The following is a 144,179-nucleotide window of genomic DNA, read 5'->3' on the forward strand; positions in this document are numbered from 1 at the left end:
AGTTCAAATTACAAAAATACTCCTAAAGGGTATTTTGATAATTTCACACCTCCTGTGGTACTACTATGGTTTCAAATGCACCAAAATTTATGAAATATTATGAAATTAAGATCTAAAAAAGTTTCATAAAAATCCAAGCTCAAAAAGGTCAAATTATGAAAATACCTTTATAAAAGTATTTTGGTAATTTCACACTTTCTAGGGTATTATTATGATTTTCAATGCAGCAAAAATAACGAAATATTATAAAATTAAGATCTGAAAAGTTTCATGAAAATTTGAGCTTGAAAAGAGTAAATTACAAAAATACCCCTAATGGGTATTTTGATAATTTTATACTTTTCCTAGCGCAATAAAAATTTTTAGTGTTTTAAAAATCATTAAATTTAATTTTATACCGCATTTATTCTAATTATGTTATGAATTTTGAGAATTAACATGAGTTATATCCATTTTGACTAAGTTGTTGCATAATTTTGACTTTATTCGACTAATTTTAACTTTATTGACCAAGTTTGATTGGATTTAACTCAAGTTGACTTTGGGTCTCTAAAAGGGCTAATTTATGGGCTCTTTATGGGTTATAAATGGTCCTTCTAAATGGTTTCAGTCTATGTTCACAAATGAGCCAAGGTTAATCATGTTAAAAATGTTTCGGACAAAAGTTGGTGTTTATACCAGGTTAGGTACCTTTGAAGCCTGTGGTGGGAAGATAGTTTGTAACATTTGCTTAAGAGCTTGTATTTGCTCGATTAGAGCTTGAAACTACTCCATGGTTGGACCAGCCTGTTATGGGGCAGGTTAATCTAAGTGCTAGCTATTATGTGTTTTTATTTCTGCTAGGACATCTATTTCTCTTTCCTTCAAAACTCTCTTCTTAGGTGGCATTGTCTTATACTTGGCCAATAAATAAAACATCCCATACCTAGCGCATCAAATGTTGATGTTGAGCTCTGACAGGAGGATACCCCTAGAAAAACAAGAAAAGGAAGAGAGCAATTAGATGCAAAGGCAATGAGTGTTTCATGTGTTTGCATTCAGATGTACAAGTTAGAGATCAAAATGAAAGAGGTCGAAAAGAAAAAAGAATAAAAGGGTTGCGATAAAATAGAACTCGGGATGATAATGCTTGAATGTTTAAATTTATAATGAGAGACAAAGACCAATAGGGGACAACAATGACGTGACTGAATTGATGTGACATTGAATATGTTAAGTCAAGCCGACTCAATTGTCTAAAATATCCCTGGTTCTTGCCATAAGACTTTAATGAGAAAAAAAAATCATCATGCCTTTTGGACCACTAAATACCCCCAATAAATCTATAAAAATATAAGAAAGTGGGTTACAAGATTGAAAAAGAGAGCCTAAAGATTTTGATTATGAAGACATGAAAATAAATGAAAAATGGTTACTCTAGCTAAAAAGTAACAAGTATTGAGTGACAAGAATTGAAGATATTATTTTAAAATTAAAACTAAACTAAAAAAAAAAAGAAAATAGAGAATGAACTTTTAAAAATGTGAAAGAACATGAAAATCTAATTAAAAAAGGATAAATGAAAGAAATTTTTTTTTTTATAAAAAAATCTAGAAAAGAAAAGATGAAAATTTAGACTAAAACTAATCAACTGAATAAAAGGAAGACTTTTTTGGAAGACTGAAAAGAAAAAATAAATTTTATAACTCAAAATGAGTGAGAAAATGAGTAACAAAATTATTTTTTAAAAATCTAGGAATTGTAAAGGAAAACTCTAACTAAAAATGAATGAAAGTGGACAGTAAAAATTAGAGGCATCGATTTTTTTTGGCGAAAAAAATAAACTGAAATGAAAATAAGAATTAAGGAATTGGAAAAGTGGATGTAGGAGTTTTTTTTTTTTTTTGGAAAAAGATTAAAAAAAGAAATAAGAGAGTTCTAACTAAGAATAAAACATATAAAAGTCATTAAGAAAAGTTTCTTTAAAACAAAAACTATAAGGAGAAAATGTTAGTTTTTAACTAACATTTGATGTCATGTGAATGTAGATGATAAAAAAGTTAAAATAAGAACAAACAAGAACTTATACAAACATATGCAATCAAGGGTTAGCCTTAAAGATAGTATCTAAAGTTTTTGTATATGTAAGAAAGTTCAATATTTCACCTTTATTCCTCTGTAAGGTCCAATGATTAACTATAGCTCGATAGTCAAACATGATTAGTCAAGTTCTTGGGTGCATCACTTAAACCCATTATAGGAAACTTGAACTATGGGTGGGATAAAATTCCAAGAAAAACTGGTTAGCTTAATAGAGCCAAACCTCTCAAGAAAACTCATCATAAGTTTAGGTTTAAATGATGTATAGAAAAACATGATTTAAAATCCTTATCACTTAGAAAGAGGTTACAATAAATGGATGTAAAAGTTACATAATCATCCTAATGGAGTTACATAATCTTCCAAATGGAGTCACCACTATGAACGATACGGGTTTTACACCTAGCATTTGTTTCAATGTTAAAATCTAAGGTTTGAATAGGAATTGTTAATCGATTTATTTATGTCTAAGGAATCAATGCCAGTTTCAATGTCACAATTTTATCTTTACAAAAAAACTTGGTTTAGATATAGTAAATAGGATATTAGAGGAATCAAAGCTCTAAAACCTATCTAAGATAAACCTAACCTTTACTTAGCCATTTTACACTAACACTTGACTGGCTTACAAACTAAAAAACATGTCTTTTCATTTTGAAATCCAAGCTTTTGATTAGGAATCATCAATCAATTTATTTATGTCTAAGGAATTAATGTTGGTTTTGAGGTCATAGTTTTTATCTTTACAAAAAAAACTTGATTCAAATTTAGTAAATTGGATATTAGAGGAATTAAAGCTCTAAAACTTGCCTGAGATAAACCTTACCTCTACTTATCCATTTTACACTAACACCTCGATTAGGTTACGAATTAAAGAGCATGACTCTCCCTTTTGTACCTAGTAGCAACCAATGAGGTATGAATAATTTACATTTATGATATTGTCATGCATACATTTAGAGTGATACATATGGACTAGCAACCTCGATGATTTATTAGCCATTAATGATGCAAATGTTGTGTTATCAATAAAGAGTATTTAAAATATAACAATTTATGCCATTTTATTATAAAGTAGAAAAATGTAACCAAAGAAGCATTAAGTGCAACCCTAGTTTAAGTAGTATATTATAATGACAGTTTATAAAAGATGTCTTAAGTGTATATTTAATACAATCCATTAGTCTTACCTAATATAAATGATAGGATCATGCATGACATACTGGACGTAAATTTACATGAAAAGTATTTAGTGCCCTAAACAATAAAATAAATCTTAATTTCAACTATATAGCATATTATAATGCATTCTTAAAACTACAAGATTCGTGATCATGGATGATATGTCAACATCCTTATAATTTAATGAGACTTAAAATGTCTAAGAGTTTGTAAGAATTATACTTGAACAAATCTACTTGGTACAAGATTCAATATAATAGCTGTAGATTTAGGCTCAAGATTAAGGTTAAATTAAGTAGAGTTTCATCTTGACTAGAATTTTGGCATTGTTAAGTACAACTTTAGTTGGATAAAGGCTCTTCAAAAGAATTTGTTTGACTAAAAATATTAGGATAGAGTTTTAATGAAACTTGGACTCTTTAAGGGGGCTTCCCCCAATGAATCTTACTTTTTATAATGTGATTTCTACGTCTGATTCACAAAATCTAAGATTCTTCCATGTTTGAAATCTAACATTTTCAATAATGTCAAAAACATGAAAATAGTACGAAATCATAAACTTCCATCTCTTTAAGGTTTTCTAAAATTTTTAGAAGAATACAAAATTTATTTCACTTTTGCCCTTAAAAATTGGTTGCTAGGGTCTATGAAACCCTTCAATACTATATAAATTACATCATAAACTAATACCTAATTTGGCACTTGTAAAGGAATTCAAAGCCCTAACATTTGACATTTGACATTGTGCATAGAAAAATATGATTTATTATAAATTAGAAAATAATTCACTTATTTTAGTTTATTTTTATATTGAATTTTTATTCAACTAAACTAATTTTGTGTTTACAAGTTTGTACAATTCATTTGAATTTATTTAATAAAAATATATATTCATTTGAATTTATTTAATAAAAAGATAATATTTGTTTGAGTTATTTAATGGAAATTATTAGCATATGTATATTATTTCAATAATATTTTAAGTAAGATCGAATTGGAAACTAACATTTGTAATAAAATATTTCTTCGCAATTTATAAAAAAAAAAAAAAAACTTGGATCAGTGGACTACATTTCTCATAATAAACGTTATCTTTCAAACAAATATACCGTTTTTTTTCTAAAAAAGTAGTATATTATGAAAATATATAAAAATAATCATATTGACTATGATTGAAAAAAGAAACATAGTCTATTATTATAGATAAAATATATTAGAAAAAGAAATGTAGTCTTTTATACATATACATCACATTTATAGAAATAATTGTAGCCTTTTTTTTCTTAGTAAACATATTACGTTTTCTTGTTTTAGAATTATATTCTTATTCATATAGATTGCATTTGAAAAAAAAAATACTTGGACTAGTATGAGATATAAACTAAGTTTAAAAAAATAATATAGTCTATTGTGCATATAAACTACGTTTCTAAAAAACAATTGTAGTGTTTATTTCTTCATATATATATTATGTTTTCCTATATTATGATTGTATTTTTATTTTCCTCAATCAAATCGAGTGTTAACCTAAACCCTTTTGTTTTAGCTTAACTTAAGGCTTGCTTAGTCATCATTTATCATCGGTTATCTTCAATCACTAATTGCAAAACAGAGTTGATACTAGTAAGAATCGTTGATGTTTATTTTTTTATTTGATATGTTGATTCGATATTTTTGGGTTACGGTTGGGTGAACAGTGATAATCATATTTATTTTTTTTATTACTTGGTTAGTTCTTGATTTAGCCCATTGTTTGTTTTCTTTTTTAATTAAACTATTGTTATTGGATTCACTTATTTGACCATACAAAAAAAATCTTTATTGAAACAGTTATGACTCGTTTATCAATAAAAAAGAAAATATAATTTATAATAGTATTTATTTTGTAATTAAAGTAGATGGAAAGTATGTTTCAATTGCTGTTGTTTGCGGTTGTAACATTAGTTGATGGAAACTTAGAAATTAAGGTAGAATATTGTATGGTTATGAAACATTTTATAGGCATAATATTAGGTTATTAAACTTATAGAAAATGATTTTTTAAGAGTAATACACCAAGTGTGAATAATTTTAAAATGCATAAAAGAGCTTTTAAAAAATTGTATTAGTTGTTAAAACCCCAAAGAAGATTGAAATAATATAAAAATATGTGTAAAGAAGAAATTGTTGTAAGTTTCATTAACATCATTGTCCGTTATACGAAAAATAGGATTTTTAAGCATTAAATAGTCATATTTGGTGAGGTGAAACAGTTAGTAGAAATTTCATATTGTGTTGAAATCTATTTTATGACTACATTCCCTTTTGTTTAAAAAACTAAAACTAATACCGGATAAGAGTGTAAATAAACCAAACATAAATGAACAAACATATGTTCGTGGTTTATTCATTTATTTTTAGAGTTATTCATGTTTGATTCATTTTTGGCAAGAAAATTTTCATTATGTTCAAGTTCAATTCGTTTAAATGATAAGATATTTGTGTTTAGCTTATGTTTGACTCATTCAAGTTAAATGAACTTGTTCATGAATAATTAAATGAATATTTTCATAAATATATATATATATAAACGAACATGTTTATAAATAATACAAAAGTTATAACCAAATAAATAATTAAAAAATAAAAAAATCCTATATAAAAAATAAATTAATAAATCCTACATAAAACTCAAAATCCTACACAATTTAAAACTTATAAAGATAAAACAAAAAGAACCATAAAAATATAACTTTAATACAATCCATACAACTATACTACTTTTATATAAGCATACAACTTCAATAAAACCCATACAAGCAAAACCATGAGCAACATCAACACAAAAAAGAAACATCAAAGTTATAAAAATACCTTAGATGAAGAAAAATAAAGATTGAAATAAAATGTTTAACACAGTAACTCTTTAATGGTGGTCTATTCAACACCCATTATCCAACCAAAATGGATGTTACCCATCTCTTCCCTATTTTGTAACTAGCTCTACGATCTAAACATCATTTCAAAACTTTTATTTTCATATTTGGAATAGCTTTAACCTCCTTTAAGAAAATATCTCTTTTTCAATACCAAAGATCACACTTGAAGGCTAGAAAACAAAATTGTTGCTAAACTCTAATTTTCAAGCTTAAATACCTAAAAAGATTTTAAATGTTCATTTGGTTGCTAATTTTTATCATAAGAGAAAAAAAAATCACATTCTTTTAAAGACATGCTTATCACAAATTTGTCAAGGTGAGAAAAGTAAACTACGATTTTAATAAAATTACAAATTAAAAATCAGCATCCAAATAATGTTATCTATTTACTATTTTTAATGTTTTTATCTTTAATTTTTTGGCCACAAAGACAAAGGAATTGAAAAATTATTCCTACAATTAGGTCAATCAAATCAATTTGATAAATAATCCAATATCCTTTTATAGCAATGAAAAACTAATTTGGTTTTATCAAAGAGTCAAGTTACATGCTATAAGAAACATTGCTAGCAACTAAAATGATGATGAGTTAAAAATTAAAAAACATTAACTTGATAAAGAAGAGGCTAGGAATGAAAATGATGGTAAGGAGTGAGAAAGGAATGAATGATGAGCGTAAGAATAAAAAGACCAGTGGTGGCAACAGCGAGTGAAAGAAAGGAAGAATGACAGTAATAGGGAGTTCATTGTTAGGACATAAAGAGTTAAATTTGAAAGATTGAAGGAAATGAAAATCTTGTTTTTGACGATGTTAGAAAATAGGTTGAAAGAGTGAATGACTGAAAAATGTTAGATAATAAGATTAGGGTTGCAGGTAACGATGCAATTTGTCATTATTATTATTGAGCAATAAATAAACATAAATTAACCCTAATGAATATAAATAAATAATAAATAAACGAGTTTTAAATGATCATTAAATGAGCTTGCTTAAGAATATAAATGAATCAAATAAACCTCTGTTAGTGCTTAGTTCTTTTAATAAACAAATGTAAAAATGTTATTGAAGATTATTTATAAAGCTTAATAAACAAATATAAACCGAATATGTACACAAATAATTCATTGACAACCTACACTCATAATACTAGAGAATTCAATAGATAGTAAATGAAAATGGTTTAATGTATTACCTTAAGTCTTTACATTGATAATAAAAATTTACTTAAAATTTTATAACATGTATGTATAAACAAGCTTGTTCGTGAGTTTTAAATAATCATTAAGCAATTTTGTTCATGAATATAAACGAGCTAAACAAACTTCTATCGTACTCGGTTCGTTTAATAAAAAAACATAAAAATATTGTTCAAGATTATTTTTGAAGCTTAATAAACAACATAAACCAAATATGTTCACATACTGTTAATCAAAAATTTTATTCATTTACATCCATGATATCAAAGAATTCAACAAATAGTAAAGGAAAATGGTTTAAGGTATTACTTTAAATCCTTACACTGATAAAAAAAATTTATTCAAAAATTTGTAACATGTATGTATTTCCTCATATTGTTCTTAAGTGCCTTAAATGAAAAATACATAAAGGTGAATGTGGACACAGTTGAATAACCTAGTCACTGGTTTTAAAAAAATAAAATTGTTATAAATGTATTTGGTGTTTAGACACTAGATACACAATTCATTTATGTTTTAATTGGATGAAAAAGTTTTATAGTAGATGATAGAATACTCAATGATGGCATTACTAAGGGAAATGGTTTAAGAATCTCACAATGTACTAATATTTATATTTTAGTTCATATTATGTGTGAGAAGTCATGTACAATGTTTATTAATGTGTGATGTTAATTATAATAGAATATTATTATTTGTGTGATACTGGATACATAAATAGTAAATTTTTTTGGCACCCCATAGAGATTAAAGATGCCACTTGAATTATTAGAAGTTAGGACATAACCTATAACACACCGAGAATACTTCAATGCGAAACACTCTCAAGTAAAAAATTGTATTGGAAGATGTTTTGATATATTGAAGCTAAGTGGACAATGTTAAGGGAGAAATCATTTTATCCAAAAAAACATAATATAGAATAATTTCTACTTGTTGCCTTATTCATAATTTTATTAGGTTAACGATGGTAGTTGACCCTAATAAAAAAATAAATTGACAAATTGGATAGTAACCAAATAAAAGAAGGTGATGAATAAGAGTTTATTTGACACATTAAGCCAAGTGATGCTAGGATTTAGTAGAAAGATAAGTTGGCTGAAGAGATGTTCATTAGTTGTTTGGAATTTAATGTTTAAGGACAAATCTTTTATGTTATTTAATATTTGATTCGATTTGTTAAGTTTAGAAACAAGAATAAAATGTCCTTTAAGCATTTTTTTTATGTATTTGATTTATTATTTGTTGTTGTGCTATGGATTTATTATATGATTGGTTTGATGTATTTGATTTGTTGGGTATTTATTATGAATGAATTTGTTATATGATATGTTAGGGTTATTTGTTGTATTATCTTATCTATCTACATTATTAAAGTTTCAAAATATATTCATTCAATGTGAATTATCAAATTTATATAAGTTCTATACATAATGTATAAAATAGATAAATATATTATATCCATATTGTTATAAAGGTATAAGTTACAAATAAATTATATACATAAGGTATAAAATGAAATTGCTAACCTAAATATATGTTCTATACACAATGTATAAAAAGTATAATTATAGATATATTTTTTATACTTTAGGTATAATATGAATAAACCTTATACAATAAATAATGAAATTAGTCACACTATTCCAATCGAATCTAATCGACTTTTCTTGATGGTTAAATGTTCCTTGTCATTCCACTACAAAAATGAATTATAAAATAAATACAACATCAAAATATTCTTCAAAATTAACATGTTGTAAATAGCATGTATATGTTGCATATATATCCTTATATGGTGTTGAAATGATATGGTCTCTATAATTTTCTTCATAAAATAAAAAAAATAATACCAAATTCACTTGTTTCCAATTAACAAGAAATCTATACAAAATTATTGAATTGTCAAGTGTTTGTCTTTTTTACATGTAAGCAACTTAATTTGAAATGCAAAATAAAAAATAACTTACAAGTTGTGAAAGATTTCAATGTTCTAATATTTTTCATGTTTCTTTCTTTTAATTATTAAACATAGTCAATCGACTGAACTAACAAAAGAAAATGTATACGTAGTGTAAATATATTAAGTTTAAAAGAACATATAACTTTTGAAATATAAAGTAAATAAACTTACATATTTAATATATTTTTTAAATCTTGTTTAGGTTTGTGCCCCTTCATTAAGTCCAAAAAGTAAATATTATTCGCAAATAAGTCGATGACAACCAATTGTCAATGACTCTTGTATAAATTTTTGTCATACAACCAATTGTCATTAGCCACTTTAAAGCATGTAATTAATTACACCAAAATTAATATTAGGAAACTTACTCGAGATCATGAGCAGCAAGAAATGATGATGAGGACAATAAAATATATATGAATGAATAAATGAAATTACAAACCTTATGTAATCCAAGATTTTTGAAACTCATATTTCATATAAAGAAACAAAGCTATTTGTTTCTTCTTTGCCCAAAAATACTATTGTTGGATAAGAAAACAATCATTCTTTGATTGACACAACGATTATGGAATCATCTGGCATATTGGACAGAGCATCCATAAGATTGGCTTATGGAATTGTCACATAATTATCAAGTATGTTACCTGAATAAACTTGTTCCATTAATTAAATTTAGTTAATACACCTTTAAATAATTCAATGTTGCATAAAGAGATTTATGAACAATTTTCACAATAAAACTTTTTTATATTCATCAAAATAAATAAATTATAATAATAATAAACCTTAAAACTAATAAAGAGAGTAAATATTTATTTAAGTGAATTGGATAAGTGTCTTTTTTGAATAACATAAACTTCAACCGTATGTACTTTTTCACATTCTTATTCATTGAACCACTCATATTTATCACCAATGGTAACAGATATTGTGTTAATTGACTATTTCAACAATTTTGCCTACAATGCACAAATAAGTTGCTTAAAGTACATACATTGATCATGAAGTTTCTTTTGATATTCATGTAGTTACACCTCCGAAACCACATTATTTGATTTGCAATTAGTTTATTGTGCTTTGAAGTGCCACATGGGTGAAACAAAGGTTTTAATGTGCCTGATATTATCGAAAGCCAATGCTAGAGCATCAACGCCACCTTCAGGTTTTATTTCTCCTTATACACATTTCATGGTACATTTATCTTATAAAATAAACAAACTTAATTGAAAATTTTATAAAAACAAAGACTACAGCGAATTAGCAAAAAAGTAACTATAAGAGCTTATAATCTTACAAACCATTTCTTGAGTTGCATCAACTATATAAACTTTACTTTTCAATGCAAATGTTTTTTTTTCACATATAAAATCTTGTAAACATCTCACTTGTTTTGAATGATTATTGCTACTTTATTTACCAATAAACATTAGTAGCAATTTAAATAAAATTAAAATTATTTGACCAAGCTTATTTTTCAAAATAAAAAAAAAATGCTTACAAATTCATGCTCCATATTTGTAGCTTTTTCTTACTATTCTATGATGGTATTTTTTTGTTCATTTTTATTCTTTTATTGTTGACTTATTTCTTAAAAATGGTAAAGAAATACTACATATTACATATTATAAACCGTAAAATAATTTGAATAAAAATATTATTCAATAAATTTCTAAAATAAAAAGGTAGATATACATACCTTGAATGCTTTTGATATTCGAGATTTAACAAAAGTATCTCAATCTAATTACTTAATTAAATCTTCATATAAAGCAAGTGTTTTGGCTAAAATTTTTTAGTTGTGTCTATTGGGGTATATGTAGTTTTTGGTTAGTATACCTTTAAAATCTCTAAATTTCATACCAGTTAATTGTAAGACAATCTACTTATAAGTTGCCCTAACCTGATAATGCCTTTACAAAGAGAAAAAGAATACATTACAAAAGTTGTAATTGAATTACATGTCATAAACAATACTACGAACAAAACTCAATCTAATTACGTGACTAAATATAATATACCACCATCGACTCCTAAATTTTTTGCTTTTAGTCATTTTAAACATTGGACCAATGCTCGATGGTAATAATTATTGATTTTCGGACAACCTTACCAATATGGCTTTGCATCTTCCATCGATACTATCCACTGGTTAATGTTCATGTTGAACTCTACTTGTAATTTCTTACCACTAGGAAGTATATACAACTCAACCAACATAGTGCAACCTATTGATTCGCTTTTCTTCAGTATTGTTTCATCTCTATTTGGTTCATCAACATTCATATTATCTTCGAACATTGTATATGAATTGTCAAGGTTACACATAATTAACAACAACTGGTTATTTATCCTCTACTATTTTTTGATTACACACAAAACTTGAATAACAAATTAATGGTTTTTTATTTTATATAATGTCTTATTCTTTTTTATTTTAAAGTTTCAAATCAAACTTACCTTAAGCAAGACGACTGTGATGACGATGGTGAAGGTAATAAACAAAATTCATAAAAAGCTTATAACATATAAAAGAGAAAATGTAGAGTGAGACCAACAGTCAGTAAGCAAATGAGAAAATGTAGACAGAAGATAGCGGTTTTCACAAGTTAAGCTAAAGTAAACAAATAGCTTTTCAAATCCTAAATATTAATGTAATACATTATGTTTGTTAACTAAACATGTAGTCTATTTTATGAAAACATTACAGTTGTAAGAAAGAAATGTAATTTTATGCAATATTAGGGTTTCAGACTACATTGAATATAAGACTATATTTGCGAAAACAAACATAGTCTTCCTTATCTATTAGATTATGTTTTTTGTAAGCAATCGCAGTCTATATTATTATTATTTCAATATTTAGAGTATATTTAACTACATTTATTGTATTAATTGTAACTTTTTATTCATTATGACAACATTCGAAATTAAAATTCATAGTCTTTTTATGTTAACTAAATAAAAAAAATATTAAATTTACATATTAAATTTATATATAAATAATTAACGAATAAAGAAAGTTACATATCATATAAATATATAAATTAATTTAAATAAATAACTTGCAAGTTAAATAAATAAATAAATTACAAAAAAAATATTAATTAAATCAATAATTTATTTTATGAATGTCAAATGTTATTCTTATGACATTAAAGGCAATATAATAAAATAATTTATTAAGTAATCTTAGATTTCTTGAATCAATACCATATGCCAAACATAACACAGAAATCTTTCATTTCTTGTAATCTATTAAGAAAAGTGATTTGGAGAGAATCAGTTACTAAATGAGAATGTTAGATTTTGTAGACCAAATGCCTTCTAAAAGAGTTTTGGTGAAATTGGGATTATTTAGGAAAGTATTAATGGAACTTAAACTTCTTAGGAAAGTTAAAGTTGGATTAAGACTTTTATGGTAGAGTTTTGGTTGGATGGAAACTCTTTGGGTAGAGTTTAAATTGGAATGGGACTTTTTGGAAAAGTTTTACTTGGATTGAGACTTTTTAGGAAAAGGTTTAGTTATGCTAAAATTGAAACTTTTTATAAAAGTTTTAATTGCATTAAGACTCATTAGACAAGGTTTTGGTTAAACTTTGACTCTTTAGATAGAGTTTAAACTATAGATAATGTGCTAGAGTTGTAGGGACAAAGTTCTAGAGATTAGTATAGAAAAAACTAATGAAATAGGGGTAGTGGAATGCTGGATGATGTGGCCAATTTTTGCTACGGTGTGCAGCTCGACAGTTTACAACAAACTAGTTCTTTAAGGCTTTTATGAAAAGTTGAGTAGAGGTTTCAGGTAAGGTGAAGGCTTAGATTAAGCTTCAGGCTATTTTGATGGCTATAAGCAACAGATAAAGGCTTCTTGGAGGTTAAAAATGATGGAAATATTAGGGATTCCTCAAGATTTTGAAAAAAGTTAAAGCTTAGAATTGAGTTTCTTATAGAAAGAGAAGAGAAATGATTAAGGTATGTTAAATGAAGAACTAGAATAAACTATTTATAGTGAGGGACTAAGTATTGGAGATAAGGGTTGGATTTTATTTGACGAGAGGGATAATTCTATAAATTAATTATCAAGAATTATTTTCAAAAAAATCACATTTATCACCTAGATTATGTCCTTGTAGGATTTGTTTAGGATTTTTATTCTAAAAAAGTTAATTATTCACTAATAATATCATTTTGAAAGGATAAATTGCCAGTTAACAATCAATTTTCAGCATCGCACCTTAAACTTTAAATGATCATATCTTTCGTATCTAATATTGAAATAAAGTGATATTTATGCAGTTGGAATGTTTAAAGAGCATGGATTCTAATGAAGTTGGTACTTTTGTTATTCTTTATGTTATTTTTTTTTATTTTTGTATATTTTTTACCAATTAAACCTAACCCAATAAATGAAGCCCAATTTAAGTCCAATTCTAAATCAAAGTCTAATTGTGAATCAAACCCAATTATAAAATCAAACCTCAACTATCTATCTTGTCCTATTAAAAAATTGTCTAATTAACATTAAAGTTATAATAAAAAACAACTAAGGTAGGAAAGGCTCATTCCCCTCTTCGATGGTCAAGGTGAGAGAGGTCCATCTCTTTTTCTAGATTATAAAAAAGGTAAATATTTCTATGATCCTCTCATAAGAAAGAGATGACAGAACGCTAGAAGCCCTAATGGAAAAAAGAACTATACAGCACTGAATACTTCTCAAGATAAGATTTTATGCAAATTGAGAGGAATCCCAAGCTTAAATGATCGAAGCCATTAATACATAATACAAAAAGGGATCTAACCAAAATATGTGCTTTTCATAGTGACGTAGGCCATAATACTGAAGATTGTGTCGACTTAGAAAATGCGATTCAAGCTCTAATTAAGAAAGGTCAGCTGAAAAGATTTGTAAAGCAACGAAAACAAGGCCAAGCCAGAATGGATTACAAACAAGATTGAAGAAAACCCACTCGGGATGAGAAAGGTAGGCCAAAAGAAAACAAAAAAAAAAACAAAGTCTGATGAGATAAGCTAAAATAAAAAGAAAGGGGAACTGGTAACAACAAACTGATCGCTAAAGTGATTAATGTGATTACAAGAGTTAGCTCAACCTTGGTTAAAAGAAAGTTTAACCTAGGCATGATCATGGTTGAGGGTACTTCAGCAAAGAAAAAAAAGATTGAAAAGATGAGTCGATCTTATTCAATTTGAAAGTTTTAGAATGAATCTAACAACTGCTGGATAATGTTATAATAATCACAGCTGTAGTGTATAATTATGTAGTCAAGAGAATTTTGTTCGATAATGGGAGCTTGACCGATGTCATATACTCTGACACCATAAAAAAAATGAGAATCAATGAAAACTAGTTGCCACTAATCATTATGACCCTAGTAGGATTTAAGAACAAACAGGTACCAATGAAACGAACCATTGAGGTACCGATCTTTCTAGGGATAGAATCAAAGATTGTCACCTTGGTTATAGAATTTATGGTTATGCATGTTCCACCTACCTATAATATGATATTAGACCAACCTAGCTAATATGTTATGTGGCTCATAGGCTCCCCATGTAAAAGTGAAGTCTTTAATACCTTAGAAGGTTGAAAAGGTTAAGGGTGACCAATCTACGACATGATGTGTTATGTCACAATAATAAAATGAAGGATTAAGAAGCAGACTGACAGTTTGATTGAAACTAAGAATGCTGAAGAAAGGTAAATAGCAAAAATCAAACAAAAAAAACCATGAGCAAGAACACATGACGTAAGATTGACCTGATGGAAGTGGGCTTTTAAGTCGCTCTAAGCTCTAAGCTCAAATGAAAAAACATCTTTTATTTCATTTTTTGAAATTTTAAAGTAACTCTTAAGATGTTCGAGTTCTCAAGCTAGTATAAACAATTACATGTCATTTGGATAGAGTCAATGTGCTAGCCAAAATATAGTTTGAAATGAAAAATACATACCAATTCAACCATATATTTTAGTAAGTTACAAATAGCATACTAATCATTGCGTCGAGACATATCTTTGTAGGAAATGGTCTTGACTTAACTGAATAAAAAAAGATAATTAACTAAAGATCAAACTTGAACAAAAATTGACTTGAATCAACAGAAGATCTCGTAGCTATATCATTTTGGGATAATGTCCCTGAAAAACATATGCATATCGAAACAAAACTTCAGCATAATGATTAGTTAATTTAACTTTTGAAAAATAATGTCAACTTATTCATTTGGACACCATCCGATATGCCGAGAATTGATACCAAGGTAATGGTCCTTAGGTTGCTTACTAATTTTGATTTAAAACTAGTTCAGCAAAAGAAAAAAAACTTTACCTTAGAAAGACAAAGAGATATTAAAGAAGAGATCAACAAATTATTACAAGTAACTTTATCAGGAAGGTTTATTATCCTGAATAGATAACTAATATGGTTATGGTCAAAATGCACAATGAAAAATGGAGGATGTGTGTAAACTTTACCTACTTGAACAAAGCATGCTCAAAAAATAGTTTTCTCTCCTTAGCATAGATTAACTAGTGGATGATAGTGTCAAGCATGACCTTTTCAGTTTTATGGATTCCTACTTTGATTACAACCAAATTAAAATACTAAAAGATAATAAGGAAAAATGGTTTTTATTATTGAAAATGGCCTTTACTATTATAAGGTGATGCCTTTCAAATTAAAAAATGTAGGGATGAACCATCAAAGGTTGGTTAACAAGGTCTTTAAACATCAAATCGATCATAACATGGAAATATATGTGGATAACATAATAATCAAAAGCAAAAGTTTGGCCAAGCACTTAGAAGACCTTAGATAGACCTTTAACACCTTTAAAAGGTATAATATGAAGCATAACTAAAGCAAATGTGCTTTCGAGATCACGTTGAAAAAGTTTCTTAATTACATGATTAATAAAAAAAAGATAGAGGTGAACCCAGAAAGTTCAGGCAATCTTAAACATAAAAGTGTCAACCTCAGTAAAAGAGGTATAAAAGTTAACTGGAAAAATAGCCATCCTAAGTAGGTTCATGTCTAGGTTGATAAAATGATGTTTGCCATTTTTCAAAATTTTTAAAAACATTTTTTACTTCAGGTGGACCCCTTAATGCTAAAATTTTTTTGATAAACTCAAAGAGTTATTATCTTTCCCATCTATCTTGTCCAAGTTGAAGTCTGACGAAATTTTATACTTATACATGGCTACCATAGATCAGGCCATCATCTCAATCTTAGTCTAAGAAAAAAAAAGAAAAACAAAGATCGATTTATTTTATGAGTAAGGTATTAACAGGACCAGAAATAAATTATAGTGGTATAGAAAAATTAGCTTACATGGTTATCATTTTGGTCATAAAACTTAGATCATATTTCTAAGCACACATGATCTATGTACTAATTGATCAACTATTTAGGTAGGTCTTATAGAAACTAGAATTGTTAGGAAGATTAATTAAGTGGGCAGTAAAGCTTAATGAATTTAAGCTACATATACTACTTAGGTCAATCCTAAAATCCCAGGTGTTAACTGATTTCATTATAGAGCTTACCTTAGCCCATTATAAAGGATAACCCAAGGAAAATGAAAAAACTCTAGAGAATGAGAGGTAGAAGCTTTTTGTCAATGGATCAACCATGAACCATAATAGAGGAGCCAACCTTGTTCTGATCAGCCTAGAAGGACTGTAATATCAAATTGCTTTGAGGTTTAGATTTAGGGTATCTAATAAGCCTATAAAGTGCCTAAGTAGGGCTGTTATTGGCCTACCATTAGAAGGAATATGATTAAATTGGTCAAGAGATGCGATAAATGTTAGAGGTTCACTTACGTGTAACATCTCCTCTCAACCGAACTCATTCCTATATTAGCTTATAGCCTTTCATCCAGTAGGGAATAGATGTTTTCGAACCATTCACTCTAGCCACAAGTTAGAGGAAATTTATCTTAATAGTAGTATACTACTTCACGAAATGGCTCAAAGCTGAGGTCTTGGCTACTATGATAGAGGCTCAAGTCAAAAACTTTGTGTGGAAGAATATAGTTTGTAGATTTAGCCTACCTCGATCTATAATAACTGATAATTGTAAACAATTTAAAAACTCAAGATTCAAGGAATAATGCTCAAACATTTACATCGACCTTAGACTTATGTCGGTCATCCACTTTTAGTTCAATGGACAAGCAGAAATGACAAATAAGATAATATTAGAAGCTCTGAAAAAGAGGTTGGATGAAACAAAAAGGAAATGGGCTAACAAACTACCAATGGTACTATGGGCCTTAAGGATGACCATTAAGGCACCAACAATTAAAACTCCATTCCACTTGGCATTTGGAATAGAGGCGATTGTACCTATCGAGATCAGCCTTTTGAGCTTAAGAGTTAAATTAAGGTTAAAAAAAAGAAATAAGAAAACCCTAAGGACTGATCTAGACTTCATTAAAGAATAGAAAGATGTAACCCTAACACGGATAACAGTTTATCAACAGAAGGTACCTAACTATTATAACAAAAAGACCTGACATAAGAACTTCAAGAAAGGTGATTTGGTGCTTGAAAAGTTAAAGTTTCCTGAATGGATAACTGAGGTGGCAAATTAGCCCCAACTTAAGAAGGGCCATATGTAGTCAAAGAGGTCATCCATAATGTGACTTACAAGCTATATGATATGAATGGTAACACCATCCAAAGGACATGAAACGTAAATAACTTAAAAGTTTATTACCAACAGCTCGAACTAAATAGAGCTCGCGCTTGTAATCTAAAAATCAATAAAGTTAAAAAAAATTATATTCATCCAATGATGCTTACGTTTACTTTAGGCTCACACCCTAATCGACCTAACAATATCTGACTTGGGACTTGGATGGATTCTCAAGTTAATTTAATTTAAGATATTCCTAGGTAAAGAGATAAATCTTCAGTTCATTTAATCGAGCTTGACCAAATCAATTTCAATCAAATCAAATAATAGCTAATTTTTTTCTAAATGACCCAAGGTAAAACTATTAAAACCCATGTTATAATGATTGATCGAGCTTAAACTTATTTGAATAAAGAAAAAAAAAACCAAACTGAACTGAAACTTGAACAAAATATATTTGATTTTCTATTGAATGATATAATTAGTATAAAAGATTATCAGTAAATGATTTTTATTTGAGGTCACAACAAAAACCAACTTCGTACATTAGCATTTCTAAACAAAAATTTACAAAAAGTTAACAAAGTTAAAAAGTAAAAAAAAAAAGCTATGTGTCAGCAACATCACCAGCAACAGTGGCACCTTCATCAATAGGAGTAGCAACAACAACCTTAGCTTGAGCCTTTTTGGCCTTGTCCACCTCAACCTTGACCGCTAGAATGGCCTCGAGCTCGACATCTAGTGCCCTATGTTCATTTTCTTTCTTTTCCTCCTTTTGGGCTAATTTAGAAGAGGTCTCGATATAATATTATTGATATCAACATCAAAGAGATTAAGGTTGAGGTTGGCAAATTTAAATTACACCTTATCTTTGGCCAGATCAAAGGCACTAAGAATATTATCCCTGAAGAACTCCACTTAGAGTTAAAGGAATTTGTGGAGGCCTTGATGTCCTCAACAACTTTTTTTTTTAGTTTTTCTTTCTCTTTTTCCTAAGCCTCTAACTTTGACCTTAGCCTTGCTATGTTAGCCTAAGCATCATTAAGCTTCAGCTCGACTTACTCTCTTATAAAATCAGTTAAAGCTTTCTCAATAGAACGACTTTAGCTTGGTTATCAGCTTGTCATTTCTCTTTCTCTGCTCAGCTTTCTTCTTGTGGGATGCACTAAGACTGGATCAGACATTGCCCATAGCATTCGAGCTCTTTTTATGCTATCTGCTTAGAACAGCCACGTCCTTCTTAATCTTGAATAAGTGAGCTATAGCAAGGTAGGCGTGGTGTAAGGCTTGGTTGGTATTATCAAAGGACAAAGGTGAGAGCTTTTGTTGGACTACATAAGATGAGCTTTGACTTAAGTGAAAATAAAAAAAAATGAAAAATAATAAAAAAAATTGAATTTAAGTTAAGTAACGTTCACCGAGGGAGACTATGACCTTGCAAAATTTTCTTGTCATGTCAAGGTTTTTCGTTGAATCGTCAGTGGGAGTATACTCCAACGTTATGCAAATTTATTCCAAGCTGGGCCGTAACACCCTTACCTTGGGATTCTCTAAAATAAAATAGAAGACCTCAACCCTAGGTTTCTTAACAAAAAGATGTTTTATTAAGAAAAGCTCTCGATGAGCTGTTGACTTTATCTTTTAGCCAGTGGTTGAGTGCTGGGCTGAACTACTTTGTGGTGTACCCATTGTAAGGTTAATGACCTTATTTTTCCCACAAGAGGGGGCCCCAAGCTAAATCTTCTTGTTTAAGGCCTTTTTGGGCTTGGTTCGTGCTAAAATAGAGAAAAGTTAAAATTTTTGTTTATAAACATCTCTATAAAATCGAGCTAAAAGTTAGATAAAAACTTGGTTAAAACAAAATCCTATAAGGTTACCTTACACATAGTACTTTATCTTATTTATTATTTTAGGAGAAGTCAACTCATGGGCATCTATAACAAGCTTTTCTTACGATTATATTCTATTATTTAATCCTGTGCTAATAAATCCTGGATGGAAAAAGTTACTGGCACATCTATAAAAACACTGGGCTTATTTATTATCTCCCAAACCTTGAGCCAAGCCACAATCTTGACCTCGATTCTAGCATCATTATTTATTGTTTGCTTTTGAAAGCAAAGGGAGAGTAGTTTCTAATTTTTTATAAAGCTCGAGCAATTAACAAATAATTTTTTATTTGGGCCTAACTATTATGTAATACCACTTCCTATCATTAGGGTACTTTTTAATTAAAAAAATTCCTTAAATAGAAAAAGATTGGGAAAAATATCAAATGTTGGTAAAGAACAATAAAACCTACTATGTATCATATAAAATTAGGAGTAAGCTAAGTGATAATTAAATTATAAGAATTAAAAATTGAAACAAATAAATAATGAAGTGGAAACCTTAGACTGGCCATGAATGAATCCCAATATAAATAGAGTCGATGTGGCTCTAGTTTATCGGTGACTCGATTTGAAAAGTTTGGCACTAATATACTATACCCTTCTCTATAAAAATAAAAGGTTGTCTCTAGAGCACTAACATGATGAGCTGAACATATGTTAGGATAGTTTTTAAAATTAGCCCTACCATTCAATTCCTTCATCTCATCTTTGAGAATTATACCAAAGTCACAAGAAGCATATACAAGAACCTCTACTAACTTATCTTGCCTTATAATATTCTTTTTTTTACTATCACTTTCTCGAGCTGGGGTATTCCTTTCATCTTGTTCTTTCTTAGAACCCTACTCATCTTTATAATTTTCATCATTAGAAAACTCTGGCTCTTAAATAAGAGTAGGATTCCAAGATGGAATAGTGATTGAGAGCAACATAACCTTGAGGGAAAAAGTAATCTCAACAAGAGTGATCGAGAGAGAATGGAAGTGACAACAAGAACATTTATTGGTGGAAGAGTAGAAATAAAAAAAATTTATAAGACTAGACCCCAAAAGAAGAAACTATTGAAGATGAAGGTCAACTATAGAAGATGAACTGATTTGAGAAGGTGGATTCTTTAGCTTGAAATCTATCTAAACACGTAGCTTCTCTGTACTCAAAACCCATTCTTCTCTTACTCGAGCATTGTCATCATTTTTTTACTGCCTTTTTTTGGACATCAAGTTGAACCAGTAAGCCATCCTCTAACAATCATGACCTTCTATGATTGGAAAAATCAGGTCATCATTATTCTACCTTAGGTTCTACCTTGAAACTCTCAATCTTCCTAAAACTAAAACTAAAAGACATAATGAAAAGTACATATCAAAGAAAGTAGAGAGAAAAAATGAATAGAAGAACAACTCTTAGGTCGAAAAGCTTTTGAGGTCAAAAAATTTAAATTGGATTGAAAGCAATGAAAGTAAAAAGGTAAAAAATGAAGGCCTTAATGACCCTTTATATAGTCATGCCTTATACAAGATGAACGGCCCAAGCTATGCTACATGTCAAAGTATAGACGAGAAGACGTCTTTTCATTTTTTTTTATTTTAAATTTTTTCACTCAAGCTACCTCTTTTCTCATTTAATGCCATGAAACCAACTAAATCGGATAACTTTCTAAGTTAGACTGGTTAGATTGGATGCTTCCTTAGACAGGCTAAGCAAATTCTCCAATCGAACCAATTTAATGAACCGATCCCCAGTTTACCATCAGAGTTCAAAATAAAGACTCGAATCCAAACTCTTGAAATAAAACGTAAGTCTCACATCGACTAAATGAACTCACATCCTAATCTCGGATCATCTTGAACAATTGACACTTGGGCAACCCTCAAGTCGATTATACATTCAATCTAAAGGGCGCGATTGAGATAAGATCCTTACCAGGTCAGACCATAACTTAAAGCTGATTATCTCTTAAAATCAATCTCCACGATGACATCGGCTGTAAGGAATCAAACTTCATGTCATCTTCTTTCACTTATTTGGTTTATATAAAATATGATAACTGCACACCTAACAGTTTGATATTTAGATTACTTGATGGGAGGATAGAATGTTAGGAGCTTTTGATGGTAAAAAAGGTATAGTGGCTTTTCTCCTTATAAGAAGCCCTCAGCAGATAGCCAGAGATAATTCAGACATTTATGCTGACCTAACATGTCAGGTTAGCTTGGCACACTCAGTGCCATGTCAGCTCAATCGCATCGTTATTGTCCCCTGATGGTCTCCTATCTCTTATCTATAAATATAAACGTCCATGTATCACTAAAGCAAGTTCTATCTAATCCTAATTTCTCATACTACTCTTCTTCCTACCTCACTTATTCTAATTTACGTGTCATAGTACAAACACATGAAACACTCCCTACCTTTACATCAAACCACTTTTTTCATGTCTTTCACTTTTCTAGGAACACCCCTACGTTAAAACTCATCACAAACATTATCTAAGTTCAAATTTTAAACAACAAATTAAAAAAGGTCTCTTTAAAAAAAAGCAATATATATGTAAAAAGTATGAACATAACTTGTAAGTTTTAAGAGAAAAAAAAGTTAAACACTAATGAACCTGATAAAAAAAAGAAAGTGTAGAGATGACATGATTCATCAAGCAAATTTCATAGAGATTAAAAAAACTAATATTCTAAAAATAAAGATACTTTCAAAGACTTCAAATATCAATCCATAGCAATCAAGGGTTTGCATTATTATAATTTGGAAATTGAATCCATGATCTACAATTATACTATTATTTTAATTTTAATTTTAATTCAAATTTCAATATAAAATTTTATATTTTATTAATTTTTATGTGAAGAAAAAGGTACAAGTTTAGGAAATTTGAAAGAACAAGGAGAAAGCTTAGAGAAAATACAATTAGGAAAAGAGAGGTGCAAGTTAGGGATTGTAGCAAAAAGTAATTTAAAAAAAAAAGCTAAAATATTAAAAGAACTCTTAAAATTTATCACTTTATTTAAATAAGTCTTTAATTTTTATTATACTAAAAAAAATTTACTCTTTAATTAGTATTCAAGAAAACTTTTATTTTAAATAAAATATTGATTTATGTTAAGATTTTATTTAGGTATAAATTAGTATTTAAAAATTTAATTGGATACAAATTAAAGTTTAAAGGTTTATTTAAATGTAGAATAAAAGTTAAGAACTTATTTGGATACAATTAAAATACAAAACTTATCTAAATAAAGTAATAAAATAAAAAAAAGTTTTTATTATTTTAGCCTAAATTATTAGACTGCTAATCGGAGAAGTGACAGGGATAAGAACTCATTTACTAGTAGCTAGTGTTAGAAACAAAAATGTTATTTTAAAAAACAAAATGCTCGTGAATTTAGAGTGACCAGATAAATCTTTCAATTTTTTACTTAAAATACAAAAACTCTCAAGATTTTAGTAAAAATTCATATACTCCTTGCTAATTTGAAAAATTCTCTTAGTCCTCTTGAAAATAATAAAAGTATTAATTACCAAGTTAATTTTAAACAAAAAATAAGCATATTTTTGTCAATTATTTCTCCACTTCTCAGTTTATTTCTTATTTTCTTTATGTTCTTTTTTTATATTTTTCTTTTAACAATGAGATTTAGTTAGTTATAAATTAGGTTGCAAGATTTAAAATTAGATTAAATTTGTATCAAGTTAAATTAAAATCAATTATATATTAAACTCACCATAGTATTAATTTTAAGATGAATATATTAATTATATTTAGCTAAAATAAACTATCTTAACTACTTTCAAATTTTAAAAAGTCACCAGATGAGAAATTTATCAAAACAAAAAATTTGAAATGAAAAAGACAACAAAAAGGTTGATTGACTCCTGATATTTGGATCAATTGACATGTCATTAAAATTGGTATTTGAAGGTTTCAGGTTTAAAAAAATTTATCCATGTAATGTTCATTTTATCCAAATAATTATTTGGATACTAAAGTTCAAGGAAAATTAGGAATTTAAATAAAAGGACAACAAAAAAAAAAAACAACAAAAAATATGAATTTTTTTGTATTTAAAGTAATTTTTTACCAAATATTAATTTGATTACAAAATTTTACTTTTTTGGGGTAAGAGGATATTTTCAAACTAATAAAAGTTAAATATATTTTTATTAAAATTTGAAGAGGATGATAAAGATGTTAATTTCACTCGAATTCAATGGAGAATTCAATATTTTCATCTTTATGGGAAAGAGATTTTTTTAGATTTTTTTTAATACTGTTAAAAATGTTAGATTTTGAACATAAGGACAAATTTTAGATCCATGAATCAAACATAAAAATCATGAATTTTTAACCATATTGCAATATATTAAAAATTTATTTTCTAAATTATTATACTTTTTAACATAATTTTTTATATGCTTATAGTTTTTGCCATGTCATCCCTATGTTTTTCTTTTTTTATTAAAATAACAAAAAATCTTTAAACTTCATCATTTTATTTAGATAAGTCCATATATTTTTATCGCATACAAATAAATTATTAACCTTTATTTTACATCTAAATAAGCTCTTAAACTTTTTAATTTGTACATAAATAAACTCTTAACATAAATTAATATTTTATTTAAAATAAGCAAGGATGTCAATAGATAGGGTATAGAGTGAATAGAGCATTATCCATCCCCACCCTCATGGGTATTAATGGGTATGGATAATCTTCGTACTCATAGTTTTTTTAAACAATAAAAATAAAAATTATTTTTTTAATTTTTAATTTTTATTTTGTATATTTATGTAATTATATATATTAATATATTTTTTAAATAAAAATATATTAATTTTAATTAATCTAAAATAATAATTTATATTATTTAATAAAAAATTTATTTATTAAATATATATAAATATAGATAAGATACGGGTATAAGACAAGTGTTACATTATCCGTCTTTATTTTCGTATTTAATAAAAATTTAAAATCATACAAATTGTTATCCTTATCTTCATAATGTAATATCCATCTCCATTCTCATTTGATAAAAAGTTGAATTCTCGATTAAAAATAAATAAAATTGACATCTCTAAAAATAAAGACTTACTTAAATACAACTCAAATAATAAGCACTTTCTTATGTATAATAAAAGTACAATATCTTATCTAAATAAAGTAGTAAAATTTAAAAACTCTTTTACTATATTAGCCATAAAAAAAAAAAAAAACTAAGGTCTAAATAAATCCCAAATATTTGCTTATTAGTAGAAATTAAAATCCAACTTTAGACTTAGGCACCCGCTTGGGGTTGGCTGCGCTGGCGGTGGTGTTTGGACTAACATGATGGCGGCAATAATAGGATTTTGTAATCCATTTATTGTCTTCTCGTCCATTGTTGAAATTTTCCATAACCTAATCAACATTTTAAATTCCTAAATTAGCTCATAAAATTACCACCATGCCCTTTTATTCCCTAAGCAAAAGAGAAAAAAGAAAGGCAAATAAAGTTTATTCTTATTTTTTCCTCTCATAAAAAAAGATAATTTTATCTTGATTTTTCAATTTTAAGAAAAATTTAACATAAGTCCATTAAAATAAAAAATGGACAACCCCCAAAGTTCTTAAATCTACTAACAAATTTTGAGCAATTACAAAATCACCCAAATGTTAACCTATCATATTAGATTTGGTTAGATTTGGTTTGGTTATTTGGTTAATACATGAAATTATAAATTTTAAAACCTAATTCAAATCCAAATCAACATTCTTAAAAAATTGAAGTAATTCAAATCGAATTCTACTGAATTAATTTCATTCTGTTCATTGTTTTTTAAAATTAAATTTTAAATTTTTTGCTATTATTTTCATATTATTTTTAATATATTTAAATAGATTTAAGTATAAAATAATTATTTTATTTTATAAAAATTTAAAATTTATATAAAACTGAATAAAACTATAATCTCATTAGGTTCAAATATTTTTAATTTTTTCATTTCATGATAAGAAAATTGATATGAACTAAATTGAAATATTTAATATTTGATCTGAATCAAACCAAATAAAAAAAAACCTTATCTGATCCAAATCATACACTACGATTTCAAATCAATTTTTAATTTTTTCGATTTTTTTCCTCAACTTTAACTTGCTAAAGTTGAGCTCTTTGACCACTTTTTCCCTTCCTCATTTGTCTCTTCAACCTCTATTTTTTTTTCTTCTCATTATCTTCCCAAAATCCTTATTTTTCTTTGAAATTCTTTCAATTTGAAACCTCTCATTCATTTTCTTCTAAACTTCTTTGAATTGAGCTAATTTTATTTGAATTAGGATTCATTTTATTTTTCAAATCACTATTTAGGGTTATTTTCTTTAATTCATTTTGTTTCGATTTCATCCTGTAAATATTTTCTTTTCATTTGGCTTTTAACACCAAGTTCTGACTTTGTTATAACTTAAAAGAAGGTCTAAGGGGATATATGATTTCATTTGCAAGGCTTGCACCTAAGATTTGTTATAGCTGTTCTCATTTTAGTACTAGTTTTAAAAGATTCTTATACTTGTCAAACAATATGTTTTCAAATAAGAAAAATGCAATTTTCTTTGCTTTAAAGTTTGAAATAATTTTAAAGATACTTTTTACTTGATTATTGTGATTTATTTCTTTAAAGTTTGGAATAATTTAAAGATGTTTTTTACTTGGTTATTGTGATTTGTTTGTTATCTTTGAGCTTTTTTATGATTAAAAGTGATAAATCACAATTATACTCGTATACATAAGTAAGCGTGGAAAAATAGAAGCCCAATAATTTGCTTACATACAATTGTGTGTTCAAATTTTTTTTCAAATTAGTGACAAATGATTGCTCAAGTATGATACTTAATCAAGGATTGAGAAACAAAGAATATTAAAGCTTGGATAAAGCTTTGGATGCATGAAAAATCTACATTATATAATTTTCAGCTAGGACATTCGAATGCTAGATTTTTGTAATAGAAATACGTTAGGGAATTTGAATGCCTAATTATTGGAATAAAGGCCGTCGATTGCCCAGGCTAAAGCAGTTGATTGCCTTATTTAGAAAATTATTCTGGAACAAAATTTACACAGAGGCAGTCAACTTCCCTAAGTTGTCAGTCGACTGCTCTAATTCAAAAAGCTTTTTTTTTTAGGAATATGAAAAATGGTTTCTCTTGAAATGAGCTATAATCATTCATAAGTAATTTTTCACTTGTAAAAGATGAATAATTGCACTATTTCAAATAGATGTATTCTTAATTAGAGAATATGTTTTTTCAATTGAAACAACACAAATTAAGGATAACAACCCTTAGATAAATCTATATAAATGGAGACGGTAGAACACACTTTTTGAGATTAGATAAAACCTTGTAAAATCCATAAAGTTTAAAATGCTTCCCTGTCATTCTCTCAAATAGATTAAGGTTTTTGTACATTTTTCCCTGCATAAATAATGTATAAGAAAAATACCTTTGTCACTGATTTAAAGGTGTTTAATGGTTTAATTTCACAAGTATAAAGTGACATCAAACAATTAAGCTTCATTGTATTTTAGAGACATTTCAATTCTCCCTTTTGCATACCATAATTGATAGAGACGAAATAATCCTTAAAAAAAATGGTATTTACAGCACGTCTTGAAAATCATTTTCCTTTTAGCCTTGAAGGCTTTAATTTTGAATCTACACAAGGCTTGGAAGGCAAAACTACAACCAATGCTCAAGTAGAAGTTTTCGTCAACAACAAGATTTTTATTCTGGCAAGCTTTGTAAACTACACTATGAAAGCAAATATGAAAATGAAATCCAAAGTTAGTGAGAGACCAATGTAGCCAATTACATTATATATGACCTTTTTATATCCTTAATTGTGTTATGCAAAAGCATGTTTTACACAAACCAGAGAATTTATGAAATAAAAAGAAATACTAAATTCATCAAAGTATTTATATATGTATTTTGTGGAAGAAGCAAATGGGAATGGGCAATACTGGTTTAAACAAAGAACGGAACTCTTTTATTTTTTCAGTTGAAGAAAAGGAACAGTAATGTCTATAATGGCTATATTAACACCATGATTACTACAAATTGTATTATTTGCTTACCATAATCCTATTTGCTTTGAACTGTTTAAGTAATCAAAGTATTTACAAGCCATTTTATCATTTAAAGCATACCTTCATTTGTCATGTTTCATGTTGGTATTTGAGGATATTGACTCTTCATGGGTAACTGGTCTCAAATAAGGGAGAGCAAAAGTGTAAACTGACTGCACTTACCAAAAATCGACAATTAAACTGAATCGGGTTCGATTTTTTTAATTCAAGAAATTAAATTGATTTTGTATTTAGTTTAAATGATTTATTCAGTCGGTTTATTGTTTTGAATTTTAAAAATCGAACCAAACGAAAAAATCAAAATTTAATAATTAAATATTTAATAAAAATATTATTATATATTTAAATTATTTTGATTTTTCAATTAATCAATTACCCATTTACCCTTATCCAATACTTATTACAAACTCTAAAATCTAAATCCTAATTTTTCTCTCTTTCTCTCTTACACGTATTTTGATTTTTCCAAATACCCATTTAAAGAAGAAAAGAGGAAGATGGGGGAATAGCTGCAATGGCAGCGGCAGCCATAAGTCTTGTTGTTTTAGCAAGCAATCACTTATTTTGTTTACGGGCCAATAAAGGGTTTTCAATTTCGAAATCAAAAGGGTAAAAATTATGTTTAAGAGCTACTTTGATAAAAGCCAAACCCAAAGTCAATGGTTTGTCAATGGTGATACAAGTATTGGGAGGGGACCGAGCAAAGGACTTGCAGGTGGAGGCCAAAGCCATGGCTAGAGCCCAAACTTCTTACTTGCAAGTATAGGTCACGCCCTGTCCAGGTGATATACGTTTTGATTATGATAAAATTGTTATAACTTATAAAAAATGGAATTTAGTAAGGTGTTGAATTTCACTAATGAGGAATAAAATTGTTATGATTAGGTATGAATCGGACTTTGAAAATGTTGATAGCCTTAGCTTTGAAACTATTATTGGAACAAAGGAATAGGACGTTGGATCAAAATAAGAAAAACTGACAAAATCGACCAACCTAAGTTGGTTCAGTTAATTTCAATTTTCATCCTATTAGTAGGTCAATTTGATTTTTTCAAAGATTAAATCAATTTAATTAATTTTTAAATTTTTACAATTTAATTAACTGAACCAATTATTTACTCTGCCATAGTTTCAAATTAGGGCTCTTAATAACTTAGTTAACGAATGACTAAGGGTAAGAATGTTTAGGACATATTACCCAGTTTTGGTACTAATGGATAGTAACAGATTCAAGATTTTTTTTGGAGGGTGCCCACTTATTATGTGTATACAATATTGATAAATTTATCAATTTTATCAACGAAAGAATGTCTACAAAAAAGTTTTGAGGGTGTGCAAAGGAAATTTTTCATTTCAATTTTTTTATTTTCTAATTTTTAGGATGTCCATGGACACCCTATCTTTACACGTGGATCCACCACTACTAATGGATATGTGTTAAATTTTTTTCAAAATTTAAAGACTTGAATGAAATTTACCACAAAAAAAAAAGTAAACAAGCCCTCGTTATAGTTTTTTTAAGCTTTACAAAATACTTTTTTTTATAGAAAATAAAAAAAAGAGAGATTCTTAGGCTCTATTGGTTTGAGAAAATATTTATTGTTTTTATTTTTATTTTTATTTTTCAAAAAATAGTTTTATTTTTTATTTTTTATTTTTTGAAAAATGTATTTGGTAAATGAAAATAAAAAATTATTTTTTAAAATGTAAAAATAAAGAAATAAATAAAATATTCAATGATATTATTATTAATGGCATCTAATTATAAATATAATATATATTTATTAATTAATAACATTAAAAGGTGTTTAAATATGGTAACTTGCCAAAAAAGTACTATACATCTCTTGTTTTCTCAATTGAAAACAATTTTTTTTTGTTTTCAATTTTCAACTCATTTTCATTTTTTTTTAATTTCATTTTCAATTATCAAACACGTTTTTACTTATATTTTTTACTTTCCAAAAAAATGAAAACAGAAATAATTCTATTTAGTCATTTTCTGAAACCATACACTATCTTATTTTTTTCTTTTTTATTTTATCAATCGTATTTTGTCTATTTTAAAATTTGAAAGTAAAATTTATATAGAATAAACTGGCATGGGAATGACCCTTTTGGATTCTTATTGACACTATATCATTTATATAAAAGAAATTTAATTTTAAACCATTGTGATTTTAATATATGTTGGTTTTAATTGTTGGCAGTTGAATAGTTGCTTGTTGAGATAATGATTTTGGTTTTTAGTTTAATTTCATATATATATATATATATAATAGGTTATGTCATATTTTATAACTTTTGTATCTGGTAAGATAATAGAATTAGTATTTAAAAGTCGTAAATTTAAAAGAGTTTATACTTATAATGTCATCTTCATCTATATAAGGTTAAGGGTAGACAATTTGGGGGTAGATTAAATTTTAAAAAAAAGTTATGCTATAATTGTTGGAAGTTATAAAGCTGATAAAATTAAATTAAATTTGAAAATTTGTTCAAATAGTTGAAATTCAAAACTATTCAAGTTTAAAATATCCAAACTTGAACTATTCAAATTTATATTTATTCAATTTTAAAATTCAATAATTTAAACTTGAAAAATTTTATATACAACAGCCTTTTTACTCTTTACACCCAAAAGCTAAATACGCCCATGTTTCAAACATATTTTAGAAAAATTGCTCACCACAATAAATTGAATCACAAGGGCATCTACATTGAAACCCTTAGTAGCCAAATCTCAATAGTTTTCTTTTATTTCACAAACCCAAGAAACCTTGACAACAACCCATGTAAAAATCACAATCTCACCTAAATATCAAAATCCGGATGAAATGGGTGGACATGATCAATGGCTAAGATAATTTCTTTTCCTTCTACAAATTTGAACATTAGTTTGAATGAAATCAAAATCAGGTTTGACTGTAGAAAAATAATGTGATTATGATATATGAAAATGCATATTCGTCTGCCTTTAGAACTAGATGGATATGACTATCCATTTGCCTTTAAAATTGGACGAAAATGCATATTTGTGGACAATTTTAGTAGGGATTAAATGGGTTGAGTGGATAAAAATTAAGCAAGTATGCTAAAGGATTCAAAGGTAATTTTCGTAGGGATAATTAAGTAATGCACTTTTTTGGTAATTTTGCATGTCATAAAAATTTAAATTTGGTGCTTCTACTTGCACCCTTGTTTTTTCTCTCCTCAAATTTTTTCAAAATTATTTTAAAATAAAATTAATTAGTTATTTTTTTCATTTCAATTTTAAAAATTTTCAGATATGAATATCCAATAAATTTTATAACTTATCATATCTAATAAGTTATAAAACTTACAAAATATGAAAATCTAGTAAGTTATATAATTTACCAAATACATGTCTGATAAATTATATAACTTATAGGATTTTCATATTTGGTAAGCTAAAAAAGGTACATTTAATCTATATAATCAATATCATATTGACTAACAAACAAAAAAACATGATTTTTTTCTAAACTCTAGATATAACTTTTTTTTTTAATTTATAAGATATAAATATTTAGTAAGTTATAAAATTTATCGAATATGCATATTTGAAAATTTTTAAAAGTAAAATGAGAAAAAATAATTAAATAATTTTATTCATAAATAATTTTTTTTTTAAAATGTGAAAAATAAAAAGATGAGTGCAAATAGAAGTACCCTTCAAATAATTTTAAGCTCATTTACAAATTAGTTGACAAAAACTATAATTCTAATAAAAAGAGCATCTTATTATAGCATATGGGTCTTTAACTTTTTTTTTTTTTAAAAAGATATGAGATGGGAACTTTTAAAAGCTTTCGAATATGTGAATTCAAAAGCTTCTAAAAACTTTTAAATTTATAAATCTAAAAATTTTTAAAAATTTTTAAATTTATAAATGAATGATTACTTTAAACAAAGATAATTAAATAATTTTATTTAAAAATAATTAAAAAAAGATGTGGAGAGAAAAAAATGCAAATAGAAACATCTTTTAAACCTTTATTGTAAAATAAGTGATTGCATATAGAAATTTGCTTTAAAGGTTGATGATACAAATAATTCCAACAACTTGAATAATTAGAGTCCAAAATGGTGGAAGATATGAAATATCTTGTCGGGACATGTTCAATTGCCAACTTATTTGATTTCGTTTCTAATATAAAATAATTTTTGAAAGGTTAAACAAAACGATAACAATTAGTATTGGACTACTAAAGGAAAATGAAAGTTGTCGAGAGTTGGGTGTTAGTACATAAAGGGTTATCGGAGAACAGAAGCAGAAAGCAGCTAGCAGAAGGAGAAAAGAAGGGCTTAGCTAGCATCAAGCCCCACCTTAACTTTTTTGGGCAGATCGGCTATGCTTGAATGATGGCCGGTGACCGACCCTTTCCTCTTTTTTTTTTCCTCCACTCTCAATCCTAGCAAAGCGGAAATCACCTTTCTCTCTTCATCACCCTCACCATTAAACTTTTAGTCTTTCTCGGACCAATCCCTTTCATTTTTTTTTTTCTAATAGGTATTTTTCTTAATTCTTCATTAGAACTTTTTTAAATTACATAAAATAAAAAAAATCTAATTAAAATTTAGAAATACCCATGTTCTTACAAAATACAAAGATTCTGAGATCATCATTATCAACAACAACAACAACAAATTTTGTCTGAAAAACAATTAAAAAGCCATAAAGAAAGGTAATTTTTTTTGTACTTTCTTTTCATTTTTAATGTTTCTTTTTCTTTTTTGAGCTTTTTACTGTTATTGTTGATTATACTTTCCATTGAAAACCCATTTGTAATAATTATGACCGTAACTGTACATCTTGCCATTTTGATTACCCCAAAACTAGAATAAAGAAAATGAATGATCCAACAAGAAGAAGCAGGAATGCAGCAACAAAATTTAACCTGTTGATGAGTAAGGAATCAATCCACTCATCCTAATATTTTCAACTGAATTTCACCGTACTTTTTTTTTTGGCCAATGTGTTTCGCTGTACTTTGATTGATCTTTAAATATTTCAACCTACATTATTAATAATTTTTTTCTCTGTATAAATAAGGTAATTAATTAATTATTAATGAGATTTTACAGTTCATTTTGAGTTTCTTTGGCCTTTTTGTTTTTTGGGTTGCCGTTAGTGACGAGCACGCCTGGCACTCATCATTCCCTCCAACTCCCTCAACCTCTCTCTCTCTCTCTCTCTCTAACTTATCTCTGTCTACAGCTCATGCTGTTTTCGCTCTCTAAGACTTCTATTCCAATTCTCTCTTTTTCATCCCACTTTTTTGTTTTTTTAAATTTCTTCTCAGTTTTTTACTCTCTAAACTCTCTCATATTAGTTTTCTCTATTTTTTATTCATTTTTTTTATCTGGGTTCTGTTTGGTTTTCAGATTATCATCTTCAACGCCAGGTATTTTTTGATCATATTTTCACTTTTTGTGGATTTTTGGTATCTGGGTATTTTGAATTAATGTTCCATTTGCTAAATTCAAGAAGATATATAGCTTAAAGAATGTCTTTTCCGGGTTTTTGAGCTTTGCAAAGTTTGAACATTTTATGTTTTTGGGTTATTTTGTGCTCTCCCTTTGTTTATGTTTGGTAAAGATTTGATCTGATTGGTTGATGGTGTGTTGGGATTTAAAAGTTCAGCTAATCTTGATGAATTAATTTCATTTTGCTTTTGCCTGATTTTTTTTCCAAGTAGACACTGGTTTTAGGGGGCATGATTTAGCTTTGTTTTTGTTCGTCTGATGTGAATTTCAATAAAATATGGTCTTTTTGTCACCTTCATGACATTGTATTTCGATATGCGGGAACTAAAGCGCAGTGTTTAATTGTTGGGTTTCCAATATATCTAGAAAATTCTTTTCTGTGTATCTCGAACATGGCTTTAGTAGGACTGCTAAGCCAGTAGTCTGCTTTAAGGGATTAGCTGAAAAGGATAAATTAAATATGGTGGTCAAGTGCGAACTCCTGGGTGCCTGAGCTTGGTCTTAGTTGACCTATTTGGGTGAACTATATGCTGTTTTAAAATCTTGTCTTTTAGTTCATTGTATGTCTAGCGAGCTAGAATTAGTTCTACAGTTTAAATGGGACTATGAATTTCAAAGAGAGCTGATTGAGAGAAAAATAGAAAAAAGACATTATAGCCAGTTAGAATTTGGGATTATGAGTCTGTAACGCTTGAAGTGGTTGCAGCTGTTTAAGATTTAATTGCTGATGTCTCTCCTCTCACCAACTAGTAGCTACTTTGGGTCCCTAATGATGAATTTTGTAGATGTTTCATTTTTTGGGGAACAGGCAAATGTGCTTATTATCACATGAAAAATAAGATGGAACTACACTCTTGTCCTAAACTGGGAATCACTATTAGAAAGAGGTGAAAACTGCAACCAATTAAGAGATGCAGGTGGTTTCTGTTAATGTGAAAATGCAAATCAATGGTGGAGTGCATAGAATAGAATTAGGCATGTGCTTGTAGAGTTTAGTACAAGACATTCTTGTACTTAATGAATAACTAATATAAATACAGGTTCCAAATTTAAGTGATGCTCAATTTTTTTGCTTCCAAAATTATGTTCAAGTCATATGTATCAAGATCAGATGTGGGATATTTTGTTACTAAAAATTTTACTTCCAACATAATCCGGAATGAGGTGTAAACTGGATTCTGTAATCTCCTTATTTGATTTTTGATTCAATAAATTTGATCACCTTTTCAACAGTATACCATGAACAGTGTTGAGAGGGAGCATTTTTTCTTCTTTCTTTAGATTCTCTTCCTGATGTAATTTATTTATCTATTCCATACTCAATTAATGGTGCCATTGATGTTTCAGGTCAAATCTATTGCTCTTCTCCAGCTTAAGACCTAGAAAATCAAAACATTAAATTTAAAGCTGCCGAAACAGTATGGTGGTTTCCATGAGAGATTTAGATCCTGTTTTCCAGGGAGCCGGGCAAAAAGCGTATCCTTCACTTTTGGAAATTCGCAGCGTTTCATGGATAATCATTGTGATTATTTAGTGTTGTTTAGATTGATAGTCATAAAGTATCATTTTTTCTAGTAAATTTAGGTTGTAAATTGAGTGTAGGGCGACAAAATTTAGAGAAAGAGAACAACTATCACATTTACTGCTGTTTATAATCTTGGGCATGTCTGGTGTTGAGTTGCTCTTCTTCATGAATTATTCTCCTTAACATTGTGCAGTGGAATTGAAATCTGGCGCATTGAAAACTTCTGCCCAGTTCTTGTTCCAAAGTCATCTTATGGCAAATTTTTCACAGGAGATTCTTATGTTATTTTGAAGGTAAGTTATTTTGTTGGGAAGTGTCAAATTGGATTTTTACATGCTGCATGTTTCTGTTGGCACAAAAATTTTGCAGTTAAGATGGTAAAATTTGAAGCTTGTGGACTTAAAAATGTTTTTCTTATTGCAACTGCTAAAAGGTGATGGTAGCAGAGAAGAGTCTGTTAGAGGCTCTAATGATAAACTTTGCCAGGTCTTAAGCATTTGGCTGATGCTGTCATTTCATTTCCATTGGGGTTATTAATAAAAATTAACTACTAATCTATTACTAAATTATTCTTCTTGTTTTGAGGGTCTAAGATGCATCTAAGTTTTCATTCTCTGATTATTTTTCTGTAATATTACTACTTTTTGACGCAGACAACTGCCTCAAAAAGTGGTGCCTTACGTCATGATATCCACTACTGGCTTGGTAAAGATACGACCCAGGTAAACCTCGTCGCCATAAAATTTTGATTGCTTGTTAAACTCTAACATTGCAGCAAGTAATAGATTGAGTTTTGAACTAAAAAACTTTAGATTGATTTTGTGACCACAACTCGTTTAACCTAGGACGAAGCAGGTGCTGCTGCAGTCAAGACTGTTGAACTTGATGCTGCTCTGGGGGGGCATGCTGTTCAATATCGTGAAGTGCAGGGCCATGAAACTGAGAAGTTTCTTTCCTATTTTAAGCCATGTATCATACCCCAGGAAGGTGGAGTTGCATTTGGATTCAAACATGTTCAGGAAGAGGAACATAAGACACGTTTGTTTGTGTGTAGAGGCAAACATGTTGTCCATGTAAAAGAGGCAAGTCTTTGGACCTCATTGATCTTCTAAGGACTGATGATTCTAATTATTGAGTATGATTTAATCCTTTTTCTTTGTGAAGTTGATGATATGTGTCATTGCAGGTTCCTTTTGCTCGATCCTCACTCAACCATGATGACATCTTTATACTGGACACCAAGTCTAAAATTTTTCAATTTAATGGTTCCAATTCATCCATTCAAGAGAGGGCAAAAGCCCTAGAAGTTGTCCAATACATTAAAGATACTTGTCATGATGGGAAATGTGAGGTAGCTGCTGTTGGTGAGTAAACTAACAGATTGGGATCACGAATAAGGGCAAGGATGAGATGAATGAAGTAAGAAGAGTAATTGTGTATAAACTAATGATTTCAATCTAATTGCTCTACAGAAGATGGAAAGTTGATGGCCGATGCTGAAACTGGAGAATTTTGGGGATTCTTTGGTGGCTTTGCTCCACTTCCAAGGAAGACTTTTAGTGATGAGGACAAGACTATTGATTCTCATCCAACCAAGCTTCTAAGGTAAAATTCTGTCTTGGTTTGGTGGTGTTGGTGGTGGTCAATCAATGTTGGGCTGATTACCTCTGCAAATGCAATTTTGCTTTTTCTATATTGACCAATAAGTTATCTTTGAGTGGAAAGCAAAATCCTTTTGCATCTGGTAAAAGATTTTTTTTTTTTGTCTTACTACAGTTTTGTAATTTGAAATATGTTCTCATTGGATTATGTTTTATTTTCAAGAGTTGAGAAGGGGCAGGCAGAGCCAGTTGAGGCTGATTCCTTGACAAGAGAGTTGTTGGACACAAATAAATGTTATATTATGGATTGTGGATTAGAAGTCTTTGTATGGATGGGAAGAAATACTTCTCTTGATGAAAGAAAGAGTGCAAGTGGAGCAGCAGAAGTAATAGAAATACCTTTCTAATGTGATTTAGACTAACTATTATTTGGACTTCTCATTCACTCCTTTTACATTGTTGATGTCACTGTACAGGAGTTAATCCGTGGTTCTGAAAGACCAAAATCCCGCATAATTCGTGTAATTGAGGGATTTGAGACTGTTATATTTCGGTCCAAGTTTGAGTCTTGGCCCCAGGCCACAAATGTTGCTATTGCTGAGGATGGTAGAGGCAAAGTTGCTGGTCAGTAACTGAAATATCTTGCAATGTTGTTGTCTTTGCAGTATGAATTGTCCTTGCTTGAGATTTTTACTGTTTTAGCCTTCAAATAATCATTATTGCCATTGACAACTTGAAAAACTTGTCATTTTAATATATCATCAATGGTATTTGTAGCTCTTTTACAACGTCAGGGGGTGAATGTTAGGGGTCTTTTAAAAGCTGCTCCTGTGAAGGAAGAACCCCAACCATATATTGATTGCACAGGAAATTTGCAGGTATATTTGTACTTGTGTATGGATATTTTTCTGTGTGCTGACTCTTTGTATGTATCTAGATCCCTCACTGCCTTGCTCCCCCAGACAGTGGAGCTAGAAATTTTTTCTTGGGGGAGGTTGCACTGAGATTAAATATACATATATATATATATATATATATATATATGAATAGGATTTCAGTAAAAGTAGTACTGAAAACACTAAATTCTGATAATGAGGTAATTACATAGCAAAGGTTAAATTCCTTTTTATGAGTGAAAAGTATTGAAATTTCAAATGTTATATCACAGGTTGTTCCTATTTATATGCTGTGAATAAAAGTTTAACTCTCAGTGTCAAAAAAAAAAAAAGTCTAATTAATAGCATAGGGTAAATTACAAGTAATACCCAATGGTTAGTGGCCAAACAAATTTGCCCCTTGAGGTTTAAAAATTAACACTTTATCACCCTGTGATTTCTTCCATTAATTTTCAAGTCAACACTATTGAAGGAAAAATGAGATGTATGACATTGTTAGAGAGAGAGGGGCTAGAAATTCTAGAACAAATGGTGACAAAGAAAAATAAGGGAAAGAGAAAAAGAAAAATGGTTTTATTTTCAAAATTAACTGAAAAAACCTTCAGGGGTTAATTGTCACTTTGTAAATCTCAAGGGCTATATTTACACCACTCTTCACCACAAGATGGGCTTTTGTAATTTACCCACTATTTAAAAAAAAAGGATCATCAAACTTTTAAAATATGAAAGAAGCTATACAAATCACAGAAAAAAATAAATCAAATGCACAATTAATTTTGCAACTTAGAGTACGTAAGTGAGCTTTCTTTAATCATTTTTTTTTTTTCTGTTATTAAAATTGTAAGAAACCGGTTGACAACATATTTACTATCAATTTGTTTATTTCATTTGACTGGAAAGAAAAAAAATTCATAACATGAGTTAAAAGATCATGTGTAGTAATACTTATATTATGAAAAGAAAAAAATAGCTTTGAGGTTGTTAGACTGAAGATCAGCAGCCATTCCAAGCTCTTGAAGAACAACACTAACTCATATTTTTGGTTCCAATAAGGGTTTATTTACTGTTGTAAACTGTTTCTGTAGATTTGTCTTTAGACTTTTTATATCTTGCTTAAACATATAGCAAGCTTTGTTCTCATGTAGCAGGTTCTTTCGTGCTTCATTTGGATAAATTAAAAAATTTACTTACAGAAAAAGGTTAACGGAAATCAATTATTAATTTGGTATAACAAACTCGGATTACTGTATCAATTACAACTTTCACAAAGGGGACCGTATTAAATATTTATTGTAGGCACCAAAATAAGGTTTTACCCATTTCTTAGTCGGTAATACATCTTACTCGTTGAATCTTCAAAAGCTGGGGGTGGTGACGCTGCCAGCCCTTCCTAGCAAAATCTTATGCACTTAAGCAAGGAATTGTGTTTCCTTTTTCCTATTTAATGAGTGATACTATTTCCTTATTATATTTGACCTAAACTATCATATACTTTGACGAAATGATTGAAGTTTTTGTTTAGAAAGGTTGGGATCATCGTATACATACATGTGGACACCTCCCCCCCCCCCCCCCCCCCGGCCAAAAAAAGAAAGGAAAAAAGAAAAAGAAACAACTATAGAATCTATGATTATTTGCTGGAAAATTACAGTTTATTTGTTTGTTGCAATGCTGTATGAGTGTTTTGGAGGTGTATTCAATTGGCAATCTATATATATGCTAAACTATGATTGGATTGAGTGGTAATATGCTCTTCTGTCCATCCTATGGACATAATATATATGTAGCATATCGACCATGGTTTTGATGCTAGTTGACTGATAATAGCATTGACCTTGCTGCACAGGTTTGGCGTGTGAATGGCCAGGAAAAAGTTCTCTTTCCAGCTTCTGATCAGTCAAAGTTTTACAGTGGTGATTGCTATATTTTTCAGTATTCTTATCCTGGAGAATACAAAGAAGAGTATCTTATAGGAACATGGTTTGGAAAGCAGAGTGTTGAGGTGATTAAACATTCTTTAACTGTTTTTCGACTTTCAATTCCCAAAATTGTTGAGTTGAGTGCCTTAATGCTTTTAACCAATAATTTTTGTGACTGTCTTCACGATATATGATTGAGAATGACTGACTTTTTGCTTTGATAAATATTGGAAGATTGCATTAGTGATCACCATTCTGTTTTTCCTGCTTGCTTTAGTTCTGGCTGATGGAACTTGTGTTGATTCTGAATGTTTCCTTCTAAACATAGTCTGTTTAACTATTATGAACTTCTGTGGTTCTAACTGCTGAATGAAGTTGAGTTTTTCCACCTCAAAATTGATATAAAGGACGGCTGCAGAACTTAGTAATTTGTTGGTCCAAGTTTGAATTGATTCCTCTACTATTTCAATTTGACAGTTTTAGTCCCTGTACTTCAATTTTAATGTTATTTTTTGTCCTTAAAATTGACTTGTAATAAAATTATAGGGATTAAATCATTATAATTGGGTAGAGGGACTAAAATGGCTGAATTGAAATAATAAGGGTCCAAATTCAGACATTTGACCTTATTTATTGATAAAAAGTCCAGGAAACTAATAACTTTGGAAGTTTGGGTTTGTTGTTTCCCTATCCTTCGTTATGCATTTCATCTGTTAATGCCTATGATGAACCAAAAAAACTTTCTGTAGCAATTCAGAATAATAGTTATATTTAATCCAAGTGCTTATGTATGTGTAGAATTTTATCAGCTTTAAGGTTCTCTTTATTTTTCTAATGTTTACACCTCTGATAATATAAACCTGCTGCTTTCCACCCTGTTTGGGATTATTAATCTTTTGTCTGCAGATGCTTGTCTTGAGTTTTTTTTTTGGATAATCGAAATTTTATTCCATCATACAAAGAAAGCAGAAGATTCTTCTACAGAGTTTACAAACTAGAATTAAAACCAGAAACAGTAGCTAATTCACTAGCTAGAATGATCAAGACCCCGACTATTACACTGATCACTTGTGAGAGTAAGAGAAGAAGAGCTAATACTAGCTCGAACATCAACTATATTTGTTGGAAAATTACTTCTGGGTTTTTCGGTTTGTCTTGAGTGTTATACTCTTTAATTCCAAATATGTAAAATCCTTAGGCTATGGTCTGCAAGTTGGAATATAAGCTTTTATGAGTCAGTTCTTGTTGATTGACTGAATAGAAATCTACTATAGTCTATAGCAAATGCGGCATTTGTGCTGGTCAGTTGTGAGATTTTAGGTATTGATTTTCTTGATCATTTCAGAATTCGGGCTTTGACTTTTTGACTGATTTGGTTAGGATAGATTGTGTTGGTTTATTGGATTTGTTTTTGCCACATTTACTTTGGAAGATAGCAATCAAGTTTTTTTTTTATTTTCTGTCATTTGTATTCATATTGTTTGATTCCTTCTAGAGTAAATTTGGATTGGGTCTGGTTTGGTTTTCAATGCATTTAATGAGTCATTTGGGTTGGGTCAATTTTTACCACCTCTATACTATGGTATCGTGATAAATATCTATGATGACTTTTGCCATATATTGGCTAAATTTGATCGTTATACCTTCTCTTAATGGTGAGTTTCTTTATACTTGTGGAACAATCATGAAAATTTGATGAAGTTGGAATTAGCATTAGAAAAGAAGGTTAATTGCATGTAGTTGTTATTTCCCTGATGTTCAGCATTCTAGTCAAGGCAACTATACTTGTGAATGGAGAAAACTTATTTGTTTTAAACTTTTTGCCTTTATTAGGTGGTGTCCTTTTTAAGCATCCTCTTGTGTGATTATTTATCAGCATATACAGGGAACACTTATATGCAAATGACTTTTTCCTCCAATACCAGTATCTTATTTGCTATATGTGTGTATTTATCATGCAACTTTTTCTTACAATTCTTGTATTATTGCTGTTACTTTATTAATTATGCATTTTCGCTTAACAGGAAGAAAGAGTTTTTGCTGTCTCTTTGGCAAGCAAAATGGTTGAATTGATGAAGTTCCTAGCTGCCCAAGTAGTTTTCTTTTACCTAAAGCACTGTTGTTTTATTATTGAAATTATTGTTTGTTTACCTTTCTATTTTTCTTCTCATGGTATCTTATCTTTATCAGGCTTGCATCCATGAAGGAAGTGAACCCATTCAATTCTTTTCAATCTTCCAAAGCTTTATTGTGTTTAAGGTTTGAGGAATTTTGGGTTGTAAAATTTACTTCCTTTAATGGATACTCGTATTTATATTTTGAGATTTTCTCTAGATGACTGGTTCAATTATGTAAAATTCATCAGGGTGGTCTTAGTGATGGATACAAGAAGCACATTGCTGAGAAGGAAATCCCAGATGGAACATACACAGAAGATGGTATTGCACTGTTTCGAATACAGGGTTCTGGACCTGATAATATGCAAGCAATACAAGTTGAAGCAGTATGTTCCAAGTTTTCATCTACTATATTTGTGTCCCTCAGAACTCGTAAAAAGTATGATCCTGATAGAACTAATTTTTTTGTGGGAGAAGGTGTAACATTTCCACACAACCATGGTCTGGTACTCATTTTTGTCACTTTTGAATTTGAACAAAGTTGACTGGACCTTGTGCTGCCTTTTCATGTCTTTGATCTATGGCATTCCTCTGCAGTTTGCATCCATTATCCACCTGGGGAAAAAAGGCAAAACAATGCTAAGGGGCAGATAAGATAAATTAAGGACAGCATTCCATAAATGGCTTTACTAGTTTCTGGGTATGAGTAATGCTATATTAGGATGCTAAAGTTTAGCTTAAATAGAGTTGAACTCCCCATAGAAACTTTGGTTACCCTGACTTAACCTAATTAGAGCGAATAAGGTTGCAATTCTATTTCATGAATGTTGTTTAATCATCAAATTTTTTCCTTTGGACCTGCCTTGGGGTTTTCCTGCTGGAACTTACCTTTTCTGTTTTAAAAGGTTTATAAAGGTTTGAATTGGTCCTTATTTTTAAAGTCAAGTCCAAAGTTTTACGGTATCAGGTGCATATGGGAATGTGAAAGCTTGAGTCCCAAAAAATTGCAAGTACTTTAATCTCTATGCATCATATAAAATGGACAGATACATAATAAAATTGTTACATTGTGGTTTGATACTTTTTAAATTAATTCAGATATGATGTTTATTTAATAAAACAAACAGAAAGGGGAGGGGGAGGGAAATTGTATTCAAAGTGGAATTTAAAGTATAACTCTAATCAAGGTATGTAAGCCGTAGAAGTTAGTTATTTGGCTTTTCATACAATCTGTATCTGAACCTTCACCCCATTTAATTAAAACGACAAGACTACAAAAGAAGTCCTTGTATTTGCTTTAGCCTTCGCTTGGGGATTAAATCGTATTTGTTTTAATGGTTCCCTTTGTAATTTCAGTTTTAAATCCAATTATTTGTTCTGCATTTCATTAATTTTGTGTACAGGATGGAACTTATGCTCTTTTCCCTTTTTCTTTGTTTAACTTATATCAGGTTGCGTCATCTTTGAACTCCTCCTACTGTTACATATTACATAGTGGTTCCACCGTCTTTACATGGGCTGGAAACCTAACTTCCCCAGATGACCAGGAGCTTGTTGAGAGACAGCTAGATCTCATAAAGGTTCCATGTGTATTTTTAAGCAACTTCCTTCTCAGAACTTGATTTAAGCTTGATAGAACAACGTGGCTAAGTGGATAGGTTGCATTTATTTGTATTGAATATTGTGAATCTCCTTAGATTCAGTTATTTGGGTTTTCAATTTTGGGTCTTTCAGGTTTATGTCTAAGTTGTTGGGGCTCCTTTTTTTTTGGGTCTTATGATACCCTTTTGATTATCTCCAGCCTAATTTACAATCCAAGCCACAAAAGGAAGGATCAGAATCTGAACAGTTTTGGGAGTTGCTAGGAGGAAAATCTGAATACCCAAGCCAAAAGATTTCTAGGGAACCTGAAGGCGATCCTCACCTATTCTCTTGCACATTCTCAAAAGGTAATGGTTACTCTCTGTGGTGGTTATAAGGTTTTATTTCATGGTCTCTTGATTCTAGAAATATAAAATGTTAATTTCTAATTGTAATTTTCTAATTCTTTATCTTTCTTCATTGTCATGGTTATTGCAAATTGCACTAAAATCTGCAGGGAACCTGAAGGTGTGTATCTACTTTTCAACTACTTTCTGAACCGTCAGTATAGACTACTTTCATGTTGTTTGAATTTTAATTTCATGTATGTTAATTCTGATAATGGTATCAAATCTCGTTATAATTTCATACAATCTCGTTCCATCAATTTATGGGTCATGCCCACTCAGCTCAATATGTTACATTTTATCAAATAGTTACGAAATATAATGCTTTGAATTTATTGGCATTTTATTGTGGAAGACGGCTAAAATAAGAAGAATATTGTGTCTTCTTGTCTTTTATCTGCATCACCAGTTTGAACTTAAGTTCTATTGCAGGTGATGGAGATATATAACTTCACCCAGGATGATTTGATGACTGAAGATATATTCATCCTAGATTGTCACTCAGATATCTTTGTTTGGGTTGGACAACAGGTTGATACCAAGAATAAATTGCAGGCCCTGACTATTGGTGAGGTAAGATCATCTGGTTGCATGGAAGATGGAAACAATAGTTGCACTCTCTTTTCTAAGGGTATTGTTTTCAATTTCGTAGACAAATTATGGATGTCTGAGTGCCACTGCATTTCTTTAAGTCATAAATCTTCAAAAATAATGTAAATTGATTTGTTCTAGTGGTTGGTCGATACAATATCTATTGAAGATTTGAAATAGTTTGTGCTGGGTACTGCCAGGTGTGTTCTGACCGTTCCCTTCTGTTGTTGTGCAGAAATTTCTTGAGCAAGATTTTCTCTTAGAAAATTTATCTCGTGAAGCTCCAATATACATAGTCATGGAAGGAAGTGAGCCACCCTTCTTCACACGTTTTTTCACATGGGACTCTGCAAAGTCAACAGTAAGTATCTTTACTGCTGCATGAGAAGTGGGCATGATTGATTTATCTTTGCAAGGCTCTTAGTGTTTTTATTGGCTTGCAGATGCATGGAAACTCATTTCAAAGGAAACTGACCATAGTGAAAAATGGGGGTAGGCCAATAATGGATGTAAGACTTCTTTTTACTCTTTCAGATTAGTTGAACTTTCTATGCTCTTGATATTGAGTGATTGCTATCCAAGCCCCAGGTTGTACATTTACATGGTGCATCATGACTTCTTGGCTGTAGATATTCAATGTATTTTCCTTAATTCTCACATGATAGCTTTTGACATAGAAAGGAGCCCTTACTTACATGTTCCATTTGCCAAAGAACCACCCCTTTTAAAAAAGAACAATTTTCTTTCGACTTGTCGCATCTGAGACTGATTATGCTATTAATGCATGCATCACCTTGGTAATACAGCTATAATCAGATAGACTTGAAATGGTTGTTAGAAGTAGGAAGTCCCAAGGAGTCTTTCTTTAAATTGTGCTCTGTAAAATGCAAACAGTCTATAACATGGCATGTTCATAAGGAATAAATGTTTGTTGATCACCATTGGCATGGTTTATCAGTCATATGTTTGGCATAGTTTGATACTCTTTTTTGTTATTGTTAATTTTTTTGGATAAAAAATGTATGGATGCTTTTTTTTTAAAAAATTATTATTCCTTTTGTTATCATATTCCCCTTGCCTTTTCCAAAGGATAAGAGTGGGGTGGTCAAGTTAGTTGTGTTGGAAGTTAAAATGTTGATATCCGATGTTCACAAGAGAAGTATCTTCTAGAAATTATTAATTCAAATTGTCTTGATACTTTTTGCTAATATAATAGCTGTAGCTGCATCTGCGGAATATAGTGGCATTGCTATTTGCATTCTTTGACAGTGCTCTCTTCTCTGGTTCAGAATGACAAAATCATTGTTGGAAACTGTTGCTTGTTAATGGCCAAAAGAATGTAGTTTGTTAGGTAGTGAGTGCCAATAATACTGCCAACTATATTCCCTTTCTTTATAAGCAACCATGAATGAGAACTCTGTATTTTGGGTTTTCTAGAGGAATTTATTTTTCATGCTGTGTAGGATGTATGATGGTAAGGAGAAGTGATTCAGTGTTTTTGCTACTTTGCAACAGTTTTTACATTTAAAAAGAGATAAAAAGAGAGAAAGGAGATGTGTTAAGAAGAAGAGAAAAGGTCTTTCCTGAAGATGTGCCAATTAATAGTAGGATATGGAGATTAACCATAAGCGGTCATAATTGTTAGTAGAACAGTTGCTTATTGCCATCCTGCACCTCAGGCCTAGATCAAACTTTTCGTTACAAATTAATAGCCAATGATGTCGACATAATATCTGGACAATTCAGACTGATTTGTGTTTTCAAAAAAATGAATACAATCAGTATCAATAGTATCTAATAAAAAAAAGTGAGGAGTCTATGTGAATGGTTATACAAAGGAGGGCAAAAACATGGCTTTTTCTGATAGAAGAGACAATAGTAGAAATGATAGTAATTCTAACAAACTCAGTAAATACTCCGGTGTCCGTATGTAGTGGGAAAATTAATCAAAGAATGAAGAATTGTGTTAGTGATCTTTCCATTATGTGGTGGCAGTGGCATCATTAGTGGATTGGATAAATTTCCAATATTTTACCTGATAGGTTTTTCTCACTCTGTTTTTTACATCATTTTATCACTAACCTAGATATACAGATATATGAGTGCAATGCAACACAGGTACAAGGTATTTCATTGCAAGTAGTGTTGGAGAGATATGGAGAGATTTTGTTGGCATTTGTGTAGCTCTTTGTCCGATCCAGTTTTTGCTTCATCACTTTAGCATATAGTGCCATAGACGTGTCTGAAACTATGTCCTATATGATAAATAGTGAGGGGCATGCACTTAGCCAAACCAAAATATAGCTGTAGAAAAAGAAACAAAAAAGAAACATACGGTTTCGGAGGTATCTGATAGTAATTCATAAAATTTCTTTCATCTCAAAATTTGGATGATTCTCTGTAGTTTCTTTTTACTTTGGCTTTTGGATTCCTGATGTGGAAAATGCTTTCATTTGAAAGTCATGAAGTTTAATTAAACAGTAAGCCAAAGGTATTAACAATAGGTTAATGTGCTGATCTCATGCAAAACCAAATGATGAAAATTATAGAAGTGAGAATGACGCAAATCAAATAATTATTAATTTAATTCTTATGATGCTTTTACATTCATTAATCTTGTTTTTAGTTTAGTGGTTCATAGAATTACTTCAACATACTCCATCTAATACTAATTACTAATTAAAGTGTGTATATGAGTAGAAATTTGGGTTAAGCAGTAGAGGGTTTTTAAGAATAAGAACAAGACATTGGGTAAAAGGGATGAGTAAGTGGAATAGTTGTTCATTTATTTTATTTTACTGTTTTATGTTCAACAGTAGAGGGTTTTTAAGAATAAGAACAAGACATTGGGTAAAAGGGATGAGTAAGTGGAATAGTTGTTCATTTATTTTATTTTACTGTTTTATGTTCAACAGTTTGAGCTTGTAGGATGGGAGGCAAATTTTGACATAAGCAGTTCCTAGTCCTCACAACTGAACCTGGTTTGATTGGTTTGCCAGTTTAGAGGTTTACTGATGTTCACCTAACATGCAAATCTAGTTAAAGCTTGAGTTTCAACTACATTTTATGTTGAAGTTGAACCTTGTATATAGTGTCGGAACCATAAATTCAAACTACTTTTACTCTTGATGATATTTAATTTGAGTGTGCTTGTACAAATTTGTTTGACCTATTTTCAGAAAAGTATAAATAATTAGTATATCCATAAAGCTAATATTAAATATTTTATCATAATCTTTTTTTTTTTTTTGCAAATATAGTCATAATTTCATGAATTTAAAAATTCTAATCAAATGATAAATGGTTCCCTTAAAAAATTTAATGGTTATTTTGATGTAATATTTAGTTTTTTATAGGTTAGTTAACATTTAACAATTGGGTGGACTCAATTGTTAAATGATTGACCAAACTAAATTGGATTTACTTTTGCCTTAAAACCTTTTCATTCATTAATAAGGTACATCTGCGCATGTGTGTCTAAATTTTTTCTTTTTGTTAATACTTTAACAGTCCACTTTAGTGTTAATTCTATGTTTTAACATCTGATTGCATGTTTAGAAACCCAAGCGGAGAACACCGGTATCATATGGAGGAAGGTCAAGTGTGCCAGACAAACCACAACGTTCCAGAAGTATGTCCTTCAGCCCTGACCGAGTTCGTGTGAGGGGCAGGTCTCCTGCTTTCAATGCATTAGCAGCTACATTCGAGAATCCTAATGCTAGAAACCTTTCTACTCCGCCACCAATTGTTAGAAAACTCTACCCAAAATCTGTGACCCCGGATTCTGCAACAAAGTCTGCAGCTATAGCAGCTCTTAGTGCAACTTTTGAACGACCACCATCAGCTCGAGAGACTATCATACCTAGATCTGTGAAAGGTGTGCATTTTTTGGGTTTTGAGATAAATTTATGTTATTTTTGTATTTGTACTCAAAACTGAAGTACATTTCTTTCATGGTGAAGTGAGCCCACCGGCACCCAAATCAACACCAGAGCCTAACTCTAAGGAGAATTCCATGAGCAGCAGACTTGAATCCCTCACCATACAAGAAGATGTGAAAGAGGATGAGGCTGAAGATGAGGAAGGCCTCCCAATATACCCTTATGAACGTCTTAAAATAACATCAACAGATCCTGTTTCTGAAATAGATGCGACCAAGCGAGAGGTATAATTTTAAGATGGTATTGTTTTAGTTATATCTTATAAGGTTGCTCTAGGTTTATATGATTATTGCTTCTCTCAAATTTTAATATTTGAAATGTGTAGACTTACCTGTCATCCGAGGAGTTCAAGGAGAAGTTTGGGATGAAAAAGGATGCATTCTATAAGTTGCCCAAGTGGAAACAGAACAAGCTTAAAATGGCACTTCAACTGTTCTAAGTCTCCTTGATGCATATGCTTTCTCTTGAGAACCCTGCAAATGAGGCTGCAGGTGGAAGAAGACTTGCTTGCTAATCTGTATAAGTTCTTTCCATCAAAAAGTTTGCTTTTCTTAAATTACAATTTGTGAATCATTCTAACTACACTCATTTCTTTTGGCTGCAGTGAGAGAACCCGTTTTATCAGGAGTTAAAAGGGACAGCATCAGTGCATTTTTAGCTGCTTCTGCTCCCAAGAAGCTTGTTTCTTCATTGATGAACAAACATCTGGATTTCAACCAATTTTTTCTCATCTGGTTGTTTGAATGTCTAGCAATTCTCCCTTTTTCTCTGTATTTAAAAAAAAAAAATTTTTGGTTGAGTTAGCTAATTGGTAATCTTCATGGTCACAGGCTTGTATTGAGGCTACATTTTTGTATTTTTTTCAGTCTTTTTTTTTTAAATATTGATTTAAATAGAGCAATGTTAGGGGCTTTCAAATTCAGACCATTTAGGTTGTATTGTACAACTGAGGATGAAAAGTGTGTACAGCAGAGTGTAAGACTAGTTCACTCATCATTTGTTTTTGGTAATAAAAATTTGATTTTTTTTTATTTGTATAAAAATGACATGACAAATCATAACTATCCATCCATTGCTTTCATAAACTAAAGTCTAAATATGGCAATTGAAAACACAAAAGAATAACATAAAAACGAAAGTGATATGTATTAAAATATTAAAAAATTATATATTTATATGAGTTTAATAAAAATGAAAAATATATTTTATATAATATATTTCGTATTGCTCATGTAAATATAAATTAAAAATATATAATTTTTATATAAAACAGGACTTGTCAGTGTTTTAGTTTTACAATAGACGAAAGGTTTAATTAAGTACGCTAATAACCAACCAGAGTCCAGACAGACCTTAGCAGCCTCCTTAATTCAATCATCTCCATCAAAAAATCGGGCTGAACTGACTGCTCAAACTCAGCATCCATAATCACACCATCCATGACATGCACAACAAGCTTCCCTCTCCTTATGCCACCCTTGTCTGACTTCACTCTATTAACCACCAGCACTCCTCCTACATCCTTTAAAATGATCAATGTGAACCCAGGCAAGGAATCGTAAGACACCTCTTCACCAGCACAGCGTAGCCGAATCAAATATGCGAGGAACAGCTGAGAAACCCAACACACCGGAGATCACTGCGTATGTGTCATTCATCTTTTCTCCAACCAAACTACTGTTGGTGTGTAACCTTAAATCGCGCCCAAAACAGTGAAAGGAAGGTCTCTGAATCATCATGTTCCCAAATGTACCCAGCAAATTGCCATTATCAGAGATTTTAAGGATGTTTATGTTGTTGTAAAAGGGCCTTGCTCCATTGCTTATTGCCGCATCCGGAACTTTAAGCATAAATGATCACCACCATGATACACCAAAAAGGCACCACCAAGAATACAAAAGAAATTGAGTTTTTGAAACGGTAACTTCTCCTCATCTCACTCCACTGATTATTCTTAAATAACAACTAACTAAGCATTTTATATTTCCTATAAACAATAGTTTCCTTTGGACTTTTTTTTTTTTTGAAAAAATGATTCAGAATAAAAACATAAAGTGAACAGGCAATCAGAAAGTGCAAGAAGAATCCCTTGTTGTCATCAGATTCAGACCCAGAAATCATATTCAATCCTCCGACTCAAGGGATCAAAGAACTCAGTCTGAGACAGATTCTGAAATCAAATTGCAAAAGAAAAAGGAAGTACTCAAGAATTTATTAAACTTGGTTGGCTGCATGCAACCATGACAAAAAATAATCAACAAGCAGGAAACTGCTTCGAGGGTCATCCAAAGATTTCAAGCTTCAGTTTCGAACTTTTAGTAGTGGTTTTGCCTGAGCTGCTGGCTATGTAAACCGAGAGGAAAACAAGGTCTCAAGCGCACTTCTTTCTTCTTTTTATTTTAGTTAAAAATGCACTAAAGTTTTCTTGACTTAGCTCAGGTGCAATTGTCTTGAAAAATGGTCTTTAAGTTTTCTGGAAGGTTTATAAATTCTAGTTTTAGTACTCCATTAGAGGAAATTATACTTGTAAGTTCCAAAGTTTGAAACGTTAATTCCTGAGCTTTGAACGAGTGTTTCCATTAAATCTAACATTTAAAAGTGGGTTTAGATGAAAAAAAATTAAATTAAAATATTTTATTTTAAAAATTTAAAAGTTTTCTCTGGTTAAGGTATCAAACACAACACCATGACCCATTAAGAACAGCTCTCCTCAGACTTAAAGCGATTGTCGACCCCGCATCCGCTGCAAAGCATCTTCCATCCCATAGAAATGAAATGAAATCTGCAGATCAAAACAAAGCTCATAAAAAATCAAATGTGCATATCACGAAGGTGCAAAAATAATTAGACTTGTATCTAGTCTAGCGCATCTCGTCGAAATGCTGTCAGAAGCCTACGAGGTCCCTCCTGCTCCCAAGAACAGTGCTCTCCCTGTGATCCCTCAATTTCATCGTCCAAAGAAAGGAGTGGTCAGTACACAAAACAGGGTTAGGAGTGCCAATAGCCGAACCATGTATGTCCCTTAGTACAAAAGAAAGTGCATAGCATGTATTATTAAAATTTTTCATTAAATGAGTTACTATTTATTGATGATTTTGTTATTTAAAAAAATAAGTTGATAAATTTAGTTCTAATATAAAATAAGTATGAAAGTTTAAATAATTAATTTTGATTGCTTACGTATGAGTTTTGTACATCTTATTAGGTCAATGTAGTTTGACAGTTGTAAAAGATTTTGACCCAATAAATCTTTGATGAGGAGGTTTTTAGAGTTTTAATATAAATTGACTAAAGTTTTTTGTTCACTTTTAGGTAACAATATTTACTCATTAAGAGCTACCAGTAAGAGAAAAACGAGGAGAAAGATCTAATCTTGTTATAAAATTATAGTTGTTTCTGCTTGACGACTATGTTTATCTAAACAAATACAAAATGAAATTGAATTTGGTGTCTTAATATTCACATATAGTTCTTAACATTTAAATATATACTTACATGTGGTATCAGTGCCTAATTATATGATATTATGATCCAAAATTATGTTTTTTAAATTTTAATTTCGTATAAAATTAAGTTTTGGACAAAATCTTATGGTTACTGCAATCCAACTTTTTGATCTTATTTCCTCAAAATTGATTTGGGACTTTTATTCTTCTTTGTAAAAGGATTGAAACCATGTATAGATGTTCCTTAATTCTTTTTGTATAGTAAGAAATCAAGATTTAAAACTTTGGGTTCAAGATTTGAACCAAATTCAAGATTTTCTTAAAACATCAATATTTTATGTGTTTTAATCCAAATTAGTTCTTGAATATTGTTACCAATGATTGAAACACGTGTTTTAATTGCATAAAATTTGAATTTTAATTGATCAATTAGGACGAAACCAAAAATGGGTTATGCATGGGTTTTTATCTGAAAATTTTGGGTCAAATTGATATTGATTCATGTTATTTTGATGCAATTTGAAGTATGAGTTTTGTAAATATATGTCTTAATTAAAGTTTGGAACATTTAATTTCATTAAAACTCAAGGAAAACATAAAAAATAGAAGAAAAAAATCAAGTAATAAAATATAGGTCAAGAATGGGTATGAACATGAGATTTTGTTCCCAAATTCATGGTGATTTATGCATTTTTTTATGCATATATTAATTAAGCTTTGTATATTAATGTCTTAATTGAATATTTAAGGGTTTAATTGCATTAAAGACTAAGAAAAACCATGAAATTTGGACTAAAACCTGAATTGGGTTGAATTGTGCTTTTAACGGGTCGAGTTAACCTGATTGGAGTTATGAAATAATGAACAGTGCTAAGTTAGAACAGCATCAACTCAATGAATAGTACTAACAATACTGAGTTAGTAAATAGTGCCAGAATCAATAAATTGACTCGCTTGGACTTATTTTGCTTCCGTTTTTTTATGCCGTTTGTTATGTTAGTTTTGAAATTTTATGCTATTTTTATTTATTATTTTTATAAATTTTTTAAATGGCATAAAATATTTATTATATATATTTATTTATGATTAAATAATTATTATATTTTTATGCACATGAATTTTGTTATTTTTTCTTATAATAAAATATTTTGACATGCTTGGAGTCTATTAAAGGTACGTACTCTTCTTATATGATATTTAAGATTTATTTACTCTTAGTGGAAATTTTATGTGCATAATTAATAAGTTTAGTAAAATTTGTTTTTACTAATTTTTGGTTATCCATTTAAAATGCAACATGTACTATTTTGAAAGGCAAGTTAAGTTTAAACTCCATAAGATTTTGGTACAGTTGTATGAAATTAATAATTTTATTTGGTAATTTCATTTAATAAACAATAATTTTTGAATAGTTATTCATTTAGAATAATTGGAGTTTATAATATTCCCTACACTAATTTATGTTTCCCATGACTATGTTGATATTATATCATTGTTCATTTGTAAAATGTTTATTTTTAGTAAATGATACATAAGAATAAAGTATTGAATGAAAATATTAAATTATCTGTAAAATTCAAGACACTTAGTTTGAATGCAATAAATTATTTATTAATCTAGTGAAACACATTTGGTTTATGTATCTCACAAGAAAATATCAACCTATAATGATCCATCAAGATACACATTAATTATTAATATTTTACACAAGAGCAATGACCTAAAAAGATATATCAAAGTAAAATATCTCATGAGAATTAGTCAAAGTTGCATACAGTTAGTTAATTATGCAAATTAAAATTATGAGCAATTTAAATTTTTTGGTATGAGAAATATTATTGGTTAAAATGGGTGTTTCACTACCAAAGTGGCTCATTCATTGAAACTTACAATATTTTCTCATATGCAAGAATAAGAGTATTGTCAAATTACCTTATACAATCACCTGTCCAAGACAATTATTGTGTTTGGTAATTTGGAGTGGACATAAAGTATTATGATTAAGGGTATGGTGGTCTAATAAGTCTATCTGCTTAAATGGGAAGGGTTTTTCAAAAACTAAGATATTTTCATATTGGTTTAAAGTGAAAAGTGCCTAATAGCATGTCACATTTTTTACCTAAAGGGAAGTTTGTGATGATGCACTTGGACTTTTTAGTTTTATTACAAATAACATTGTAAGGATTGTTACTCATTTATGGAATGTTGCATTCTTTTGTCTTGAATATTACAATTGATTTTGGTGATAAAGATTAAATAGCTCTAATTAAAAATGATAAAACGTGATATATAGCTTAATTAAGTCATGGTTGATTTAAAATGTTGCATTTGTGATGACAAAAGTCTTTTACCTAAGATAATTTGTGAATATTTTAAATATTGATTAATCATATGAATCCATGAAAATGATTGTCACATATATGATCAGTAAGTTTGTTATAATATTTTGTTCTTTTATATATCATTATTTGATAAAGTGGTTTTATGAAAGATCATGTTCATGCAAAATGTGACATGTGAAATTAAGTTTGGTTATTTTAAAAACATGTGTTATGTATGATAAATATGTTTAGCATGCTTACAATGTTTTAATTTTATATATGTCACATAATTATAATTTGAAATTTTAGGCATTAACTTTAAAGCCTAATAAAGTACATAATGTGATATATATTTTAGAAACTCATGTTTTTCATGGACATATGAAACATATTATTGACTATAATGATTTATGAAAGACATTTAGATTTTATACTAGTTTGCTAAAATAATGGGAGAGTATTATTGTCAAAATTGTGCAATTATGTTATGAGATATAACATGTGTTAAATAATTGTATAGTGAATTGTTTCACATAAATTGTTGCACTAGCTTTTAAAATCTTTTATTTTTACAAAATACTTATTAAATCAAGTATTCTCTCATAAGATATTAATTGTTTTATAATAATGATATTATAATATGTAAAGAGAGCAGCAAGTAAAAATTTATTTTTTAAAAAGTATTTGAAGCATACTTTTGGTATGATGAAACTTGATAAATATTACTATAAAGATCTTGGGTAATAAAAATAAATAAATTATGAAAGTAAATGGATAAGAGTAAAATTTTCAGTCTATAAGAGTAGGTAAAATTAAATGAAAGATTTTGATCGAAATGTATTATTGTTAAGACTTTTTAGATTAACTTGCCTTAATGTTTAATATCACAACTCATGTTTGATAATAGTGAAAATATTATATTTCTCACATTGAATGTGAGATTAGTTTATATCATAATCATTGTATGTATATGACTATCTAAAAAAATATATTATTGACATTAATCATATATTATTATGTTGAGATTTATGGTGTGAAATTTATGAATTTTATTAAATCTCATATATAAAGTGTTTGTATTGAAATATATTCTTTGTGGTTAGTTAATTTTGATTTTGAAATTTCTTGTAGTCATGCTTGAAAGATTGAAATGCTACAATAAAGTATTATTAATTGTTAAGACAATTTATTTGGTAGTGTGTCATGCTAAATGTTTATACTGATTGATAGCATGATTATAGAATATGATTTGAAAATTTTTAAGGTGCATAAAATGGCAATGGGCATTCTAAGTTTTAACTTTTAGTGATCCATAAAAGTACATTTAGATTAGAATCTCACTTAGAGTGATCACATGTATAAATAAACATAAGAGAATCAATAGAACTATAATGATAATGAAATTTCTTATGGTGTTATTGATTGTCTCTAAGTTACTACATGTGATTACCTGGCTAACGGAAGTGATTATATATTTTTAATTCAGAGATAATTATAAAACATTTTTATGAAGTGAAAAGAAACATAGGTCTAAGGAATTTATCCACCTAAATGGGATATATTTTTGAAAGTCATTGTATTTTTTGTTATTTTAAAGTGTGATCACACAAAGAGATAATTTTTTTTAAAAGAATGTCCAAGATTAAATTTATAATATGACACATTGATTACTTTGATAAAACTAGTAAAGTTATTAACTTGATTAAATTCTTATTTGCTTAAATAATTGATTGGCCTTTGTACTCAATTTTAATATGCTAGAAAAATGTCATCATAAGTCAATGTTTACCATGAGTGATAAGTTCATAGATATTTTGTACAACATAGTAAACGCGTAAATTGTTAATCACTTTAATTTATTACATCTAGGGATATATATTTGATGTATAGTGTTTTATAATATACATGAGGACTAGCTTTCACACAAGAAAGTTTTAAACTTGTTATTATATCTCCATTTGACTTAAGTAAAATTGAGAGTTGTTGAAATATAATTTAATAAATATTTGTTTTAGTTGTTTAACTTTTAATTAAGGTATTGGTTTGATTATTTTAGTTACCATTATCAAACCTAGCAGTTACCAATTTTAAAGGGCATATTGATATCATTTATTGACAATATGTTTTAAAGAAAGTTTAATATTTTCTTTTAAGGAAATCACATGTAAGGTGAAGAATATTATTTTACACTTATCACAAGTGCGAGAGTTTTAATGAATAAAGTTTTTAAAAGTAAGCAAAACTATTTGTTTTATTTTTTAGTTCAATTCTTTCCTTGATAATCTTTCCTAAATTTTTTTGATTTACTTTTGAGAGACAATAAGAATTTTATAATTTTCTCTCATTTCACTTTCCTTGTTTTGAATTATATATAAACTAATTTTGAGAATTATTTCAAAAAAATGATAATATAAAGGTTTTTATTATTATTATTATTATTTTATTAATGCCAAAACTATTTTTTTAAAGGAAGTGAATGCATATGTTTTGAAGTAGTAAGAACTCATAAACATCCTAAAATTATTGATTTAGAGATATCATATGGGTTAAGCTCAATAGGAGTTAATAGGCTATTGGTTTAGATATGTTTTAGTTATAAGAGATTGGTAATTCAATTAAGTTCAAATTTATTGAAAATGATCTTATGTTAAAACATTGAGAATTTTGTGTTGTATGAACACATGAATTTGAAGATTTGTTCATAATAAGTTAATAATTTGTATGTAGTTTATTAAATTGACATAATGAAAATCCAAGAACGATAGTGGTTATCACATTTGGCATAAAAGTAAACAATACATAATTTTGTTACGACTCCATTTATTGAAATGCTCTTTATTCTTATTCAAAGTTTGATTTGAGCATGTTTATAATTCACTAGATTAGTGAGAGTCATTGTGATTTGATAAAAAGATGACATATTTTTTTTTTGTATGAGGCTTATGGTATTACTAAGCTTATAATATGAATATCTATAAGTATGGAAAGTAGAACTTGTTAAGGTATTGGGTTTAGTATGGCAATGATGCATTGTAAATTTGCTTTTAAAACCATTATTGTTTTGGGTTTTTTTTTACTCTGTTAAAGATATCGCATGTGATTGTTAATTACCTATAAGATATAGTTTGAGATGAATAAGTCCATGATATACCATCAAGTTAAGTGGAAACAATTATTTTATATATACATCATAGTTATTATTTGTATATATGTTTATTATTGCATGTGCACATATTGTATTGGCATGTCATATTATAAAATCTTAAGACTTTGGTATCTGTGTTAAGTACAACTTTAATATTATTTGGGTATGTCTCATAAATAATACCAGCAAGTAACTTCCAAGATAAAAAGGAGACATACAGGCATATCTGAATGTCATGAAAATTTCTCAACAACTTTAGATAAATTGGCAAGAGGACTGACAATAAAAATAACATACTGAGATTACATTTAGGTGTTATTTTCTTGCTATACAGCCACACTGAGATCTATTATCAATAAAGTCTTTGGTACTTATAACTATAAATTGATTTTGTATCAATAAGGCATATAAAAACTACCATGATTTGATATTAGATGGTTTCATTGGATGGGATCATTAAAATGTTGTCTTGAGAGCTAAATTATTTTTAAAGCTATGGCCACATAAAAGTAAAGTTAATCAGTCTAAAGTCTTGTCTTTTAAAATATGTTTTTTTTTAAAATCAAATAACTCAATTAATATTGCCCACATGAAAGAATGTAGGGATATCATTTTTACCCATACCTAATAGAAAACTCGACTTTTAATTCGAATGGGGATAGGGATAGGTATTATATTATAAGTATGGGGATGAAAATGTGTATGATTTTAAATTTTTATTAGGTATGAGGATAGAGATGGATAATATAGTACTCGTCCCATACCCGTACTTTATAGATATTTATATATATTTAGTAAATAGATTTTTTATTAAATATATAAATTATTATTTTAGATTAATTAGAATTAATATATTTTTATTGAAAAAATATATATATATTAATATAAATTTATAAAAAAATTACCTAAATGTACAAGATAAAAATAAAAAAAAGTTTAAAAAATAAATTTTAGTTTTTATTTTTTTAAAAAAACTTAATGGTATGAGGATTACCCATACTTATTAAATATCTGCGTGGATGTGGATGTGGATGTGGATAAATTTAAATATCCATTAGGTATGGGTATGAGAATATGTATAATATAAAAATCTAAGGATGTGAATGGGGAATGCTCTACCCTATCCATTAACATCCCTAGAAGAATGTTAAAATTTTTCAATAAGTGGGCCATTATTAATTGGTGTTTTATAGTTTAATAAAATAGGTTGATAAATTTAGTCCTAATATGAGACAAGCATGATGACTCAAATAATTAATTGTGATCACTTACGTATGGGCTTGGCACATCTTATTAGGTTAGTGTGGTTTAGCTGTTGTATAGGCCTTTGGCCAATAAATCTTTGATGGAGAGGTTTTTAAGGTTTTGATATAAATTAGCTAAGGTCACCCCTTCACTTCTAAATAACGGTATCTATCCATTGAAAGTCACTAGTAAAAGATGAACGAAGAGGAAGATTTAGTTTTTTCATAAACTTGTAATTGCTTTCGCTTAAAAATTATGTCTACCCAAATAGATAAGCCATGAAATTGAATTTGGTGTTTTAATATTCACATATGGTTCTTGAGATTTAAATTTATATTTACATTTATTGCTTGAATGTGGTGGCAAAGAGTGAAGTACTAAAAAGATACACCAAGATTGCTCGCATGATGGTCTCAAGCTAGTATTACACGTTTCCCATGGTATGTGCTATAAAACTAACTATACATAATTCACCCATTGGAGGTAAACTATGATTCTTCTTCCAGCAACACCTTAACCTTGGAATTTCTCTTTTAGAAATTACAGTCCAAGTTGAGAAGGATATCAGTTATCAAGATCCCAATATCATTACAAAATCTAAGAGTGTTATGGTTATTTTGTATTAAGGCAAGACCATGGTGTGGGTAGAGTCTAGCCACCTATTTGCAATAGCATATTTAATTATCCTATCCCTTTTAATCCCAATTGGTTCTTTGCAGAAAAACTAAAGTCGTAGTTCCTAATTAATGCCTTATCTCCTTGAGTAGCACCATAAACCAATCTAGAGCTTTAGACGCATTGCACATTGTCTTGAAACGCCTAAGTGGCTATTTCAATTAACAATAAGCAAATTAACATCACATTTCATCAATTTTTTTACTAAGTTCATTTCTTGCAAAAAAAATTGACAAATTTGAAATTTATGAAAATCGCAAAAGTCACAAACTTTAAAGAAAGCTTACTCCTCTAGAAAGCACTTCATGTGATAAGTGTTTGTCTATACACACTTGAAGCACCAATTAGCCTTACTATCCTATTGGAAGAGCCCATGCTAGATACATATGTTCTTTGCATCCAATGAGTACAAAACTTCCCATCACTTATGTATCTCATAACTACTTGGCAAACCTAAGGCTATTCTTGCTAAATGGTTTTGTGAGATTTTGGTTAAAAAATTAAAAAAATGAGAAAAAATCTAGAAAAAGGTCAAGTGGAGAGAGAAGGGTAAGTTTACAATGAAACTTTCCATTTTCCTTCCACATTTTAATGTGGTCTATTCCTGGCACGTGATTGTTGATAGGTAAACATAATTACCAATTGACATTTAATAACTGAGGGAAACATTTTTTATGCGATTCGATCGATTAAGAACCCATCAATCGACATTATCCTAAAAATTTCATAACCTTATCTTTTAAAAAACTTTTTTATCTAGACAAATATAGGTTAAAACTTTTTCGATAATTTCTATCAATCAACACAAGAATTATCATTTTAAGACACTTAATAAACTTGAATCTTAATATTACTTTATCTTGGCAACTCCATGAGTCGAATCAATATGGTTAATCAAACCAAGATGATAAACTCATGTATTGCTTATTTTTCTTCTTAACAACTCCAAGAGTTGAATCAATATTATCCTCAAACAGTCAATTTAGACTCTTGATAAACTTAAGTCTTAAGTATTTTTCCTTTTCGTAATTTATAGCATGATCTTAACTTTGTTGACAATTCCAACAAATTCCTTTAACATAACATCAGGAATTAACAAACCAAAAATTTGGCTTCGGAGTCTCAAGCTTTGTTGCCCTTACAAATCTTAAAAGCAAAAGTCCCAATCAATTTTGGTAATCTTGAGTCTTCTTTTGCTAATCCAATTCCAATAGCACCTAGTATTAGATTACAAAATTATATATCTGATTACTTATCTGATTGAAAGATAATCCTTTGATTATTTCCAAAATGTGCTTGACATTATCTATAAACAGCTCATTCCATTTCTTATTTCAATATACCTTAAACAGTTTTTTTCCCTCTATTTAAAAATCTTAGTTTTAAGCTTTCTAGAAGTTCTTTCCAAGATATTAAGGAATTTTCCTTTGAACTCTAATATCTAATAAGCTTTATTTTGTCGCCATATATAGCTGTCATAATATATAGATTCGTAAATCTATAGCTAGACTTAAAAAAAATGAATGAAGTCACCACTAATCTTTTTTAACTAGGTGTGATTGGTGACCTAAGGAATCTATCCCTTTAAGGAGCTCCTAAGCTTGACTAAGAGTCCCTAAAAGAATAGGTTTAGGTCTACAAACCAGAACAATGTTCAAGAGTTTGGTTACATATGAAAAAGGTTATAGCACCCCCACATGCATATTCGAATGATGGTACCATATTATTTTAAATTTATCCTAAGGTCTTGAGTCTAATGGTTTCAAATTTTTATGTTAAATATTGGAAATAATTCTTAAGATTCTTCATCAATATGATAGAACTCTTAAAAAATATTTTCTCACTTCAAGAGTATTCAAGAATGCCATTTGTTTCCTTGAAGAGGCTCCGTCATCGGAACAAAAGTTTATTTTTTTTATTGTTGAAAATATATCTAATTATTTTACCATTTGGGCCAAATTAGAAATATTTTCTTGTTTTGAATTTCTAAATTCTCTACCATTTCCTATTTAGAAATTACTTTTATTATTTTTTTATTATTTTTTTCAGAAAGAAAATAATATGACAATTATTTTTATTGAAACTTCATCTAAATTATTTCACCATTTGGGATAAATCTCGAGAAAAATTTTCACCTAGAGATTTCTTAGGAATTTACCATTTGAAATTTTTAAGAATCTCATCTTTGGGTAATTATCACATATTTTTAACCAAAATTTTATTTGAAAAAGAATATAATTACTTGTATTGAAATTTTATCTAAATTATTCCATAATTTAGGACAAATCTAGAGGAAATTTCTCACCAAAAAATTTATTAAAAATTTACCGTTTAAATTTTTTAAGAATCTCATCCTCGGGTAATTTGTATTTAATTTCAAAATTTTTATATTTTAATTTTTTATATTTTTTTTTCTTTTTTTTTTGTTTTGAAAATAAATATTAATTATTGTTATTAAAACTTTATCTAAATTATTCCATCATTTGAGATAAATTTAGATAAAATTTTTCACTTAGGAATTTTATAAAAATTTATCATTGAAATTTTATAAATTCCATCATTGATAATTAATATTTATTCTCAAAATTTATTATTTTTTTTTTCTCTTTTTCTGAATTTAATCATGCAAAAATACTAAAAAAAACACATAAAAAATTAAACAAACTATTAAAAGAAACCTAAAAAATATGAAAAAAAAAATGGCTCGGTTGGAGCGACTCGAAACGGCTCAGCTTCAAACACAGAAAGAGGTTGGAAAGCACGGCTCAGCTCGGTAACAGCGTTTGAGGAACGGGTTGAAATGCGAGTCAACGCTCGGGTTGGGTCGTCCGAATGAAAACGTACGGATCTTGGGAAGTTATTTAACTCCAAAATGACGTCGTTTCAAGGTTCTATAAAAGGCCAAATTCCTTCTTTCTGCTTCAGATTTCCCCTTTCCCTTCTCTCTCTTCCCTTTTTTTTCCCTTCCTTTCTCTCTATCCGGATGAACTTCGATTGAACTTCGATTGCATTCTGGGGAATATCGTTGGAATCTGGGTTGGGTTACCTAACGATCATCGAAAAATTCAACTTTCACCAGAATCGTCACCGGATTCTAAAATTCTTCGTCGAAAAATTCAAACGGCACCAGAAAAGTCACTGAAAAATTCAATCGGTGTCAAAAAATTCAACCGAAATTGGAAATTTTCTAGAATCTGGAGATTTTTCCATATTTTTTCAAAAAAACCCATTTTTTTCTTTAAACCAAAAAATCTTTGAAAATTTTTTTATGCTTTCTACTTGTTGTGTTTCTGATTTTTGCTTTTTGTGTGTGTCATTCTGTTCTATTCAAGCCTATATTTATAGGCTGAATTAGAAGAGTTCCAAATGAGTTCTAAATCTCACATTTGATTGAATTTCTGCCTTTCCCAAAGAAGTTTGATCCTTCCATGATTCTGCCATCAATTGGCAGGACCTTTTTTTTTTTTTTTTTTATCTATTATTCTTTTTAATTTTAATCATTATTTCTCAAAATAATAGTTAAAATAAATCCAAAATAAAAAAATAAAAAAATTTGGGTCACTTTGTCTTATTTGGACTAGGTTTAATTGATCCGAACTTGGATCAAATTGGATGTCTACAATAGCTATAAAAGCAAGCTACAATCTCAACCAAAGTCTTTAATTTTTTTTAAATATTTGCCTGACAAATTGCCAAAACCTCAAAAAATTTTAAAACATGGTTCGCCCAGTTGTTATCCATGATCGCTAATCAATGCTAACCTTTTTAACACACATCTTACTTCTATTTTCACCAACTCTTTAGTATCAACCATCCTAAAACATTATGTATGGCTTCAACACTAAACTAAAGCCTATCAATCACTCCCAAATTTCTCAAACCAAGAATAGTTCACCTATTGAATTGTCGAAACTATCATTGACATCTAGTGATAATCCACTTTTTTATACCATTCTTTGTTGCTTACTTTCACTCAAACACTACCCAAACACATTTTAAATTCCTAGATCTCCCTACCAATGCTTTCAAAATAATCAAAAAACTTTGAATCCCTCATCAAGTCTATTAAAAGGTTCGAAACTCTGTTAGACTCGAGATTAGTCTCATTAGCCAAAACTGCCCATGACAATCAATCAACACTCCCACCAACCATCGATCTATTACTGAACGTGTCACTGATCATTACCTGATGCCATTGATTGGCCAAAAGCTTTAATGTCAGTTTAGACTTTGTTCATTCCATTTAAATCTATTAATATCTTTAGATCTTGCATCAGGCAATCAACTAAGGTATATTTCTTAAACTTAAGCATTTTTAGGTCTCTTTCATTAACTTATAAACATGCTGACATATTATCTATGATCATGCATCGTGTAGCCTTAGGAATACTTAATAATATACCAGATAGACAAGTATAGGATTTACTTTACTATTTAGGTGGTGGATATTTTTTATGTAAATATACATCAAGTATATCATGCATTATCCTGTCATTTAGACTAATTAAAAGCAATAATTTGTACTAAATATGCCCTTGTTTATATAAACTATCATTAGAATATGTTATTTAAATTATAATGCATTTCATGCTTCTCTAGTTACACTTTCCTGCTTTATATATGGCATGAATTGTTATGTTTGTATAAATTTGATTAATAACATAATAATTTGCATTATTAATTATACCATTTGTTACACTTTCTTGCTCTATATGTGACATGAATTGTTATGTTTATATAAATTTGATTGATAGCAAGATAATATGCACCATTAATGGTACTATTTGAGACTATTAGCCTAGACATATTTTTCTAGATGCATGTGTGACAATATGGAATATATAAACTATTTATATGCATTGCTTGTTACTAGGAACAAAAAGAAGAGGCATGCTCTTTAGTCCCTAAGCTAGTTAAGGTGTTGGTCTAGAGTGATAAGTAGAGGTTGGATTTATTTCATACAAGGTTTAGAGCTTTGATTTCTCAATATCTTGTTTATATCTCATAACCAAGTTTTTTTTTTTTTTGGTAAAGATAAAACTGTTACCTTAAACCAACATTGATTCCCAAAGGACAAATAAATTGATTGGTGACTCCTAATCAAATATTGGATCTCAAAACTAAGACAAGCGTTAAGGGTGAGACTGAATTGCTCATAGATATAGACATGAAAAGCTCAAAACTTGAAGATAGATTTTTTGATTTTTTGGAATAGAATGCTTTGATCTTTGATATAGCTTATTTTTTATTTTTTTATTGTTCTTTATCTTGGAGAATGAAATTTTAGTAATTTAGAGATGGTTTGCCCATTGGAAATGGAAGAATTTTAAAGATTTTAAAAAATATAATTGTTATGGAATATACTTTTGGATTTTCAAGCAAGAACATTTAGATGTCATAGATTAGGCATTCAGATGCCCAGTCAAAATTGAATCTTGTGCTCACTTTCTAAAGAGAATTCAAATGCTTTGGAATGAGCAATCGAATGCCAATAAACTATTTTCACTCAAAATTAATTTTCAACATGGGTATTTGGATGCCACCCTATTTTAAGCTTAAAAACTCATTTCCATCAAGGGCATTTGGATGCCATGCATAGAAATTTGAACCCCTTAACCAATCTCACAATATGTGTGAAAAAAATATTTTGAGCATTCGAAAGTCAGCTCTAAAACTCGCTTCCTTGGCTATTTGCTTGGAATGTCATTGCATCTCTAAACTAAGTCATTTTGAATTGGTCAATATGTGAACTAGTCTTCTATGATATGAGACTATAATTTTTTTCACTTCTCCGAAACTCAAACCTTAGTTTCATATCTTGACTTAGTCATTTAAAAATGATTTTCAATCAGATTCACTTGATAGGATTGCTTCAAGATTTGTTCTATCCTTTCTAAGTAATCAACTTGCTTTTCCAAAACAATATATCTTTATTTAAGTAATCTAAACAATCATTCCCTTCCATATTAAACTATAGGCTTCATTTCAAGATTAATTTCATCTTCATTGAACTTCAAAATAATTTCTTGAATAATATTTTATATAATTCAATCACTTTTAAAATTTCCTTGGGTAGTTGTCACGGCAACGAATTGCCACTTTATTTTCATTCCAAAATTCTCTTCATCTATTAGATTAGCTTTTTGTAACTCCTTGTTTAAGCTTAAAACCTTTATAAACTTGTTTTAAACAATTAATAACAAATGGTTTTTTTTAGAAAATAATAAATGATTAAGCATGAAACATTTGAGCAAACTCATTAGAGAACAACATCAAAAAAAGAATTTTGGTATTGTAAAAAACAAATAGGTTCAACAGTTCTAATATCAGTTAATTAAAATTATAACTTCAAATCCTAGATTCAAATCCTACATTCATAGTGTTCATAATTCAAATAAACTTAATCATTCAACAAATATTAAAATACAAGGTGGAGTAAATAAGTACATCCATAATATGCCACTAGAGTTGGCAATTCAAAACCCAACATGGTGATACGATATAAATACGATACGAAAATAAGACATGAGATGACACGGCTTAAAATTTTAGTAATAACTATATATAAGTTTAACAAAACAAAAAAGATATATTTTACATATTCATATCGATATGAATTGTAAGACATAATTTTTGTATAAAATATAATACAAATACATAAATTTTTAATATTTTATACGATACGAATATATGAATCATCAGATCTATATGCTACCAACTTCAACATAAAACTTAAAGACATTTATCATAAATTAAAAATGTATTTTTTTAATACAAGGATATCATAACATGAGGATAAAGAAAAGAGAATTGTAAGTGCTTGAAAATGTTTCATATAATGTTTCAGGTATATATTGGGTAATTTAGTTATTCTCAACTAACCAAATCAAATTATCCAAAAATCAAAATTTGAAAAAAATTTCAATAATGAACAAAAATATTTTTGGTATGAAATAAATAATCAAATTAAATCATTTCAATTAATTAATTTAATTTCAATCAAATTATGCAGACTACTAAGCTACAAAGTGGTTGAGAGCTTTTACAACTTAACAACAACCCATGATAATCTCAAATTCATTTGCTGATGATTATTCGTTGTTGCCTTTATCTCAAAGTTTAGCAAGAAATTAGTAGAGTGACAGAAAGTATTTACAGCTATCAAAAAGTTTGGATCTAGGGGTTTATTTGGTAGGAAAGATAGAAAAAGATGTGGATGAAAAAAATTTTTATCTAATGATTAAGCAACAAAATAGGAAAGTGATTATCAATTTTAACCATTGAATTAACAAAATTTTAATCCTTATTCCTTATCATCCTTCCTAGCAAATAAAACCTAAGGGAAGCTCTGAGTAGGCAAACATATGAACACCCCCACTTGATAGATCCATCAATATCTTACTTGGCAGAATCAGTTACAAGAAAAAGGGAAGAGCAAATCAACCCCATGTGAGCCTGAGAATTAACTACCAAACCTGAACAATGAGAACTGCAATTCAAGTATTCTAAACAAGTGACAAAAATGGTACTGATCGACGTGGCATATTCGATTGTTGAAATGAAAGCAATGATAAGTGGCATGATCATATAAAGCCCAAGTTGTATAAATAACTGTTCATCCAAACAGAAGACCCCTACAGCATTCGACATTATTTAATGCAAATAACTCCAAACAGCTCAATTATATAAGCACTTGCCTTTCAATCATAATGTTTTCAAGCTCTTGAAGTGAAAACACACAATTCAACTCTGACAATTTCATATAAGCTCCATGCATCCCAATTTCCTACTTGGCATGAGAGGATGGGTGTGCAACGTAGTTGGCCTTCGTATGCTGTGCTTGGCATGCTGGTTCGGCAGAGTACGATATTGGGCCAATTCAAAAAGCCTGGCATTTAACACTTTCGTTTAACTTCTATTGGGCACCTCTTGGGCTTTCTAGGACAACGTTTTAGCAGTCCAAAGTGGCGTTGTAGATTCAACGCTCAGTCTTTATCCAGTAAAATCTGTGGGAAAAATGTTTAAAAAAGGACAAAAAGAAAAAAGAGTGAGAAAAAAGTGAAAAAGGGTAAAGGAGGAGATTGAAACAGCTGAAAATTTGCTTATAGTAATTAATTAATTCAAGTACTATAGAAAAAGGTTAAGCGAGAGATTTGATTTGATTTTTGATTTCGGACGACCGATTTGGAATCAGGCATTTTTATTAAATAAAATCTTAAAGCATTGGTGAGTTTAATTCGATGTCGAGCGAGAAAGTCCCCGTTGAGTTGTCCAAGGGCGTTAACGGCCTTGAGAAAATCATCCTCCGCGAGACACATGGCAGCTCCGCCGAGGTAATTTTATAAGGCTTGCTTTTTTTTTTTTTTTTTTTTAAACTTTCAAATTTTGTTTCAGGATCTGATCAATTTGATCTGCGCTAGTCTTCTTTCTTTTTTTTTTTTTTTTTAATTTACTTGTTTTTCTTATTTTCTGTTTCTTGAATCTTTCTTTTTTGTTTTGGTTGTTATATCCAGATATCCGTTATTTTATTTTATTTTTTGCTGGAGGCGTTTTTCAGGTTTATTTGTATGGCGGGCATGTAACATCTTGGAAGAATGAGCATGGAGAGGAGTTGCTGTTCGTCAGTAGTAAGGTGCTATTCGGTGATAGTAGTTTTCTTGATCATATATTAAATAGGAGTATAATGTATGAACATTTTGTTGGAATCCTTTGTATTGATGGTTCATTTAGAACTATCAATTTTATTTTTCTAATTCAGTATTTAATGTCATATAGTTGATATTTCAAAAGCAAATTTTTAACAATGAGTTCTATTCTATTAATTCATAGATGTCAGAATGATGGAATGGCTTGCGAATACAAGATTTTCTGTGAAAATGGTTCTATGAGTTGGGTGTCTAAAGGCTACTTAATTTATGTAATTTAAGCTATTTCATCATTTCTAATGGAAGCAGGTTTGCTTCCCATGTTGCCCTTTTCTATCCCCGATTCTTCTGTTGATTCTGTAAGCAATTACAAAACTTAGATGGAGTATCTGTTTTCTAGGTTGGAAAGCGTTCTGAACCATAATTGGAAACATGAAGAGCAGATTTTTAAGTAGTCACAATCATTTGAAACCACAGATTCACTGTTCAGAAAATTAAGTTTAAAATAATACGTATATGTTCAAAGAAATTGAATGAAATTTATGATTTTTTTTTTTTTGAAACTCTGCATGCTATTATGAAACAAAATAGTTTAGATATTTTTAGGCAAAAAGAGCTGTTTAGTAACTTAATTTTCCTCAGCCAATAAATTATTGTGTTAAACATAGCTTCTATTACATTTTCGTTCCATTCAGCGGTCACAAAAGGTAAGGGAGTAGAAGAAGTTTTTGTTTATGAAGGATAAAAGGATAAATGACTTGAATTTTACAGGTGGAACTGTTTAACAAGAACTCATTAATGTATAGTTTCTTACAAAAGTGAACACCTGCATTTACAAAGCAAGCATTTAAGAAGACAATGTTTAGAGGATATGTGCTTTCTTGTTTCTAATGTACTAGACACATATGTTCTGCAGGCATTATTCAAGCCTCCAAAAGCAATTCGTGGAGGAATTCCAATATGCTTCCCTCAAGTATGTGCATCTCTTCTATTGTCCTTGCTTGTTTAAACCATGATCATCCTGGTAATATACTCTATTTTCGCAGTTTTCTAATCATGGTCCTCTTGAGTCACATGGTTTTGCTAGAAATAAATTCTGGAGCATTGACACTGATCCACCTGCTTTTCCAACAAACTCATCCAGCAAAGCTCACATTGATTTGATCCTTAGGCCTTCTGAAGAAGATATGAAGATTTGGCCTCACAGGCAATTCTTTTATAATATCTCTCAACATCTGTTAATGAAGAGATTCCAAGTAGAATCTTTGTGACCTTATTCTGTTGACCAATTAACTTGTCTTCATGGGTTGTCTTCTATCTCAGTTATGAGTTCCGCCTGAGGGTAGCTTTAGGACCTGGAGGAGATCTAATGTTAACATCTCGTATCAGGAATACGAATACTGATGGGAAGCCGTTTACATTCACATTCGCATATCACACTTATTTTTCTGTTTCTGACATCAGGTAACTATAAGTGTTTGCGATATATTTAATCTTGTCTGTGATATGATTTTCAGTGATATTATTACTCTATGTTTTGACATGCATAGAGTTCAGTATCTTCTTCCATTGTCACATTTGTGTATCCTAGTTCATTAGCTTTAACTTTTATCAACTAAATCATAAGTGGCTAAATCTTTTTTTGTGCTATTAGCTTCTAGTTGATACTGGGGTCTAATGTCCTCACAATGATTACATGCTTGTCTTTTCTTAGATTAATAATAGCATTTTATATTTTAATTTTAGTTGCATAGCTTGTTTTGCCTTCTCACTTTCTCACACTTTATGTATTCTAGTTCATTATTATTAAGTTTTAACAATTACATTATCATTAGTTGTGAAATTTCTGTTATGAGCTACTGGCTTCCAGTTGATGGCAGGGTGTAAAATTCTCTCCATTATTGCTAGCTTGTTTGGTGTTTGAGCCATTGATCAATAATAATATGGTTTGGGTTTCCTTTGAACTGCTAGTTATTTATTGTATGGGAGATGGGAACTTTGTTTTTCCATCCCTAATTGTCCCCCCCCTCTCTTTGAATCATGTATTGGTTTGGACAATCCTGATTGCAGTGCACTCATGATCCTGATTGTGAAAGTACCAGATGTTCTTTTGCCTGCCCATCAACAGCCACAATTACTTTTCATGATAGATTGGCCCCCTCTGGCTGTAACCCATAGTTCTTCAACCACTACAGCTATTGTCCATGACTCAGATCTGAAATTACAGGCTTACCCTTGACCATTGAGCAAAGGCAATCTTAAATTAAATTGAACCAGCAAAATATATTAGTATTAATTTTTTTATCTGTCTGTCCCAATCTTACATTAAAGATTATTATCCCATGTTTTCTCTAGGTTTATTGCCTTCTTTCGCTCAAATCCTTTTTTACTGCATTATCCTTATTAATTAATGCTCTTGTGCAACACTATTTAATACAAAAATTAAAAAAACCATCTCATACAAATATTTTTGATAGTGTTATTCTCAGAGCAGATATTTTTAGAGTTTAGGATAAATTTTGGTTCATGAGTCTGACTGAGATGATCTGTCAAGCATTATTGCTGTGAAAATTTAGGCCTTTTATTGACAGGTTGTTTAAAATTCATATGGTAAACTGCTAACCATTTTGAAATTCTTTTTGCTTTTTTTTTTTTTTTTTTTAACCATCTTGAAGTTCATTAATTCATCTAGCTAATTATTGATGTGCGCACTAATTAAATGGTGCTTGTTTCTTCCCTTTTACTATGGTATTGCACCTCAACTTGTAAAACTAATTCATGGTAGAACATGTTAAGGGATATTTGTGTAATGTCATGATTGTATAATGGATGAGCTCATATTATCAGGATTTAAAATGACTTCATTGCTTTCTGTTCAGTGAAGTCCGTGTGGAAGGATTAGAGACACTTGATTATCTGGATAACTTACAGAACAGGGAGCGTTTTACTGAACAGGGAGATGCAATAACATTTGAAACAGAAGTGAGTTCATGGTGACATTTTTCTTTCAATCTTACTCACACTTAAGTTATTTGCTGTTTACATAGTTTTAATTGTGGTTAAACAGTTGGACAAGATATACCTCAGTACTCCTACAAAAATTGCAATTCTGGATCATGAAAAGAAGAGAACCTTCGTATTACGCAAAGATGGACTCCCTGATGCTGGTGAGATTTATTTTGTCCACCTTTTTTCATTTTTTTTATTTTGATATTCTTGCTTTTATGTATATGGGGCCTGATGCTTCTTATGCTTAAGCAATATCTCTATTGATATTCTCAAGCACATGGACAAGAATACTTCATATTTACACAGAACTTGAAAATAAAGCTTTATCATGTTGTTCATTGCTACTTTATAATAGAGGAGCTACTTAATAGTAGCGGAATTACTTTGCTAAAAAAAATAATAGAGAACTTCTTTTTCTTTTATTTATGCATAAGACCACTTTAACATAAGTTATGACTGTGAGTTTGAGTTATCTAACCTGGGTATGACATTTCCACCAATCTCTATCAACCTATGAAAACCTTTAATATATAGATTATTGTTAGATGATTGCAACTAGTTGTGGGAACTACTTTCTCTTTTCTGATGTATATGTTTGAAATGAATTGTGAACTTCGACTTGAGTTTTTTACCAGCTCTTGTAAATATTTGCATATATGATTGTAACTAATGTTCTTATTTCTTTTGCATGTAGTGGTGTGGAATCCCTGGGATAAAAAGGCAAAGACTTTGGCTGATTTTGGAGATGATGAATACAAGCATATGCTCTGTGTGGAGGCTGCTGCTATTGAGAAACCTATCACATTGAAACCCGGTGAGGAATGGAGAGGAAGGCAAGAACTTTCTGCTGTTCCTTCTAGTTATTGTAGTGGGCAACTTGATCCTCAGAAAGTCCTCCAGGGCAGCTGAAAGACACATTACTGTGGTCACTATTATGTACAGGTTATTTATGCTGGATGTTTAAATGCAGTACTTTAAATTCTATTTTTTTTTAAACATCAGATAGTAAATTGTTTATAGGCTAATATATAATGATTTTGGCCATTACTGTTATCTTTCTGGCATTTCTGATGAAGGCCTGATACATGTGCCATATCAACAGTATATTGTTATGGTACTTCCATGCTTTTTCCTTTTTCTTTTTGTCCCATCCCCCCAATTTGGTTTTCAAACCCAAGTAGAAAGTGAACCTCAATTGTGAAAATTAATGTCAACTTTCAAAGCTGCTACATGCAACTGGATCTTTTTCTTTGATGTGATTGAATGGAACGTATTTCATTCTGACCATACAAAATGAAATAAAACTTGAAGGATACATATAACATCTCTCTTCTTTAGTGGGCATAATTTCTGGCTTTGTGGTTGTTTGCAGTTAGTTTCTTTTTGTTCTTTTGCATGTATATGCTCTTATATCATTTATTAGTGGAAACATGTAAAGTATTTTTTTTTCCCTTGTTTTTGAAATAGAGAATAGTGCAGTATTTGTCTCGGCTAAAATTACCCTAATCTGGTTTTATAAGCAGAGATAGTGCTGCTTGTGTGTTAGCTACAATTGCTTCTGTTTTGCTTACTAGTTGTGTTGAGTCTTACAACAATTGAGTTGATGGAACCTCTTTTTCTATCAAGCAATAAGTCATTTCTAATAGAATCTACATGCAGGATTATAATGCAACATGTGGATGGATCCTGGACTTTTGATGGTTGAAGGATGGATACATGAGTAGCTAGGACATTGTCCAATAATGTTTGCTTCCAAAGATGATTGTTTTTCAACCAAAATACAAATGGAGGATAATATTTGGGGAGTGTCAAGTGAACCAAACAAAGCTTAAAATAGAATTGCTGGTATATGATGTGAAATTGCATGTTTTTCATTGGAGCCTCCTCTTGTGCCCAAGTATGTTGTTCCTTACCTGCTATTATATTTACTTTTCATAAACCGAAGGGAGCAATTACTATTATTATTATATCGTTTTGATTCTTGCTGATGTTGAAGAATGGTATGTATTCCAGCTGTGGATCAGCTATGTCTGTCCTGTGAATTGAACAGCCGCTCAGGCATTGTGAGAATCTACTAATTAAATTGTGTTGGATTATTTCATCTTTTTTTTTTTTTTTTGGAGTCAAATTTCTAAACAATACTCAATTATGGTTGTGGAAAATTTAGAGTAAAAAGAAAGGAATAAAAGGAATAAAATTAATGTCATAATATCTAAATTATAATGAGATATTCAATATGTTATTTGTATTTTAAAAATTTTTAATGCATTTGAATTAAAGATTTATTAATTAATATGGTATTTGGAGGGTTGATTATTTGTCACGTGTTGTCATTTGTAGTTAATTATGTTAGAGTTAGTTATGTTAGAGGTTAAAATTTAGGTATTATTTATGACATTAATCAGGATATAATGGTCAAAATGTCTGTTAAAATTTAGTTTAGAAGAAAGCAGTATATGTTATTACTAACTACATGTAATTTATTATATGAAAACAATGAATTATATTTAATTTCTTTTATATTTTTAAAAGATATTTTCTATTTTTAATTTTTTCATGAATTTATATATAAGCTTGGATTACTTTTAGCAAAGTTGAGATTCCCAAAGCCAACTTTAGAAACCTTGAAAGCTAAATTACGGGGAGAATATCAATTAAGCTGATTAGAGCATATTGATGTGCACGCTGAAGTGTGTTATGTTCTTAGAGTAATAAACTTTTAATTCAAGTGATAAGTGCAGTCTGTTAATTAATAAAGTGTTACTCCTCCTGTATCTCTTCTCTTTTTTTTTTTTTTTTTTTTTCTTCAAAATTGTCTTTTTTAAACATTTATTACTTTTATATTTTAAAATTATATTTTATGTTTTCTTTTTTTTACTTTTTGATATTAAAAATTATGAAATTTTAATTTTATAAAAAAATTAATATTAACTACATTAAAGTCATAATTATTTTCTTAAATTTGTTGAAAATTAATAATATTCAAACAACTTGGGATGGAAAAATATATATTAGAAAATTAAATTTTTAGTTGGAGTAATAATGCGATTTGTTAATAAAGTGATAAAATTTAAAATTGCATATTGAAGTGAATTTAAAAAATAATGGAGATGGTCACTACATCTTAAAGTAGTTGTAAGATTTCTGATTAGCGCAAGTTGAAGTGAGTTTAAAATTACAATTTATTCAAATATTTTTAATTAATTTTTATTTTTTTACATTAAATCTCATTGATATATTTACTTTAATATGCATTAATTAATAATTGTTCTAAATTGAATACATTATTTTTAAATAGTGGAAAAAGTTTTTAACTTATTTTGTTATATATGTGCCATCTGGACACTGATAAAATGATGGTCATAAGGAGACTAAGGTGGTAAAAATTATGAATTTTAATGGTTTTTCATGCAAATAAATATTGGATTAAACAAAAAAAGAAGTACTTGAAAAATTTAATGTGGGATACAAGAGAAAAATAAGAATTTATCTAAAAATTTTGAGAAATCTCAAGAAATTTTTTTTAAAAAAATATTGTAGACATTTGAAGAGCCTTTGATACCAGAAACTTACTTTTTTTCCATATCCAAGCATCAATACAGCCCACAGTATATGCCGACGAAGTAGTAATGTATTATTGATAACGAAAACAGGGCTTATAAAATGGCGTTAAGCATGTGAGAATGATTGTACTTTATGAATTTCATTGAAGTCTAATTGGATTATGATTGTGCCATTGCAACTTAGATATTTAGTCAAATGTACTTTTATATATATATGTATATATACAGATAATATTGACAATTAATCATAGTCATGAAAATAAACCCTGAATTCTGTTGTGCTCATTGACTTGCTATTCTCTCTAATCTTAAAAACTCTTTATAAAATTAGTAGCTTCTCAACTTTATCACTTATTAGCGATTAATATATAATACACTAACCTTCACAATTCATATACAGCTGCCAAGTGATGATGATGCACTCAAGTTGCCTGAAATGCTGAAGTCAAGATTTTTTCCTCACTGATTGATAACTTTGAATTAAAAAAAAAAAAAATCTAAACTCTCAAATCAATTTTAACATAAAACTTCACAATATTTAACTTAAATAAGCCTGGCCTAATACAAGAATGACTGGAAGGTTGAATAAGGATTCTAAAAAGTAGCATTGTTTTCAATTCCTTGTGTACCAAAGTTATATAAAAATAGGAATAATTACCAACATTGATTAGTCTATCATCAAAGATAAAATTAAACAACGCAAAGGAAAAGAAGTTGGAATTTTTTTCTGTGTCTCTTGTCATTTTCTAAAGGACGCTTTTCGATTGGACTTTGGAAGAAAGATACTTCTTTGAGAGTTGTTGGGCACTAACATGTAGTTGAGTTGGCAGAGTATATCTAGCAACTAAAATAAAAATCAATTATATATATATATCAATTATCTGCATAAACTTGCATGTTATCCTTCCAACCCAGATGCAAAAAAGGAAAAAAGAAATTGACCCTGAAACTTTCCAAGACTCAAACATTTGGCGAAGTTCGGAAACATGAAATTTTTTGCAATTAAGCTGCTTGAGAGCGTGAGAATATTATAATAATTCTTCAAAGCGTTATCATTCATCAACTGCCAGACAGAGTGTATATGCAGTCGTGTCAGCATCTTCCACTTTATGATCATTTCCTTTTAGTTTCTGCTATAAATACATAACATTGCAAGGGAACCAACAAAACACCAATTTGAAGGAACACAAAAAGCTGACAGATCAGTAGCTACACCATGGAAAACACAAGTAGAATTGTTATCTCATTTATTATTCTTCCTCTGCTCTTATTCACTACCATTTCTGCTCAGACGACTCTGCTTAGACCAGACTTCTATGCAACAACATGCCCCAATGTTGAGTCCATTGTCCGCTCCGCAGTCCAAACGAAGTTTCAGCAAACCTTTGTCACAGCTCCCGGAACTCTTCGCCTCTTCTTCCATGATTGCTTTGTTCGTGTAAGATTCTATTCATTTTGTCATTTTTGGACTTATATTTAGATATATGGTGATGGTTTTTGGATATGTATATAGGGATGTGATGCTGTCAGGAGTCGAGACTTAAGCTTCGAATCCGTGCGATTTCGGGACTCGGACATTCACCCTTCCGACGTCTTGGATCAGCCTGACCGCCACGGTTTATACTTTTGTGAGATATTATCCACTCTGGCCCCCCTTACCTCACGATTTTGTCATACAAAAGGCACCTCACAAGACGAAAATGATGTGAACCCTTTTATACTCCAGTGACTCTTCTATTATGTTCGATGTGGGATTCAGGACTCCCTCTTAGGTCCATGACATTCTCCCGCACCCAACCTCGTGACGTCCTCGTCACGGAAGCTGACCACCCTGCCTACCTCCCTTGAGGCGCTCGGCGTGGATCGAACGGTTTAGGGTTGGCTCTGATACCACTTGTCACGGGTCGAGACTTAAGCTCCGAATCCGCGTAGCTCTAGGACCCAGGTATTCACCCTTCCGACGTCCCGGATCAGCCTGACCGCCACGGTTCACACCCTTGTGAGGTATTGTTCGCTCTGGCCTCCCTGACCTCACGGTTTTGTCCTACAAAAGGCGCCTCACAAGACGGAAATGGTGTGAACCCTTTTATACCCCAGTGACCCTCCTATTATGTTCGATGTGAGATTCAGGACTCTCCCTTAGGTCCGTGACATTCTCCCGCACCCAACCTCGTGACGCCCTCGTCACGGAAGTTGGCACTTGTCACGGGTCGAGACTTAAGCTCCGAACCCGCACAGCTCCGGGACCCAGGCATTCACCCTTCCGGCGTCTCAGATCAGCTTTCCTGTCACGATTCACACCCTTGTGAGGTATTGTCCGCTCTGACCCCCCTAGCCTCACGGTTCTATCCTACAAAAGGTGCCTCACAAGGCGGAGGTGGTGTGAACCCTTATATACCCCAGTGACCCTCCTATTATGTTCGATGTGGGATTCAAGACTCCCCCTTAGGTCCGTGACATTCTTTCGCACCCAACCTCGTGATGCCCTCGTCACGGAGGCTGGCCACTCTGCCTACCTCCCTCGAGGTGCTTGGAGTGGATCGAACGGTTTAGGGCTGGCTCTGATACCACTTGTCACGGGTCGAGACTTAAGCTCCGAACCCGCGCGGCTCCGGGACCCGAGCATTCACCCTTCCAGCGTCTCAGATCAGCCTTCCGCCACGGTTCACACCCTTGTGAGGTATTGTTCGCTCTGACCCCTTTGGCCTCACGGTTTTGTCCTACAAAAGGTGCCTCACAAAACGGAGGTGGTGTGAACCCTTATATACCCCAGTGACCCTCTTATTATGTTCGATGTGGGATTCAGGACTTTCCCTTAGGTCCGTGACATTCTCCCGCACCCAACCTCGTGACGCTCTCGTCACGGAGGCTGGCCACCCTGCCTACCTCCCTCGAGGTGCTTGGCGTGCATCGAACGGTTTAGGGCTGGCTCTGATACCACTTGTCACGGGTTGAGACTCAAGCTCCAAACCCGCGCGGCTCCGGGACCCGGGCATTCACCCTTCCGACGTCCCATATCAGCCTTCCTGTCACGGTTCACACCATCTCTTCCTTGTGAGGCACATTTTGTAGGACAACCGTGAGGCCAGGGGGGCCAGAGCGGATAATACCTCACAAGGGTGTGAACCGTGGCAAGAAGACTGATTTGGGACGCCGGAATGGTGAATGCCCGGATCTCGGAGCCGGGGGGTTTGGAGCTTGAGTCTCGACTCGTGACAAGTGGTATCAGAGCCAGTCTTAAACCTTCGATCCACGCCAAGCACCTCGAGGGAGGTAGGCAGGGTAACCAGCCTCCGTGACGAGGGCATCACGAGGTTGGGTGCGGAAGAATGCCATGGACCTAAGGGGGAGTCCTGAATCCCACATCGAACATAACAAGAGGGTCACTGGGGTATATAAGGGTTCACACCAACTTCGCCTTGTGAGGTACTTTTTGTAGGACAAAACCGTGAGGTCAAAGGAGTCAGAGCGGACAATACCTCATAAAGGTGTGAACCGTGACGAAAGATTAATCTGAAATACCGAAAGGGTGAATGCTCGAATCTCGAAGTCACGTGGATTCGAAGCTTAAGTCTCGACCCCGTGACAATGCTTCGGTGATGCTGGCATCGGCTAATGGAAACGCGGAGAAGGATCACCCGGATGACATTTCCCTGGCTGGAGATGGATTTGACACAGTGATCAAAGCAAAGGCGGCTCTTGACAGTAATCCTCAGTGCAGAAACAAAGTCTCATGTGCAGACATCCTAGCCCTTGCCACTAGAGATGTCATACAATTGGTAGACATTCTTTCCATATGTATAGGAAGAGGGATTTCATTTTGCTTATAATTAATTATTTTGAAATATTGACTCTACGGGAGGACCGTTTTATAAAGTGGAATTGGGAAGGCGTGACGGGAGGATATCCACAAAAGCCAGTGTTCAAAACCAGCTTCCTCACCCTAATTTTAACTTAGACCAGCTCAATTCTATGTTTGCCAGACATGGTCTCACTCAGACCGATATGATAGCATTATCAGGTATATATATTAATTCACCCTTCATTTTCTTGCTTTTGTTACTAACAATTTTATAGAATTTTATACTATCCAATCTTTATTGATTGGGGATGCCAATTTTCACCTCTCATATAGTTCTGGCTAGATTTGGCATTATTGGACGCATGCACGGTTACAATCGTAAGGGTAAGGGAAATGAGAAATAACATTCTAGATGGATTGAAGTCTAAATGGATTGAATATAGTTCTCAATTGTTCGATATTAAACTTTAATTATTCAAACTAAGAATTCAGAGATCACATTGCTATTGACAATGGACATGATAAAATTCAACAATAAGAGCAATCTTTCTTAATTTTGTAAATTATCAAACTGATTCCAGAGTACATATATAATTTTTTTCCGATAGTTTTAACGTTTCTCATAAATATGTAGTAATAGTGCTTATCATTATCCATGAAAATGTTTGGGTCAGGTGCACACACCATAGGATTCTCCCATTGTGGGCGTTTCTCCAACCGAATCTACAACTTTAGCCCGAGGAACAGGATCGATCCTAGTCTTAACTCTGCATACGCTTTGCAGCTTAGACAAATGTGCCCAATAAACGTTGACCCAAGAACTGCCATCGACATGGATCCAATGACACCTCGGACATTCGACAATGCCTACTTCAAGAATCTTCAGCAAGGAATGGGTCTCTTCACCTCTGATCAGACACTATTTACAGATCCGAGATCAAGAAGCACTGTCAATCTTTTTGCTTCAAGCAATGCAGCTTTTCAAAATGCTTTCGTGACTGCTGTTACCAAGCTAGGCCAAGTAGGTGTTTTGGCAGGAAATAAAGGTGAAATTCGTCGAGATTGCACTCAACCGAACTAGGGAAACAGAATTGTTTCTGCTTTATTTCCTGTACGTTTGAGTATTGTCCTGCCCCTTCTTCGTTTAAAATTAGCATCTGTCCTGTGAGTGTTGAGTCTGTAAATAAAATAAATAACACTCATGTTTATTTCATAATTGTTTTACACTAGCATTGAATAATAAAAATGAATTGACTGTTTCAAATATTTATACTTCTTGACTTGACATATAATTATGAAAATTATTATTTATCTCGCATGACATGGCGTTATTATCATCGATCAAAGTCTACGTTTCTCAAAAAAACGCGGTTCATCTTCCTCTCTTTAGATTTTTAACCAGAAACTCATGTTGTTAATCCTCTTTCTACCTCGATCAAGATTAGAAAGAATAACATCGGCCATAATTTTTCTTTCTTTCCTGTTTTTTACCTTGCAATTTTTTTTTGGAAGTGTCTGTATATATATAATTAATGCTTTTTAATAAGATAATTTATAATAATATATAAAACTGTAAATTTATCATTAAATATAAATTTAATAAGTCATCATCAATATTTTTTTTAGATATAATTGATCATTTAATTAGTCTATTCATTTGAGAATATTTTAAATTTGACTAAAAGTCTCTAAAGAATAAGTTTCAATCTATTAATTAAAATGAGATTCGAGAGTTTATTTATATATAGAAAAAATTATAACATCTTTACAAAACCCATTTAGAGATGTTACTATTTAATTTTAAATTATCCTAAATATCTTTGGTTTTAATGATCTTTTATTAAATTTTAATGTTTAAATATTAAAAATAATTTTTAAGATTTCTTAATCAATTTATCATAATTCTAAATTTTTTTTTTCATTTTACGAATATTTAAAAATCTCATTTGTTTTTTTGAAGAGACTTTATCATCGGACAAGGATTTAATCATTTATTAAATTTTACTATATTGAAAATATATCTAATTCTTTTACCATTTGGACAAAAATTAGAAATACTTTTTTACCTAAAAATTTTTTAAATAATCATCAATTTGCCATTATTAAGAATTTTATCATCGAATCTTATTTTTTATCTCTAAATTTTTCACCATTTGAATCAAATTTAAAAGTATTTTACAAGCTTCGTTTCTAAATTTCTACTATTTTGGATCAAATTTAGAACTATCTTTCCTAAAATTCAATCTCTATTTATTCATCATTTTAAAAAAAAACTATATTATAACAATTATTTTTTTGAGGTCTTATCTAAATTCTTCCACCATTTTGATTGAATTTAAAAACACTTTCACATAGAGATTTCTTAGAAATTCAACCATTTGTGATTTTCTTTGAAATTTTATCATTGGATAACTGTCATACATTTTCAAACATATTTACAAGTTATGTTTTTACTTCTTAATTTAGAAAAGAATGCAATTACTTTTATTAAAATTTTGTCTAAATTATTTCACATTTTAGGTTAAATTTAGAGAAATTCCTCGCCTAGAGATTTCTTAGAAAATTTACTAATTGAAATTTTTAGAAATCTCATCATTAGAATAATTGTTAATTCATTTTCAAAAATTTTATTAAATTTATTTTTATATATTTTTTGTAATTTTGAAAATAAATACTAATTATTATTATTGAAATTTTATCTAAATTTTTTTCTCCATTTGAGTCACTTTTAGAAAAAAAGAATCTCACACCTAAAAATTTCTTAAAAAGTCATCTATTTGTAATTTTTAAAAATTTTGTCATTGGATTTTATTCAATTTATTTTATAAAGTTGGATTATTTAAACTTTGGCACAATTACTAATATTGAAAATTTTATATAATACTTTTATACTTCATTAAAACCTATTTCGAATTTTTTTATTTTTTTTATATACATATACACTTTATGTTCAAATAGTTAAAACATTGCCTAAGACTATGCATGATAAAATAGATAAATTAATACTTAAAAATAAATAAGAAAAATAAATAGTAAAATAAATACCAAAGTTTGGACTAGGAGAGGAATCTAAACCAATGGGATTATGGAATAGAATTGGTTCAAGTCAATTGGGTGATTGCTAAATCAATTTCTTCACTTTCCAAGTCAATTGGCCTAAGTCATTTGTCTCTAGTCAACCTTATTTTCTTTATCTTCTTTTTCTTCTAACAACACAAATAAGACCAACCGCTCATTCTCCCTAAAACTTGTGTCATTGCAACTTGAATTTGCCCGCAATTGTTTTTCCACCATTCAAAGTAGTAAGGAATTTTCTAGCAACCACTCTACTAGCAAAGCCTTATCTTTTTTTTTTGGACCAACAATGCCGTCGTTTGATTTAGTCTTACTGGTAACACAATGTATTTCTCTAATTCTTTTACTAGCAACATATCTTCCTTTTTGTGCATGATCAAGAAAATGTCCACCACCTTAAGCTGCCAATGACCTCGATCCACCATTAGTGGTTTAACGTAAATTTTGCTATTGCTTCTTGTGTTTTTTTGTGCTCTTTACATTTATCTGCTTTGTTTTTGTGTAATTTTTTGTGTTTATTTATAGGACAAAATAAGAGAGTTTTAGATAAGCTCAAACTCAGTTTGAAACTAAGAATTATCACTTTAAAGTTTCCTGGTTTATCAACAAGCTTTTTTGGTTTATTTATATTCTTTTTTAACTAATCAAAACAAAACATTTAACCTAGATAAACAACTAAACAAATAAATTAATTAAAAAGATAAATCAACATAATAAAGTAAAAAATTTTAAAAATATATTAATATAGATAACAAAAAAACTAAAATTAAAATAAAATAAAATTTTGTAATTGGGCTTAAATCAGGTTTGAGCCCAATTGGTTTTAGGCCTTAAACTAAATAGAGTGTCTACAGTTGCTCTTCTTTGAGTATTTCGGTGCAACATGAATTGTGCAAAGGCATAGACCACCTATTATGTTCGAGTCCAAATTATTCAACTTTTTTTAAATTTTTTTCTTTTTTTTGTTTATATATATATATTTTTAATGACAAGCTCTTTAAAAATAGAGGCACACAACTTAAACAATAAGAATGACACTTGAAGGTTTTGACAATCATGCTCGGAGGCCTTATTGATTGTGTTTGAAGAACTAGGAAATTATGTCCGAAGGTTTTACAAATCTCAATTCTAAAACAAATTCAGCTCAAAAGGCTTACGAATCTTACCCGAAGGACTCAGAGATTATGCTCGGAGGTCTTACAAATCTCAACTAATATTAATTCTAAAATAGAATTAGCTTGGAAGAATTACAAATCCTGCCTAGAGGACTTGGAGATTATGCTTGGTGGTTTTGCAAATCTCAACTCTAAAACAAATTTAGTTCAAAAGACTTACAAATCCTACTTGTAAGACTTGAAGATTATGCCTAAAAGACTAGATGATTATGCTCGAAGATCTTATAAATCAAATTTTGAAAAAAACTCCTTCCACACTAAGGCTCCATAACTTTAAAATTTAGAAAGATACCCAAAAATTTTAAAAAGATCATGCTCAGAGGAATTGGTGATTGTGCCCAAAGGTCTTACAAATTGAATTTTCAAAAAAACTCATTCCATACGAGGGCTCCACAACTTTAGAAAAATACTTGAAGGTTTTAAAAGGATCATGCCTAGAGGTCTTATAGATTGTGCTCGAAGGACTTAATGATTATACTCGAAAGACTTTGAAAAGAGTATTTTGAAACTGAAAGGATGTACCTAGAGGTTTTAAGAAGTATTACCCAAAAGGTTTTAAAATTGATACTCAAAAGTTTTAACAAATGTACGCTGAAGTAAAATCTTTTGATCTTCATATCAAAGTTTTCTTTTTCATCAAAATTTTAAGTCTATAACTTTTCTCTTGAAGAATATACAATGAATGCAACACATGTGATGCATAAAATGCATGAAATGCATGCATTGAATGCAATGCATGAATTTATATGATATGTTCTTAATTGTGGTAATATGATTCTAAAAAACTTTTTTTTTCCTTCTTTCTTTCCATGACATAGCCTTTAGACTAGCTGACGAATTCTTTCACAAACTGAAGCAAACATTCTTAAATTTTTCTTTACTCAAAAGCCATCTTTCTCACTAGTGGTCTTTCACTTTTGGCATTCACCTTGCCTCAAAAAGACCACTTGTATTAAAATCATTCTTGAACATTTCCTAAAATTTTCAAAAATGGTAATGAAAATTGCCCCACACTACTATTTTTTTAAAAAAAATAAATTGATTTTCCACATGTGATAAGATCTCTTAAAACTGGTGATTACTATTTAGAATGAATGTGATGAACTACAACTTGGTATTTTCAAAAAGGATGCAATGGTTTGGCACATCATGATCTTAGTTATCAAAGGGTTGGCCATTGAAGGAGAAAGAAAATATCAATGTCTCTTCATTTAGGCTCACCAACGAAGATGATCTTTTAAAGTACAATATATTTTGGCATTATTTTAAATTCTTGATATATAGTAATTTAATAAATGCCAATATTGGTCATCCAAGGCTCCAAGCTTGGAAAATAAACAAAAAGTTCAGATTTAAGAACAATTCTTCAAAATAAGGTTAATTAAAGTTTTCAATGCATTGAGGTTCATTAAAAAATGCCTTTACCTAATACTTATTGCATCAATCAATTTCATAAGTTGCTTTCAAATTTTCACTTTTGTTCTAGATTACTTTTTTGGGGTTTCACCCCCGAGTCTTATGATTATTATACCATTTATTTGAGCACTCAAAATTCATTTAAAATCAAATTGATGATTTTATTAAGGAACAAGCCTTCGAACTTCGGTATCCATATAACGGACTTTTTATAGGATGAAACGTAGGTTAGGGTTTAAGGTTTTGAAAGAAAAGATAAATAGGTCCAAAATATATATATTTAAGGGTAGTTGAACCAAAAATCATTTTTTGTCAAATGACACTTCCTTTTCCTCTAAACATACATTTTCATCTTTTTCTTTCTTTTTTTTTTTTTGCATGATTTTATTTCAAACTTGCCCCGTTATTTCCTAGCCTCTAAACATAAGATTCAAATGACCCTTTAATGTGATCTCTTTTTTTGAACTTGCCCCCCAAATTTGGAAGATTATTCTTGTTTTAGGTTCAGAAAGAAAAATCAATAGGCTTAAAAAGGGTAGCAAATGGATATTTTTCTTTCGTAAGAGGAATTTCAAAGATGGTAATTTTTCATTTCACATATGCATACTTTTATTGAAAAGCTATTCTTAGGAGAAGGCTTTTTTTTCTCTTTGATTTTTGATTTATTTAAATGTCTCATATATATGATGTTACAATCATTTTTTTTCTTTTTTTTTCTCTTTTTAGTTTTTTTTCTTGCAACTCATACTCATGATACATAACAATCTTCCTTTTCGTAACCTATTTGGATGTTCACCATTCAAAATAATCAAAAAGGGTTATTTGGGACATAAAATAAATTTGGCTTTATCAATAAGTTTGCCCTAAGATAAGATTGAAGGATTACTTGGTGAAAAGCTAAAAAAGATAAGAATGTTTTGCAAATCAAGACATTGAACATCTTGAGAAAATATGAAAGGTCTAGGTTTACAAAAGAATTTGGGTGGTAAAGTGTTTGAAATAACCTTGAGATTTATTAAATTAGCAAAATTCAAAAAACTTAGGAGAGTACCTTAAAAGATTTACAAATTAATCAACCATTTCATTACTTGTAGCCTAATTGAAGATCAATAATTCTTTTAAAGTTCATCATGGTCAAGTAAGGTGAAGTTTTGAAGCTTTTATCCTTAAAGATTTTCACATTTTTTTTTTCAATCTTCTTATTGAAAAGAATGTAATGTTTAGGGAAATGGCTCATGATGCTCACTCTTAGTAGCAATCACTAAATTTTTTGAGATTTTTTCACATGCATTTGAAAAATTAATTATGCAGGAGTCAAAACAATTATAATTGTAAAAGCCAAAACTTATTACAAATTTTTAAAATTTTCCCATAATTCATGTTCAAGACATCCAAAACAAAGAAAAATCAACCTATGACAAAGCAGATTTCCATTGCTCAAAAAGCACTTAGTTTAAGGTGCCACTGTGGATAAGACTTTCAATTTTCTCTTTCAATTACCTACATTTCTTAGTTGAATGCCTAATTGCCCTTATGTGATAATCATATTTACTGATTGGATCTTAACTCTTTGCTGATGGATTTGAAATTGCTTTTAAAGATGTTAAGGTGAGGTACTGGTATTTTACCAGTAGACATAAAGGATTAGAAATCAAAATTGAGATTTTTTCACGAATGTATCTTGATCTTTTTAACTTTTCAATGGTTGGGCAGCAGATCTAGGATAAGGCTCGTGAAAATAAGGATTTTGAGTAAGGTTATTTATGGTAGGGTAGCAAGATTGGTAGGGATGATATGGGGTAAAATCTCCAACTTATTTTCCTTTAGGAATTATAGCTTGAACATCTCATCTTTTCATTTTTGGTGTACGAACTTCCTTTATACTAGCTACATCATTCCCCTTAAACTTCCTATTTTTATGGCATTCTTTATTACTCCCTAAATATGACCATATCAGCAAAATTGTTAATTGTATTTCTAATCATCCTCTTATAATATAGCGCTTTAAAAATGTTGGCTAATAGAATTGTAGTTTTTTTTTTTTTCATTAGAGATGGTTGAACTTGGGTAATAGCATGCTTCCACCTTTAAGCATATTATCTAAAACTCTCAACATCTTTTTTCCCCATAATTTGTAAAGACAATTGATCCGGAGCCAACTCCATAATGTGCTTGTATTAGGTTACAAATGCCCTAACCAATTCTTTACATGAGGTGATGCAAGTTCTATCCAATTAAGCATGTCACCTAGCAGCGAAATAAGGTTGTCTTGAAATTAGTGAATCAAGAGCTTGTCATCATGGGCATAAGTAGCCATCTTTTTACACTATATAGTGACATGAGTTATTGGACATTTAATCCCATCATATTTCTCAAATTATGAGACCTTGAACTTGGATAGAATAATAACATCTGGTACTAAGTAAAGCTCTAATGCATCCGTAGATCCATAAAAATCTATTCCCTCAATAGCTTGAAGCCTCTTCTCTATGAGATCCATCTTTTTTTAGGAACTTGAATTTTCTGTTGTTTCAAATGAACTTTCTTTTAATTTATTTTATTTTCAAAATCATTAAGAATTAGAAATGGTGTAGTTGTTGTAGGTATTCCAGGATAAGAGTATGCCCTAAAAGGTGGTGTTTGCTATGATTGTGCCCCTTAAGATACTTGTATGCTGGTTGTTTTCACTTTTTTAAAAATTTTCAGCATTTCCATTTTCAAGGCCAGATCTCATTTTATTTCATCTTAAGCTTTCTTCATTTTCTCAATTTAACTATGTTGTTTTGGCTCCATGAATGGCAAGTAGATTAGCTTGACGATCAGACTCTTGAACTTCTACTACCACAATTATTGAATTAGGATGATGTCTAGCTATAAATTCATACAAATTATATACGAATGAATGAATAGATGCATGCTTTGAGTGCTATTAAATGATAAAAAAAATCCTTAATTAAAAAATAAAAATTATTTTGACAAGAATATAAAAAACATTCTTAAAGAAAGTCTTAAAATCTATTCCCTATTCCTATACTTCATCTACAAGATCCTGGTGCTATTGTGAATAAATTCTTCAACCATTATGATTGGGTAATGACCTCTCAACCATCTTGGGTCTCCATCTTCTTCAAAACTTAATGGACTAATTTTGATCAAACTTTGCACTTTATGTTTGAAGGCAAGGTAATTTTCTATCAAATGGCCTATATTCTTGAAATGATAATCACATTGAGTTTTAGCATCATACCACTTAGGATAAAAAGATTTTAGTGGCTCTAAAGGAACTAGGAAATGGTGCAACTATTGTAGGTATTCCAGGATAAGAGTATGCCCTAAAAGATGGTGTTTACTATGATTATGTCCTTAAAGATACTTGTATGTGGGCTTTTTCCACTTTTTTAAATTTTCTAACATTCCATTATCTAAGCCAGATCCTTTTTATTTCGTCTTAAGCTTTCTCCATTTTCTCAATTTGACTATGTTGTTTTGGCTTCATGAGTGGCAAGTAGATTACCTTGACGATCAGACTCTTGAACTTTTACTACCACAATTATCGAATTAAGATGATGTCTAGCTATAAATTCATACAAATTATATATGAATGAATAAATGGATGCATGCTTTGAGTGTTATCACATAATATAAAAGAGAGAAAAAAGAAAAAAAAATCCTTCATTAAAAATTAAAAATTATTCTAACAAGAATATCAAAAACATTCTTAAAAAAAATCTTAAAATCTATTACTTAGTCTTTTACTTAATCTTCAAGATCCTAGTGCTGTTGTGAATAAATTCTTCAACCATTATGATTGGACAATAACCTCTCAACAATCTTGGGCTTTCCATTTTTCTCAAAACTCAACAGGCTAATTTTGATTAAACCTTGCACTTATGTTTGAAAGTAAGGTAATTTTTTATTGAATGGCGTATATTCCCGAAGTGATAATCACACCAAGTCTCAACATCATATCACTTAAGATAAAAAGGTTTTACTGGTTCACAAAGAACTAGTGCAATCAGATGGTTTTGGAAAAGTAGTGGGAATAGCTCATTGTAGGTCATAAGGATTAGATCAATGATGGCTCTCTCTTTTTTTCACTTAACAATTTCTTGTGTTGAGCCATGGGTGGACTTATAGGTGTGGGTCTTAGAGTAAAAATAGGTATATAGGGCTGAGGGTTCATTGGGAAATTTGATTGCTGGATAGGCTAATAAGCATTATTCATAACTAGGCTATAGTATGGGTTTGAGCCAATCTGTGAGGGTTGAATGGGAGCATATCTTGTTTAAGGTTCCAAAAAAAGTTGTTGAGGTTGGGGATAAGGATTTAGGTATAAGCCAATCTGTAGGGTTGGTGTAAAGTTAGAAAGCCCTATCTCTTTTCTGACTTGATCTTTTTTTGGGCCATCGGATGCACTGGCATGACTTGGACCAGCATTAGTATTGTGAGAGACTTTTTGATCGTGGTAAATTGGCTGCTTAATGTACACACAATTGGGTAAAAACTCTTGTGAATGGGTGATTTCAAGATTTTCAACCTTTTCCACTAGCTTGGCAAGTTGTATTTTCACTTCTCATAGGTCATTCCCTAATTCTTCTTGGATGAGTTCTAAGGCCTAGCTTTGCACTTCTAATTGATCACCCATTTATTCTAAATTGTTGCCCTAGATAAAGCAAATGATTTCTATATCATGCAATAATATGATGGATGTATTATGTGAATAATGATGCTTTATGAATGAATGAGATGCACGAAATGAATGAAAATAGATAATTAAACAAACAAACAAACAAACAAACAAACAAACAAACAAATAAATAAAAAAAATAATTATGAACCTAAATATGACCCTTGCAAATAGAAAGTAATAAACAAGAATAGAGTAAGCATCCAAAATGAAAAAAAAAAAAAATAAACATGTTAGTGCACAACTCATTATAACGAAAGATATATGACATAATTTTGGATCATTTCTACAAAAGGACATGGCTCTACCTATGGGTTACGTCTATTATGACTCACTGTGTGTGGTTTGGGATTGACTCTATAGGTTCCCAAATTGTTCCTTCCATCATTGTCCATCATAGATTGATAAGGTACCCTAATCTTTGCCCATCACAGGCTACCAACGAAAAAGATTTAATTTGAGTGGAAGTATTTCACTTGCTATTACAGAGATTATCATTTCACGAGAGCGTATGTATTTTACTCTCTTCTAAGAGGGATGGAGGTCAGGTGTAGAGCTTATGTGATGCATATGCATGTGATAATGTATGTGAAAGAACACATATATAAAAGATATACAATTCTACCAAGTGAAAATTGATAAGAAATAAAGTAAATGCGAACAAAGAATAATCAATAATTCAAGATCAACCAAAACAAAAGTTAGGATAATCTAAAATTAATTAATGACCTGACTCTTTATGCCTCCAGTGGAGTCACTAAACTATCATAACGAATAGATTTGTAGACTTATAGCTAGACATAGACTTAAGGAGTCACCATCAATCTTTTTTCTAGGTGTGATTAGTCATCTAATTAATCTATATTCTAAGCTTGACAAAGGGTCCTTAAAGAATAAGTTTTGGTCTACTAATCAAAATAGGGTTTAAGAGTTCGGTTATGTGTGAGGAAGGTTATAGCACCCCCATAACGCCTATCTAGAGATAGTACCATTTAATCTTAAATTATTCTAAATATTTTTAGTTCTAATGGTCTTTTATTAAATTTTAATGTTTAAATATTGAAAATAATTTTTAAGATTTTTTAATTAATCTGGCAGAATTTTTAAAATTACTTCATCATCTCAAGAGTATTCAAAAATCTTATTTATTTTCTTAAAGAGGCTCCTTCATCAGACAAGGATTTAACCATTTATTAAATTTTGCTTTATTGGAAATATATCTAATTCTTCTGCCATTTGAACCAAAATTAAAAATACTTTTTCACCTAGAAATTTCTTAGATAATCATCAATTTGTGATTACTAAGAATTTTATCCTTGGATTTTATTCTTTATCTCTAAATTTTTCACTATTTGGGTCAAATTTAGAAGTATTTTACAAGTTTCATTTTTAAAATTTTCACCATTTGGGCTAAATTTAGAACTATTTTTCCTAAAATTTAGTCTTTCTTTATTAATCATTTTAAAAAAGAAAATATTATAGTAGTTATTTTTCTGAAAGTCTCATCTAAATTCTTTCACTATTTAGATTGAATTTAAAAAAAACTTTCACTTAAAAATTTCTTAGAAATTCAAGCATTTGTGATTTTTCTTAAAATTTCTTCATTGGATAATTGTCATACATTTTCAAACTAATTTACAAGTTATGTTTTTACTTCTTAATTTGGAAAACAATGTGATTACTTTTATTGAAATTTCGTCTAAATTATTTCACCTTTTGGGTTAAATTTAAAAAAATTTCTTGCCTAGAGATTTCTTAGAAAATTTACTATTTGAAAAATTTTGAATTTCATCATTAGAATAATTGTTAATTCATTTCCAAAAATTTTATTAAATTTATTTATATATTTTTTGTAATTTTGAAAATAAATACTAATTATTATTATTGAAATTTTATTTAAAGTTTTCCTCCATTTGGGTTAAATTTAGAAAAAAAAAATCTCTCACCTAAAATTTCTTAGAAAATTATCCATTTGTAATTTCTAAGAATTTCATCATTAAATTTTGCCCAATTTATTTTATAGAGTTGGATTATTTAAACTTTGGCACAATTACTAATATTGAAAATTTTATATAATATTTTTTTACTTTATTAAAACCTATTTCAAATTTTATACATTTTCTATATACATATATATTTTATATTCAAATAGTTAAAACATTGTCTAAGACTATGCATGATAAAATAGATAAATTAATACCTAAAAATAAATGAGAAAAAGAAATAGTAAAATAAATACCAAAGTCTGGACTAGGAGAGGAATCTAAACTAGTGGGCTTGTGGAATAGTATTGGTTCAAGTCAATTGGTTGATTGCTAAAACCAATTTCTTCACTTTCCAAGTCAATTGGCCTAAGTCACTTGTCTCTAGTCAACCTGACTTCCTTTATCTTTTTCTTCTTCTAACAATACAAATAAGGCTAATGACTCCTTTTCCTCAAAACTTGCAACGTTGCAACTTGAATTTGCCAGCAGCTATTTTTTCCACCATTCTAAGTAGTAAGGAATTTCCTAGCAGCCACTCTACCAACTACGCTTTCTCTCTTTTTTTGGACCAATTGTGCCATCATCCAATTTAGTCTCACTGGTAACACAATGTCCTTTCTCTCATTCTCTTATAGCAACATATCTTCCTTTTTGTGCATGATCAAGAAATTGCCCACCACCTCAAGTTGCCAATGACCTCGATCCACCATCAATGGTTTGACACAAAATTTCACTACTACTTCTTGTGTTGTTTTGTGATGTTTATTGATATCTGCTTTGTTTTTATGTAATTTTCTACGTTTATTTATAGGACAAAATAAGAGAGTTTTGGATAAACTCAAACTCAGTTTGAAACAAGAATTATCACTTTAAAATTTCCTAGTTTATCAACAAGCTTTTTTGGTTTATTTATCTTTTTTTTTTTAACTAATCAAAACAAAACATTTAACCTAGATAAACAACTAAACAGATACATTAATTAAAAAGATAAATCAACATGATAAAGTAGAAAATTTAAAAAATATATTAATACAAATAATAAAAAAAATAAAATTAAAACAAAACAAAATTTCACAATTGGGCTTAGATTAGGTTCGAGCCCAATTGGTTGGAACCTGAATTAAATAGAGTGTCTACATAATTAATCTTTTTTTAGAAAATAAAAATCGAAGAGAAAAAAGTAAATAGGGAAAGAGATGTTAAAAGACATAAATAACCCTAAAATTAGTAGTTAAAAGTCTAAAACAACTTCAAAAAAATCACTCAATCTTAGTTAATTCCAAAAATTACATGTTAAAAGATAAAACAAATCCCGAATCAAATTATTTATTACATCAATTAACCCCAAAATCAGTTTTTATGCCTAATATTACTTAGAATAGGTATTGATGCATCAATTTAATAAAATGGTTAGTAATAAATTTTATATGTTGGTATTACTAGTGTAATTTATTAGTGTAATTTATTAATATTTTGCTTTTTATTGTCAATGGCTCAATATTAATGTGAATTTATAATAATATGATCACCAATTTGTGGCATTTAATATAATAAATTACTTTGTTATTTATGTTATTTATAATGAAATATTTTAGAATAATATTCAAAGTTCTTAAACTTTATAAATTTTTTTTAAAAAAAGCATTCAATACTTTTATTATATGAAATGAAAACTATAAAATTTTATTTGATTGTAATTATACCCTTTAAATTTAAAAAATAGATAAATAAATTCAATTGCCAATATTATTAAAATAATATTTCTTTAAGTATTTGTGATCCAAGCTCATTCAAATAAATTCAAGTAATTACGTTTTTATAGATTACATCAGTCAACCTAAAAATTAAATAAAATATAAAATATTTCATAACATTAAGGTTTTAATTAGAATTAAAGTTTATAATCTTAATTTCAAGTAATAAAATATGTAAAAATATATAAATAACAAAAATTATAAATAATTTATTATATTAAATTTTATGAACTGAATATTAAATTAAATAAATTTACTTTGCAAGGCAAAAATATTTGAATAATTGATATGAAATAACAAAAATTATAAATAATTTATTATATTAAATTTTATGAACTGAATATTAAATTAAATAAATTTACTTTGCAAGGCAAAAATATTTGAATAATTGATATGACAGTGAGTAAGAAAATTTGCAAGATGAAAAGGAAGAAGATGAAATAATGGAATGATGCACTTATCTTTTCCAAAACACTAATAAGTCAAGCTTGAATATATATCAGACTAATATAAAGTTAGATGAAATTCTAAGACTTGAATATAATGTAGGAGATCAGGTTAGTCCACTCATAAGTTTAATTTTCTATTTTTATTTTAATTTTGTTGCATTTAAGTTTTTAAGCTTTCATGTTTAGTTTCCTACTTAATTTTGTTTATTTTTTTTTATGCCTTGTTAATTTTTCCTTAGTTGTCTAAATTTTTTATTTTTAAAAACTTTCTATTTTTAGTATGTTCCATTTTTAGTGAGTTTAGGTATAATTTGTTCAATTTCATAATTTGTAGTAATTAGTTTTAATAGTTTGGTTAATTTTAATTAAGGTTAATTTGTAATTTTAGCTTAATCAACTTCCTTCTGAATTGAATATAGCTTAGGTGCCCGATTCCAATACTTCGCTCTAGGTTAATCATAAATTCAATTCTTGTGGAGACGATACTCGATACTTGTATCTATATTACTTGTGCAACCCATACACTTGTGAGGCAATATTAGGGTTACATATTGTAAGGCAATGCAGAAATTAAAGGCATTTCGTTTTTCTTAAAAAAAAAAAAGAAAAACCTAAGGGAGTGATAAGAACATGTTGCTTTTTATTGAAATCATACAAGTAGATGGATTCTCACCAAGATGAAATGCTAACTGGTGATGAATATATCTCGAAAGATACATACAAATTTATTATTATTTTTTGCTTTGCCAAATGAATATAGAATGGATTACATAATGAAACAATTGAATGAATGTAATACTTATTGTCTATCATTTGACTTTTCTCCTTCAAGAAATATATAGCTATTTTAGATTATAGACATTGTATTTTATTTGTAATGTTAAAGAATGTATATAATGTTGAATACATTGTATCATTTGGTGTTTAACTTGAAAACAATATGTTGGAATGTGTTACTAAATGTTGTTTAAATGATTGTTTAAATATGTAGTTGATTATTCAAATGATGTGTTGATAATTTCTTCTAAAGATGTTTGGATGATATGAATGATACTGTAATAAATTACTTTTTTAAACTTGATAAATATTAGATAAATACTATGTTTTTTACAAGTAAAACATTGTACTTGGTCTAAGAATGACAATTACTTCGTTTATAAAAACAAACATTTCATGGATAATCTAACTTATTGCATTTAGTTGATCTAAGTTACTATGTTTATAAAGAAAAAAATGTTGTGCTTAATCTAATTAAATTTTAAATTTGATAAAATTAAAAAAAAAATCACATTTTTGAATATGAAAACATCATTTTTTGTCAACTTAAATTTCAAATAGTAAGGTATTTTATTATAATACTACGTTTATCTTATAGAAAATATCTTCTTTGTTAGGTTTAATTTATTTTGTCCTTAAATGCACCAAAAACTAATTTCTTTGACAAGCTAACCAACTATTCAATTATATAGTTTGGATGATAACACATGATTTACATAAAAATAAGGGAAAAGATTTGGACTTATATAAAGATGTATATGTTGAATTTATATAAATATTGTAAACACTTAATTTTGTTCAGAATATTTTATCTTTTTAATCCGGATTTGTTTTTGTAATTATGCCTTGATTATCAATTTTTGGGCTTATTAATGATCCGTTTTTATATGTTCAAAGATAAGACTCAACATGAGCCAAAAAATGAGGTGCGTTGCATAAGCCTGAATGAACTCCTAAATGGCCCAATAAAAAGCTCAAAATAAAAGACTCATTTCACAACCCAAATAAAGCCTAATATGGGCCATAAAAATGACCCAAATGACTAAAGCCCACAACTAAAATAAAGCCAAAAAAAGCAAAAAAAAAAAAAAGAAAAAATAAAGGCCCGAATGAGCCATCAAACATGGCCAAGAACAAAAGGCCCATGTGGCCTTGTTAAAACTTGTTTAAAATAGCTAGCCCATGTGACAAAAAAAAAAAAAAAGAAGAAACCATGAGTGTGCATACGAAGAAGACAAGTGAAAAACAAAGGGAGCAAAAAAAAAAAAAAACTGTTGCAAAAACAAAAGGATGAAGATTCAACCAACGTGGGTTTGTGAGAGGAAGTAGTGGTGAAAACCAAAGAAAAAAAAAACTAAAAAAGAAAACTATTGGGAAGTGATCGGTTACAAGGAGCAAAGGCAAACCAAAAAAAAAAAGAAGCTGGTAAGAAATAAGGAAAAAGCAAAAGAGAGGAAAAAGTTGACGGCAAAACAAAATAATAAAAAAAGAAGCTTTGTTGGCAACGTAGAAAAATATGAAGAAAAAAAGAAGAAACGGGGTAGCGTGGGGCATAAGGAGACGTGAGGAGTGCCAAAAAAAAAAAAAAAACAAAATTGGGCTAGAGAAGAAAACAAAACCAAAGAAATAGTAGTAGAAAGAAGAAAAAGCGAAAGAGAACAGCAAGCTAAAAAACTAGCAGCAGCAAAAACTAGAGAAGCAGAGAAAAAAAATAGAGAAACATGAAATTAGACCTGAAGTAGAAAAACCCAAAAAATGAAGCAAAAACCATAAAGAAAATATAGAAAGAAGACGTGAGCAGAAGGAGAAAAGCAGAATAAAAATCTGAAGTAAACTGCAAGAAAAAGGAAGCATGTAGCGAAAAAACAAAAGGAAGAAATCAGACTAGGAAGCAGTGAAGAACGAAAACCAGGAAAAGGGGAGGCCAAAACTAAGGATACCAGAAATGGTACTTCTTTCAGCCTTATAGATTTTTTCTTTTTAGGTTTGCTTTGCCTTGTTATTTTTTTTCCTTTTTCTATGCTTGCTGTTTGGGTTCTTGTGTGAAATTTTAGTGAAGTGATTACTGTGATATTAGTTTTGTTCAAGCTCAAAGCTTTGTGATTTTCATACTTACTAGGTTTAACACACGTGGGGCTGTTATCCACGCATGAAACTCCATCCTGTTTTCTTCTTTCCATTTCTATAAATAATTGTTTTATATGGAAGCTCAAAGCTGTTGTTCACGCATGAAACTCCATCATGTTTTCTTTTTTTCCATTTTCTACATGTAAGTTATTTATATGGAAGCTCAAAGCTTCCTCCTTTTGTATGGTTACTGGTTTGTCGCATGGTATTCCTTTATGGGAGGGAAAAGTTTAAAGCTTTGCCTTTTATGTTTATACGTTATCTGGTCTGGCTACTTCCTCTTCTTATATTGGCTGCGTAGGTGTCGCAATAACATGAGAGAGTTGCAACCTTTAGCATTTGTACTTGAATGATATATTAGGTGTTTAGTTTAGTTGCCTAATAAGGCAATGGCTGATAGATAGTACTCTTAGGTTAGGTTTTAGTCTTACTTGTCGAAAATTCCATTTGTGTTGTTTTATGGGGATATAATTCTTACATGTCCTCGGGCTTCATGTTGTTTAGTTTGTAAAATAATATAATGGTATTAGTTAAGGGTTATAATTTTGCTTTCTTCAAACTTAAATGATACTTAAAATCATGCAATCTAAACTTTAGGTATTTAAATTTCATATTTTTTATTTTTAATTCAATTTAAATTCAAGAGTTTTTATTCTCATTTTCTTATTGGAATTTATGCATTTTAATTTTCTCCTCAAGTTACTTTATATGCACTTTATATTTCAAAGCAATTTGACCTTTAGTGCATTTTTAATTTCTATGTCATTTTGGGTATTGGCAATCTAGTTTTCAAGACTATTTAGCTTTGATGCTTCTTTACTTTACTTTTATGCTCTTTATATTCGATTACAATTCAATTCAATGCTCTTTGCTTATCGTGCTTTTTTTAAAAGTTAAGCAATTTAATTTTCTAGTGTTATTGAACAATTGGAATTTTACTATTGTGATTTCTTTTTGAAATAATATGATAAGAAAAGAAAATAACAAAAAAATAAAAATTTTAAATCTTTGTCTAGATGTTGGAAGGAGTTCATAATCAGGTTTTAAAAAATAAAAATAATAATAATTTTGTCTAGATGTTGAAAAATTATTAAATATTAAAAATAAAATAATAAAAAATGAATAAATAATAATAATAATAAAATTTTAATAAAAAATACATAAAAAATATAACAATTTAATTTTTTAAAGAAATCATAAAAAAAGAGCTTGCTCGAAAGTCTGCCAAGATATTGGAGACTTTTAGAAAGATTCGTAAATTAGCAGAAACCCTAAGGTGAAACCCTAATGTGAAACCCTAAAATTCTAAACCCTAGGTGAAACCCGAAAACCCTAAAGTAAAATCCTAAAACAAAACCCGAAATCCTAAATGAAACCCCAAACCTTAAGTAAAACCTTGAAGGCTTAGTTGAAACCTTAAATAAAATTTTAAAACCCTCAACCTATCCAAAACCTTAAAATTATCTTCAATTTTTAAGAATTTGTCTAAAAACCTTTTGTGAAATAATTTGGTCATGAATGTTGCCTAGATGATGAGGTATTTAGGAAATTTTATTTTATTAATAATTTTCATATAATTTTGTAATTTAAAATAATAAAATTAAATAAATAATAAAAAATGAGATTTTAAATATAAAATGTCATACCCAAACTCTACCTAGAAGTTGGAGAGCCCAAATGGTCTTTTTATATTTAAGGACTCGATTTTAAATTCGCATCTCATTGTTACTTATAACATATATTTGCATATATCCTATTTTAAATTAATGTTTGTACCCATCACGCATATATATTTTAATTATTAATGTTATTGTTAATTATAGCATTTTCCATTTTTACTGCATAAAGAAAATTTTCAAAAAATTGGTTTCAAAAAAAATAAAATAAATTTAAAATAGCATTATAAGAAATATGGTTTTTAGTACTTTACTTAGATGTTGAAAAGTCACAAACAATTATCATTTGCAAATAATGTTATTTTTACTTTTAAAAAAATTTTGAGGTGAATCTTATATGTAAAATACTATCTTTGGATTCTGCCTAGATGTTGGAGAATTATAAGATATTTATTTTATATAAAAATTTTCATAATAGTCCTAAATAAAGATTTTTAATTAATTATCTTTCTTTAAAAAAATGAATTATTATTAAATCTTAAATAAAAACCATTTTTGTCCAAAATTATAAGTAGTGCATGATTAATTGGTACCAATTTTATAGGCGCTATGAGGGTGCTAATCTTTTGCCACTTGTCACCAATTCCTAAACCTAATCCTATTTTTATAGACCAAGTGTATATTTTTAATAAACTTTAAACTCATTTTATTGTTTTATTAAAAAGATAAAATTTTTAGGTGGTCAATCACACCCTAAAAAAGACTAGTAGTGACTTCCTGTGTTTTTACGATTTTAAATTTTTATATCTAGCAATTGAGTCTTCGGACCGATATATTATGATAGCTTGACAACTCCACTGGGTATATTTTGAGAGTTAAGCCAAAATTTTTGATCACGAGCTATTAAATGTTTTGGATCTAATTTAATTTATTTGATATTTAATTTAATTCCCTTTATTTAAAGTTTTTTTAAAAAAATCAATAAATTGTATGTTAGTTATTATCTTGTTTTGATTTTATTATTTGTAATTTATTTATGTTGTTTAGATTGATATATTGCTTTACACATTTATTTATATGTATGAGCTTTAGACTGGGTTCCATCCTTATTAGTAAAAAGTGAAGTAGTTATGCTCTTGTGAGGTGATAATCTCTGCATTTGCTAGCAAAATACTTTCACTCAGATCGATCCCTTTCTGTTTGTAGCCTGTAATGGGTGAAGATTAGTGTGCTTTATTAGTTTGTAATGGATAATGATGTAAGGTTTGATTTGGAAACCTTTAGATAAATAAGTCTCGACTCCGCATATAGTGAGCCATAGTAAGTCTGCCTAGGGTAAAGCCATACAACCTTTCTTAAAAAATCACCAAAAATTAAGACATTGTATATATTTTGTTATTTTGTTGTATTATATAGTTGTTTTTTTATTTTTATTATCTATTTATTTGGATTACTGATTCATTTTAGTTGTATGGTCTTTAATGTTGTTGCATACATCATATAGACGTTATATTTTAAGATAAGGTATTTGTTTTGGGTTAATCATCAGAAAAAAAAAAAAAAAAAGCTTTCATAAAGCCATCGGTAGTGCTAGCCTCTTGTAAGACCTATTTCAAATTAAAAGCTAGTCAGAAAGCATCAAAGGAAAAGAAAATAACTACTTAGGGGTTAGTTATATATCTAGACTTTCACAATTGGTACATATGGATTTACGTTAGAATGATATAGTTGAGTTAGAAGCCATATAGTAGCAATTGGAAATAAAGAAAAAAAAGTATTTTTCAAAGAAGTATAGAGATATGGCACTACTCATATCAGAGAAGATTGATGAGACATTAATCAAGGCTACAAAACAGTTTTGAATCCATTATATCGATGCTTCATGTTCAATTAAGAAGATTTAACCCCCATAATTGAATAGTACTCATCTTTACTCTAGATAAAGTTTGTTAGTGAAGACATGATCTATTGAAAGGAGTAGAAGACCATCGAATATATAAAGAAATTAGCATAGATTATGTAAATACGGGTTGAGGAGATAGACAAGCATAATAAGAAAAAGAATGGGGTTGAGACAATTCTATCAGCTTTTTTGTTAGAGTATATAAAAAAGCATCTTAATGATAATCGCGAATTGCATTTGTTTACTTTAGGCATGTATGGGTTGATGACATTCCTTAAGGTATTATGACATATAGAAGCTTTAGTAGTCAACTTTTTAAGCAATTGGATAAAGGAATAAATCCTTCATTGACCACTTAGTAGAGACCATCAGATCATTAAACTTTTGTCAAATGAAAGGTAAAGGTTGATTTATAGGATGTGTTCAATTGCTTTATGTTTCGATCAGAAGTCATTTTTAGAGAAAAGAGAAGATATCATGTTGGCCTTTCTCTATTCATTTTGTTTCAATAAGAAAAGTTTGTTACCAAGGAATGGTGGAGAGATTAGACAAAAAGACAATGGATGGCATTTTTTTTGAAGCTCACTGAGGATGTAACATGGCGAATATCATGGATGCTTCTCACAGCCATATTATATAGTCGTGGAGGCAAGCCATAGGTGCCATTGCTAGGAATGTAGGGGCAGTGAGCTTTGCACCTTTTATAGTCTAGAGACAATATGATTCTCATTAGCTCATCCTAATGACTCATAGATTCAATTTGCTCGAATTTGATTATAGGGCACTCGATTATATGAAAAAGGTCCAAGAAGTCATCAAGGCATAAAAGAAAATTAATTGAATGAACTTAGCTAGATATGCAAATAATGTTACAAAAGGGTACCTTACATGAAGAATGAAGAAAGTTAATAAAGTTGGCCTTTACCAGTAGATGTTTTAGATCAGTTGTCTATCCCCACATCAGAGCCTGTATTGTCAACTCTTAAAATTACCTAATAAGAGTTCAAGGTTAAAAAGAAGAAGATGGTGATAATAGATTTGGTCAACCAATTAAGGTTTGATTTGATGATGAAAAATGATATATTACAGAAGTTGGCCAAAGACTGAAATGTAGTGAAAAAAGATTTTTAGGATCTTCACCTAAAGAATAAGAGATTGAGGATAGACATTTGGCTTTCAAGGGGATCAAATAAGAAAACGGAAGAACTAAGAAAGATGGTGGAGCATTGGAAGAAAAGAGCATGAGAAAATAAAGAAGCAGTCTTTGCACTCACTAACATGTAGCAAACATGAAAAGATAAGTTTTCTTGAGTCTCTACAAAGGTAGCCAACTGCCATGAAGAAAATGAAAAGCTAAAGGCCAAATTAAAGAAAAAATAGAATATGAATTCTAATTTACATAAAGAGAAAAAGCTTTGGAACAAGAGTTGATAAGCTTGAAAATCTAATTGGTCAAGAATCATAATCACATAGATAAGATTTTGACCGAATGGCAAAAAAAAAAAGGATGAATAGGCCCATATTTGCAATATGAAAGTGAAGGCTCAAGAAATATAGAGAGTGAAAAGCCTAGAAAGACAATAGTATATAAAGCACATGATTTCTCGATCTACAAGGCTATGTAGGAAGCCAGTGAAATGATGGAAAGAACTGAAGAACTTAAAAAAAGATTACAATTTGCTATTGCTGAGTTTTTAATGTAAAGCTAGGGAGCAATTTGCTCAAGTTAGGTGTTTCTATGGTTTAATGTACAAATGATTGGTTGATGTACATGGATTTTTATGGTTAATGAATGTTTCCTTTGCTTAGATTAGTCTAAAGTAATACCTCATTTGCCTTACATTACATTCATTGCATACATGTAAATTAATAAAAGCAAATTAATAATAATAATAATAATAATAATAATAATAATAATAATAATAATAATAATAATGATATTATACCATGCATTCTAATTCATGATTAATAAAGAGAGGCTCAATGATAGTGAAGCCAAGGAAATTAGGTTAATCAACTTGGCACAAGTATAATATCCAATTCTTGAGTCATGAAAATGGAAAAGATAACCAAGTTTAAGAAGGTCAAAAAAACACAGAAGGAGATAAGAGAAAAAGTGATAGAAATACAATTGAACATTGAGACACAGATGTCTATATTAAGGAAATTACTAGCTAGCTCATTGAAAGGCAAATGAGTTATTGGCACATTAGGACTAAAAGGTGGAATTAATACAGAGGAATCATTGTATCCATGAGGGTTTGCCCTACCTTGAGTTCAGGCTTCCTAAGGAATTTATTTGCAGCCATCAACCACACAACCTTAAACTTATGCTGGTTCATCTATTAGACAACCTTAGATTGAAAGCATGAAATTGAAGGTCAATAATGCACAAACTGCAATACCAAGTGAGAAGCTCTTTTTGTAAGATTGAATGTCATCTCAAGATCATTATTTGGGATATGAATTTTTGGTTTGAGTCTGAGTGTGTGCATTGAATGAATGGCTATTGTGCATTATAATGTTTCATGGATTTGTATTATCTTTTGAGGTTTTTTTTTTTTTTTAAGTTTTGGACTTCTAGGTTTTCTTTGAAAGAAAAATAGTAAAAGGAGAAATTATTGGACTTGAATAAAACCCAATGTAATTCAATCATAAGGTTATAAAAAGAGAAATGTCTTTAAAAAAGAGAAAAAAAAAAGGAAAAAAAAAGAAAAGGGGAAAAAGGAAAGTTTTGAGTATCGAATAAGTTGGCAACCACTATTAGGAATTACCTAAACATCATTTCTTAAATCATTCAATTGATTTCATTCATCAGCCGTGACCCTTCAAAAGCTATGAATTTAAATTCGTGAACCTTACATGCACTTAATAATGTTATGATATTAAAGGGTGATAATATTTTCCTATACAATGAATAATGAAATAGTCAATTTAAAATATGGTATATAGAAGATCAGGCAAACATGATAGTTATTTTTTAGAATTCAAATGTGGTAATTTGATATATCAATATTACGTAGTAACTTCAAAAATTTTCGAAATCAAAACCAATCCAAGTTCAATAAAATGACCTCTGACATACCAACCTTTCAATTCTTTACCCTAAAATTAGCTTGATCTAGTGTCTTAGGGGTATGTTGATCATAAAAGAAAGACCTCATTATCCTGAAGACAACTTGAGTTATGATCAACCCAGTTGTTCTCTTTTTGTGGAGTGATATGAATTATTTGACACCTTAAACAGGTTTATTCCACGTGAACCTTTTCTTGCAATAACTTTTATTGAGGGTGGTTTGTTAAAATGGGCCATCTAACATGAATTGCACTATTGTAAAGTGGATTAATGTATGAGTTATGGGGGACATGTAAAAAAAATGACTATGACATCATGCACTTAAGAAATTTGAATAAATCCAAATAAAGTCTTGACAAATCAAAAAATTTTGGAGAAGAAATAAGAAAAAAAAATAAAAGCCTAAAATGAAAAAGCCAAAGAAAAGTTAAGAGAGCTAAAAATTAAAAAAAAAAAAAGAAGAAAGAAAACTTTTTGAAACAAAAATCATTTCTTCCAATTCATTTTCCCTTAAAGGTGTTTTTCAATTTTAGTGATTATGCTTGAAATGACAAATGGCTATTTTTCATCATTCCTTCACAAATACAATTTATCCCTTACTACCCCTTTGAGCTTGACAAAATTCTTTCAAAACAAATCATAACTAAGGATTACCCTCCATACTACGAGGTAAAAAAGGGATACATTTAGAGGTTAAAAATGGTGATGTCCAAATGAAATCTCGTATGTTTAGGTAAAAACTCAATATAAAGTTTCCACAAATTTTGAATCAACTCAGAGAAAAGAAAAAGTGAAAGAATGAAAAAGAAAAAGTGAAGGAAAAGAGAAAAAATGAAATAAAGAAATAAAGAGAGAGAAAAACGAAGGAAAAAAAAGAAAAGAAAAGAAATGAATGGGTGGAAAGCACTAGAAAATGATAGGGAATATACCCCAGAGTGATTTCTTCAAATGAAAGAATGATCTTTAGTTTCAATTACCCTTAAAGATTTGTTTTGAGCTTATCTATCCCATTCTTTGAAAACGCTAAACCTTAGCTTATGTTACATCCTATGAAAAGTTCATATTGGATCAAGCATTAATGCTTTAAAATTGAAGAGCTTTTTATGGAAAAATGACCACCAACCTTTTGATCCCTCTTTATTGCTTAACTTATTGTTTGGATCATTAAACCTTTTTGAATAAGTTTGAATAAGAAATGACAAATGGCTATTTTTCATCATTCCTTCACAAATACAATTTATCCCTTACTACCCCTTTAAGCTTGATAAAATTCTTTCAAAATAAATCCTAACTAAGGATTACCCTTCATACTGTGAGGTAAAAATGGATGCAATTAGAGGTTAAAAATGGTGATATCCAAATGGAATCTCCCATGTTTGGGTAAAAGCTCAATATAAAGTTTCCAAAAGTTTTGAATCCATTCAGAAAAAAGAAAAAGTGAAAGAATGAAAAAGAAAAAGTGAAGGAAAAGAGAAAAAAATGAAAGAAAGAAATAAACAGAGAGAAAAACAAAGGAAAATAAAGAAAAGAATAGAAATGAATGGATGGAAAAGCACTAGAAAATGATAGGGAATATACCCAAGAGTGATTCCTTCAAATGAAAAAATGATCCTTGGTTTCAATTACCCTTAAATATTTGTTTTGAGCTTAGCTATCCCTTTCTTTGAAAACCCTAAACCTTAGTTTACGTTACATCCTATGAAAAGTTCATATTAGATCAAATATTAATGCTTTAAAATTAAAGAGCTTTTTATGGAAAAATGACCATAAACTTTTTGATCCTTCTTTATTGGGTAACTTCCTGTTTGGATAATTAAACCCTTTTGAATAAGTTTGAATTCTTAGATGCATAGTATAATAACAAAAAAAATTAAAAAAACAAATAAAAAAAAATAATTTAACTGTAAGGTGAAAACCCTACAAGTGGACAGTCTAGAGCAAACCTTAAAGGCCATTTCTAATACTAAATGAGATGGATGCTAAACAAAGCTAAGCCAAATCTTTTTGAAAAATCCAAAATATAAAAGTCCTAGAAGTTTGAGAAAGGTGAAATTTGAAAATCTCAGCATTCTTTCATTTCCAAATAACCATTCAAAATCTCAAGCCCTTACAACTAATCCTAACATATATCAAAATGTCACATATGAAGGCTAAAGAAAGCATTTAATATGCTTGGTTTTCAAGAGATTCAAGTATTTAGAAGGACTTACATTTCATCTGTGAGCTTGCATGGAAAAAACATGTGCCTTATCATCGTTAGGTGGTGAAACTCTTTTGAATGAACAAAAATTTCAGTGTGCTAAACCATTCAATCTATTTGAAAAGAAAACTTTTACCTTTTTTATTTTTTATAGGGATCGCTTAATCTTAAGAAAGAATTTAAATCTAGTTTAGTTGGCACCCATGAAAATCAAAGTCTAATTTTTTTGGCACCTAAATTTAAGCCCAGTTTAGTGGGCACTCAAGTTTTAAGCCCAGTTTTACTGGCAATCATGAAATTTTAAGTTTAACTTTTTTATCAGTCGAGATAGATTTTAAGCCCAGTTTAGTTGGCATTTAAAAAAATTTAAGTCTAATTTAGCTAGCACCCAAGTTTTAAACCCAATCTAGCTAATATACAAGCCTAGATTTGTTAGCACATAAGCTCAGTTTAGTTGGCACATAAGCCCAGATTAAGTGAAATGCAAGCTTAGATTAAGTAGCACATAAACCCATATTAGCTGGCATATAAGCCTAATTTAAGTGGCACATAAATCCAAATTAGCCGAAAATGTACACACCTCTTTTATCCCATTTAAATGATGAAGTCCTATTTAATCAACAAAAATCTCCGAGTGCATAACCATCTAATCCAAAAATATACAAAAGTTTCTCCTCTTTCATTTCTGATAAGTATTGCCAATTTTCGAAAAAAATTTAAGTCTAGTTTTTTTGGCACCCAAGTTTTAAGCATAGTTTAACTGACATTCATGAAAATATTTAAGCCTAGTTTAGCTAGCACTTGTAAGAATTAAGTCCAGTTGAGCTGACACCTATAAAAAGACTTAAGCTTAGTTTAGCTAGCAACCATAAAAATTTAATCCTAGTTTAGCTAGCACCCCATGAAAATTTAAGTCCAATTTAGTTAGCACCAATGCAAATTTAAGCCTGGTTTAACTAGCACCCATAAAAATTTAAGCTAAGTTTAGTTGGCATTAATGAAAATTTAAGCTCAACTTAGTTGGCACCAATGTAAATTTAAGCCTAGTTTAGTTGGCATCTAATGAAAATTTAAGTCCAGTTTAGTTGAATCCAATGAAAATTTAAGCCTAGAATTAGTTAGCACCAAAGAAAATTGAAGTCCAGATTAGCTGGCACTAATAAAAATTTAAGCTCCATTTAGCAGGCACCCAAGTTTTAAGCCCAGTTTAGTTGGTACACAAGCCTAGATTAGCTAGAACCTACGAAAATTTAAGCTAGTTTAACTAGCATGTAAGCCCAAAATTAGTAGACATGAAAGCTCAAATCAGTTGGCACGTAAGCCCAAATTAACAGTCATCTCACTTGAGTTGTAGTTCAATCACAGTCACTTTATTCGACTTGTGGTTTAGTTTTGGCCATTTCATTCGACCTATGGTTTAATCCCTATCATCTTTATCTTTTAACTCATGATTTAATCTTGGTCAACTTAAGAAAAAAAATACAAAAAAAATGAAAAAAACAAAATTTTTTTTTCTTAGGAAGCAGTATCCAGATAAAATTGTTATCTATGTCTTTGTGTTATTCCTGAATCTTAAAAATATACAAAGAGAAGTAGCTATGGGTTTGCCTGAGATATTTTATTTTTTTTAATCTAAGCTTGTTTCTGTAATTATGTTTTGATCATCAGGTTTTTAGGTCCATTAATGATCTATTTTTAAATACTCAAGAATAAAGCTCAATATGGGCCTAAAAATAAGGCTCATTGCATAGACTCGAATAAAAGCCTAAATGTCCTAATAACAAGTCCAGAATAAAAAACTCATTTCAAAACACAAATAAAAGCCCAATTTGGACCATAAAAAAGCAACAAAAATATAGCCAAAATGGCTAAAGCCCATAACCAAAATAAAGCCTAAAAAAAAACCAAAAAATTAAAATTAAAAAAAAAGGAGAAAGGCTTAAATGGGCCATCAAACATCGCCAAAAACAAAAGGCATATTTGGCCTTGTTAAACTTTGTTTAAAATGGCCAGCCCACGTGACAAAAAAAAAAAGAGAATAAATCCTGCACGTGCATGAAAAGAAGACACATGAAAAACAAAGGGAACAAAAAAACTATTGAAAAAAAAAAGAATGAAGATCAGGCCAACGTGGGTTTGTGAAGGGAACTAATGGTGAAAACCAAACAAAAAAACTCAAAAAAGAAAATTGGTGGGAAGTGACCGGTTATAAAGAGAAAATTAAAACCAAAAAGAAGAAGGAGGAAATTGGTGAGAAACTAGAAGAAAGCAAAAAAGAGGAAGAAACAAGCAACAAAACAAAATAGAAAAAAAAAAAGAAAAGCTTTGTAAATAGCACAGAAAAAAATGAAAAAAAAAAAAGAAATGAGGCAATAGCGCCACAAGGAGATATGATAAGTGCCAGCCAAAAAAAAAAAACTTAGCAAGAAAAGAAAACAAAACCAAAAAAATAGCAGCAGAAAGAAGTAAAAGCAAAAAAGAACAACATGCCAAAAAACTGGCAGCAACAAAAACTAGAAAAGTAATAAAAAAAAGAGAAATGTGAAATCAAACTTGAAGCAAAAAAACCAAAAAAATGTAGTAGAAACCATAAGAAAATATAGAAAAAATGTGAACACAAGGAAGAAATCATAACAAAAAGTAGCGAAGAAGAAAACTAAAAAACAAAAAGTCAGAACCAAAAAAGAAAAATACCAAAAACGATGCTTCTTTTGGCCTTTTTTCAAAAAATTTTTAAGTTTACTTTTCGTTGTTATTTTTTTCCTTTTCTATGCTTACTGTTTGGGTTCTTACATGAAATTTGAGTGAAGTGTTTGCTATGATATTAGTTCTGTTCAAGCTTAAAGCTTTGTGATTTTCATACTTGCTAGGTCTAACACATGTGAAGCTGTTGTCCACTCATAAAACTCCATCATGTTTTCTTCTTATCCATTATATGCATATAAATTGTTTATATGAAAGCTCAAAACTTCCTCCTTTTGTATGCTTACTTGTTGGTAGCATGGTATTCCTTGGTGGGAGGGAAAAGTTTAAAGCTTTGCCTTTTATTTTTTCACGTTGGCTAGTTTGGCTCTTTCCCTTGCTTGCGTTGGCTACATGGGTGTAGCAATACCATTAGAAAGTTACAACCTTTAGCATTTGTCCTTGAATGATATATTAGATGTTTAGTTTAGTTGTCCAATAAGGCAATGGTTAGTAAGTGTCTTAGGTTAGGTTTTAGTCTTGCTTGCTAAAAATCCCATTTGTGTTGTTTTGTGAGGATATAATTCTAATATGTCCTTGGGCTTCATGTTGTTTAGTTTGTAAAATAATAAAATGGTATTAGTTTAGGGTTATAATTTTGCTTTCTTCAAACTTAAGTGATACTTGGCTTCTTTAAAATCATGGAATATAAACTTTAGGTATTTAAATTTCATACCTTTTATTTTTAAATCAATTTAAATTCAAGAACTTTTATTCTCATTTTTCTATTTGAATTTATGCATTTTAATTTTTTCCTCAAGCTACTTTATATGCACTTTATATTTCCAAGCAACTTGACCTTTTATGTATTTTTAATTACTATGTCATTTTGGGTATTGGCAATCTAGTTTTCAAGACTATTTAGTTTTTGTGCTTTTTTATTTTTACTGTTTTTATATTTGCTTACAATTTAATTCAATGCTCTTCACTTATTGTGTTTTTTTTTTAATTTAAGTAATTTAATTTTCTGGTGTTGTTGAACTTTTGGAATTTTACTATTATGATTTTCTTTCAAAATAATATGATAAGAAAAGAATATAACCAAAAAATAAAATTTTGAAATCCTTGCTTAGATGTTAAAGGGAGCTTATAATTAGGTTTTAAAAATAATAATTATTATTTTGCCTATATGTTAGAGAATTATTAAATATTAAAAATAAAAATAATAAAAGGTTAATAAATAATAATGTTAATAAAATTTTAATGAAATATATAAATACAAATTCATTTTTTAAAGAAATAATAAAAAATAAGCTTGTTCCAAAAGTTTACTTAAATATTGGAGACTTTTACAAAGGCTCATAAATTAGCGGAAGCCCTAAAGTGAAATCCTAATGTGAAACCTTAAAATCCGAAACTGTAGGTAAAACCTGAAACCCTAGGTAAAACCTAAAACCCTAGGTGAAACCTGAAAACCCTAAAATAAAATCATAAAATGAAACCCTAAATCATAAGTGAAACCTTAAACCTTTAGCGAAACCTCGAAGTTTTAGTTGAAATTTTAAACCCTAAACCTACTAAAAACCCTAAAATCATCTTAAATTTTTAAGGATTTGTGTGAAAACTTTTTGTGAAATAATTTATTCTCGAAAGTCACCTAGATGATGGGATATTTAGGAAATTTTATTTCATTAAGAATTTTCATATAATTTCGTAATTTAAAATAATAAAATTAAATAAAAAATAAAAAAAGATTTTAAATATAAAAAGTTGCACCTAAATTCTGCCTAGTGGTTAGAGAGTCCAGGTAGTCTTTTTATATTTAAATACCAATTCTTAAATTTGTATCTCATTGTTACTTATGACATACATTTGCATATATCCCATTTTAAATTAATGTTTGTACTGTTATACACACACATATATTTTAATTATTGATGTTTGTTGTTCATTATAGCATTTTCCATTTTTAATGCATAAAGAAAATTTTCAAAAAATTGGTTTCAATTAAAATAAAATTATAATAGCATTTTGAGAAATATGATTTTTGGTAATCTGCCTACATGTTAGAGAGTCATTAACAATTATCATTTGTAAAGAATGTTATTTTTACTTTTAAAAGAAATTTATGGTGAATTTTAGATGGAAAGGATTATCTTTGAATTATGCTATATGTTGAAGAATTATAAGATATTTATTTAATCTAAAAATTTTCACAATAGTCCTAAATAAAGATTTTTAATTGATTTTCTTTCTTTAAAAAAAGGAATTATTATTAAATCTTAAATAAAAACCATTTTTGTTCAAAATTATAAATAGCACATGATTAATTGGTACCAGTTATAATTTGTTCAAAGTTATAAGCAAGGGTACTGATCTTTTCTCATACGTAACCGACTCTCGAATCCGTTCTTATTTTCGCATACCAAAAATATCTTTTTAATAAATTTTAAACTTGTTTTATTGTTTTATTAAAAAGATAAAATTTTTGGTTGGTCAAACACACCTTAAAAAAGATTAGTGGTGACTTTGTGTTTTCTTGATTTTAAATTTTTATGTCTAGCGATCGAATCTCTAGATTGGTACATTATGACAAATATACATAAATAATGTATAATATAATGCAAACTCTTTGTCCTCACTCTATAAATATACTTAAATATACCTAAATATAGTGAAATATTCAAAGAAATAAATTTAACAATTTATGAATCTTGATATATAGTCACATTATTCATTTCGCATCTCATCAATTTCCTCATTGGTGAAATGTTCCTTTTTATTCCATTGCAAATTAATGAATTAAGTAAGAATATGAAATCAAGATGCAATTCATAATAATCCATATAGTAACAATATATCTTTAATTAAATACACCAATGTTATTTGGTGTACTAAGAATATTGTTTTTACTATCTTCTTTATAAAACGAGGGATATAATACACACATTCCTTAGTTCCTAGTTGATAAGAAACCTGCAAATGATTGTTGGGTTGTCAAGTACTTTTCACATTAGTGTTAACAATTGATAAAATAAAATAAACATACATACCATGAATGTAATTCATAATATCTTTTTTTTATTACATAATCAATCCCCTAAACCAACAACAGAATACCTACACATATGTACATATGTCTACTATAAATATAATAAAACTAATTTTACCTAACAAAAGATAGGCACTTTTTTATTTTATTTTTAAGTTTTTATAATGGTTTAGAGTTACCTTTCATTGAGTCAAAAGAGCATACCATATGATTTACGAAGTTCGTCACAACCAACTGCTAATGACCCTTGTATAAAATAATTAACTATGAATTAAAATGTTGAAATGGCAGCCTTTTAATTATTTTCAAATCCGTATAAAATAATGCAAACTAACTAAGTACTGATTTATTCACATATTAGTGTATATCATGAAAACATACACTAAATTATATGGCATAAGAAAATATTAGGACTCTCTTTCCATTGTAATTGCGAAAGTAGAACGTTTAGAAATAGAGTTCGTGCCATTAGGAATGCGATTTGGGTTAAAAAAATTATAGGTGATAGTCAATTGTTGCTTTTTGACACATTTATAAAAGAAGGCTACAATGAAAGTAAAATTAAATTACAATATGGGTTTACACTATATATGAATTAATATATATTATTTATTATAATGAATATATAAGCTAACCTCATGTACATCATGATTTTTGTAATTATTATTTCCATCATTATATAAAATCTTATTATTTCCTCCTACCCAATCCACAAATCTATTTAATAACAAAATAATCATTCTTCAATTACCACATTAATTAGTCATCCATTTACTAATTGATGTTTTACAAGCGCATGCCTACTATTGGGAGGTGAAACTTAGCTGTTATCAGACTTTATAACCTTTTATGTATAGAATTCAAGTGTATTCACATCAAATCAAATCACAAAAATTTTATAACCCAAAACATTGATTTCAAGCTTCAAATGTTTCAATTACTTAAGTAAAAAAATGTATTGCCTGAAGAGTTGTTTGGTCGAAACCTTCATCCACATCTATATTTCCCACATTCTCAATAATTGACTGACCCACTATGTTAGTTGCCAAAGTTGTCAATTGTGCCTCCAATTTAGCAACATGTTGATTTTGCTAGGCTATTATAGCTATCAATTCAGCAATCTTTAATGTGTAGGGTTTAGGCTTTGTCTTGAGCTATGTTGTTGGACAAACAAAGCTCTTAGCATCTCTAACACGGCTAAGTTTATCTTTACTATCGAAAGCCAATGTCATCACATCAATGTCATCACCAATTTCAATTTCACCAATTGAGCATCTCATAACAAATTCGTCCTAAAACACAAAATGTTTATGTAAGTTAATTTAATATATAAATATGGATAATGTTGAAGTATGAATGAGATGTATATATATATATATGAACTTAACATATTTTCGCTATTTATTCAATTATTTCATCATTACATTGTCCACTTTTTTCTGCATATGTTTTTTTTTCAACATCTCATTTTGTTATTTCGGTGCTTGATCCTGATGTTTGTTACTACCATATGAAAATATAAGTTATCTTTGTAATGTAAATAAAGTTTAAGCATATTGAACCAAATATATAATACACAATAAAAAAAAAAAAACTTACAAGTTCATGCTTCACATTTGCATAACATTTTCTTAATGTTATATGATTATACTTTTTTATGCCCTTTTTTCTTTTGCATTTCTTTTATTTTCTGCAAAAGAATGGGAATATAATTACTGCATACTAGGAACCTATAAGACTAACAAATTGAATAACAATTGCTCTTTAATAATTGTCTACACTTAAAAAAGATTGCTATGCATATAGTGAATTCATCTAATAACCGAGCTAAAACAAAATTTGTCCATTTTGCATCACAAATTATTTCCAAACATATGGCTAGATAAGCCAAAAGCTTAGAGTTGTTAACATCATGTAATATATATTTCTAAGTTAACTTACCTTTGAAGTCTCTGAATTTCAGACTACAAATTATAATACAACCTGCTTATACATCATAGGTACCTCAAAGCACTTTTATAAAAAATGAAATAATACATTAAAAATAGGCAAAGAATTGCATTCCATTACCAATAGATATCTAAAAAGTAATAACATATATTTGACTAATATAATTTACCATAACTAATTCCTAAATTTTATCCTTTTTCTTTGTCAGAGTCTTCCTCCAACTGTTATAATTAATGGATATCAACTCTTTGACGAGACATCCAATATGGCTAGCAATCTTCAACCAACCACTTGATATAGGTTGCCCATTGGTATTGAACTTAACCTGTATTTTCTTCCTACTTGATTCTTACAACCATCCCCTAACTATCTTTTTATTCGAATATGATGTGTCAACAAAATTGATACTTAATTTCTTTTAATGTCCGATTATGGTAGACATGTTTTTTTTTATGTTCATTTAAGGGAGACATGTTTTCTCCAAAATCCTATCTCAAGAAATTGATAACTCTAAAAACAAATATTGAGTGGAAATAATACCAAAAGAGTTCGAAAACCCTCTTATTTTCTTTGTTTCATATTGCAAATCAATGAAATGGTTTGCTACCTAAAACAATAAGTCAATGGTGGGAACAATGATGGATAGAAAAATTCAACGACAACAATGGAGGGATGTGGAGATGTAACAATAATATGAGATAACTTGAAATGAGGATGCACCAAAGTAGACGGTAGATGGTCCAAGAGCGGTCTAAGTCAATATTTTACAGTTATACCTGGTTCAACTTGATTCCAGCCACTTTGGTATCATTTCAATTGGACCGACTGGTCTTGAGAGGGAGCAAGTAGCCAGTCAGGCACATGGATCTCGGATCTGGGTCGAGTCCACGTGCGAGTCTACCAAAGTTTTTTTTTTTCAAATCTATGAAAATATAAGTTTTTTTTATTCCATTCCAAACCTAACCCAAAAAAAAAATCAAATGTTCTACAAAAGAACCAACTACTGGCCACCCCACTTTCTAAATTCTGGTGTCAGCCGCCTAACCTCGCCATCGACCCTAGTTTGCCAGTGTCGGATTAGTCCTAAATTTCATCCAAAAACTCTTTTCGACTTTCTCTTTCAACTATCAATTTAGTTTTCTCCAAAAATCTCTCAAACATTCTAGATCTGAGCCTAAAGTTTTGGCCAAAAACCCAAAATGACCTATTTTTGCCCTTCCAATGGCCGCCATTTACAGCTATACTCTTCTCCTAATCCTAGCATTCCTCCTTACCAAAAACCAAGGCTCGAAACCCCTCCTAACTCTCTGAAGCCAAAAAACCCAAAAGACTTCCTCTTACCTTTTTGTGCTCTTTTTTTTTTTGCTATTGTTATTGCTCTTTTTTGTGATTTTCTTTATGCTTTCTTAACTCTTTGTTATTGGTTATTTGATTGTGTATTGTGGCTTTGGTTTTCTTTTTTCTTTTTTTGCTATTAGGTAGGTCTCGGGTAGGTTTTTTTTAGGTAATTGATGGTGGTGATTTTAGGACTATGTCAGGGGAGTTCATGGTGGCGCTGGAAGGGTGTGATTGGTAGTAGAGTTTTTTGGGTATGGGTGGAATGGCGGGTTATGGTGTTTACTACTGGTGATTTCAGGTTTGTGGTGCAATCGAATGGTTTCAAGGGTGGTTTATGGGAGGCAGTGGCTACCCTTTTAGTTTTTATTCTTGGTAGTGTTTATTGATGTGGCTTGTATGATTCGAATTGGTTGACTGATGGTGGTTTTTGGTGGAAGCAAATGCATAGTGGAAGTTTTGGTAGAACCATTTCACTACGATCTTCTGTCAAATTGGCCTTTTCCATTGTCAAGCCACAAGGGCTCATTTTATAGAGCCAAAATGGGATTTCGAATCCTTTGTTTTCTAGGGTAGTAATGCTTTTCATGGTGTTGCCGACAACCAAAAAACCCATCAGATTTTCTGCTACAATGGTGGCTTGGCCTTAATGAAGGCTACTCAATAGGGCTAGATGAGGACTAGGCACCAAAAGAGGCTCGTGGGTACGTATGGCTAGAGGTCTATGTGGTGCCATGCAAAGCACCGGGTTGTAGGTTTTTTTTATTTTTTATTTTTATTTTTAATTATATATATTGGGATTAATTTTTAATTGAAAATAAAAGGTTTTGAATAAAATAGCAATTAACTCGGATAAAATTAGATATCTACAATTGTCATTTTTTTCACATTTTTGAAAATCAAGAATAGGGTAAAGATATAGATAACAATTTTATTTAGGCCCATTGAACTCAAGCTTTTTTTTTTAATTTTGATTTTTTTTTATTTTGCTTGAAAAACTCCTCTTATTAAAGGCTCCTCAACTTTTGAAAATAAATTAAAATAGAACCCCTCCCACCAGAGTCATCACAACTTCAAAATAGATTGCAACAAGTTGGATATTATGTTTGGAAGTCTTACAAATCTTAACACTTATGAATGCTTCTCTAAAAAAAGGCATTGAAAGTTTAAAAATTTAAAACATTTTGCTCGGAGGACTTAGAGACTATGCCTGAAGGCCTTGCAAATCTCGACGTAAAAACAAATTTAGTTTGGAAGACTTATCAATCTTGCCTAAAAAACTTAAAAGTATGCCCAAAGGTCTTGCAAATCTCAACATGAAAATAGATTTAGCTAAGAAGACTTACAAATCTAGCTCAAAAAACTTAAAGACTATGCCCAGAGGTCTTACCAATCTCAACATGAAAATAGATACAACTCTAGCCTGAAAGACTTAGAGATTATACCCGGAGGTCTTACAAATCTTAATATATATGAATGCTCCTCTAAATAGAGGCATGATAACTTTGAAAATTTAAACATTATGCCCGAAAGATTTACAAATTTTTCTTATCTTTGCCTAAAAGTCTTTAAATTTTTTCATCTTAAATATCTAAACAAAATCTCATTGTTTTTTATCTGAAGAATTTTTCTTTCAAATCTTTTAATCATTTTAAAAGTTCTTCATTTAAAGTTCACTTTCATTTTTTCAATCTTTTTTTCAAAATTTCTTTTTCATGAACATTTAGAAAAACATCATTTTTTCCAAAAACTTGCAAAAAAATAAATAATTGATTAATCACAATTATGCAAATGTAAATCTATAATTGTCTGCTTCAATGATGTAAAAGTGCATGCCTTACCAGGAAACAAATGCAAATACATTATTCAAAAGATGTAAATAAATTTTATACAAATACCCACTAAATGATGCAAATGCATGAATAAAAGATTATGCAAATGCCCTTTTAATGATCCAAACAAAAATATCCAAAAAAATGTTTTTTTTTTTTTTATAATGCAAAATGCATATGCTTACAAAAAACCTTCTTTGTAGAATTCTTTTCAACTCCAAATCATTCAATCAAATCATCCTCTAACTTGTTTCCATAAGATTTTGCTTTCTTTTCCATCCTATCTTTCTTTCCATTCTTTCACTTTCACTTCAAATTTTTAGACCCAACCATGCCATATTCATGTGATTAGTGACAACTTTAATCCCACGATGAATTCAACAAACCACTATGTTCTTGCTATTTAATCAATAAAAAAAATATACCAAAAACAAAATTCTTATTTCATGTTTTCTTGCCCAAATATCATAGGCACCCATTCACTCTTTTCATTGGAAAATAATCTTATTTATTCTCAACAGAGTTGATTATTTCCTTTATTTTCCTAAAAATAATTCTCAAATGAAACAACAATTTATTTTGTAAATCAGAACTTACCTTGCATTTACAAAATTCTTGCCAAATGTAATTTTTTTTTTATACCAAAATTGATTTCTCTAGTCTCTACAAAAATGCCTAACAAATAGCTTAAAATTGACCATAAAATTGCCAACATAACTAAATCTTATGATCAAAGAAAACTAAAAACATGACTTTCAAATCTTTCAAGAATTGGTGTTTACTATTATGGATGAAAAAAGTGATATTTTCCAAATAGATTGAATAGTATATCATATCAAGGTTCTATTTCATTAGGGAATGCCTCACAACTTGATAAGAAATGAACAGTCTTTCATTTAGGCTCACAAATGAAACATAAATTTTCTAAAAAGCATGAATTCTTTGAAAACCAAACATGCTTGACATTCTCTTTAGTAACCAAATGTGAGATTTTAATTAATGTTAAGACTAGTTATGAGGAGTTAAGATTTTGAAGGGTTATTTAGGAATGAAAGAAAAAAGTTCAAATTTTGAACATTCATCTCTTTAATGGGTTTTAAACTTTCAGAGCATCCCCATTCTTAAATCTTTTAAAAGCATGGGTTACTTCAAACTAACTTTTCTTATTTCGCTAAACATCAAGATTGGCTTCAATGTTTTCAAATTTGCTCTAGACTACCTTTTTTTAAGGTTTTCAACCTAAAGCCACAATAATTTCTCTCTTTTTTTTATTGTTTCAATATGCACTTAAGAATTCAAATTTCATCCAAAAATAGATCAAATAGGTAGCTTGGCAATGAGAGAAAGCAAGAGATTCTTAACTTTTATGATAGTTCCTAAAAGAAAAATTCCTCAATTTAAGTATCCATACCTGATCCAATATAGCTTTCTAAAGATGTAACGTAGGCCAAGATTTAAGGTTTTCAAAGAAAATGATAAATAGGCCCAAAATAAGTATTTAAAGGTAATCAAATAAAGGATGATTCAGGGCACTTGTCTTTTGATTTTTTATTGTTACCACTTCATCATTTTTTTTTCTCCTTCCTATCTTTTCCTTATTTTCTTCTATTTTTCCTTTTCATTTTTCTTTTCTTCTTTCATTTTCATTTTCTTTTTTTTTCTTTTTAGTTTTAATAGATTTCAAACTTTTGGAAAACTTCTTATGGAACATTTATCTTCAATATTGAGAGTTTGTTCATTGATTTCATCATGCTTAACCCTTAAATGCACCCCTCTTTTGCCCTCAATATGGAGGATAATCCTTAGTCAATGTTCATTTAGAATGCATTCATTAGGCTTAAAGGAGTCGCAAAGGAATAATTTTCTTATTTGTGAAAAGATAATAAAAGATAGTCATTTGTCATCTCAAGCACAATCACTTAAATTGAAGAGCAATTCTTTAAGAAAAAAGGTTCAAATAAAGGGTTTTTTTTTTTAATTTCTTTTTTTTTCTTTTTTTTTTGGGAAAAAAGGTTTAAATAAAGGTTTTTTTTTTCAAAATTTCTTTTTTCATTCTTTTTTATTGAATTTTTTTTTGTTTCCTTGATTTCTGAGTTATTTGGTTTTTTTTCTTGGTTTCTTTCAAAGATTTGGGCTTTTTCTTTTGGATTTTTAAAGTTTTTGTTTGGATTTATTCAAACTTCTTGAGTGCAAGATGCCACAATCATTTTTGTTCTACCTTTTTTTTTTCTTTTTTTATCATTTTCTTCATACCCATATAACTCATACACAATTCATCAAAATGTGCTCTACTTTGATATGCCATTCGAAAAAGGTCTATATGATGGGAATCATGTTGAAAAGGTTTTTAAATTATTCATATCATCTTACCAAAAGAAATAGTTATGGTATAAGCCAGGTTATCTTCAAGGCAATTAGTGGTCTTGCTCATTCGGTTGATGTGCCTTAGGACATTAAACACTAATCACATTAAGAAGAGAATTGAAACATAATATGTTTATGGCCAATTGATGAGATTTGGGTGAGTAGCCTTGTTGTTGAAAAGCAAGCATAGTCTTAACATATATCAAATTACCAACATCAAATCTAAAATAACATTGTGTTTGCCACATTTTCAAGAAATGCAAAAAACTTTTTTAAAAGTAACTATTTCATCGATCATTGTTTAAGAAATTTATCCCCTTTTATATGTTATGGTCTGATCAGGTGAAAATGGCATTGAAACTTGTGCCCTCTTAAAACATTAAGTTCTTGAGTTATCTTCATGAAAGCATTGGCATAAGGTGTTTTCTACAACAAGTTTATTTCATATAGTGATCAATAGCTCTTTGAGACCCATCATGATGAATTTGAAAAACCATTTTTTTTCTTTGGTTTGAAAAGTATACTATGTGGGTTTTATTCTTGACCAATTGCTTGAAAAATAAATAAATAAATAAAAACAAAAATAAAAACTACAAAACATTTATTTGAAAATCCAACAATATTAATTCCATACAATAGATACAACCTAGCAACATCATGTGCATACAGTGCATATGTACTAAACAAAAATTTCCAAATCTTAAGAACTACTCCTTCTTAATCATCTAAGACCCGAAATTCCTTTTTATATCTTGACTCCTTAAAATTTGCAATTGGACTTAAGACAAAAATAAATTTCCATTACTCTATAACTAGAGTCATAGTGCTACCATTGATAAGATCCTCAATCTTTTCTTTTAACTGCTTGGATTTTTTAGTTGAATGACTAATTGCCATCATGTGAAAATTGCATTTTCTATTCGAATCATATCTCTTTGCCAATGAATTTGGGTTTGTTTTTAAAGGCATAGGAGTGAGATACTGATTTTCTACTAGCAAGGATAAAAGATCAAAAATAGGGATAATGAGTTTTCTGGACTATTTTTTTATCTTTCTTGGCTTCTTCTTGGTTGGGTAGTAGATCTAGATGATAGGGTTAGATTATGAGGAATTATTTGAGGTTAGAGGTTTGCTTGAAACTCTTATTGGCATGGGTTAAGATTTGACAAGGCATTTTTTATGGTGAGGTAGTAAAGGTGGTAGACCGAGTGAGGATAATATGGGACAAAACCTTAACCTTGTTATCCCTCATAGGTTATAGTTTGTACATCTCCTTTTTTCTCGGATGCCCCATCTTTCTTCACCTTTCTAACATCGAGCTTTCCACTCTTGATTGTATTTTTTATTATCTCTCCGAAAATTACCATGTCTACAAAATTCTTCATGGCGTTTGCAATCATCTTGTCATAATAAGATATTTGAAGAGTGTCAATGAACAAGACAATGATTTTTTTCTTTATAAGGGGTGGCTTTTCGTAGGTTTTTTCTTTATATTTTGCAAAGACAGACATGTGGCACCAAATCTATGATATGCTTCTATTATGCGATAAAGGCCCTAGCTAACTCTTTCCACGAATGGATCTGACTTTTATCTAATTAAGCGTACCACTTAGTGACAGATCCTATCAAGCTATCTTGAAAAATGTGGAACAAAAGTTTATCATCATGGGAATAAGTGGACATCTTTCGACAATACATAGCAACATGAGTCATTGGGAATTTACTTCCATCATACTTTTCAAATTTTGAAACTTTGAACTTTGATGAAATGACTACATTAAGCACTAAGCATAATTCAATTGCATCCATCAATCTATAAATATCCATCCCTTCAATGGCCCGTAGCTTTTCTTTTATAAACTTTATCTTGTGCTGGGACTTTGAGTCCTCTCTTACTTTTGTCACACTTGTTTAAAGCCTTTCTTATTCCCTTGGATTGCCCGAATTAAGGACATGAATCAGATCTAATGAATTCATCCCTATATATGTTACAGTATGCCCTAAAATTGAGTATGTCCTCATGTTATCAGCATGGCAATGTAAATGAATGGACATTTTCCAACGAAAGACATAGATTGCATTTGTACCACTCAAGAAGTCTAGGCTTGATGTGGGGTGAAACTTGGTGGATATGAGGGGTCATTATCATAATCTTGCTATTGGCATCCTTTTTAGGTAGCTTCTTACCTCACTATTTCCTTCCATTTGTCCATTTTCCTCATCATTTCCATCATCACATTGAGCTATTCTTTTATTTCATCTTGTGGTTTCTCAGTCTCATCCATCTTATCAGTCCATTCTTCTTCCATAATCCTAGCTTGAGTATTGCATAAATGGTGGACAAGTTGATTTGAAACCTTGGATGGTTAAGTTATCCTCGGACCTTTTATTACCATAATTTCAAAATTAGGCTTTGGTTTCATTTATTTACTCATGCCATGACAATAAAAGTTTTTTATTTTTCATGACCCAAAGTAAAAAATTGGGAGAAATTAAAACCCTTTTTTTTTTACAAAATCCTATTAATGTGTAAACTTAAAAAAAAAAAAAAAAAGCTATTTACAAATGTACAACTGATGCATGATATGAATGGATGCAATGATGAATTTATGCATTAAAGTGTAAGGTGAAACAAGATAAATTTTCATATATGCATGATCCTAAAAATAAAATCTAGAAACAATAAATTTTCATATATACATGATAAAAAAAATCTTAGTAATTTAGAATCATCTTATTTTCTTTCACTAAACCACCCTTTTTTTCAAGATTTTTTTTTTCAAAAAAAACCTCCTTTCTTTTATTTTCCATTTTGGACAAACAAATGACAAATCACAAAAATAATTCTATTCATATTTTGAATTTTAACACTTTTTCTTTTAATTTAGGGGAAAGATCTAAAAAAGAAAAGTTTATCCATTTTTTTTAGGAAAGAAAAAAAAAACCATTTTTTTACAACTTTTTTTTAAATGCAAAATATTTTTAAAAAAACCCCATAGAAGATACAAGATTTTTTTTGTGAAATTTTTGTTTAAATTTTGGTAGTAATATATAAATATTTTATTATTGGTCAAACAGACAGATATGTTTTCACACATCATAATTCGGGTATTTTCTATAAAAAGGCTTGACATGGCTCTACCCTAGACTAAGCTTTTAAGGTTCGCTATATGTAGGGTTTAGATTTATACATCTAAAAGTTCATAAATTGTTTCTTATATCATCATTCATTATATACTAGTAAGGCACTCTAATCCTCACCCATGATAGGTTATGAACAGAAATGGTTCAATTTGAATAAAAATATTTTGCTTGCCATTGCGGAGGTTATCACTTCACAAAAGTATAGGTACTTAACTTCCTCCTATAAGGAACATAGCCCAAATATAAAGCTTATACATGAAGTACAATGTGTTATCATATGTACAAATGCCTCTTAATTTATTGAGGATAATATATACAAAAATATATAAATAAATAATGAACAAGTGGTGTAGACATTCAATTTTGTTTGGCCCAATTTGAATTTGTTCAATTTTTAAATTGATTTTAACATTTCAATTTAAGCTAACTCAATTGGATTTAATTAAATTAAGCCTATTTAGGTTTGTCCCAAATTAATTATTCTTGAATCAATTTGTATAATCTAAAGTTTAACCTAATTTAATCCGAATCGATTTGGTTTTTGTTCGATTTTTACATTTCATTCAAATAATTTAATTTAGACTAATTTAAGCACATAATTAAATCAATATGTTTAGGACTACCTCAGATTAATTGTTTTTTAATCATTTATATGAATTAAAATCTAGTTTGATTTAAAATTTGAATCCTAAAGTTCAAATCAATTCTGTTTTGGGTTAAAATTCAATCATTAGGGCTTTAAGGCCCAATAAGAGTCCAAATCAACTTTTTTTGGCATCAAACTCTAATTTTAAGCTCAAATTAATTTTTAAATCTCAATTTCATTTTTATTTATTTATTTGAAATTAATTAAATTAATTAAATTTAATAATAATTTTTTTAAAAAAAAGCAAAAAGTAATTTAAAAAAAGACAACAGAAAACAGGGAAAGGACAAGAAGTGGTCGACAAGCATATATGTAGAGTATCATCTGCTATCAGAAGAAGCCAAATTTTCCATTTGATGCAAAAATTTATGGCAATTTTGTAGAAATTAAATTGTTGTGGCTCAAATTCACAGATATAGATACATGGGGGGGAATTCCAAAAACAAATTTGGAGGGAACTCTATGGTCACCAGAAAAATCACCAACTCCAGCCCTTCCCATGGGGAGCCCTTGCCCATTCCCACCATTTTCCCCAACACCGCACCCTTGCACACCCCACACCCAACTCTTCTCCTACCCACAATAGCCAAGCCCTATGCCATACCCACCACCAGTATCAGAACCCCCATCACTTACCAATCCCAAAATCCAGCCTTTCCCAAATCCTTCACAGCACCAAGCACCAATACCCAAACCCAGGAGAACTCCATCACCAAGCCTCGAGCCCTAACCACATCCTTAGAATCGAGTCACAGCCCCCAAATCCCCTGACCCAGCCTAGCAACTAGCTCAGAACCCGTGTGCACTAACTCCAGAACCCCGGCCGGAGCCCTCAACCATCACAAACTCAAATGACATAACCTTTACCAGCCCCTGACCCACCAGCTTAAGCACCAAGCCAATCCCCTCCACAGCAGCCCCATACCAAGTCCTTTCACCAACAGCAACCCCTACTGCCTAGCTGAGCCTCCCACAAAAACACCCCTTGGCCACCCTCACTAGCAACCCATAACCCACCTTATCATGACCAAAGAACCATCCTGAAACCGTGACCCAGACCCGTAACCTCCCATCATCTTTGAACCACCATAACATGCCACATAGCCAAAACCACAACTCCTCCACGATCCACCACACCACTCACTAAACCCCGAAATCACGCTTACCGCTACTTGTACACATCTCACCAATCGAACGCCTATTTTTCCAAACAATCTAAACCACCAGAAAAAAACCAAAAAATCACAAAAAAAAGAGAAACCACAGTCCTCACTCAATGAGGAACCCAACAACAACATTAAAAAAAATCGCAAATGTTGAAATTGGGTTATTTGGGTATTGGGGTTCCAAGAGATTCCAAACTAAGAATTTTAGTGGGAACAATGATCAAATGGAAAAGAGGAAACATAGTTTGAAATAGGGAAAAACCAAGTGAAGGATGAGGCGTATAGAGATGAGAAGCCGCGACTTTAGAGGTTGGATCTAAGAGATTAGGGAAATTTTTGTCCAAAACTAACTGCGAAATAGCAAAGAGGAGGTTGAGGAGATGATTTTAGCATGTTTTGGGTCTCAATCGATGCCAACAATCAATGGCCAACGGTGGTAGTTAGAGGTCGGTGCGGCAGCACGACGTTGGATTTTGAGAAACTGGGATTTCTTTTATGGGGGTTCTTTGAAGGGTTTTTTTTTTTTAAGAAGTGAGGTTTAAAATGACATAAAAAAACAAAAAAGACAAATTTTATAGTGTTTTTTTTTTAAAAACCCCCGCGCGTAGACACGATATAGATTTGGGGTCTGTACACTCGACCTGATTCCATTCCCGAAAGCCAGTCTTGAAGTGATTCACCTAAATCGGATCAGATCTCTCCAAACCACTTCCAGACCGATCGACTCAGGTTTTTTTCTTTTTGTTTATTTTTAATTATATATTACTTTTCAATTATTATTATTTTTTAAAAATTATTTGTTTTCTTAATAATACATATTTAAAATCTTAAATTCTTATAATAAATATATAATATTTTTTAGTAAAATAATGTTAACAAAATTTCAACTAAAAATAATAATAATAACAAAGTTCAATATATCTATTCCAAAAAAATGTAATAAATAAATTAATTAATAAAAAAAAAATTAGCTAAAAATTTTCGATGATAGGATTTTAAGAAGTCTCAGTAGTGATTCTAAAAATTAATAGGTGAGAAAAATCTTCTAAAAATTACCAAAGTATTAGAATATTTAAAAGTTCTTTTCAATATGATAATTTTCATTTTATTATTATTTTGTTTAATTTGAATAGTTTTTTATACTATAAAAATATGTTTTTTTAGCAAATAAATTTACAATGACCTAACTTTTAAGAGGAAATAATAATAAACAAATTTTTATGAATTTTTGAGAATAAGATTTTAGATAAGTTCGAGTAGTGATTCTCAAGAAATTCATAAGTGAGAATTTTTCTAAAATATTACCAAAGTATTTGAACATTTAGAGAAATTTTTAATATAAATATTCTTGTTTACATTTTTAAAAAAATAAATAAATAAAATAGATAAAATCTCCAAAAATAAGATTCTAAAGAAATCTTAGTAGCGATTATTTAAGAATCCTACATAAGAAAATTTATTCAAAATGCCACTAATGTACTAGAACATTTAGAATAATTTTCAATAATGATTTCTTGTTTTAGTATAAAAAATAAAGTTTAGAAAATATTATTTGATTTTAAGTTATAGATGTCATATTCTACAATCTATTTATTAAATATAAATTTTAATAATAAATATAAGCCATCGAGGATACGATTTTTGAGAATTTTGAATAGAGATTTTTAAAAATTCTTTAGGTGAGAAAGTTTCCATTAATATTGTCAAAGATTGAAATATTTTAGAGAATTTCTTTTCAATATGCAAGGTTCTTATTTATTTTTCAAAAATAAAAAAATACTAAAAAAATAAATATGATTTTGCAATAAAGAAAATTAAGAAAATTAAATTTTAAATACCAAAATTAAAATCATTTTAGTCCAAATTAAAGGATAATACATAATTAATTGGTGCTGTTTTAAATGAGCATTGTGGGATGCTAATCTTTTCCTACACATAATCGACTCTTGGACTCAAATTATTTCGCAGACCAAAAAATTATTTTTTTGATAAAATTTTTATTAAAAATGTAAGTTTTATTAGAAAGCCAATCACACTTAGTAAAAAATATTGGAGGCGACTCCTTTTTGTTTTCAAATTCATATAGCAGACCCCAAAATCGTTACAACAAGTGGCACAATTAAAAATGCAATGCAAGTGATTTTTTTATATTATTATTATTATTATTATTATTATTATTATTACTACTACTACTACTACTGTCATTTAAAAAAAACAAAGTTAAAGTCAAAGAAATTAATGTTAAATACCAATTATGACCGTTAAATCAAAATTAAAGATAACATATAATTAATTTTTGACCTGATTCTAAAAAAGAAGTATCCCCAATGGATATCCCCAATGAAGTCACCAAATTGTCATAATGGTTTTGGGACCACTAGACAAATTTAAAAACAAATGGAGATACCACCAATATTTTTTTTTAGGTGCAATTGACCACCTATTAAAACTTTACCTTTTTAACAAAATCTTAAAATTAATTAAAAAGATAATTTTTAGGTCTATAAAAAATGTTTGGATTTAGGAGTCCGTTACGCGTGAGAAAGAATTAGCACCGCCATAATGCCTGTTAAAAAATGATACCAATTATGTGTTATCCGTTAATTTTAATAAAAAGGTCTAAAATTTTGGTATTTAAAAAAATTCCTTTAACTACTTTTATTAATTTATTTTCAATTCCACTTTTGTTATTCCACCTTTTTTCTTTTTTTATTATTTTTTATTTTTTAAAGATTGATCCATTTTTATTTAAGAACAATAAATTAAAACCTCATTATCACAAAAATTCTTAACATATTTCAGTATATTGGTAATATTAAAAGAATTTTTTAGAAATCATTACTCAATTTTTTTTAAAATCTCGTCCTCGGAGACTCGTATTTATTTTTTTGAAAATAGGATATACATGCAATGCAAAAGACAAAATTTGGATACATATATTTTAATTTTCCCAAAAAAAATGTTGGTTTTTTTATTTTTATTTACACAAATTTTGTTGGAAGAAAAGAAAATTTTTGATTATATTGAAAATGTTTATAAATATTTCAATATACTGATAGCATTTAAAAAAAAATCTTCTTACCTAAATATTTTTTAAGCATCACTACTCGGATTACCTTGAGATCTCATCATCAGATAAAATATTCCTTTCTCATATTTTTCATTATTTTTATTTATTTATTATTTTATTTTATTTTAAAAAATAGTGGAATTTAAAATTACCAAAAATTTAAATTTTGTTTTCATTAAAAATTTATTTATTTTAGAACATAAAAATAAATTTAAAATGGTAATAATAAAAAGAATTAAAAAAATACATTAAAATCAAAATTAAAATTAAAAAATACCTGAACTGAGCCAGTTAATGGCCTGGTCAATGATCTAACCAGTTTTTAGGTGGTTTGACAATCCAGAAGTAGTTTAAGACGATTCTTTATGGATCTATCTGGTTCAACCAGGTTTCAACTAGTGTGGTATCAATTCAACTGGATCAATCTACTCTTAAAAATGAGTGGGTTGTTGATCGAGCACGCGAACCTTAGACCCAGGTCGGGTCTATGCGCAGGTATGCTAAAGCTTTTTTTTTTTTAATTTATAAAAGCCTAAGTTTTTTTTTTTTTCCATTTCAAACCTAGCACTCAAGAAAAAACCAAATACTCTAAAAAAGAAGCAACTGCTCGCCACCCTACTTTCCAAATTCTAGTGCCGACCTGCCACTCCTCACCACCTATCGTCATTCACCAGTACTAGATTGCCCCTAAATTTCACCCAAAACTCCTTTTGACTTCTTTTTTCAATCTATCAGTTTAGTTTTCTCCAAAAATCTCTAAGTGTTCTAGATTTGAGCCTAAAGTTTTGGCCAAAAATCCAAAATGACCACTTTCTGCCACTTCGATGGCCACCATTTGCAGCTATGCTCTTCTCCTAATCCTAGTATTCCTTTTCACCAAAAACTAAGGCTCGAAACTCCACCAAACTCTTTGAAGCAAAAAAAAAAAAAAACCTAAGAGACTTCTTCTTACCTTTTTGTGCCCCTCAATTTTTTTGCTATCACTACTATTTTTTTTTTTGTGATATTTTTATGCTTTCTTGGCTATTTGTTGTTTGTTATTTGACTATGTATTGTGGTTTTGGTTTTTTTTTTTTTTTTGCTATTAGGTAGGTCACAGGTAAGTTTTTTTGGGGTAATTGAGGGTGGTTGTTATAACAGTTTTAGGGACTGCTAAACGAATTTCAAAATAAAAGATAGAGTTATCACCAATCTTTTTTGGCTAGGTATGAATGGTCACTTATTAAAATTTATCTTTTTAATAAAATTTTAAAACTAATTAAAATTTATTAAAAAATTAACTTTTGGGTCTGCGAAAATAGTTTGAGTTTGAGAGTCGGTTACGCGCGGGGAAGGATTAGCACCACCACAACGCTTATTTAAAATAATACCAATTAATTATGTATTATCTTTTACTGTTGACAAAAATGATCTTAATTTGGTATTTAAAAATTAATTTTCTTGATTTTCTTAAAAACATGTTTTTAGTTTTTAGTAAGTTCAAAAAGTAAATAAGAAACTTATATTAAAAAATTCCTAAAAATATTCCAATACTTTGACAATGTTAAAATGAACCATCTCACCTAAGAAATTTTTAAAAATTGCTACTCAAACTTTTCAAAATCCTATCCTTAGTAGTTTATATTTATTTTAAGTCTTTATTTTTGAAAAATGTAAAATATAATATCTATAATTTTAAAGTAAATAGTATTTTTTGAAACTCATTTCTATGCCATTTATAAAATAAAAATGAAAAATCTTTATCAAAATTAGTCTAAATGCTCCAATACATTGGTGGCATTTTGGATAAATTATTTTACCTAAAGATTCCTAAATAATCACTACTCAAATTTTTTTAGGATCCCATTCTCGGAGATTTTTTTATCTCATTTTAAAAAATTATTAAAAGTCATGTAATAATATAATTATCTACAAATATATTTATTTCAAGAAAACGCATTGCTATTTATTAAGAAAAACTATTCAATTTATAGAAAATAATTATAAAATAAAAATTTTTCATATTGAAACGAAACTTCTAAATATTTCAATACTTTGACAATTTTTAAAAGACCTTTCTCACCCAGAGAATTCTCGAGAATCATTACTCGGACTTCTCGGAATCCCCTCATTAGAAATTTCATTTGCATTTAAAATTATATATCGTAAACAATCAAGTAGAATATGTATACAAAAAATATATTGATTATGTTTTAATCTTCTTTACTTATTTCTCAATTATCACTAAAAATTGAGAGGAACAAAGCAAATAAAATTTTTATTGAAAATTTTCCTAGATACCCCGATACTTTGGTGATATTTTAGAAAATTTTTCTTACCTAGGAATTTCTTAAAAATCTCTACTTGAACTTCCTTAGAATCTCATCCTCAAAAAATTCATGTTTTTATTATTATTTTTTTATTTATTAAATTTCTATGATAAAAAACTATACTAGTTAAAATTAAATTTATAATCCCAATTACTTAAGAATTTTAAAAGTATTATTATTTTTATTATTACAAATAATTAAAAATATTTAAATATATGTCTATTTAAAAATGCATACAAAAATAAATAAATAATTAAATAAACAAAACTAAAACAAATTTACCTCAAAATTGATCAAAATCTAATTCAAAGAAAGGGTCCAAGATAGTTGGCTACAACTTGGGTTTATCTAGATTAGGCAATCTAAGCTTGGTCCAAATAAGGTCAACTTAGGTTTGGCATGCAACTTGGGCTTGATCCAAATTAAGCAACCTAAGCCTGGTCCAAATCAATTTAGGTTGGGTTGGCCCAGGGTTAATTATCGATTGAGTCAAATTGATCTGATAGCTTTTTTCTTTTCTTTTTTTAAGTTTAAAAAAACCTTAGATTTTTTTTAATTTATTTATCTTCTACTCTTAAAAAAAACTTTCATCCTTAAAAAAAAAAATAAATAGCCATATGCAAAATCCCATATCCTAGCTGTCGATTGTCTCAGCCACCACGCTGCCGCTGATGCTGCTACTCACCATGCTACCACCAACAGCGATGCTGAAACAACGTCCCTTTCCTATTTTTCTTGTACCAAATGAAGAACCCTTTTCCTCTTTAGCTTTTATGGCTCTTTTTTTTTTGTTATTTGTTCGACTGAAGTTCCTCTCTAAAGGAGAACTGTGGCTGTTTGCTTTTTTTTTATTGGTTGTGACAGGTTTGAAGGTTAGTATTTTTTTTGTGCATCTTTTTTGTGGTTTTTTTGTGGGCTATAAGGGCTATTTGGGGGATCTTTTTCCTAAGGGGTTGTGTTTGATAGTGGTTTTTTATTTCTAGGGAGATTTAAGGTTTGATAAGGGAGGAGTTTTAAAACAAGAAGGGTGGTCACGATATAGCACGATAGGGGATGTGCTGTTGGTTTGGCTAGGTTGTTGTCATGGTAGGATTTTTTTGGGTTTTTTTGGCTATAGTGGTTGATGGTAGCAAGGGCTTATAGAGGCAGTGCTGGGGTTCTACCAGGGACTGGCGTGGGATTTAGGAAAGATGTTAAGGGTTGTGATGAATTTGAGTTATTTTATGAGGGGTTGGTCGATGGCTTATGCAGGTGAAGGCTAGGGTATTTGGAGGGGTTTGATTTGGTGTTGAAGAAGGGCTATGCAGGGGCTCTGAAGTTGCTAAAGCGGGGTGGTGGGCTTTAGCCATGGTTGTTACTGGTTTTAGGAAAAATCGATGCTTAAGGGTGGTGTTTGTAAGGGCTTGTGTTGGATGTAAGGGCTAGCTATGGAATTGGTTATGAAAATCATGAGGGTTCGATGTTGGGAGTTCTAAAGTGGATAAGGTGCTTGGGTGGGTGCTTCTTTCTCTGTTAGAGGGTTGAAGGTGGTGGTTGAATAAGGGTATGGCCTAGGTTGAGTGTTCATTGTAGGAAAAGGTTTTAGGTGGAGAATAGATGCTTAACCCCCTGGTGTTTGGTCTTTGTGATTTTTTTATTTGTGAATGGTTGCAACATAATCCAAAATGTTCAGAATGCAAAGTAGTGGCATTGAGATTGGGATTGTAGGGTGCAGTATGGTGGAACAGTGAATAGGATAGTGGTTGGTGGAACAGTAAGTAGGATAGTGGCCAGGCAGTGCAAAGTCTAAAAATTCGTAATTGCTGTCAGGCCATTCTTTCCTATATTTTTTTATTGTTTTTTCCTTTTTTTTCTTAATTGTAATAATAAGAATAATAACATAATTATTTATTTAATTATATGTATATTTTTTTGTAATTTTGTAATTAATTTAATTAAAAACAACTAATTTGAGCAAATTCGATCTGATTTAACGCTTAAACTGGTTCAAACAAAAACATGCAAATCGAACAAATTTGAATTAATCTGGATAAAATTGAATGTCTACAACTACCCTCTTTGCATATTTCTGAGAATTAAAAATGATGCAAAGACATAGACAACAATTTTGTTTAGATGATGCTTTTGAAAGATTTTTTTTTGTTATTTTGTTATTGTTTTTATTGTTTTTTTAAATTAATAAACTAAACAAATTTAAACAAAAACTCAATAACTTTCAGAAATAAAACAAGAGATCATGCCCAGAGGTTTTACAAATCTCAACATCTTTGAATGCTCCTCCCAATCAGAGGCATTAAAACTTTAAAAATTTAAAATTGTTTGCCTGAAGATCTTAGAGATTATGCCTGAAAGTCTTACAAATCTCAAAATCTTCAAATGCTCATCCCAATAAAAGGCATTGAAACTTTGAAAATTTAAAATAATTTGCTCAAACGTTTTACAAATCTTGACATCTCTAAATGCTCTTCCTAATAAGAAGTATTGAAACTTCAAAAATTTAAAATGTTTTACTTGGAGGTCTTGAAAATTATGCCTAGGGGTCTTAAAGATTATGCCTAGAGGTCTTACAAATCTCAAAATCTTTGAATGCTCCTCCAATAAGAGGCATTAAAATTTTAAAATTTTAAAATGTTTTGCCTGAAGGTGTTGAAAATCATGCTTAAGTTCTTAGATATTATGCCCAAAGGTTTTACAAATCTCAAAATCTTTGAATGCTCCTCCAATCAAAGGCATTGAAACTTTAAAAATTCAAAATGTTTTGCTTAAAGATCTTGAAAATCGTGCCCAAAGGTCTTACAAATTTCAAAATCTTTGAATGCTCCTATAATCAGAGGCATTAAAACTTTAAAAATTTAAAAAAAAATTTGCTCGAAAGTTTTCAAAATTATCCTGAATGCCAGCTTAATTGGACCTAAGTCTTATCTTATGGCATATCTTCTTTTTCATTTTTTCAACAATCCCTCTACTTTTTGTAAATCATTTTTCTTTCAACTTTTCAAACCTTTTTTGATACTTTGATCTCCTGTTAAACTATTTTTTTTCTTTTTATCATATTTTCATGATAGATTTTTTTTCTCTCTTTCTTTTTTTTTGTTTTATTCTTTTTTCTTTTTCTAATATTTACAAAGTTGATAAATGCAATCATGATACGAACATCTATTCTCATCAAATAATGCTAATGGAAATGTCAATGCGAATGCAAATGTCAATGCAAATGCAAGAACGTGAATCCTTAATACAAATACATTTGATTTTTTCACAATGCAAATGACAATGTTACTTTCATGTAAATGCCCCTACAAATACCTTTCCTTAGGATGCAGATGTCATGATGCAAATGCAAGCTTTTTTCTTATGGTACAAATGTAAATGCCTTAGTTAAGATGTAGATACAAGTGCAAACCCAAGTGATGCAAATTCAAATGTTTTTCTTGTGATGTAGATGCAAGTGATGCAAATGTTAATGTCTTTTTTCTTATGATACATGTGCTAGTAATGCAAATGCGAATGTCTTTTTCATGATGCAAATGTTTTTTTCATAATGCGAATGCAAATAATGCAAATGCGAATGCCCTTTTCTATGATGCATATGTGAATGCAAATATCTTTCTTATGATGCACATGTAAGTACGAATGCCAGTGATATGAATATCTTTTTTTTGTGATGCATATGCAAATGTCTTTTTTTTATGCCAAATAAATTGAGCTTAAAATTTTCATTAGGGGCCAGATAAACTGAGCTTTAAACTTTCACTAAAAGCCAACTAAGTTAGGCTTTAAAATCTTCATCGGGTGCCAAGTAAACTAGGCTTAAATTTTCATTAGGAGCCAGTTAAGTAAGGCTTAAACTTTCATTAGGGCCAAATAAACTGGACTTAAAACTTTTTTGGGTGCTAGGTAAACTAGGCTTAAAATTTTCATCAGAAGCCAGATCAATTAAGCTTAAATTTTCATTAATGGCCAAATAAATTGGGTTTAAAATCTTTTTTTAAGTGCCAAATAAACTAGGCTTAAATTTTCACTAGGCGGCAGATAAACTGGGATTAAATTTTTCTTTGGTACTAGATAAATTAGGCTTAAAATTTCATCAGGGGCCAGATAAACTGGGCTTAAATTTTTTTTAGTACCGATAAACTGGGCCTAAAAATTTCATCAGGGGCAGTTAAACTGGGCTTAAAATTGGGTGCCAGCTAAGCTGGGCTTATATGTCAGCTAATCTAGGCTTATGTGCCAGTTAATTTGGGCTTATGTGCCAGCTAATATGAGCTTATATGTCAACTAATCTAGGTTTATGTGCCAGCTAATCCAGGCTTATGTGCTAGCTATTATATGCTTATATGCCAGCTAAACTGGGCTTATGTGCTAATTAATCTAGGCTTATATACCAGCTAAACTAGGCTTATGTGCCAGCTAAACTGGGCTTATGTGCCAGCTAATATAGGTTTAAGTGCCAGCTAATCTAGGCATATATGTAAACTAAACTAGGCTTATGTGTCAGCTAATCTAGGCTTAAGACTTCATTGGTGCCATTTAATCTGGGCTTACATGCTCAAGAATTGACGATCTCTATTAAAAATGAAAGGTAAAAATTTTCTTTTCAAATGGGTTGAATGGTTCTGTATATGGAGATTTCTATTTATTCAAAAGGGTTTCAACACTTGAAGAGAATAAAAGAGGCATATAATTTTCCATGCAAGCTCACAAATGAAACACAAGTTTTTCTAAAAATATGAATTCCTTGAAAACCAAACATATTCAACAATTTCCTTAGTCTCTAAATGTTACAATTTGATATATGTCAAGGTTAGCCGTAAGGGTTTAAGATTTTGAAAGGTTATTTGGAAATGGACAAAGGTTGAGATTTTCAAAATCAACTCATCTCATACTTCTATGACTTTGATATTTCAGATCTTTCAATAAGATTTGGCTTATCTTAATTTAGCATCTACCACATTTTGCATTAAGAGTGGCTTTCAAAGTTTGCTTTAGACTACCCTTTTTAGGGTTTTCACCCTAGAGCCATTTTTATTTCTCTTTTCTACTTTTTTTTTACTTTTTTTATTTTTTATTAACACTCCATGCACTTAAAAAATTCAAAACTAATTTGAAAAAAGAAAATAATTTTTTTGAAATGGGTTAATGGTCCAAATAGAAAATTATGTAATAAATGAGGACTCAAAAAATTCATTGTCATTTTTTCAAGAGAAACTCTTCAATTTTAAGCCTTCATGTTTGATTCAATATGGACTTTTCAAAGGTTATAACGTAGGTTAAGGTTTAAAGTTGTCAAAGAAAAGGATAGAAAAGCCCAAAACAAATATTTAAGGGTATTTAAAACTAAAGATCATATTTTCGTTCAAAGGATACACTCTGAGTTTTATTCTTTTTTGCTTTCCATCCATTCATTTTTTTTCTTCTTTTTTTTTATTTTTCCTTTCCTATCATTTTTTTTATTATTTTTTTTGTTTTCTTTCACTGAATGGATTTAAAACTTATTATAAATTTTTATATTGAGCCTTTGCCCCAATATACAGGTTCCATTCAGACATATCCATTCTTAACCCTTAAATGTATTCCTTTTTGCCTTCAAGTTTGAAAGGTGATGCTTAATTAGGTTTCATTTTGAAAAAATTCAATCAAGGTAAAAAAGGTAACAAGAGATAAATTTGTACATTTATGAAAGGATAATGAAAGATGACCATTTGTCATTTCTAGTATAAACACTTAAATTAAAGAATAGTTCTTTTTAGGAAAATGATCTTGAAGAAAGGTTTTCATTTTAACAATTTTTTTATCAATTTCTATTTTGGGCTTTTTCCTTGTCCTTTTTCCAAACTTTGAATTTGTTATGACTTTATTGGAATTTGTTCAAATTTCCTAAGTGTATGATGTCATAACCATTTTTTCTTTTTTGTTTATTTTTTGTTTTTTGTTTTTTTCTTTTTTGATATGCCCCCCATTCATTTTACCAATAATGCATTTCATGGAAGATGTCCCATTTTAAGAAATCACCTTTAATGAAAGTTGTTACAAGAAAAGGGTTATGTGAATGAATGAGGAAAAAACTATGTGGAATAAACTTGTTTAAGGTATCAAATGATCTAAGTTACTATATAAAAAGGGAACCAAAGGGTTTATCATAACTTATGTTCTCTTCAGGGCAATGAGGAATTTCTTTTCTGATCAACATGCCCCTAAGACATATGAGACAAGCTAATTTTAAGATAAATAATAGAAAAGTTGGTAAATCTGAAGTCATTTTATAGGACTTGGGTTGCTTTGATTTTGAAAATTTTTAGAACTACATTGTAACATTGACACATCAAATTACCACATCTGAATTCTTAAGAAAATGTCATATTTGCCTAATCTTTTAGGAATCCAAATTTCTTTCTTCTTTTTTTAATCCTGGAAAAGAATATAACCTTTTGATATCACAACATTATTAGGTGAAAGCAAGGTTCATGGATTCAATTTTATGGCTTTTGAGGGGTTATGGTTGCTGAATGGAATCATTTAAAAGGCTTAAAAAAGAGACTTTAGGTATTTGACAAATCCCTAATAGTGATCGCCAACTTATACGAGACTCAAAAAAAAAAATTTTCATCAATTTTTTGTCTTTTGTCTTTTTTCACTTTTTTCATAATATTCTCTCTTTTTTTTATTTATTTTTTATAACCTTGTGACATAACTATGTAAGGCTTTATTCAAATCTAACATTTTTCACTTTTTTAGCGATTACAAGTCCAAAATTTAATAGAAATGAAAATATTAAATAATGATGTAAAACCATGGAACACTTTTGATGCATAAGATCTATTCATGCAATGTAAACACTCAAACATAACCCAAAAACTCATATTCTCAATAATATTCTTGAGATGATACTCAAACTTACCAACGAAGGTTTCCCATTTGATGATTCACTTTTAGCATCATTGACCTGCAACTCTCCCACTATCAAGAATCACTAATCAATTCTTTCAATTTGATCTGCATCAACCTAAGTTTGAAATATATCCTTGAAGATAACATAGTCTTCTATGGAATGTCCTTCAACCCTATCATGAAACTCACACTTAACATTTAAATTATACCACTTTGGGTACAAAGGCTTTTCGGGTCTTATAAGAACAATAAAGATCATATAATTCTTGACTAGTAAGGTAAAGAGCTTAGCATAAGACATTGAAAGTGAATGATACATCTTGATTTTCTTTCTCTTATAGTTTCGTGAATGGATTGATTCTTTATTCTGTAAATGTTTGTGGTGAAGGAACTGAAGCACACAAATGAAGTGGTTGAAGAAAATCTTCGACTTGAAATGTCAGTTGGGGACAATTTGGTGACCATTGAAAATCAGCATTGACAAGGTCTTTTTGTATCACATGAAAGCTTTATTGGCTTCACCTTTTAATAATTATTTCTTGTGCTTGTTCAGCAAAAATATGTCCCTCCTGTCATCATTAGCATCTATAAGTTTTTTTTATCTCATTCTCAATTCTACCTATAGCAAACAACAAATCTGCAAACTCTAATGAAGTATTGCTAATCAACTTATCGTAATAGTAAAAAAAGGGTATCTACAAATAGGGATTTTAGTTCCTTATTGGTAAGAGGTGGTTATACTTGCAATGACATTTCTTTCCATCTAATAGCATATTCTTTGTAGCTCTAATTAGGGCTCTTTCTCATATTTTGAAGGGTTAATCGATTTGGAGCCAACTCTAATATATGCTGGTATTGCTTCAAGAATGCTTGTGATAAATCCTTCTAAATATGAATTTGACTATTCTCCAAGCAATAATAGTAATTGGCTACTACCCCAGTTAAACTTTCGTAAAAAACATGAATGGGTGGCTTTTCATCACCAGCATACCTAACCATTTTGTGATAGTATTAAGTCAAATGTGTCTCAAGTTATCCAGTTCCATTATACTTTTCAAATGTCAAAATTTTAAACTTAGGTAGAATAACCATATCTGAAACCAATTGATATTCTTTTGCATTAAATGATTCATCTTTACCTTTAATAGCTTGAACTCTTTCTTCCAAAAAATTATACCTTCTCTGTTCATTTAGTTCCTCAACTCTTCCCTTACGGGTCCTAAGCTAGGTCCTTTAGGTTGATCATTTTCTTAAGCATAAAGTCCCTTGACAATCGTCTCCATCTCTCTTTTCAAATCAAATATTCTCTCTTAATCCTTAAAAAAAATCGTAAGAATTATTTTTGGAGAAATTTTCTTTTTTAGAGCATACATGAATTGCATTACATAGATACATAAATGGATGAATGGATGAATGGATGAATGGATGAATGGATGAATGGATGAATGGATGAATGGATGAATGGATGAATGAATGAATGAATGCATAAATGATAAAACTCTTTAGTGAAAAGTATGAAAATTGGCAAAGGAGCGAGAATGAAAGACAAACCATAATTCACTTATCTAAGTTCAACACACAACATCATATCAATATAAAAATATTTTTCAAACAGAAGAAATTCATAAACCTATCACTTGAAGACCCTCTTTAAACAAAAGTCACATCCATATTCATCATCTTACCATCTTTTTTTCATTATTCCTTGATCTTTTAATCCCTTATTATAGTTGAATCTAACCATTTTGCATCTATGAGTGATAGCACATTGTGTTTGAAACCCTTACAATTCTCAATGGAATGCCTCGTATTCCTACCATGGTATTCGTATTTTACATTTGGGTTAAAATATTTTGGGTACGAAAGCTTTAAAGGCTCTGAAGGCATAGGGACGATAAAATATCTCTCAAATAGATAAAAAAAAACTTTTTATATGAAATGGGGATAGAACCTAGCTGTTTCTTTTTCTTGAGTAATTTTTAAGAGTCCTAGGATTTGACGGTGGTGCAAAGGTTCAAACTTGAGCAATTAGTTGAACATGTGGTTGGAGAATGGAAGACTAAAGATTTTGGTTCAGATATGGACTTCTTGAAGATTACATGAGGTTTTGAGGCCTGATCATAGATGTTTGAAAGGCTAGAAACAATCATGAAAAGGATTTAGGTGCGGGTTGGAACTTGGGATGGTTGATGAGGGTTGTTTGAAGCCAAGTGACTCCATTTTGAAAATCGACCTTTTTAGTTCAATTATTTGTGTGGCTAATTCATTCATTCCTTTTTAGAGGTCACCCAAACTTCGATCACTATTTGAATCACCTAATGCCTTAGTATGCTCAGGCAAAGTGTCAGAACTAACAGGAGCCAGTTGGTCTTTATTTAATGGAATTAAAAGTGACAAAGATCCTTAAGAAGCAACCAACTCGATCCCACTATTACCTTTAACCATTTCCATCAATTGAGCCATCTATTGTTTCATCTTCCAAAGCTTAAGCCTAAATTTCTCTTGATTTAACTCCAATCATACTAATCCTTACTTCTAATTGATCTTTAATTTTCGCCATTCTGATTCCCACCAAGATAGTCATTTTATTCCGAGACTTAAACTAAAAATTTATATTATTACCCTTATTGAATGAATGCTATAGAAATAATTTTTAACTTATGTGACACACAGAGCATGTTTAAAAAATGTCATGAAATGCGAATATGCCTAAGACAATAGATTTTTATATATATAGGCCCCAATTGGTAAAAATTTCCTCATCCATGAATATGTGTATAAACAATGTAATGCTATATTGTAGTGATGGTAGGATATGAAATACAATGCGTGTTCTATAAAATTCATGAATCCATATACATGAAATGCTATAACATGTTATATGAGTCATGAGATATATAAATGCAACATACTTTTATGGAATGTATGAACCTATCAAATGCACGAGATATGTCTATATGGAATGCTTATCTCATGTTGACCTAATGAAACTGACACTACCTTAAAATATGTAATGAAATGGAGAGCGTGTACTACTTATTAAGATATGCATGGGAAGCATGTATCATTTATCAACATGTGCATAAAATAAGATACATGCACTATCCATTGATATGGATGGAATGCAATGAATGCATTATCTTATTATGATGTGCATCAAATGGGATGCATATACTATATATTAGGATGTACAGAATGGGGTATATATTATCCTATTATTTTTTTAACACAATGAAAAATGTATGTAAAAGATCAAATAATAATGTAAGAGACAAAACAACATTCAAATTTAAAATTATTTTTCTTTTTTTTTTTTTGGAAAAGGAAAAAAATTTAACACATTTTTTTATCACACAAAATAACTAGATTTGAACATTTTTTTTTTCATTAATTTTTATTTGGTGAAGAAAAAATTTAAGTAAAACCTTTATTTTTTGAAAATTTTTGTTTGTTTTTTTTTTTTTTTTTTTGTTGGATAATGCTAAAAAACTTCTTCATTTTGTTTTAAAACATTTCTAAAAATTCAAATTTTGGATAACCACAAAATGAATGAACTTTATGTTAAAAGAAAATTTTTTTTTCTTTTAAAAAAATGCTTTTTTATTTTTTTCTTTTTCAAAATTTTAATTTTACCCGTGCCATTATTGTTTTACACTATTTTAGTTTTATTTACAGGATTCATACACCTAAATAAAAATTGCATTAGAATGTTTCTTTGTGCCCCTAATTCAGGTAATTCTTTCCAAAAATGATTGACATGGCTCTACCTAAGGTTGGTCCCCTAAAGTTCACAATATGCTGAGTGAAGATTTACATCTAAAAGGTTCTCAAATTGTTTCTTACTGACATCCATATAGGACTAGTAATGCACCTCGATCTTCACCCATTATAGGCTATGAACGAAAATGGTTCAATTTGAGTGGGAGTATTTCGCCTATCATTACGGAGGTTATCATCTTACAAAAATATAGGTACTTTACTCCCTCCTAAAAATGTTAGAGCCTGAGTATAAAACTCATGAATGATATGAAATGTGTTATTATGTGCGTGAGAGAAAATAACATCACAATCTCTATCCTACATGCCCTACAATTTATTAAGAATAACATATACATAAAATAAATAATGAACACATGACATAATCAAAATAAAATACATGTAAATTTTTATTACTATTGTTATTTAAAAACAAAATCAAAATCAAAATCAAGAAGATTAATTTTAAATACCAATTAAGACCATTAAAGCAAAACTAAAGATAATACATTATTAGCTTTTGGCTTGACTCTTTAGAAATATGATGTCTTCGACAGAGTCGCTAAGCTATCATAATGGTTTTGGAGACTACTAGATGAATTTAAAAAAAAAAATAGAGTCGCCACTAATTTTTTTTGGCTATGTGTGATTGGCCACCTATTAAAGCTTATCCTTTTAATAAAATTTTAAAACTAATTAAAATTTATTAAAAAGATAATTTTTGGGTCCATGAAAACAATTTGGGTTTAGAAATTGGTTATGCGTAGGGAAAGATTAGCACCCTCATGATGCCCGTTTAAAATAGTACCAATGAATTACGTATTATCTTTTAATATTGATAAAAATGATCTTAATTTGGTATTTAAAAATTAATTTTCTTGATTTTCTTAAAAACATATTTTAAATTTTAGCAAGCTTGAAAAGTAAATAAGAACCTTATATTGAAAATTTTCTAAAAATATTCTAATACTTTGACAATATTAAATGGAACCACCTTACCTAAGGAATTTTTAAGAATTGCTACTCAAATTTCTCAAAAATCCTATCCTAGGTGGTTCATATTTATTTCCAATATTTATTTTTGAAAAACGTAAAATATAAAATCTATAATTTTAAAGCAAACAGTATTTTTTAAAACTCATTTCTATGCCATTTATAAAACAAAAATGAAAAATATTTATCAAAAATTAATCTAAATGCTCTAATATATTAGCGGCATTTTGAATAAATTTTTTTACCTAAAGATTCCTAAAAAATCACTACTCGGATTTTTTTAGGATCCCATCCTCAGAGATTTTTTTTCTCATTTTAAAAAATTATTAAAAGTCATGTAATAATATATTATCTATAAATATATTTATTTCAAAAAAACACATTGTTATTTATTAAGAAAAACTATTCAATTTATAGAAAATAATTATAAAATGAAAGTTTTTGATACTGAAAAGAAACTTCTAAATATTCTAATACTTTGGTAATTTTTAAAAAACTTTTCTCACCTAGAGAATTCTCAAGAATCACTACTCGGAGTTTTAAAAATCTCCTTATCAAAAATTTCATTTGCATTTAAATTTATGTACTGCAAACAATCAAGTAAAATATGCATACGAAAAAAATATTGATTATGCTTTAATCTTCTTTACTTATTTCTCAATTATCACTAAAAATTGAGAGCAACAAAGCAAATACAATTTTTATTGAAAATTTTCTTAGATACCCTGATACTTTGGTGATATTTTAGAAAATTTTTCTCACCTAGGAATTTCTTAGAAATCTCTACTCAGACTTCCTTAAAATCTCATCTTTAGAAAAGTTCATGTTTTTATCATTATTATTTTATGTATTAAATTTCTATGATAAAAAAAAAAACTATACTAGTTAAAATTAAATTTATAATCCTAATTACTTAAAAATTTTAAAAGTATTATTATTTTTATTATTAAAAATAATTAAATATAGTTAAATATATGTCTATTTAAAAATGCATACAAAAATATATAAACAATTAAATAAACAAAAGTAAAACAAATTTACCTTAAAATTGATCAAAATCCAATTCAAATGAAGGGTCCAAGATAGTTGGCTACAACTTGGGTTTTTCCAGATCAAGCAATCTAAGCTTGGTCCAAATGAGATCAACTTGGGTTTGGCAAGTAACTTAGGCTTGATCCGAATCAAGCAATCTGAGCCTGGTCCAAATCAATTCAAGTTAGGTTGGCCCTGGGTTAATATTGGTTGGGTCAAACTGACCTAATAGCTATTTTCTTTTCCTTTTTAGCTCAATAAAACCTTAAATTTTTTTTAATTCATTTATCTTATATTCTTAAAAAAAAAACTTTCATCTTTGAAAAAAAAATAAATAGCCATATGCAAAATCCCATATCCCATCTGTCAATCGCCACTGCCACCATCTTGCCGCTGACGCTGCTACTCACCATGCTACCATCGACAATGATGCAAAAATAACTTCCCTTTCCTGTTTTTCTCGTACCAAATTGAAAACCCTCATCTGTTTTAGCTTTTTTGGCCCTTTTTTTGTTATTTGTTCGACTGAAGTTCTTCCCGAAAGAAGGATTGTGGCTATTTGCTTTTTTTTTTTTTTTTGGTTATGATGGGTTTAAGGGTTGGTATTTTTTTCGTGCTTTTTTATGGTTTTTTTGTAGTCTATAAGGGCTATTTGGGTGTTCTGTTTCCTGAAGGGTTGTGTTTGACGATGGTTTTTTATTTTTAGGGAGATTTAGGGTTTGATAAGAGAGAAGTTTTAAGCCAAGAAGAGTGATAATGGTATGGCATGAGTAGGGGAAATACTGTTGGTTTGGCTAGGTTGTTGTCGTGGTAGGACTTTTTTGGGTTTCTCTAGCTATGGCGGTTGATGACAGCCAGGGCTTGTAGGTGCAGTGCTAGCTTACATGTTAAGATTGGTTACTTATTTGTGGAGCTTGGTGCTGTGAGGATTGTTGATGGCAAAAGGACTTGTAGGCACGGTGCTGGGGTTCTGCCAAGGACTGACATGGGCTTTAGGAAAGATGTTGAGGGTTGTGATGAAGTTAAGGTATTTTATGAGGGGTTGGTCGATGGCTTGTGTGGGTAAAGGCTAGGGTATTTGGAGGGGCTTGATTTGGTGTTAAGGAGGGGTTGTGCTAAGGCTCCGAAGTTGCTAAAGCTAGGTAGTGGGTTTTGGCCAAGCTGTTGCTAGTTCTGGGAAAGACCGGTGCTTAGATGTGGTGCTTGTAAGGGCCTATGTTAGGTATAGGAGCTGGCTATGAAATTGGTTGTGGAAATCAAGAAGGTCCAATGCTGGGAGTTCTGGAGTGGATAAGGTGCTTGGGTGGGTGCTTCTTTCTCTGTTGAGGGACTGAAGGTGGTGGTCGAATAACGGTCTAGCTTGGGTTAAGGGTTCGTTGTGGGAGAAGGTTTTAGGTGAAAAATGGGTGCTCAATCCCCCTGGTGTTTGGTCTTTGTGATTTTTTTATTTGTGAATGGTTGCAACACAATCCAAAATGTTCAAAATACAGAGTAATGAAGTTAAGATTAGGACCGTGGAGTGCAGTATGGCAGAACAGTGAATAGGATAGTGGCTAGGCAATATAGAGTCCGAAAATTCATAGTGGCTATTGGCCACTTCTTGTATTTTTTATTATTTTTTCCTTTTTTTTTGCTTAGTTGTAATAATAAGACTAATAATATAATTATTTATTTATTTAATTGTATGTATATTTTTTGTAATTTTTCAATTAATTAATTAATTCAATTAAAAATAATTAATTCGAACAAATCTAATTTGACTTAACGCTTAAACCAACTCAAATAAAAACATGCAAATCAAACAAATTCAAATTAACTCAGACAAAATTAAATGGTTACACACTACAGGAGATTAGGTTTTTAATGGTAAATTTTCACATTTAGAGGTGTTTATAAATGCCATTAAAAGATTAGCAGCGTTTCTCAAAAACACCGTTAAGAGAGTTGGCTATACCTGCGTCGAGAAAAATAATGACATTTTTAGAAAACCACTACTTAGTGACTTTTCAAGAACAAACCCCACTAAATTTAGCATTTAGCAATGTTTTTATTAGAAAATACCACTAAATTTAGCATTTATAGTATAAAATGCCATTAAATAAACGGCATTTTATAGAGGGAAATGTCGCTACATTTTGGCATTTAGCAGTGTTTTTAGGCACAAACGTTGCTAAATTAAGAAATTTATTTTTAAAAATTTTCTTTTAATATTGATTATTATCATTAAATAAAAAAATATTAAAAGAAATAAAAATGAATTTAAATTCATAAACTAAATATTATAAATACATAATTTGTTCCAATATGGATGGAACACAAAGTTTAATACATGCAATAACATTCAAATTATTTTAGTATATTAACCAAAAATTTAAAATGTATGGAATTGATGGTTGCATAGATTTGGAACACTACCATTTGATGAAAGATTTTGGTCACTTTGGTCACTAGCATGCTCAAGAACCTACTAAATAAAGTAATACAAATTTAACACTTAATAATATGCTATTTTTTATATTAAAAAATATATATAGTTACTAAACATAATACTTGAGTTGGTGGACCACCTAGATTAGTTCTTGAAATTTGTTGTTGCATAAAATTTATAAGAGTGTCAAATCAATCATGCAACTACTGAAATCTTGCACACTTTTAATCCATTTTAACACGTTCTTCTTCAATTTTAGCATGCTCATGTTCAATCCTAGCATGCTCTTATTTTCCTTCTGCTTCCATTTGCTCGAAACCTACAGTGTAACAGAGAAAGATTAAGTATGTAGCAAATATTTTATCTTGTAGTATTCATAAATGACTATAGATTTTTTTTTTTATTCTCTATCTTCTATTGTTGATGGTTTTCATGCATAATGAATCCTTTTAAGTAAGATTAAATCGTTTCATCAAACACCATAATCTGAAAAAACTAACAAAACAAATGCCAAGATGAGATGAGAAAATTTTAGGTAACAATAAAGTATAGGCAAAATATATTCATCGGCATACTCACATTTTTTTATATGAAGCATACCAACATTTTGAAATGCCAAAAATGTCACTTCCCAATCTCCTTTCGCCATCCTTTCCACTCTGTAAGTAGAAATGCAAAGTACTTTACAAGAACCCTCTAAAGTTCTACCTATTTCCTTTTGAATTGAAGATGTAAAGTTTAGGTATATGACATACACCAGATGAAAATAGCAGCTATTGAAATTGTCTAAAAATTGAAGAAAAATATTAAATAATCTAATTGAATATGGTAACACATAACATTAATATGAAATCAATAAGACAATCACATGCACACCACCAGACATGCATATGCATGCTAGTCTCTGCACACGTCTATTTGTAAACACGATTGCTAGTTTTGCAATCAACGACATTGGCTATACAAGAAAAAGGAAATCTTATATCAATAACTTTAGCAGAAAAAAAAAAGCTTCTGCTAAGAAATGATAGTAATGACAAATAGACAATGCACAAAACTTGTAAACTTCAAATCGCACAAACAATGCTTTGTCCTTTGACGAATGATAAAGCTTAAAAGCACTCAACAACATCTTTATGTGAACATTTTGCCAGTCAGGGATCCATAAGTCCATGTAAATATCTAATACATGTTCTAGTTCACATAACTCAATAATAATCTCATTAAATTACCAGTAAATAAAGACAAAAAAATATTAAAAGAAGCAAAATCGAGTTAAAAATACTTGTACATTGTAATTTGTAAGAAAGTGATACGAATC

General features: G+C 29.7%; 3 protein-coding genes and 1 pseudogene across 5 annotated transcripts; 3 read left to right on the forward strand and 1 right to left on the reverse strand.

The window, feature by feature from the left end:
• Positions 1-32,289: 32,289 nt before the first annotated feature.
• LOC111284792 (villin-4-like) lies at positions 32,290-49,163 on the forward strand. 3 transcript variants are annotated; one of them, XM_022873740.2, is made up of 24 exons: positions 32,290-32,740; positions 34,890-35,018; positions 35,261-35,360; positions 35,721-35,789; positions 35,913-36,149; positions 36,254-36,431; positions 36,540-36,672; positions 36,892-37,054; positions 37,145-37,292; positions 37,446-37,546; positions 39,411-39,566; positions 41,508-41,576; positions 41,674-41,742; positions 41,849-41,986; positions 43,052-43,180; positions 43,402-43,549; positions 43,699-43,709; positions 44,021-44,161; positions 44,415-44,540; positions 44,623-44,688; positions 47,738-48,056; positions 48,142-48,344; positions 48,446-48,637; positions 48,725-49,163. In XM_022873740.2, the coding sequence occupies exons 2-23, from the start codon at positions 34,963-34,965 to the stop codon at positions 48,557-48,559; spliced, it is 2,874 nt and encodes a 957-aa protein (XP_022729475.2). In that variant the 5' UTR covers positions 32,290-32,740; positions 34,890-34,962; the 3' UTR covers positions 48,560-48,637; positions 48,725-49,163. The 3 variants fall into 3 exon arrangements, with proteins under 3 accessions (XP_022729475.2, XP_022729474.2, XP_089618437.1); XM_022873739.2 differs by lacking the exon at positions 32,290-32,740 and adding an exon at positions 33,196-33,460; XM_089762311.1 differs by lacking the exon at positions 32,290-32,740 and adding an exon at positions 33,323-33,460 and having other exon boundaries at positions 36,543-36,672.
• Positions 49,164-49,490: 327 nt separating this feature from the next.
• On the reverse strand, positions 49,491-50,147 carry LOC149518500 (uncharacterized; annotated as a pseudogene).
• Positions 50,148-66,924: 16,777 nt separating this feature from the next.
• On the forward strand, positions 66,925-72,707 carry LOC111285454 (putative glucose-6-phosphate 1-epimerase). The gene is made up of 9 exons (XM_022874924.2): positions 66,925-67,285; positions 67,510-67,584; positions 68,514-68,570; positions 68,644-68,804; positions 68,921-69,061; positions 70,477-70,579; positions 70,665-70,764; positions 71,301-71,548; positions 72,266-72,707. Exons 1-8 carry the CDS (start codon positions 67,193-67,195, stop codon positions 71,513-71,515), a joined length of 945 nt encoding a protein of 314 aa, XP_022730659.1. The 5' UTR covers positions 66,925-67,192; the 3' UTR covers positions 71,516-71,548; positions 72,266-72,707.
• Positions 72,708-75,250: 2,543 nt separating this feature from the next.
• Positions 75,251-79,140, forward strand: LOC111284369 (peroxidase 45-like). Its single transcript, XM_089762312.1, has 5 exons — positions 75,251-75,607; positions 75,683-75,694; positions 77,742-77,948; positions 78,025-78,190; positions 78,646-79,140. Exons 1-5 carry the CDS (start codon positions 75,386-75,388, stop codon positions 79,050-79,052), a joined length of 1,014 nt encoding a protein of 337 aa, XP_089618438.1. The 5' UTR covers positions 75,251-75,385; the 3' UTR covers positions 79,053-79,140.
• The last annotated feature ends 65,039 nt before the right edge of the window (positions 79,141-144,179 follow it).

This window comes from Durio zibethinus, chromosome 6, assembly GCF_047325235.1.
Source record: "Durio zibethinus cultivar Kanyao isolate XHJ-2024 chromosome 6, ASM4732523v1, whole genome shotgun sequence".
In the NCBI taxonomy this organism is placed as follows: Eukaryota; Viridiplantae; Streptophyta; class Magnoliopsida; order Malvales; family Malvaceae; genus Durio; species Durio zibethinus.

Excerpts from the sequence above, each read along its gene's own strand:
- LOC111284792 (XM_022873740.2), top strand. The coding sequence starts at position 34,963 with ATGGTGGTTTCCATGAGAGATTTAGATCCTGTTTTCCAGGGAGCCGGG. Across the intron at positions 44,541-44,622 it reads GGGACTCTGCAAAGTCAACA|ATGCATGGAAACTCATTTCA; the intron begins GTAAGTATCTTT and ends ATTGGCTTGCAG. Across the intron at positions 48,057-48,141 it reads CATACCTAGATCTGTGAAAG|TGAGCCCACCGGCACCCAAA; the intron begins GTGTGCATTTTT and ends TTCATGGTGAAG.
- LOC111285454 (XM_022874924.2), top strand. The coding sequence starts at position 67,193 with ATGTCGAGCGAGAAAGTCCCCGTTGAGTTGTCCAAGGGCGTTAACGGC. Across the intron at positions 67,585-68,513 it reads TGCTGTTCGTCAGTAGTAAG|GCATTATTCAAGCCTCCAAA; the intron begins GTGCTATTCGGT and ends TATGTTCTGCAG. Across the intron at positions 68,571-68,643 it reads TTCCAATATGCTTCCCTCAA|TTTTCTAATCATGGTCCTCT; the intron begins GTATGTGCATCT and ends CTATTTTCGCAG.
- LOC111284369 (XM_089762312.1), top strand. The coding sequence starts at position 75,386 with ATGGAAAACACAAGTAGAATTGTTATCTCATTTATTATTCTTCCTCTG. Across the intron at positions 77,949-78,024 it reads CTAGAGATGTCATACAATTG|ACGGGAGGACCGTTTTATAA; the intron begins GTAGACATTCTT and ends AATATTGACTCT. Across the intron at positions 78,191-78,645 it reads CGATATGATAGCATTATCAG|GTGCACACACCATAGGATTC; the intron begins GTATATATATTA and ends TGTTTGGGTCAG.